The sequence below is a fragment of the Bufo bufo genome, chromosome 3 (genome assembly GCF_905171765.1).
Source record: "Bufo bufo chromosome 3, aBufBuf1.1, whole genome shotgun sequence".
Lineage (NCBI taxonomy): Eukaryota > Metazoa > Chordata > Amphibia > Anura > Bufonidae > Bufo > Bufo bufo.
Genome location: NC_053391.1, coordinates 258,130,075 through 258,274,253, shown reverse-complemented (window position 1 = coordinate 258,274,253; position 144,179 = coordinate 258,130,075). Strand labels below are relative to the sequence as shown.

Genomic DNA, 144,179 nt, shown 5'->3' with positions numbered 1-144,179 from the left:
CAGTCATCTCATCCCACAAAAAATGAGACCCTACCTAAGATAATCGCCCAAAAACTGAAAAAACTATGGCTCTCAGACTATGGAGACACTAAAACATGATTTTTTTTTTGTTTCAAAAATGAAATAATTGTGTAAAACTTACATAAAGAAAAAAATTGTATACATATTAGGTATCGCCGCGTCCGTGACAACCTGCTCTATAAAATTACCACATGATCTAACCTGTCAGATGAATGTTGTAAATAACAAAAAAAATGGTGCCAAAAAAGCTATTTCTTGTTATCTTGCCTCACAAAAAGTGTAATATAGAGCAACTAAATATCATATGTACCCTAAACTAGTACCAATAAAACTGCCACCCTATCCCATAGTTTCTAAAATGGGGTCACTTTTTTGGAGTTTCTACTCTAGGGGTGCATCAGGGGGGCTTCAAATGGGACATGGTGTCAAAAAAAAACAGTCCAGCAAAATCTGCCTTCCAAAAACCGTATGGCATTCCTTTCTTTCTGTGCCCTGCCGTGTGCCCGTACAGCAGTTTACGACCGCATATGGGGTGTTTCTGTAAACTACAGAATCAGGGCCATAAATATTGAGTTTTGTTTGGCTGTTAACCCTTGCTTTGTAACTGGAAAAAATAATTAAAATGGAAAATCTGCCAAAAAAGTGACATTTTGAAATTGTATCTCTATTTTCCATTAAATCTTGTGCAACACCTAAAGGGTTAACAAAGTTTGTAAAATCTGTTTTGAATACCTTGAGGGGTGTAGTTTCTTAGATGGGTCGCTTTTATGGAGTTTCTACTCTAGGGATGCATCAGGGGGGCTTCAAATGGGACATGGTGTGAAAAAAAACAGTCCAGCAAAATCTGCCTTCTAAAAACCATACGGCGCACCTTTCCCTCTACGCCCTACTGTGTGCCCGTACAGTAGTTTACGGCCACATCTGGGGTGTTTCTGCAAACTACAGAATCGGGGCAATAAATATAGCATTTTGTTTGGCTGTTAACCCTTGCTTTGTTACTGGAAAAATATTGATAAAAATGGAAAATTTGCCAAAAAATCTAAATTCAGAAATTTTATCACCATTTGCCATTTACTCTTGTGGAACACCTAAAGGGTTAACAAAGTTAGTAAAATCAGTTTTGAACACCTTGAGGGGTGTAGTTTATAGAATGGGGTCATTTTTGGGTGGTTTCTATTATGTAAGCCTCGCAAAGTGACTTCAGACCTGAACTGGTCCCTAAAATTCGGGTTTCTAAACTTCTAAGCCTTGTAACATCCCCAAAAAATAAAATATCATTCCCAAAATGATCCAGACATGAAGTAGACATATGGGTAATGTAAAGTAATAACTATTTTTGGAGGTATTACTGTGTATTATAGAAGTAGAGAAATTGAAACTTGGAAATTTGCTATTTTTAAAAAATTTTGGGTAAATTTGGTATTTTTTTATAAATAAAAATGAATTTTTTTTACTTCATTTTACCAGTGTCATGAAGTACACTATGTGACGAAAAAACAATCTCAGAATAACCCGGATAAGTCAAAGCGTTTTAAAGTTATCAGCACTTAAAGTGACACTGGTCAGATTTGCAGAAGGTGAAATAGGGCTGAGTCCTTAAGGGGTTAAGCTACTATATGGCATCCAATAAAAACGGGTTAGTCACGGATCTACTTACAAGAAAAGGTACGAAGTTGCCTTTCTTCCCTTTTCCTACTTCTGTGACTTCATAAAGGAAATCGCGGACTCTAAGAATGACCCAAGTTTATTCTACGGTGACTGTAACCTTCTCCAGGACTTGCAAACACACGCATAACGCACAGAGACTGCAGGGGCCCAGTATCAGTGAAGGGAACTGATGTTCTACCTGCACCTGCTATGGTTCTTCAAAGGACTTAGCAAAACAAGAAACTTGAGGATCCAAATGGCCAATGTCCCATACATAACAAGCCACATCCACTTAAGAAATGCATCGGCTTCAGAAAGAAACCTCTACAAGAACGTAAGGAACTTTTAAGGGGATTTGGATTTTGTTTTAGATGCTTTGCCTCCACAGAACACCTTGCAAAACACTGTAAGGCTGTCATTAAATGCATAGAATGCGGTAGTGACAACCACGTACAAGCCCTTCATCTGTACCAACACAGCTCTACTCCATCCACAGCCAGCCCTCCCGGGACAAAGCATGGCGGGGAGCATACTGGACAAACAGCTGCCTCCACCCCAGGATTCTCTACATGCACTGAAGTCTGTGGGGAAAGACTTTGTGAGAAATCCTGTGCAAAGATATGCTTGGTTCGTGTATACACAAAGGGCCAGCCAGAAAGGGCCATAAGACTGTATACCATTCTTGACAATCAGAGTAACCGATCTCATGCAAGTACAAGGTTCTTTGATCTGTTAGGCATAGCAGGAGATGCTCTACATTATACCCTAGGTACTTGTGCAGACATTACAGAAGTCTTGGGAAGAAGAGCCAGTGGCCTCGTAGTTACTCCTCTCAATAGCAACTTGGAAATACCTTCTGCCTTCTTGCCTACTATCATCGAGTGTAATCAGATCCCTAAATATAGAAATGTTTCTGAGGCTCACCAGACGGTCAATATGGATAGAGGTGCTCGATCACCGGTACACCTAAAAACCGTGAAAGTAATGTGATAAAAAGAGAGAATTGTGATGGCACACTCGCACTTGGTTTAAAATAAAAGATATTTATTATTATTGGTTAAAATATTTGATTAAAATAAAAATGCTATTAATAAAATTATAAGAGGAAAATAATGGTAGGAATCTCCAAAAATTGCAAATAGTAAAGTGAGATGATAATTCGTGATGTTGCTTGGGATAAGGTCTGATTAAACTGCTTTATGTGAAAGAATGGGCAATAATAAACAAGATCAGGGTATTTATGACAGGGATAATGTTCTAATGTCCAAAAGTTTTTTTTCCTTTATATTCTAGAGTCCGTGAAAATATAGTCACATAAATATTTAGTGCTGCGTGGATTCAATTTTATAAAGTGGTAGCAGTCTTTAAAAAGTGTGAGATGTCTTCTCATATAAAATCCAATAAAGAAAAAATATATAAAAAATGTCCGTGCAAAAGAATTGTGAGAAAATGCTGCTCAATTGAGTAAAAATGTGTTGTGCACAACAAAAATATTAAATGGCAAATCAGTGCTCTTTGAAAAAATTAAAATATAAACCATAGCATATATCTCGCATAGATAGTGTTCATGTGTTAGAACACTTAGAGTTAACTGCTATTATAGCCGTATAGGTTATATAGTAGGATGCTCGTCTTTTAAAGAAGAGAGAGCGGCACTCCTGGTAATGTGCCGGTTCGCTCAAATTTGCATATAGGCTTTCCAATTGATCTGTCACAGCCACTATCTCTGGCTGTGACCTTCCGTTCTTGCTCGTTTGGCGCTCCTTGCTGAAGTTCTGTTCCTTTGTGTTATTTGTGGTTCTGTATGGGTTAACTCCCCTGTGTGCCTATTAGGAGTTAATCCTCTGTCTGCTCCATGGGTGTGGTCTCTTTGCTGCACCCATGGAACCTGTATATAAGGCTGAGGTTTCCTCAGTTCTGTGTCAGCTCTCCTGGTGTGTGTTGTCTTGTCCTGCTCCTGGTTTGTACTCTCTCTCCCATGCTGCTGACCCATGGGATCCGTGTCTGTCTGCCTGTGCTCTGTGGGTTTCCCTACTTGTTCATTAATGTCGTCTGTCTGTTATCTGTTCTGCCTGTTATGTTTTAGTTACTTTGTGTTTATTCTGATGTCTGTGTTCAGCAAGCCTTTGCAGCAGAGTGGCATGACAAGGCCATGCAGTTTACTACTGGTGGAGCAAGTCCTTCTCTGCTCATTGCCACTCCTGCTCCCTTGCGTGAACTCCTGCTTGTATTATTAGTTGCCCTGTTTTGTATTCATATGTCTGTGTTCAGCAAGCCTTTGCAGCAGAGTGGCATGACAAGGCCATGCAGTTTACTACTGGTGGAGCAAGTCCTTCTCTGCTCATTGCCACTCCTGCTCCCTTGCATGAACTCCTGCTTGTGTTATTATTTGCCCTGTTTTGTATTTGCCTGTATGTTATGTATGCCTATGTGCCGTCGGTACCTTCTGGTACCTGTTGTCCATTCGCTCCTGCTGTCACTGTCTAGTTCACGCTCCAGAGTGGACCCTGGCAACTTCCTGCGGCTAAGTCTAACCCTACCATATAGGGCTCTAGTGAAAACCAGGAGTTGCTTAGTTACGCCCCTCTGGAGTATTACTAGACAGTGGCGCAGTGGGGGTTTTCTCCCACTGTGCTGACGGTACATAGAGCTCATGTTTTATCTGTGCTGCTTTCCATGTTTCTGTTTGTGCAATGAACTCTTATGTGTCTGTACCTGATTTCCATTTATTGCTTGACGACGTGGTGGTCTCTCCTGGGACCTCCAACTCGTGACATAATCTTAGTGGATATTGCCTATATTGTTATAAAAAGTACATTCCATAAAAATGCATATGAGCAATTAAGGTTGCATATGAGCAATTAACCGTAGCGCTACGGTTTCCTGTTTCCTCCGGTGTACAGCGGGGTACCCGGTATAACGGCGCCTACAGCCCGGGGGAGCCTGCACAACCGCTACAAATTTTCAAATCTTCCCACAGTCAAAGGATTGGCCAATCAACAACCAGGATCCGTGTGACACCAAGCTGCATCATCATCACGTGCACCATCACGTGCAGCATCACATGGTAAGGCAAGCGATCACGTGGGACGCCACGCCGGTCCTTGCAGAACAGAAGACACTACAATAAACCGAAGAGGGGTAAAGTACAACGCAACCTTAATTGCTCATATGCATTTTTATGGAATGTACTTTTTATAACAATATAGGCAATATCCACTAAGATCAATTGGAAAGCCTATATGCAAATTTGAGCGAACCGGCACATTACCAGGAGTGCCGCTCTCTCTTCTTTAAAAGACGAGCATCCTACTATATAACCTATACGGCTATAATAGCGGTTAAACCTAAGTGTTCTAACACATGAACACTATCTATGCAACATATATGCTATGGTTTATATTTTAATTTTTTCAAAGAGCACTGATTTGCCATTTAATATTTTTGTTGTGCACAACACATTTTTACTCAATTGAGCAGCATTTTCTCACAATTCTTTTGCACGGACATTTTTTATATATTTTTTCTTTATTGGATTTTATATGAGAAGACATCTCACACTTTTTAAAGACTGCTACCACTTTATAAAATTGAATCCACGCAGCACTAAATATTTATGTGACTATATTTTCGCGGACTCTAGAATATAAAGGAAAAAAAACTTTTGGACATAAGAACATTATCCCTGTCATAAATACCCTGATCTTGTTTATTATTGCCCATTCTTTCACATAAAGCAGTTTAATCGTTAATTTCTAACGATAATTTGTTTTCCCTTAGTCCTAACAGCAGCACAGATGGGGGTTAACTGCCCCTGTGGACTGGTAGAACCGGTGGAATTTTAATGAGCCCAAGAACCAATAAACGATCTTCAGCTCCCTGAAAGGGAGGAGATCACCCCCCAGCCCACCGTGTTTTTAACAAGCATAATGTATTTAGGGTGGGATATTTGTGTGCTGCTGTTAGGACTAAGGGAAAACAAATTATCGTTAGAAATTAACGATTCCCTTACGTCCTCAACAGCAGCACAGATGGGGAGATAGCAAGAAGAATCCCCTAGGGAGGGTCCTCATGCCTGGCAGAACTAAGAACAGTCTGCCCAAAAGCCGAAAACTCTGCCATCCTAGCATCTATCCTATAATGGGAGATGAAGGTTGACTCAGAGCTCCAGGAGGCCGCCTTACAGATCAACTCTAAGGGGAGGAGTCTTCTCTCCGCAACCGAGGTGGAGACCGCCCTAGTAGAATGGGCTCTCACAAACTCAGGAGGATCTAAGGATTGGGAGACGAAAGCTTCCATAATGGCCTCCTTGATCCAGCGACTAATGGTGGCTTTAGACGCTTTACGGCCTTTAGACTTACCGGCAAAAAGGATAAGAAGATTCTCATCTATCCTGAACTCACTAGATCTATCCACATAGATCTGGAGGCATCTTGAAATATCCATCGGGTCTCTAGCTGGAGTATCAAAGGAGGAGGCTGTAAACAAAACTGGTAAAGATATTACCTGATTGATGTTCTGGAAAGTAGGCACCTTAGGCCTGAAGTAAGGTAAAAACTTCAGGAGTACTCTATCCTGTAGAAAAATAATGTACGGGTGAATTGCGGAGAAAGCCTGCAATTCAGAAACTCTTTTGGCTGAAGCTATAGCCAGAAGAAAGACCATCTTTAAAGTAAAAAATTTAAAATTTACCTCCTCCAAGGGCTCGAAGGGGGGAGATGCTAGCCCCCTGAGCACTACTGAAAGATCCCACTGGGGGATAGGTTTCAGTATAGTAGGCTTTAGTCTTTCAGCTCCCTTCAGGAAGCGTTTGATGAGTGGGTCCCGAGAATGTGGCCTGTTGAGACAGGCCGAGATGGCATAAACCTGTACCTTCAAGGTAGCTGGAGATAGGCCTCTATCTAATCCATCCTGAAGAAATTGAAGTATCGCAGGAAGGGGCGGATCTGCAGACGCCACCTGTCTGGAATCACACCATGCCTCGAAGATTCTCATGATCCTGGAGTAGGCCTTCTTTGTAGACTCTGCTCGGGAATGCGACAAAGTTCTCAGGACCGACTCGGAAAGCCCTTCTATGTTGGGAAGGGACTGATCAACCTCCAGGCTGTCAGGTTTAACCTGTGCAGATCTAGGCAGAGGTGAGTGTCCCACGACACCAGGGTCTGCTCCGGGCGGAGTCCCCAGTATTGTCCCCGACTCATCTGAATGAGCTGGGTAAACCAGGATCTTCTGGGCCAAAACGGTATGATGGCTATTACCGAGGCCTGATCCTGACGGATTTTCATCAATACCCTCGGTATCATGGAAGAGGGAGGGAAGATGTAAGCCAGCCTGAACTTCCACGGTATTGACAGAGCATCTATCGCCAGGGGGTTGTCTTCCCTGTAGAGGGAACAGAACCTCATCACCTTGGCGTTGAACCTGGTTGCCATGAGATCCACTTCTGGCATACCCCATCTGTGAACTAGCTGCCTGAAGATCTCCGGATGCAGAGACCACTCCATGGTCGGTAATTCTCGACTTAAGCGGTCCGCTATCATATTGAGGGAGCCTCGAATATGAAAGGCAGATAGATGGGAAAGGTTCAGCTCTGCCCACCGAAGAATTACCCCGATCTCTGACAGAAGGGGCAATGATCTTGTGCCTCCCTGTTTGTTTATATAGAGAACTGCAGTCATATTGTCTGACTGGACTTTCACTGCTTTGCCCCGGATCTGAGGCGCAAAGTGAAGGAGGGCTAGCCGGATAGCTCGCATCTCGCGAAGATTGGAGGAAAGATGCCGCTCCAGAGGAGACCAAGATCCCTGAATTGGGGATCTGTCCAGGTGAGCGCCCCAGCCTACAAGGGACGCGTCTGTAGTCAATATGACCCAAGCTGGTTGGGTCATAGACTTCCCTGCTGGTAGCTGAAACCACCATCTGAGGGAATTTCGGGTTTGACCGGACAGGGAGCACAGGGAATCTAGCCCCGCAGTGCTGCCGTTCCATAGGTGTAAGACCTCCGACTGAAGAGGACGGAGGTGCCATAGCGCCCAAGGGACCGCATCTGCAGCCGCTGACATGAGCCCCAGCATCTTCATGAGAGTCCGGATAGAGACTCGACGAGGGACATAAAGGACCTTTGCCAGGTCCTGAATCCGCGCTCTCCTTTCTGGAGTCAACCGGAGGGACATCTCCACAGAGTCGACCACGAATCCTAAGTAATGGATTGAAGTCGATGGGCTCACATTCGACTTCTGCCAGTTGATAATGCAGCCTAGGCGGAAGAGAAAAGAGATTGCGACCTGAAGATGGTGGGTAAGGATCGGAACTGAAGAGGCTATGAAAACCCAATCGTCCAGATAAGGAATAATAGTCAGTCCTTGGAGTCTCAAAGCTGCCACCACCGAAACCACCACCTTGGTGAAGATAAGGGGGGCAGAAGAGATTCCGAAGGGAAGCACGGCGAACTGAAAGTGCCTGCAAACCCCGGAAATCTGGACCGCGATCCTGAGGAGTTTCCGGGAAGCGGAATGGATCGGAATGTGAAGGTACGCATCCTTGAGGTCCAGAGTAGCCATGACGTCCCCAGGATTGAGGATATGGCTGACTGACCTTATGGTTTCCATGCGAAATCTTGTTTTCCTTATAAATCGATTGAGGAATCTCAAATCGATGATCATCCGGAGATCTCCTGTCTTCTGGGGAACCAGGAACACTGGTGAATAAATCCCTAGGCCCCTCTCCCCTGCCGGTACCTCCTCTAGGGCTCCCTTGGAAATATAGTCCTGAATGTAAGATTCTAGGACCACCTGTTTGGCAGACCCGAAGTTTCGTGTGGCGATGAATCTCTCTGGGGGGAGAGAGATAAGATCTACCCGGTACCCGGCGGAAACTATGTCCTGGACCCAGGGGTCTGCAATCAACCGGCTCCAAGAGTCTTTGAAATGGGTAAGACGGCCCCCCACGGGAATCTGGGGGAGGGGTACGGGAAAATCTAGAGGAGACACTGCAGGGGCAGCAGGGCTTATCCAAGAGCCTCGAGGAGGCCCATAGTCAGGAGGGTTTTGCCTCCCTAGTGGGTTTGCGGGGGTGTCTCGGATATTTACGAGACGGCCCCCCCCAATCTCTGCGCCTAGACTGCTGCCCAGGACGACCTCCGCCCTTCTTTTCCTGTCTGGGGCGTCCCCGAAAGGGCTGCTGGGGGAGGCTCTTCCCTTTTTTATCGGAGGGCCCCTCCATTATTTTGTCCAATTCGGACCCGAATAACCTATCAGGTTCTAAGGGGAGCCCACAAAGGTTAAACTTGGATGCGTTATCTGCGATCCACGGTTTCAGCCAGAGTGGTCTGCGGGCAGCTGAAACTAGGGCCATAGTTTTGGCGGCCAGCTTCAGCTGCATCTTGGAGGAATCAACTAAAAAGTCCATAGCCAGGTTGGCTGACTTGAAGGCTGCCAGGATGTCGTCTCTTGATACGCTCTGGTCCACATCCGTCTGGATTTGATTAAGCCTAGAGCGTAGATAGGTGGCTACCTCAGTGGCCGCAATGGAAGTAGATGCGGAGGCAGCGGTCGCCGCGTAACCCCTCCTAAGGGTGCACTCTGCCCTCCGGTCTAGAGGGTCCTGCAGGCTAGACCCATCGTCTGCAGGGACTAGAGTGCGCCGGGACAACTTGGCTATAGCCATGTCCACCTTGGGAATGGAACCCCACGATTCCACCAAGGGTTTAGCCATCGGGTACATGAGTCTGAATTTTCTGGTAAGCACTGGACCCTTCTCAGGCTTTTTCCACTCTGTGCGCATCACAGAGAGGAGGGTCTCATCCGCTCTAAAGACACGCTGTGTCCGACCGGCGGGATCGGAGGACTCCCCCATGTCAACATCCTGGTCCCCCGACCTGATGGACTTGAGTAACTTCTGCGTCTTTTCTGGAGGGAAAAAGCAAGAAGTAGATTCTTCTTCCTCAGAAGAAGAAGACCCCACTGAACAGGGGGTAGGTCTTTCGACCGGTGCGACCACCTGCATGGGAGTCTGAGAGGGACCTGGTAGCCTCTCATTAAGCAGCTGAACTACTCCCTTGATGGAATCATCCACGTATGTCTTGGTCCATTGGAACATCTCCTGCATCGTGGGTTCCGTGGATGCCGTGCGACAACTCTCACATCTGGAGTAGGGACAGCTGTCATCTAGGGGTGTGTTACATTCGTAACATGCCAAATGCTTCCTCTTGGCCCCAGCCTTCCGCTGATCCTGCTCCTTAGGGGAAGCCATAGTCTGTAATGGAAGAAACAAAACAGGTCATAACACCTACAATATCAGGAGGTGGAGAAAACCAGACCTTAAGGGGGCCCACCAGCACTAGAAGAAATAGAGCTGAAAGAAGAGGAAGTACAAAACCCAAGCAAAGCAATACTGCAGGAATATCACAAAGCACAGGAGAGCTCTGGAGCTAACTTGTGAAAGCAACGCAACCAGAGCACTGACTGATGGGCTCTGGGCGCTTAAAAGGAGGAAACCCCGCCCAATGGGCGGGTTCCTGAAACGAGATCAGCACCACTCCCTTTTTTTTTTTTTCTCTTGTAGAAAAACCAGAGCCTATACTGGCTCTACCTATACGAAAATTGTCTCCCCAGACTAATCCTAAGTCCAGGATGTCCTTCTAGGGAGCCAGTTTAAAAGAAAGGTGAGTTTTATACATCACCGCAACGCTTCGGAAAACCGGAAGTGACGTAGCGCACCTAGGGCGCGCCACTTCCGGAAAATGGCGGCGCCCATAGCGCCGCACACATGCGGTAACGGAGGGACGGAGCACCGTCTACAGATGATGAGAGAAGAGGGGAGGGGACGCCCCCCTCCCCGACGGTACCCCAGACCGAAATCGCCATGATCAGGCCTAAAATAAAGGCACTGAGATCCATAGAAAGCGAGCTAAGCTTAAGGAGGGAAAAAGAACCCCTAAGCAATCTTCAGCTCCCAGAGAGGGAGCGACACGCCAGTCCACCTGTCCAGAGGACAGAAAAAAACACGGTGGGCTGGGGGGTGATCTCCTCCCTTTCAGGGAGCTGAAGATCGTTTATTGGTTCTTGGCCTCATTAAAATTCCGCCGGTCCTACCAGTCCACAGGGGCAGTTAACCCCCATCTGTGCTGCTGTTGAGGACGTAAGGGAATCAGACCTTATCCCAAGCAACATCACAAATTATCATCTCACTTTACTATTTGCAATTTTTGGAGATTCCTACCATTATTTTCCTCTTATAATTTTATTAATAGCATTTTTATTTTAATCAAATATTTTAACCAATAATAATAAATATCTTTTATTTTAAACCAAGTGTGAGTGTGCCATCACAATTCTCTCTTTGTAATCAGATCCCAACTAACAAGGATGAGATCCCCAGTCCTGAAGCTGCCTTGCACCGTTCTCACTTGAAGGACATAGCTAACCAAATACCAGCCTTTCATGAAAATGCTGATATCCTGCTGTTACTCGGGAGAGACATTTTAAGGGTGCACAAGGTTCGCCATCAAATCAAGGGCCCACATGATGCACCTTACGCCCAGCGTCTGGATCTAGGCTGGGTCATCATAGGCAATGTCTGCCTTAGCAACGCTAGGAAACCTTTCTCAGTTTCTTCCTTTAAAACACACGTTCTGCCAAATGGACGGACTACTTGTTTTCCACGATGACAACATCACTATAGTGTGAAAGAAAGGCTGTGTGACAAAGGTACGCAAGAGTAGTGATGGACAAACATCTGCCGGGACGGTTCGCAACGCGGTCAAATGTTCGCGAAACGCAAGTTCGCGGCGGGTCCCATTCATTTTAATGGCAGGCAAACCTGAAAAACCTTCAGCTCATATTTGCAGCCAAGAAATAATTACTAGAAGTGCACAAATAGTCCCACAACATGGACAGTGACATACCAGATGTAGTATTCGAATTTGCGATCTCCATTTATTATTTTTTTCAATGCAAAATATCGGCAATATAATTTTTGCGTACGCGCATGTGCAAATGCACTATAAAGAAAGTATATTGGTATATAACACCCCGCTTCAATCTGTTTTTTTGGGGGGCGACTGGTATATCACACCAGTAGAAATTATTTGTTCCAATAACGATTGTCCCTCTATATACCTGCAGTATCGCAGCAGAACCGCACACAACTGCCGCACAATACAAATGCACTGTAATATACTTTCTAACATAGAAAGTATATTATAACATTGTACAAAGAAGGCAATCCATTAACTTAACCTTTAATAATTTTACTATGAGCGTCCATTCACACATCCGTAAGTGTTTTGCGGATCCGCAAAACACGGCACCGGCAATATGCATTCCGCAATTTGTGGACCGCACATCGCCGGCACTATAATAGAAAATGCCTAATCTTGTCTGCAATTGCGGACAAGAATAGGACATGTTCTATTTTTTTGCGGAAACGAAAGCACAGATGCGGAAGTGCGGATCCGCAAATGCGGATGCGGACAGCACATTCCGGCCCCATTGAACATGAATGGGTCTGCACCCGTTCCGCAAAATTGCGGAACGGATGCGGACCCATTTTGCGGACGTGTGAATGGAAAAGATATCCCTCAAAATGAAAATAAATTAAATTATTAAAGTTAAAGGCGTTCTGCACTTTGTTTTAACTGCTAGTTGATACTAGTTATGACGTCACTGGGCCAGCGGTAAACAGCGAGAAGGCCGCGGCGCTGCTGAAGCACCGCTGCCTTCTCAAACAGCTGATCGGCGGGGGTCCCGGGTGTCGGACCCCCGCCAATCAGATGCTGATGATCTATCCAGAGGATAGATCATCAGTTAAAACAAAGTGCAGAACCCCTTTAAGCAAAAAGCATAGATGTGGTAGGCAATAACAAGTGCTCGGCGGCACTAAATCAGGTGCTCGGCGGAACCAAATCAGAAACCATATTTCCTACCATAATCCGGGGGGTTCCAGTGCACATCCATGAATCCCGGAGGGAAAGCAAAAACCATCTATCCCTGGGCTAGATGATGATGTGGTATTGAAGGACAGGGTAGGCAAAGAACTGTCACTGATATTGCCCTACAGGGGGGTGCTATACTGGCCCTGATAGCCTAACCACAGAACACCCGCCCTGATAAGAGCGACCCCGTCCGGAACCTTACCCTATATAAAAATGGCCCTAGTAAGCCCCTAGCCCCCTGACTTCCAGGTAATGACTATATAGATCTATGTGTTTTTGACTCATTATAAAAGTATAAGTATATCGCACCCCATGACTTTTGTGGCCCTATTAGCTAGCGTTTGGTGTCCCTAACAGCCTGTCCCTGCTCCACACAGCAACCTCTCCCTATACTGGCAAAACACTTAATGTAAAATGGTGGCCAGATCAGGTTTATTTATAAGGTAGGGGGTATGTCCATGTGCTGAAATGTCTCAATTGGCTGTCCTGTACCACCTGATGGATCAGGTGTCATGGGTCAAAGTTCTTCACAATGTAAAAGAATATGGCGGGCGCAAATTTTTCCATATGTTCGCATGTTCGGCGAATCGCAAACACGCAAAGTTCGCCGTGAAACAACCGCCGGGCGAACCGCAAGGCCATCTCTATGCAAGAGCGCATCATACTAGATGATAGGAAAGCATTTATCTTCCGGGATTACAACATTGGTAACACAGGTTTGAGGTAACCGCAAAAGACAATGAGTTAGAGGCAACGATGGAAGACAAGGAATTCTTGAGAACCATGAGTAAAGAGTTCTACCAAGATGATTCTAACAGCTGGGTGGTACCGCTACCATTCCGCACTCCAAGGAAGAGAATTCCAAATAATAGACAACATGCAGATTCACGGTTCATCTCTTTAGATGAAGAAACATTTTGTTGACTTTATGCAGAAGATGTTTGAGAGAGATCATGCTGAGCCTGCACCCCCTCTTACACAAGGAGAAGAATGCTGGTACCTCCCGTGTTTTGGTGTTTACCATCCTCGCAAGCCTGACCAGATTAGGGTGGTCTTCGACTCAAACACTCATCATGAAGTCGTTTCTCTCAATGACAATTTTCTCACTGGGCATAACCTGAACAACAACCTCCTAGGAGTCTTACTACACTTTAGACAAGAGCCAATTGCCATTATGGCCGACATCCAACAAATGTTTCATTGTTTCATTGTCCGTGAAGACAACAGAAACTTCCTTCGGTTCCGATGGTATCGCAATAATGATGTCAACGACAAGGTTATAGACTATTGGATGAAAGTGAACGTTTTCGGTAATAGTCCTTCCCCCGCAGTTGCCATTTACAGACTGAGAAAAATGGCCCAAGAAGGCGAACAAGAGTTCGGGTCTGATGCACGTCAGTTTGTTGAAAAGAACTTCTACGTAGACGACGGTCTCAAGTCTCTACCTACGGAAGAAGAAGCCATCAACCTTCTCACCAGAACTCAGAACATGCTCGCTACTGCCAACCTTAGACTACACAAAATCATCTCCAACAGCAATGAGGTAATGAGAGTATTTCTTTCTGATGATCATGCTGTCAGTGCTAGGGAAACCAGTCTGTGACAAGCCCTTCACAAAACGAGGAGTACTGTCTGCCATAAACAGTATCTATGATCCCTTGGGATTTATAGCACCCTTTACTATTCAGGCCAAGATATTACTCAGACAGCTTACTTCAGAGAACACTGACTGGAATACCCCTTTACCCAAAGAGAAACAACAAAGGTGGGAATCCTGGAAGCAGTCCCTCCAGGTATTGGAACAGTTTAAGATACCAGGATCTTACACTCTTGCGTCCTTAAAGAATACCACCAGACTAGAGAACCATCTCTTCTCTGATGCATCCATGGAAGCCATAGCAGCAGTAGACTATCTCTGGGTTGTAAACCCCAACGGTGAAATAGGTGTAGGACTCAACATGCGCAAGGCCAAGATAACTCCAAAGCCCGCACATACCATCCCAAGGCTCGAATTCTGTGCAGCCACGTTAGCTGTTGAAATTGCTGAGCTTATAAAGCATGAAACAGACTTCAACATTGACTCCTTTGACTTTTACACAGACAGCAAAATCGTGCTAGAATACATACACAATCAAACAAGACAGTTCCATGTTTATGTCAGCAATCAAGTGGAACGCATTAGGAAATTCTCCATTCCCGAGCAATGGCACTATGTACCCACTGATCTTAACCCTGCCGACCTAGGCAGTCATGCAGTACCTGCTGCTGCTTTTCTGGATACAACATGGATATCTCCACCAGTACTCTTGAATGACAATTTTTCTCAAGCCCTGTAGAGTCTACATTTGAACCTTTCCATCCGGAGTCCGATAAAGAAATCAAGGCCATTGTAGTTACACTTAATTCCTCCGTGGAGGCAAAGGTGAAACTTAAATCTCACCGTTTTGAATGTTTTTCCAAGTGGTCTTCTGCTGTACGAGCGACTGCATGTCTTATTCACATTGCCCATCACTTTGCAAACAGCGGTGACACTAATCAAGAATGTCGTAAGTTGCACATCTGAAAAGGACCCCCCACAATTGCAGAGGTTGCTCAAGCAGAAAGACTCATCATCCAATGAGTCCAACATGAAGTATATTCGCAAGAGATTCACAATATGTCAAAGGGACTCAACCCCTCTGAAGACAGCCCTTCAAGTCAACTTGATTAAAGGGAGGTAAGAAGGACTGGTGCATGTTGCTGCCTTCCCCTCTGAAGATGGACTCACGGACCTATCTTCCTCCTACCGCTGTCTACACTTTAAAGAGTACATCTACAAGTACTGTAGTAATGTTTTCCTCGTTGATGCTTTTTTGTTGTTGTTCTTTTTCATTTTGCAGATGTTCCAGGAGAGAAACATCTATTATACATGGACTTGAATTAAAGTTTATTAATGTTATTAGAAATCATAGATTTCGACGGGGAGTGTCATGTTACACATGCATGGTTTGCCTTTTTATTCTGTGTGTCCCTTCAATCTGCCCCTCCTGCTGTGCTCTCTGTAAAGTCTCCTCCCCTCTCTCCCTTGCATTCTGGCTTCACTCTTCATCTCAGCTACATTTATCCTGTTAGCTGCTCACACCATGATTTTTTGACCTATCCATTTGTTCATCGGTGTACGATCTGCACAGTTTGGAATAAACTTCTTCACGATCTACAAGGTGTTGTTTGGATCGAGTCACTGTTAGCCAATTCAGCTAAGATTGATGGTTACTGCTATCTCATCACAACTGTAAGTTTCAGAGATCACACTTTCAATGCTTAGATTGGAGAGGCAGAACAGAGCCAATCAGGGCAAGCTCCCCCTGCACTTCCTTTTAAGGTCAGTTGAGCATCCTCCTTCCTCCCTCGTGCTTTTTCTGTAAAATGCAGCTGAGTGCTGTTTTACTGGATTCGTCAGAAGCAAAATTTTGTGAAGTTCACAACAAACCCGGTTCCTTTATAAACTAATTCATAGATAGATAGATAGATATACACAGTAACTGAACACATGATCACCGGTCACTAGAGTTGTTTAAGGTGTTTGGCATGCACACAAACAATAATGGATATATCGGATCCGACAATACCAGATGATGTCAGATGAATTTTGTTAAAACCCGTCAGCCATTCACTTAATTTTTTTTATCGGATTCAGCACTCTGTTTCGAATCCAGTATTTTGGCCAGAGAAAATACCGCAGCTTGCTGTGATATTTTGTCCGGTCAAATATCGGATTTATAACAGAACGAATGCAACATGATGCATCTGGATTGAATTTTAGGCCAACTGGAAATGAATTGGGCTAAAACCTGATGCATTTTATTCCAGTATTCTGAGTCTCTGCCGGATAAGTATACCGGAATTGCAAACGCTAATGTGAACCTAGCCTAACACAGTGAACCAACACCAGCAAATGGCATGGCTCCCCAAACTATGACTGTGGAAACTTCAAACTGGACCTCAAGCAACTGGCATTGTGTGCCTCTCCACTCTTCCTCCAGAGTCTGGGACCTTTATTTCCAAATGAAATGCAAAATTTACTTTCATCTGAAAACTGATTTTTGGACCACTAAGCAACAGTCCAGCCCTTTTTATCCTTAGCCCGGATAAGAAGCTTCCGAAGTTGTTTCTGGGTCATGAGTGGCTTCACACGAGGAATGCAACAGTTATGGCCCATGTCCTGGATACGTGTGTGTGGTGACTCTTGAAGCACTGAATTTAGTCGCAGTCCACTCCTTGTGAATCTCCCTCAAATTCTTGAATGGCCTTTTTTTGACAATCCTTTTAAGACTGTGGTTATTCCTGTTGCTTGTGCACCTTTTTCTACCACACTTTCTTTTCACTCAACTTTCCACTAAAGGAAATCTGTCACTAGGATAATCGCTATTGAAGTAAAGCCATAGCCTAATAATACTTAGTACCTTATTTCCAGATGTGCCTTTGTTTCAGCAATAGATGTTTTCTATCTTATAAAAATCCAGTTTATTTGGTATACAAATGAGGCAGTAAGGTGCCCAGAGGGGCGTCATTCTTGCCGGAAGGAGCACAGGCATGCCTCCTGCCACAATGTGTCCATCCATCCCTCCTACATCACATTTAAGACATAACTCTTCCCAGTGGCGTAGGGATCGCCATAGCAACCATAGCAGTGGCTATGGGGCCCTACGCCACTGGGGGCCCGTCCGGACTGCATTAATTATTATTATTATTATTTTTTTAATTAACACAGACAGGCAGCCAGGCCCCACCGCCCGCCCAGTGTAGTGGGCGGGGCTTTGGCGGTCCGTGGCTCGGGCCTGGCTGAGGGGAGTAGTCACTGTCAGGTCAGGACTGGAGCAGGCGGGGGCCCGGGGCGCACTGCCGCACAAGCAGAAGATGAGGTAGGCGGTGGAGAGGGGGCCGGAACGGGGGCGTACCTGTGGGTTGGCCACTCTGTGAGCTGGTCTGCTGTAGACTAGTGTGAAGGACCTGCGAGGATGTCACAGTCATGTGATCAATTACAAGAGGGGCGGAGTTTAGTGTGGAGGCGGAGCCCGGAGGGGATACTAAAGACTGTGAGTGGAGGACCTGTGGTGATGTCACCCGGAGGCGGAGCCAGGCACCAGCACCAGCACCACAGGGCAGGAAAGATTATTTCCTCCTACGCCTCCTCACACAGCCAGGGAAAAGAGCTCGGGAGCCCTCAGCCTTGAGTGAGACTTGCAGAAGGAGGGGCCAGGTCCCAGGAAAATAGCCCGATCATTGCCTCCTCCTTCTGCAGTCCTCCGTGCTCCTGACATGCCCCACGTTCTTCTGTGATCACCAGAGGGTGACCACTCAGTGTGTCTACCATCACTGCAGAGTTGCTTCCTGTCCTGCTTGCTGCTGGCCTGTCTTCAAACTAGTAAGGTAGTTAAGGTCCTTTTTTTTTTTTTCTCTTCTTTTGTCCAGTTGTTTCATTTTAACCCCTTGAGGCTCATCCATGTCACAGTGACTGAGCTTTTTCCATTAGCCAAATAGTGAGTCTCAGCCAGCACCACTCCCCTCCCATGATGTCCCATTTACTTATAATTAGGACACGCTGTAAGATTTAGGCCGAATACACACGGCCGTTTTTAACGGCCGTGAGCGGTCCGTGGAACCGTGTCCAGGATTCCTGCTGAGAGCAGGAGCGCACGGCATCATTGGTTGCTATGACGCCGTGCGCTCCCTGCTGCCGCCACAGTACAGTAATACACTGGTATAGATCATACCAGTGTATTACTGTACTGTGGCGACAGCAGGAAGCGCACGGCGTCATAGCAACCAATGACGCCGTGCGCTCCTGCTCTCAACAGGAATCCAGGCCGTGGTTCCACGGATCGCTCACGGCCGTGAAAAACGGCCGTGTGCATTCGGCCTTAGCATGGAGAAGTAGTACTTGTCATGCTAAATCTTTAGAGCGTGTCCTTAGTAGGTGTTGTCAGTAGTTACTGTCACTCAGCGCTGCTGTCACCACCAAGTATCGCTGATGACCCATCTTTAGTGTCCAGTCACGCGACCGTAATTCTGGGTCTGCCTCCGTGCCACAATTTTGCGTAATGTGTGCGGACCCATTCACTTCAATCGGGCTGCAAAAGATGCAGACTGCAACAGTTGTCAGTGTTCCCTGTACAGAGAGAGAAGGGGGGCGTATAGAAAGGATCAATATGAGGCTTCTTTCACATCACCGTTCAGCCATTCCGTTCTCCTGCTCAGTTTAGGAGCAGGAGAATGGAAAGGACGGATTCGGAACATAACGGAGCCTACGGACCCCATAGACTATAATAAAGTCTGTTAGGTTTCCGCTCAGAAGATGATTTTGGAGCAGAAACAAAAGTAGTGCATGCAAGACTTTTGTCTCCGCTTCAAAAATCTTCTTCTGAGCGAACACCTAACAGACCCCATTATAGTCTACGGGGTCCTTAGGATCGGTTTGGCTCGGTTATGTGCCGAATCCATCCTTTCCGTTCTCCTGGTCCTAAATGGAGCAGGAGAACGGAAAGGCTGAACGGTGATGTGAAAGAAGCCTGAGTTGTCACTGGGTTTTCACCGCTGTCTCAGGCGGCTGCCTGCATGGGCCAGTTTATGATAAGCTAGGCCTTCCAGGCGGTGTAGTGCGCCACTCACTATGCGGTGCCGAGACAATGTATGGAGCGGACTGCGGCGGTGAGCCTGCCCCATACACAGCCGGTGCTGAGACAATCTCACCATCATATAAGTGTCTGTCCATATGTATGTGTCTGTCCCTGTGCGTGTCCCTGTGTCTGTGTGTGTGTGTGTCTGTGTGTCTCCCTGTGTGTCACCATCACCATGCCCACAGTGTTCCTATGTCTTGACGCAGCTGCATCAGACGTTCTGTGCGGGGGAAGAAGAAGATGGAAGAGGAGGCAGCGCCACCAGCATGGAGTCCCATGGGAGAGGCACAGGGAGGCACATTAAGGACGTAGGTAACACTACCACACGATCTACACTAGTGTTATCTGTGGTTTTACATAGGACTGCAGGTAACACTACCACATTATCAGCTCTAGCGTTATCTGTGGTTTTTACATAGGACTGCAGGTAACACTACCACATTATCAGCTCTATTGTTATCTGTAGTTTTACATAGGACTGCAGGTAACACTACTAAATTTTCTGTACTCAGATAGCCAGTACTGTGTTATCTGTGTTGTTACATAGGGCTGCAGGTGATATCTACTACATTATCTATACTCGGAGAGTTATCACTATGTAAGGGGGCCCACTGAGACTTTATCGCCCAAGGGCCCACAAGGACGGATCCGGCATTTTTCCCCATAGGAATGTATTAGTGTCGGATCTGTCCTTCCGGCCTGCGCATGCGCAGACCGTTAAAAATGCGAAAATAAATACAAGACGGATCCGTTCTTGCAATGCATTTGTGAGACGGATCCGCATCTGGATGTCACGGCTGAGGATGGGGGAAATCCTCAGCCGTGCGGTGATGGAAGATGTCCAGTCGCTACTCGCCAGGAACACAGAATTAGGGAGCAGGTCACCTCCTGTTGCGTCCCTAACGCTGACCCTGTCTCCTACCTGCATGGGCCGACCTTGATGGTAGGAGGACCCATGCGCAGGAACCTCGGATCCCTGACTTACCCTCCGACCGGTCCCTGGGCTAAGGAGCAGGGTAAGACAACCCACTCCTCCTAGGCACGGAGGAGCAGGAGTCTCACTGGCCAAGCAGCATGAAGAAGGGGGTACATAAACAGGACTATGGATAAGACAGGTGAACCAAACAGTTCCACACAAACCTGTCTCAGCCTTGCTGACTGGAACCCGTGCTAAGGAAAGGCTGTCCACACAGACAAAGGTAAACAGCACACACATGAAGACACACAGGGACCAGGACATCCATAGCTGCACAAAAACCAAAGACACAAGACATCAACAACACATCACGGTATTAGAACTTATGACCGGAAGGGTGGCCCTTACAAGAAGATGGAAATCACAGGAGGCTGCAACAGCAAAGCATGACTGAAGCAACCTCCTGAGCCATGCCAAAGTGAGAGGCTTTATAGGCCTAAGAGGCCACACCCAACGGTCAGACACACCCAGTGACATCACACATACTGGGAAGGGAGTTAACCCTTCCAGCACCACAGGAAAGGGAAAACACCAAACTAAAGGGAAAGTGTCCAACACGACAAACACACTGTGGTTGTTGCCATGGGTGGCAACCGTGTCTTGGGAGTCAGCCCCAAGGCCGAGACACTGCCACCACATGTACACAACGACAAACGTTGCCACGGACAACCACAGTGCAGGAAAGGTGTCCGTGCACACCACACACTACACAGAGTGCACACAGACAAACGACAGTGCATACATACACGCACACAAACTCCAAAGGGACCGCACACATACCTGTTGTCCGCGGCAACCGCACTTGAGGCAAACAACATCAAGCCTCAAGCTGCGGTTGAAACAACAACCCAAACCGCGGGCAACTGTATGCGGCTCCCAAGGAGTCACGGCCAAAACCGTGGCCGTGACACTGGATCCGTCTCACCAATGCTTTCAGTCACATCAAAATCAGCGGATCCGGCAGGCAGTTCCGATGACGAAACTGCCCGCCGGATCACACTGCCGCAAGTGTGAAAGTAGCCTAGGTGGCTGTTTCTTCGCCAAAATGCCATTAACCATTACCACACCACACTATTAAATAATGCAGCTGCGCCTGCCAGGCTTCAGCAGGTATATGTGTGAATAGGGAAGATGCTGAGATCCGGCTGTACCTCACAGTGAGGTACAGCCAGATCTCAGTATCTTCCCTAATCCATATTCACACATATACCTGCTCAAGCCTGGCAGGCGCAGCTGCATTATTTAAAGGCGGGGGGCCCATAAAATTTTTTTGCTATGGGGCCCAGTCATTTCTAGCTACGCCCCTGACTCTGCCCCCCTTTTCCCTGCTCCCAGAATGAGGGCGGGCTTGGGCACTAGTAGGAGGCGTGCCTGGGCTCCTTCCTGCAAGAGTGACGACCCTCTGGGCACCTTACTGGCTCAGTTGCATACCAAATAAACTGGATTTTCAGAAGATAGAAAACATCTATTGCTAAAACAAAGGCACATCTGGAAATAAGGTACTAAGTGCTATTAGGCCATGGCTTTACTTCAATAGCGATTATCCTGGTGACAGATTCCCTTTAATATGCTTGGATACAGAACTCTGTGAACAGCCAGATTCTTTTGTGGCTTGCCGTACTTGTAGAGGGGGTCAATGGCATTAAAAGAAATAAATGCTTGAAATAGATCACTCTTTATGTAATTAATCTATATGAGTTTCCCTTTGTGAATTCAATTACTGAAATAAATAAACTTTTCGATGATATTTTAATTTATTGAGATGCACCTGTATATGCAGTATGTATGAATACAGCAGTAACTTTTTTTTATTTAGAAAAAATATTTTTACACCAAACATAGATGTAATACTTGTTTTAGCACAACAGACATAAGTTGAAACACACATTGGTGTATCGTCCAGAGTCATAGGAGGAGATTTCTCATCTCCTAATGTCAGTTTTCTGGCATTTACAAAGAAAGAAATATAACATAGGCCTGCAACTAACTGCTGTAAATTTCAGTCTAGGCACACTGAGTGCCAGACGAAGAAGCTAATTTACTGTATTTTTCGCTTCATAAGAGGAACCTGATGATAAGACGCACCTAGGATTTAGAGGAGGAAAACAAGAAGAAATATATTTTTCATCAGACCTCAGAACAGACCCCCAATTTTAATCAAACCTCAGAACAGACTCGATATCAAACCTCTCATCAGGCCCCTATGTCAGACCCTCATTAGAGATAAAAATAAATAACTTTACTTACCTCTACTGCTCCACCATCACTCACCACTCCTTGGTCTTCTCTGGGTCTGCACTGTGATCTGACAGCGTACAACGTCAGGTCATAGTGCACGCACTACTTCTTGATGCTGTATGCAGTCAGGACACTTGCAGAGCAGTGCCCAGAGGAGGACCAGGGAGCAGTGAGTACAGGCAGCACAAGCAGTGCTTCACTTACTGCGTCCCACGCCTACTGCAAACTGCAAGCCCATATGCTTGTTGCCTAGGGACTGCTTATACAAACTGCAAGGCCATATGTTAATTGCCTAGGAGTTATCGGGACCTGGGTGGGCTTTCCATATAGAATGCAGGGCCATATGCTTGCTGCTTAGGGGATTATGGGGACCTGAGTTCTCATATAGAATGCAGGGCAATATGCTCATTGCATAAGGATAATGAGGACCTGGGTGGGCTTCCCATATAGAATTCAGGTCCATATGCTTATTGCTTAGGGTTTATGTGTACCTTGGTGAGCTTCCCATATAGATTGCATGGCCATATGCTCGTTTTCTAGGTGCTATGGAAACCTCAGTGGGATTTTCATACAGAATGCATGGCCTTATTCTCATTGCCTAGAGGTTATAGAGGCTGCTTATACATACTGTAAGTTCATATGCTCTCTGCCTAGGGGTTATGGAGGACTACTTATTTAAACTGCAAGCCTATATGCTCATTGTCTAGGTGTTATGGGGACCTGGGTGGACTGCTTATACAAACAGCAATCCCAAATCCTCATTGCCTAGGGGTTATGGGGATCTTGGTGAGCTTTCCATATAGATTGCAGAGCAATATGCTGGTTTTCTAGGTGCTATGGAAACCTCAGTGGGATTCTCATACAGAATACATGGCCTTATGCTTGTTTCCTAGAGGTTATGGAGGCTGCTTATGCATACTGTAAGCTCATATGCTGTTATGGGGACCTGGGTGAGATTCCCATATAGAACGCGGGGCCATATGCTTGCTGCCTAGGGGTTAGGGGGACCTGGGTGGGCTGATTATACAAACTGCAAGCCCAAATGCTCATTGCCTAGGGGTTATGGGGAACTGGGTGGGCTTCCCATTCAGAAAGCAGGGCCATATGCTATTTGCCTAGGGATTATGGGGGCATGAGTGGGATTCCCAGTTAGAATGCAGAGCAATATGTTTGTTGCCTACAAGTTATGGGGACACAGCAGGCATCTGCTTTCAGGCTGTGCTCAAGATCGCTCGTTTTTATAGGGATTACAGGACTAACCAGGATGCTGGTGGTGGTGCTGCTCAGCAGGATGTATTCTACACTCTTTGGTCCCTCTTCTTTGATGCCTGCTACATATATACCTCTGGTCCCAATACTCTCCGATCCCAAATGTATTGGCTACATAGGCTGTTCTCACAAGACTAGGTAAATCTCGCAAAAACAGTATGTCTTCTTCCTGGCTGTGAAGAAGTCTGCGGGAATTGGACAGCACCACACCCACTGAGAAGAGTTGTGGTCTCCTCTTACCAGTATTTTTACATGCCTCCCAAGTGTCCCTCTTTTTGACCCAAGTCCCTCTGTCCCTCTTTGATCCTCAAGTTTCCCTCTTTTGGACCTGGGGAATAAATAATGTATAAATGTGCATTAATAAATTTACTAAATTGCTTCTTCCTAAAGTGTCTGTATGGTTTCTACCTGTATATTAGACCGTAACTTCATTATTTTGTGCCATTTGGATATTCTATAATCAGATGATTTATACGCTAATATTTAAATTGATTTTGAAGCGCAAGAAACAAATTGTCCCAGGGGCTCCACATGCTATAAATAAAATAAAGGAACTTACCGATCCCCAGTTGCTGCAGTTGTGAGTCAGTAATTTTGCTTTGGGCAGAGTTAGAGGCCATGATTCCCACCGAACATATTGTTCCTCTTTGCGATTTTAAAAAGTTGGGAGGTATGCCTTTACTGCACATTTAGGGTATCTTTACACTAGAGCTGGGGATCTGGCAGGCTGTTCCAGCATTCTGGCACTGCCAGAACCTTGAATGTCTCAGCATATGTGCCTAGTGCAGTCGGATCTCTGCCAGCTCCCTTTGTAAATAATTGGGCCGGACGGAAACGTTCAAACTCCTGGCAATGCCAGAATGTAGAGAGATCAGTCAGGCTGTACCCTGCGAGAACAGCCTGCCAGATCCCTGGCTCTAGTGTGAAACTAGCCTTAGATATCAGGAGCAATAAGGGCCATAGTGGGAGAACAGAAGAGCCAACTGAAAAAAACAACAACGCTGGGATCTGGCCATAAACACTAACACCTACAGGTATTAGATTTCATTTTTGCTCAGGTTCCAAGAAATCCTGCGAAGCTGGTTTGTGCTTGCTGCATATGACCAGCAGGGGGAGCCAAAACTAAACACAATCATAAACTCAACCTGTGTGACCATAACAACCGAATGTACACAAGCTGGAAGAAAGCATGGAGCATGAACCAGGTAATGCTGGATGAAGACGATTATAGCAAATATTGAAAGGTCTGAAGATAAAATACCCCCAAATAAAATATAAAACAGACATTAAGAAAATGAGAGATTCTCCTATAGGTTAGCTGAATAGTTTGGGGTATTTCAGGGAACCTGGGAGCTTTGTTCACAGAAATTTCCACTGCTTTTTTCTATGATTGATTCTGTCTTTGACACTTCAGAAGTCTTGAAGAGAGTCTGCTTTGGCAGTACACAGGAAAGAAAACACTTCCCTTATTACTGTGCCCCAGACCGCCTGGGCAATGATCTTTCCCCTATCAGTGGAGCTCCAAACCGTGGACCTGGATGTTACAAGTATGAGGAGGTGGGTAAATGTAATATTTTATTATTTTATATTTCGTGTTCACACGCAGCATAGTTCAGATTTTTTTTTTCCAGCAGCATATTAGTGTAGTGGAATAAATTCAGAATTCAGATGATATATGTGAGTAGGATTTTAAAAACACATTTACACTTTTCACTGGAAACTGCAGAAGCCTATACAGCATGCATATGGTTTGTATGGCAAATATTCACATGTAATGCAGATGAGGTGCAGTTAAAACCATATTAAAATGGCATTGGAAAAACAGCATGCATTTTTGCCCCATGTGAATATACTTCAAATACAAAGACATCCAACTAAAAAATGTATTTCACATGGTATACATTTTTTTTTATTGCATAATTGCGCCGCTGTATGGCATAGACTTGTATACATGGGGAGAGTTTTCCAGCATATATGTTGGTACATAGTTACATACAGGCATGAACATGTCTTTTATGTTGTTGCATTAGCCCTCATGCACACGACCGTTTTTCGGGTCCGCATCCGAGCCGCAGTTTTTGCAGCTCGGGTGTGGCCCCTTTCACTTCAATGGGGGCGCAAAAGATGCGGACAGCACTCCGTGTGCTGTCCGCATCCTTTGCTCCGTTCCGTGGCCCCGCAAAAAAAATATAGCTTGTCCTATTCTTGTCTGTTTTGTGGACAAGAATAGGCATTTATACAATGGGCCGCCCGTTCCGTTCCGTAAATTGCGGAAGGCACATGGGCGACTTCTGTTTTTTGCGGATCCACGGTTTGCGGACCGCAAAAAATGGAACGGTCGTGTGCATGAGGCCTTGTTACCACAGATTGTCTCTTTTTAAATTTCAGTGGAGACAACCTCAGCACTAGAAAACTAAGTAAAATTAGAAATTTAAGGTGTTATAGAATCATTTTATAGCACTGCTTTTTAAGATCTAGAGTCAGTATACAGCCATTACGCTTTATTCACATTCCTGTGTCTGTGGAAAATCCATCTGTTTCATCTGTGAAGATGTTGATCAAGAATCCGTTTTTGCTCTATGTGTCTGTTTCTTGCACTCCTTGTGTCATCCATATTCCACATACACTGCTCAGCTAAAAATTTACTTCCAGAGCATCTACTACCAGTGGTCAGTGGAAAATGGACCAAACATGGATTCCATCTGTATTGTATTAGAGATTGTTCATGGACCCATATTCTTCTGTGGGGGTGTTTAGTCCGCACCATGGACCCTCTGATCCATGGTCAGTGGAAAACTACTGATGTGTAAACAGACACATTAAAACTCAATGGTTACATGTACTGTCTGTGAAGAACACATCATCACAGGTCCATGATTCCCTGAAGTGTTAACAAGGCCTCAAAGGGTTTCTTTTGAATTTCATGTTTTTAGTTAGTTGAAGAATAGAGGACCATGTCATGTACCATCCTTATTGGCTGTTTTCTCACCATCATGTCTGAATAAGACACTGTGAGGACTATAAGGTTCTGTTCACATCATATTTGAACCTTTCTCCAAAGGTATAAGTACATAAGGAGAATTTTCCGACACATTCTTCAAAGTAGCCACCTTTTGCTTTGATTACTGCTTTGCACACTCTTGGCATTCTCTTGATGAGCTTCAAGAGGTAGTCCCCTGAAATGGTTTTCACTTCACAGGTGTGCCCTGTCAGGTTTAATAAGTGGGATTTCTTGCCTTATAAATGGGGTTGGGACCATCAGTTGCGTTGAGGAGAAGTCAGGGGGATACACAGCTGATAGTCCTACTGAATAGACTGTTAGAATTTGTATTATGGCAAGAAAAAAGCAGCTAAGTAAAGAAAAACGAGTGGTCATCATTACTTTAAGAAATGAAGGTCAGTCAGTCAGCCGAAAAATTGGGAAAACTTTGAAAGTAAGGGCTATTTGACCATGAAGTAGAGTGATGGGGTGCTGCGCCAGATGACCTGGCCTCCACAGTCACCGGACCTGAACCCAATCGAGATGGTTTGGGGTGAGCTGGACCGCAGAGTGAAGGCAAAAGGGCCAACAAGTGCTAAGCATCTCTGGGAACTCCTTCAAGACCATTTCAGGTGACTACCTCTTGAAGCTCATCAAGATAATGCCAAGAGTGTGCAAAGCAGTAATCAAAGCAAAAGGTGGCTACTTTGAAGAACCTAGAATATGACATATTTTCAGTTGTTTCACACTTGTTTGTTATGTATATAATTCCACGTGTTAATTCATAGTTTTGATGCCTTCATAGTCATGAAAATAAAGAAAACTCTTTGAATGAGAAGGTGTGTCCAAACTTTTGGTCTGTACTGTATGTGCCACAGTTTTAGATTAAAAGTATGCACTATAGTATGCACTATACTGTCAGACATGAGGCTAAAGCCTCATGCACACGGCCGTTCCGTGCATTGGGGACCGCAATTTTCGGTCCCCAATGCATGGGCAACATCCATGCGGCGGCTGGGACGGATCGAGACCCATTCAACTTGAATGGGTCCGTGACACGTCCCCACCGTAAAAAAATAGAACATGTTCTATTTTTTTGCAGTGCGGAGGCACAGATAGTAACACCACGGAAGCACTCCATAGTGCTTCCATGGGCTTCCGATGCGTGCTTCCGTTCCGCACCTTATCTCCCAGATTGTGGACCCATTCAAGTGAATGGGTCCGCATCCGTGATGCAGCGTGCACACGGCTTGTGGCCGTGTATTGCAGACCCGCTGTATGCGGGCCGCAATTATTTATTAAACAGGTGTAAATTAGAACTGGCTTAGTTGCCCACAGCAACCAACCAGATTCCCCCTTTCATTTTCCAAAGGAGCTGTCAAAAATAAGATGTGGAATTTGATTGGTTTCTATGGGCAACTAAGCCAGTTCTACTTTACACCAGTTTGATAAATGACCCCATATATCTGTCAGCTAGGTTGGTTCATGCTAGAACAACGCTCTGTGTGAACTCCTCGCTGCAGTCATGTGTGAGGAGGAATGAGGACTCCATACCCCATTATGTTGCTCAGTGGGGGTTCACCAATTAAATAGTCCTGTGGAAAGATGATAAAAGTACTTTGTGGGTAATCTCTTTTATTTCTTTTATTCATTTCAATATTTCCTTTTTGACTCAATTATAGTTATTATATGTTACCAGGTTACCAGCTTAGAATATATTCAAGAAAGAAGACCTACAAGTAAGAAAGGTTACATAATGGGAGCCAGGACAGCGCCACGCTTTCCAAAAGACAATAAGGTAGTAGTTCATTCTGAGCCTAAAAAGAGTTAAAGGGTTATCCGAGACTAAAAAATGTAGCCCATATGTCCAGGCCCCTTGCACTGAATCTACTTACCTGGCTCCCCACTCCCTGCGCCGCTGCTGGTCCCCGCACCACCGCAGCTGCTTCTCCCCTTGTGCAGATAAAAACATGCAGTGTAGGTAGGGCAGCCAATGGCAGGTGGTGTTGGGGACGAGCCTCCCTAGCGTCACCCGCAATGCTAGGAGGCTCGTCCCCATCACCGCCATTGGCGCAGGGAGTAGGAAACCAGGTAAGCAGATTCAGTGTGAGGGGCCCGGGCATATGGAGGACATTTTTTAGTCTCAGATAATCCCTTTAAGCACTACAGGGGAATATTTATGATGCTGTGTAAAAGATTGCAACCAACCACAGCACAGGGTTTATTTTTAAAAGAACAGAATACAAAATTAAACCTGCATTGTGATTGGTTGCTGTGGGCAACAAACAAAGATTTTCTTCTAGACTGTTTCATAAGGGTGTGGCCACATGGTAAAGATTTTTGATGCAGTTTTTGGAGACAAAATCAGGTGTGGATCATAACAGAAGAGAAAGTATAAAAGGGCAGTTACAACTTTTGGTTTCAAAACCTGCATCAAAAAACCTCAACGTGTGGCAGAACCTTAAATGTTCGTCACTGATAATAAGGGGTTGTCAGCCTTTTTGTTACTGATGATTTATCCTTTAGATAGGTCATCCACATCTCTTTGGCGGGTGTCTGACACCCGGGACACCCGCTGATCGGCTTTTTGGGAAGGCAGTGATGCTTATAGTAGCACTGCCGCCTTCTTGCTGCTTCCCGCAGGCCAGTGACATCACAAGTATGTCATGTGGCCAGGGCGCAGCTCAGCTCCATTGAAGCAAATGGGATGAGCCTTCTGAAACAGCATATCAGCAGGAGTCTCAGATGTCGGACCCCCACTGATCAGATGCTGATGACCTATCTAAGGCCTCTTGCACATGACCGTATGGCTTTTTCAGTATTTTGCGGTCCGTGTGCATTCCGATTTTTGCGGAACGGATAGAACAGTACTATCCTTCTCCGTTATGCGGACAATAATAGGACATGTTCTATCTTTGAACGGAACGGAAAAACGGAAATACGGAAATGGAAGGCATACGGAGTACCTTCCATTTTTTTTGCGGATACATTGAAATGAATACGGAATGCAAAAAAACGGAACGTAAACAGAAAAAAAAAACTTTAATGTGCAAGAGGCCTCAAGGATAGATCATCAATAAGAAAAAGGCGGGGAACCCCTTTAATAATTTGCGAGCAAAGATCATTATTACATGTGTTTTAACGACAACAAAAAAAAACAACTACCATCTTGCTAACCATAAGAACAGGCTACAGTCTAGCTTGAAGTAGGATTAACCCCTTCAAAGAAAAAAATGCAGACAGCACTCCGCAAATCGGGAAAAAAATGCGGATAAAATTTATATTTAGCAAAAGCACATTTTATGGACTATGGACCATGGGGCTGCCGTAAAGCAATTTTCTTAATGCTTTCTAAATGCTGTAAAGAACAGCTCAGACAAGATGGCCGTCCTTATAATCATGTTGAGGACATAGAATAAGAAAAAAATCTGTAATCAGAAAATAAAAAGAGATTAGAAAAAAGGATATGTGCTACTATCTGGTTTTAAGTGGCAGAAACAAATTTGGTGACACATTTCCTTTAAGAATGACAGTGCACAATCTGCTGCTACAGAGACAGGAGGTAGAGAGGAGAGCAAGGAGTCAATAGAGATGGCAGGAAGCGTCATTCCCTGTACTTCAAGGAGGGGGAGAGGAGCGATCATAATGGGTTCAGCGTATGAGACATGACACAACTATGAGATAAACAATAAAAGCAAGGTCATAAGACTTTGAGTAAGATTGGCTGACAGACATTTCAGTTACACACAGTTTATTAGTAAGTGACTACATATCTCCCAACCGTCGCGTACGGCGGGACAATCCCATATTTCTATAGGAAGCAGAGACAGTTGCCATAATGAATCAGAGAGCCGTCGCCAGCATCGGGTCCCTGCTTCATCATTCCTGCCGACTCTCCACACCTTTGGTCTGTGCGTGGGGCGGGGCCGGCCGGCAGTTAGCCTCGGCCCCGCCTCCTAACAGACTAGAGCAGCCAATGTCCTGCTGCTGCTAGGAACAAGGTAAGTATGTGGTGTTTATTTTTTTTACATTCTGTGAGGGGCACAATGTAGGCATATTACTGGAGGCACAATGTGGGTATATTACTTGGGGGCAATATGTAAGCATATTACCGAGGGCACAGCTGGGCCTATTACTGGGGGCATGCCGCCGCACAATGTGTCCCTCTTTATTCATTTACAAAGTTGGGAGGTATGTGACTATATTTGCACACAATTTTTAAAGACTGAAAACCCTTCAATGTCTATTTTACCTACATTTTCTATGCAATTGAATGTTTCTGTTGTACGGTATTTAAAGGGAACCTGTCACCAGTTTTATGGTGTTCTAACTAAGGGCAACATAAATAAGTGACTGATTCTCTTAGCAAAATGCTGGGTCACTTTCTTTAATTGACCCAGTCAATCTGCCAACATCTTGTATTGAAAAGCACCAGCTGATAATGATGAGTCATGAATATTTATGAGCTCCTGACTCTCCCCGCCTACCTGCTGCTGATTGACAGTTATTTTCCATATGAATCAGCAGCAGGTGGGCAGGGGATTGGCTATAGCTGTTAATTAAATATACGCTGGACTCAATGACATCACGCCGGACTCCAATCAGCTCATTAGCATGCGGCATGTGGCATCTTTGTGTGTATATTATGAGGTAACCATCTGTCACACCAGTAAGTGAATACATCTAAGGCACTTTTTAGTAGTTTATAATTGTATATAATTAGTTAGATTATAATCAAATATCCACATGACAGGTTCCCTTTAAGGGCTCATGCACACGACAGTATTTTTTCACGGTCCGCAAAACGGGGTTCCGTTGTTCCGTTATCCGTTTCCGTTTTTTTGTCCGTGTGTCTTCCTTGATTTTTGGAGGATCACCAGACATGAAAAGTGAAAAAAAATTCTAAGTCAAGTTTGCCTTGAAAATGATAGGAAAAAGACGGACACGGATCACGGACGCGGATGACAATCTTGTGTGCCTCCGTGTTTTTTCACGGACCCATTGACTTGAATGGGTCCGCGAACCGTTGTCCGTGAAAAAAATAGGACAGGTCATATTTTTTTCACGGACTGGAAACATGGATCACGGACGCGGATGACAAACGGTGCATTTCCACTGACCCATTGAAAGTCAATGGGTCCGCAGAAAAACACGGAAAACGGAACAACGGACGCGGATGCACACAACGGTTGTGTGCATGAGGCCTAAGTGTGAATTTCAGGATTATGAAAAGCTGTAGAATTCCCCAATTCAACTGCTCAAAGAAAGGCTGTAAAAGTAATGTGTCTCCAATGATGATTACCTCTTAAAACATTTACATAGACAGGTCCACTGGCACCCAAATGTCCTTTGAAGGGAGATTTCAGCATGCTTAGCCTTTTGTTCACACTGCCATTTTTTTTTCTTCCCCCATTGTAAAGAAACATATAATTTGCATGTCTATAGGACAGTATATAGCATTTGCAGTTCAGCCCACTGCTATCTTTAGCTGAACTGTATAGTTGGATTTGGATGAGCTGCTGATTGTTGTGAAGGAAGCATTGGCTCCTTGTTAAATGGAGGTGAAGCTCTGCACCTCCACAGTATGAGGACAAGCAATCACCATTGCCATTGCTCGTCCTCATACAGCTGGACAACAGATCGCTGTTTAGACACCACCATCTGAAGCCCAGAAAAGATAAGTTAGGTGCCTGCATGAACAACAGTTTCACCCGATGAATGATCTGCTGCACCTTTAGACGGGCAGACTGTCGGGAACGAGCAATCGCAAAAATGTTTGTTCCCAATGTGATTGTCTAAATCTACCTTAAAGGGGGTTGTGTCATCTCAGACAATGGGGGCATATCGCTAGGATATGCCCCAATTCTCTTATAGATGAAGGGTCCCATCTCGTGAACGGAGCCTTCAAAGTCAATGATGGTGCACCAAGCATGCACAGCCGCCCTCCTTTCATTTCTGGTAACGGAAACCATAGTGGTCCTGTAGTGGTGGCTGCACTTCTGCAGTTTCTACTGAGCCATTTAGTTAGTATCGCTGGGCTGTTGGGAGCCTGGAGTATGCATAGTAGCTCCTGCCTCATCCTCTCTAAGCAGAACTATACAAGTGTATAGCACAGCTCCTAGATATGAACAGTAGCCATGTTATGTAGAGTTAACTGTTTCATATTCATTGTACATAACAGCTGGGCAAAATACAATGACAATAACCCTAAATATTTGAGATTCAACAGTTTTCACTTCTAAATGTCATTTAAGTTCTAAGTGAAACCAATGTATTTCAAAAAGGAAAAGCTAAAATATTATCCATACAAAGGGGTTACAGGATGGTAGGAGTGCTGCTGCTCAACAGGATGTCTTCTGCACGTTGGCTCTTTGGACCCTTTTCTCTGATGCTTGCCAAGTCTTAACCTCCGATCCCAATCGCGTCAGCTCCAGAATGACTTGGTTACATAGGCTGTTCTTTTGAGATTAGCATGTTTTCTTCCCGGCTATAAAGTGGTCCGTGGCAACTGGACAGCGTCACAGCAAGGGAGAAGTCAATGCCCACTGATAAGAGTTGAGATCTTCTCTTCCCGATTCCTTTACTTCACATTTACAGTGCTGCCCATAATTATTCATACCCCTGGCAAATTTTGACTTAAAGTTACTTTTATTCAACCAGCAAGTAATTTTTTGGAGGGAAATGACATAGGTGTCGCCCAAAAGATAATAAGACGATGTACAAGAGGCATTATTGTGGGGAAAAAAAACATTTCTCAGCTTTTATTTACATTTGAACAAAAAGTGTCCACTCCAAAATTATTCATCCCCTTCACAAACTGTCACAGTCTGTGGGAAAATCAAAAGTTCTATACCATTCCAAATAGTCCAAGCTGTTCTAAAGCATCCTAATTACCCTGATTAATTGGGAACAGCATTTTTAATCAACTCAACAGGTGAAAAACAGCAGCTCTCTGCAGTTGGTTTGTGGACAGTCATGGCTAAGACAAATGAGCTCAGTGAGGACCTGCGGATGCGCATTGTGGCTGCTCACAAGTCAGGAAAGGGCTACAAGGCCATTTCTAAATGTTTTCAAATTCCAGTGGCTACAGTGCAAAGTATTATTAAAAAATACAAGATGTTCCGCACTGTGTTACACCTGTGCTGGCCAGGAGGATAGTTAGAGAGGTGAAAAAGAATCCAAGGATCACCACCAAGGCCATCCTGGTGAATCTGGGCTCTGCTGGTGGCAATGTTTCAAGGCAGACAATCCAACGGACACTGCACACTGCTGGGTTCCATGGATGCAGACCAAGGAGGACGCCACTTCTCCAAATTAGGAACACAAAAGCTCGCTTGGCCTTTGCAAAAGCTCATCTGGACAAAGAAGAAGACTTCTGGTCTTCTGTGTTATGGTCAGATGAAACAAAAATTTTATTGTTTGGTCACAATGATGTTTCCTTCATTTGGCGTAAAAAAAAGGGAAGCCTTCAACCGAAAGAACACCATCCCCACTGTCAAACATGGTGGTGGGAACCTAATGCTTTGGGGGTGTTTTTCAGCCAATGGACCAGGGAACCTAATCACAGTAAACGGCACCATGAAAAAAAAAAAAACACTCAACGACAACATCAGGCAGTCTGCAGAGAAACTTGGCCTTGGGCACCAGTGGACATTTCAGCATGACAATGACCCAAAACACACAGCAAAAGTGGTAAAGAAATGGTTAGCAGACAACAACATTAACGTTTTGGAGTGGCCCAGCCAGAGCCCAGACTTGAATCCAATTGAGAATCTGTGGAGGGAGCTCAGGGTGATGGCAAGAAGACCCTCCAACCTGAAAGATTTGGAGCTCATTGCTAAAGATGAATGGGCAAAAATACCTGTGGAGACATGCAAAAAGCTGGTCTGCAATTATAGGAAGTGTTTGATTGCTGTAATAGCCAATGAAGGCTTTTCTATTGATTATTGAGAAGGGTATGAATAATTTTGGACTGGACACTTTTTGCTCAAATGTAAATAAAAGTTGAGAAATGTTTTTTTTTCCACAATAATGCCTCTTGTAGATCGTCCTATTATCTTTTGGGAGACACCTATGTCATTTCCCGTCCACAAATTACTTGCTGGTTAAATAAAAGTAACTTTAAGTCAAAATTTGCCAGGGGTATGAATAATTATGGGCAGCACTGTACATATTGGAAGCAAAAACAGAACAGGGGCTGTGACGGGAGAACAGATGGGCCAATAAAAAAAAAAACAGGGTTGCAATCCAGGGAGTAAAATTAACAACCAGAGGTATTAGATTTCATTTTTGAAATGTAATGATGGGTCCTCTTTTAATCACTTTGCAAAGGATTCTAGTTTATATCCTCATCTCTGTTTTGGGACACATGCAGTGCATGATGCATAACTGTAGTTGTGGCCGCGGCCACGGTCATTAAGGTGACAGGAGGGGGCTAGACAGTGGCTGGGGTGTGCCTGGAGCCACGGGACGTGGGCCTGCCTAAAAGAGGGCCAACCCTAGGGAGAGTAGGAAGAAAGGGGTGGGAAAAGGGGGGGTGAAGTGCGAGTCGGCGGGCGCGGTGCGGTGAGCTGTACGAGGGGGTTTAAGAAGGGGGACCTGGCCCCTCCCACAATTACAGGCTGCATGCAGCCTTAACTATTTTTGGCCGCGGCCACGGTCAGTAAGGTGACAGGAGGGGGCTAGACAGTGGCTGGGGTGTGCCTGGAGCCACGGGACGTGGGCCTGCCTAAAAGAGGGCCAAAAAGACACCGGGTAGGAGAAGTGCTGCTGTTTAATGCATGTGGAACAGGGTTACAAAACCAAGGAACGGAATACCTGCCGGGTTTCAGTCAGCGGATCCGGGATGTACCGGGAAAAACAGGCAGATCTCCACCTACCCATGTGACGGATGACGTGCGGAGGCGTCCCGTGCTTGGAAGCTGCGAGGCTGCCCCGATGCGGAATGAATGACCTGAGATGGTTTTGGGGTCCACCCCCAACCCTGCGACCAGGGACCTGATGTGGGAGACGAACTGTGGCGTGGACAGGGGTTTCCCTTGGAATGGAAGCAAAGGGGACTCTGGATCTGGAGATGGTGTGGAAACCAGGAGACGTTGGAGTACCACTACTGGACACCAGGCGTTTTCGGACTTGAAGAAGCGGATCAGTATGGGAGGACCGGTTTGGGACGTCTTGGTGGAAGGAAGGCTTAATACCAGATGATCCTGGCTCCAGGATAGCTGCTTCTTTTTCAGGAAGATCGTCTTCAGGGAAGAAACTGAAAATTCTCCTGGACGAAGGAAGCCGTAGAAGCTTAGGTACATGGCGGCCTTGATGACCAGACTAATGGAATGGCCAAAAGGATTGCCATCTAGGGATGCAGACAGCTGCCTAAACAGCTCACCGGAGACCGGCCGACGGGACGGGTTGGAGTCTTTACTGTTTTTCTCAATGCCCCTGAGCGTGGCCTTGACGGCTTGGGACGTGAATGCCGCGCGTACTTCTGGGTTCTGAAGGGCTAAGAAATGCTGCGCCCCGGCCAGGTACAAACGGATGGTGCTGGGTGCCAGCTTGAGGTTGACATGGCAATGGGCCATGAAAGCCATGATGTACGCAATGAAGGACATATCCTGTTGGGGATGGTCCCTGGAAAACTTTTGGAAGAGGTTCCAACCTGTGCCGTAGTTGCGAGCCGTGTTGACCGAGAGGGATCGGTGCCTGAGGTCCTCGGCGGTTGCCAGCAGAGACCTCAATCCAACATCAGGTCGCTGAAACCGGGAATCCGGGCCCCAGTCCGGTCTGCTTCTGGACATACCTGAAAGAAGGTTTGAAATTGAACCTCGATAAGGCATCGGCCGCCGTGTTGCTGGCACCTGGAATATGGGAACACGAAAAATGAAAGTTATAGGTCATGGCCAGCCAGACCAGTTTGCGCAACAGGGACATGACCCTGGCCGACTTAGCTCGGCCTTTGGAGATGATGTCCACCAGGTCCTGACTGTCAGATATAAACATGACGCTGGAATTAGCCCAGAGGTGACCCCAGACGGATGCGGCCGCCACGATGGGGTAACATTCCAGGAACGGTGATGAGCTGAGGGACTGAGGGTCGGAACTGACCTGAGGAGGCCATGGGCCAGCCAGCCACCGGGACCCGAAGATGGCAGCGAAACCCCGGGATGCCGCGGCATCAGCAAACACCCTGGTAGATGACTGGGACCATGAGGGAACGAACAGGCTGACCCCGTTCCAAGATGAAAGAAAGCTGTCCCACATGCGCAAGTCTGCCATGGCAGCCCTGTCCAAGTGGACAATGCTGCTGGGTTCGGAGGCTGTGGGAAGGAGCGAGAGCAGACGGGAAATAAAGGCCCTGCCCTGGGGCATGACCCTTAAGGCAAAGTTCAGCCGACCCAGGATGGACTGTAGCTCGACCTTGGTCACCTGGGAAGAGGTGATGGCCCTGGCCACGACTTCCCGTATTTGGGACAGCTTTGCCTCTGGAAGCCTGGCTTCCATTCTGTCTGAGTCCAGGACAATACCCAGGAAGGTGATGGAAGTGACCTGCCCCGCGGTCTTCCCCTGCGAAATTGGGATGGAAAGGGCGGCAAAGATCTCCAGGAGGGAGAGCAGCCCGGATGGCCGACATAGCGGAGGTTCTATGAGGAGGAAGTCGTCCAGGTAATGGATGACCGCTGGGGCGCTGCCGTGGTGGATCAGGATCCAGTGAAGCGCCTGCGCCAATTGGTCGAATAACCACGGGCTGCTTTTGGAGCCGAAAGTCAACCTGTTGGCAAAATAGAACCTGCCCTCCCACCTAATACCATAAAAATGCCAAAGGTGAGGGGCGATGGGCAGCAGTTTGAAGGCGTCCGCTATGTCAGTTTTCGACAACCAGGCGCCTTTCCCGGCGCTAAGGATGAGGCCAATGGCTTCATCAATGGATGCGTACGTCATGGAAAACTCTTCGGAAGGAATGAGTGAATTGATGCTGGGGATGACGGAATCATGGGGGGCGGAGAGATCGTAAATCAAACGTTTTTTATTTGACTCTTTTTTGGACACTATGCCTATGGGGCTGATCCGCCAGCGAGAGAAAGGAACCTGGTAGAAGGGGCCCAGGAGGAACCCTTTCTTGACCTCTGAATTCAGGAGTTCCTGCACAGCGGCGGAATCTGACCTGGCTGACTGCAGATTGTCGCACTCCCAGTTGGAATGGGGTAGTGCCACCAACCCTGTGTCAAAGCCGGAGCAGAGGCCAGTGATCAGGAAGTCCACGAATCCCGGCACCGGGTGGTCCCGTAATAGGAGGGCCAGGAGGTCGATGTCGCAGTCGGCCAGTCATAGGCGCTTGTACGCCTTCTTGGGACATGTGGACCTAGGGTGAGCCCTGAAGCAGATGAAGCAGATGTGCAGAGCCCTGCAACCGCTGAAGAGACAGGAACCAAAGTTAAAGTTGTTGCAAACTTGGCTGTTGCCAAGGTAAACAATGGGTCTGCCCAACTTGTCAGTGGAGGAGGGACTGCGGGGGACCCCGGAGGGGCCTGGAATGGCCTTGTCTGGTTGGGCCGTGGCAGTTTGAGGACAACACTCCGTGGAGTGAAAAATCGACTGACAAGTCGAACAAGCGGGGGCCCGGAGACCGGCGAAATGCTGGCAGAACAACTCCATGTCCAGCGTAGCCCAGTTGACGGAAAACTGAAACTGGGTAAGCGCGGCGGCAGCCTTGGCTGAAAAGGAGCGGTGGTAGTCATAGAAAGCCGTGCCGCTGTACTTGTGCCCAAGACCAGTAACTTTGTGTAGATACGTGTCCAGCTCCTCCCGGCGAGCCGGAAAGGCGGAGCAGAGCACGTCTCTAAACAGGCCGAAGGCCAAAACAAACTCGGTGACAGAGAGCTTGCGGTTGAGCCGTCCATCCTTGGCCCAAAGTACCACCGAGACCTCCCCGCAGTCAAAGGTCTTGTTGTCTGCGGCATCGTGGGACGCAATCAGGATGGACGCGAGATTCACGTCCTTGCCCGCCAAGATGTCCCTCCTGATGTGGTCCGGCACCAAGTGCGCAGGAGCCACCACCGGAGCAGCCGGGGACGTACCTGGAGCCGGAAGCAGGGATAGCGGGGGATCGGTGACGGGGACCACCGCCTGGGATGACGCTGGTGTCCTGGACTCCAAGTCCACCACCCTGGTCCTGATGTCGGCAACGGACGAGATGAGCGAATCCAAGGAGGCCTGTAACAGCACCAGGGACTGCTGGATGGCAGGGGGTGGATCTTTTCTTACAGGAGGGCTGGGCTCGGTCATCAATAGCCGGTATAGCTCGGCCTTCCTGGCTGAGGCTGGGTGCCTGATACCTCTCTTGGCCAACTCCGCAATGAGCCTCGGCACAGTCCATCTTCGGAGGGCAACAGGGCCACCTTGGCTGGAGACCGAAGTACCCGGGAGGGACAAAGTGTCGTCGACATCAGAGACCTGCGACATAGCTTCAAGATAGCGGAGACCTTGCAATACCTGGAATTAGAGACAACAATATGGCAGCTGGAGAGGTCCTGGGGACGTGTACCCTGACTGCTGAGGACGAGGGCGAACATATTTGAGGACGTACCTGAGAGCGTGGAATTAACACCCTTGCCTTACCGTCTGAGGATTGACGGGAACGACCCGGCTGGCCCTGAGGACTGGAAAAGTTAGGAGCGACGTGAGAAAATTGCAGCGCAGGACCTGAAAACCAATGCTGATGCGTGCGGACACACCGCTGTGTCGGCTGCTAATGGACACAGGGAGACGTGGACGAAACATGAAACCAGGAAAAAGGGGTATCTGGGGAGCCAGGAGGAGGAGTCGAAGGACTGTGGTAAGAAGGAGGCCTGGAAGTTCCAGGACGGGCGGTGAGGAGTGACCTGAACGTTTCAGGTTGGAGACGTGAGCAAGTTGCCTGGGTGCCGCAAGATGCGTGGGAACTGGGAGACACCTGTCGCACCGACTGACTACCGTAAAGGTGGCTGCCCCTGTGCGCTAAAGAGACCAGGAATGACCCTGATGCTAAAGCGACAGCAGACGGGGGAGACACCCGAACGCATCAGGGCACCTGGCAGGGAAGAGACCTGAACGTCTCAGGCTAGATGGATAGAGGAGACACCTGAACGCTTCAGGGTGCTAGGACAGAGAAGCCACCTGAACGCCTCAGGCTAGGATGGACAGAGAAGACACCTGAACGCTTCAGGGTACCTGGACAGAGAAGACACCTGACTGACTCAGGCAGAAATGTGCAGAGAAGACACCTGAACGCTTCAGGGTACCTGGACAGAGAAGACACCTGAACGCCTCAGGCCAAGATGGACAGAGAAGACACCTGAACGCTTCAGGGTACCTGGACAGAGAAGACACCTGACTGACTCAAGCAGAAATGTGCAGAGAAGACACCTGAACGCTTCAGGGTACCTGGACAGAGAAGACACCTGAACGCCTCAGGCCAAGATGGACAGAGAAGACACCTGAACGCTTCAGGGTACCTGGACAGAGAAGGCACCTGACTGTCTTAGGCCGAGATGGATAGAGAAAACACCTGAACGCTTCAGGGTACCTGGGCAGAGAAGAACCAGAACGCCTCCGGCTTAAGAAGGACAGAGAAGACACCTGAACGTCTCAGGTTGAGTGAGAGAGAAAACATCCCTGCTTGCCTCCGGGGAGGCAACCCGGGATGTGGGTGGGAGGAACTGCGGGGAGCAGCCCAGGATTACCTACCTGAACACCCTCAAGCTTGCGAATACCCGCGAGTTGGCCGGCAGCGACCTTCTGCGGACCTAAACCTGACGTCAGAAAGTCGAGAAAAAACTCGTCGGGGACCACGAACGCTACTGGCACCTGGGAAAGGAACATGCATGTGAAAAATTGGGGAGCCACAAGGGTCGGAGCCCCCGTGGGACAGGCTTGGAGGCCGTGGGTTGGCAGGGGCGTGCGCGGGCCTGGAAGGCCACGGGTCCCACCTGAGTGGGCGTGGAGGAGTCTGTGGTCCGTGCCGACCTGGCAGGAGCGGGTGGCCTGGAGGTGGAAACCCAGGAGCCAGGAACGGCGGGCTGGATGGAGCCAGGAGAGACGTGAAGGGGGCGGACCATTAATTACCCATCAGTGCCACTTCTACGTGATGGGCAATTAATGCGTACCAGGACCACTGACCGCCCAGAAGTGTCGGATATGACCTGAAGCTGCATCTGCCAGCCCTGCTATGTTGACACCTAATGGGTGTGACCTAGCCAACCTGCACAAATGCAGGCTGGTCACCATAACATCCATGGGCTGGCAGAAGGTACGGGCGGCAGCTGACTAATGCACCCCTGGACGAACATACAGCTGTATGTATCAGACCCCCCCGAGTGTGTGTGCACCTTGGATGTGCTGGTTAGGCCTGCACTCTGGGGCACGGGAGTGTGGCAAGCAAGAACGGCCCTGACAGGAGCGTGGGAGGCGGGAGCGGCCGTGGCCGTGAGCGGGGCTCCCCCTCTGTCCACCACCCCTACGGGCAGCGTGCAGGGCTCGATGCGGCAGCCGGGAGCTGGGCCCGGTGCCGGCTGCGCATGCGCCCGACCTCTCGCGAGAGGACGGACGCGACACGACGGCGGTGGAGGGAGCTCACGGAGGCCGGAGGCGGTGAGGGGGAGCGGGCCCGCGGCCGACCTCGGTCCTGAAGTCGGACGGACCGGAGACACAGGCGGGAGGCAGGAGGCGTGCGGCGATACTTACCTGGGGAGGCGTGCTTACCGGAAGTGACGTGAGTCACAGGAAGTGCGAGTCGGCGGGCGCGGTGCGGTGAGCTGTACGAGGGGGTTTAAGAAGGGGGACCTGGCCCCTCCCACAATTACAGGCTGCATGCAGCCTTAACTATTAGTAGTAGTAGTAGCAGTGGTACAATTGTTCTATTTTTTGAAAACGTAAAAAGTAATCTACTGTATCTTTCTTATTTCTATACTGAGAATATAAGGGGAGTCATTTACAAAGGCTTTACATCAGTTTTTTTACATAAAGTCATAAAATTGCAAGAGCATTTTGTGCTGAAGTTTTGTTTCCAGTTTTAATCTTCTGAATGCCGAAGATGCAATAAGGCTAGGTCTACACGATGACATTTGTCGCGCGACAATAAGTCGCGCGACAAATAGGGCGCAACATTTGTTGCGCAACATTTTGTTGCACCAATGTCGCGCGACAATTTTTATAATGGCAGTCTATGGTGTCGCACTGCAACATGCGACATGCTGCGACTGCGACGCAACAGTCGCAGAAAAATCCATCTCGATGGATTTTCTGCGACTGTTGCGTCGCAGTCGCAGCATGTTGCATGTTGCAGTGCGACACCATAGACTGCCATTATAAAAATTGTCGCGCGACATTGGTGCAACAAAATGTCGCACGACAAATGTCGTCGTGTAGACCTAGCCTTAATTAGGAAGCAGATGCCTCTTAAATAAGGAGCATCTATGACCCTCTGTGTGCAAAATATTCACATCCATCCCAGCTGGGGGCTGGCATAGACTTCAGCTGTAATGTAAGCCAGTTTCTGGCGTAAATCATAGAAAATCTGACATGCTGCGGGCGGCTCTGCCCCCTGTAACTAAGCCCCACCCACCTTCTCACCACTTCAGAAAAGTAGCAAGAGCCACAAAAGTAACAAATTATGGCACAAATATGGCAATAAAGTGTTGATAAAACTCACTCTAAGTTTCTTCTTGCTGTCTTAGGGTGGGTTCACATGACATATCCTTTTTTTTTACAATGTAACTCTATGGTGAACTGATACCACTGTGTGGCATCATTCTGAGGCATCCATTTAACATATACTTTTTTTGTATACGTTTAAATGATGGTAAAAACGTGATGTGACCCCAGCCTTAGCAGTTCTCATGATGAAATGCCAAAATTACTTTCAGATTAAAGGGCTTCTGTCACCCCACTAAACTCTTTTTTTTTTTGTGTACTTATAATCCCTATCCTGCCATATTGCCATACATTATGTTATTAATAATTTTCGTTCAGTAGATTTAACAAAAAACTTACTTTTATGATATGCTAATTACCTTTCTACCAGCAAGTAGGGCCGGCCCTGTCAGCATTTCAAAAATTGCGCGCCTGTGTTGATTCGGCGCAGGCGCTCTGAGATAAGGAGGCTCGCCTCCTCAGCACTCCCTCAGTGCGCCTGCGCCGATGACGTCTTCTCTTTCGGTGACGTCATCGGCGCAGGCGCACTGAGGGAGTGCTGAGGAGGCGAGCCTCCTTATCTCAGAGCGCCTGCGCCAAATCAACACAGGCGCGCGATTTTTGAAATGCTGACAGGGCTGGCCGGAGGAGGAGATCGCGGCTGGCCCTGTCAATCAACAGAAGGAGGGGGCGGTTTTCTGCGGCTGCTACCAGCAAGTAGACGCCCTACTTGCTGGGAAAAAAGGTAATTAGCATATCATAAAAGTTTTTTGCTAAATCTACTGAACGAAAATTATTAATAGCATAATGTATGGCAATATGGCAGGATAGGAATTATAAGTACACAAAAAAAATAATGAGTTTAGTGGGGTGACAGAAGCCCTTTAAGAACTAAGGATATATGTAGACGGTACATATTATAGGTGGATTTTTGTGCAGATTTTCATGCCGAAACTCTGTAGCATAATACAGTACCAATAATTAGATTCAATTTTTCAAAATTTCATCTACAGTGTGGAAATTTTTTGTGCAGAAATTGAACTGTTGAAATACACAGCATGTCATTTTTTTGTGCCGATTTTCAGTGACTATTTTATCTATTTCAATGCAAAGGGTGAGATCTGGAGCAAATCCACATCACAATCTGCAAGTAACACATATTCACCTGTGAATTTGGTGCACAAAATCCACATAAACTACACTGCTGTGTGCATATACCTTAATGATGCTGTTATATGTTCCCAGATTTTATTCATGCTCTTAGTAAACCTGTTGTATTTTCTAGCTGCAAACGCCTAGTCCCGCAGAATATCAGGCATTCTGGTCCAGAGAACATGCATTCTCACCAAGCTATGCGCCTTTTAACATCAAAGCTGTACGATTTCCAGAGAAGAAGACGAATATCATTTTAAACCCTAGGTAATATCTATTTGTGACTAGAAGAAATGTGTGCCATAAATACTACAAAAAGAAAATATCCTAGGTGATACAAATTAGGTATTAATTGGCTTTTGCTGTAAACTAATAAGAATATGTTCACACATGGCAGGTACATTTGAGGACAGAAAATCCACAGTGTATTATTGTATCAATTAAGTTGATGAAATTTTAATAAAAATCCACATAGAAATTGACATGATGCAGATTTCAAGAGGCTCTGTCAGCATGATCAACCCCATTATACTAGGCATACTACAGCCCTGATCAAAAGTTTAAGACCACTTGAAAAATGACAAAAAATCATATTTTACATTGTTGGATCTTAACAAGGTTCCAAGTAGAGCTTCAACATGCAACATGCAAGAAGAAATGAGAGTGAGACAAAACATTTTTTGGGCATTCAATTAATTGAAAATAACGATTAAACTGAAACAGGCTGTTTTTCATCTGATCCAAATTTTAGGACCACATGCCTTTAAAAGGCCAAATCTGTGCAAAGATGTGGTTTCATTGTCATTTTCTGTCAGGCAGTCACACGATGTGATGGCAAAGGCAAAAAAAACTCTCCTTTGGAACGTGGTCAGGTTGTTGAACTGCATAAGCAGGGTCTCTCACAGCTTGCCATCGCTGCTGAGGTGGGACGCAGTAAGACAGTCATTTGGAATTTCTTAAATGATCCTGAGGGTTATGAAACAAAAAAGTCAAGTGGACCCGTCAAGACACTGGACGATCCTCGACTCAAATTAAGGCCCTTACTGGTGCTGACTTTCAGCCCCATAACCATCAGATGGCATCTGAGACTGAAAGGGCTTCAAAAACAAAAAACTTCTTCCAAAGACCTGGTCTCCTTGAACGCCCACAGAACTGCTCGTTTGGACTTTGCAAGAGAGCACCAAACATGGGACATTCAAAGGTGGAAGAAAGTTTTATTCCCTGATGAGAAAAAATTTAACCTTGATGGTCCTGATGGTTTCCAACGTTACTGGCATGACCAGCAGATCCCACCTGAGATGTTTTCTACGCGCCACAGTGGAGGGGGCACCATAATGGTCTGGGGTGCTTTTTCCTTCAGTGGAATAATGGAGCTTCAGGAAGTGCAGGGGCGTCAAATGGCCGCTGGCTATGTCCAGATGTTGCAGACAGCATTCCTCATGATTGAGGGCCCTCGTCTGTGTGGTAACGACTGGGTTTTTCAACAGGACAACGCTACAGTACACAATGCCCGCAGGACAAGGGACTTCTTCCAGGAGAATAAGATCACTCTTTTGGCCCATCCTGCGTGTTCCCCTGATCTAAATCCAATTGAGAACCTTTGGGGATGGATGGCAAGGGAAGTTTACAAAAATGGACAACAGTTCCAGACAGTAGATAGCCTTCGTGCGGCTGTCTTTACCACTTGGAGAAATGTTCCCACTCACCTCATGGAAACGCTTGCATCAAGCATGCCGAAACGAATTTTTGAAGTGATAAACAATAACGGCGGAGCTACTCATTACTGAGTTCATGTTTGGAAGTTGGATTTCTGTTTTGGGGGTTTAGTTTTTTTTTGGAGGTGTGGTCCTAAACTTTTGATCAGCTGAAAAACAGCCTGTTTCAGTTTATTCGTTGATTTCATTAAATTGAATGCTCAAAAAATGTTTTGTCTCACTCCCATTTCTTCTTGTTTCATGTTGAAGCTCTACTTGGAACCTTGTTAAGATCCAGCCATGCTAAATAAGATTTTTTGCCATTTTTCAAGTGGTCTTAACCGCCTCACGTCCGCCCATAGGATATAAACGTCCTATGGGTGGACGTCTATTTCTGACAGCACGTTTTAAAACGTCCTGTCAGAAATAGCAGCTGCACGCTAATCGTGCAGCTGCTGATCGGGTTGCCCGCTGTCAGTGACAGCAGGGCAACCCTAAGACAAGGCAGGGACAGTGCCCAGGTGTCCCTGCCTTCACGATCGCTGCAGACACAGCGCTCACCGAGCGCTGTGTCTGCAGAGCAGGAAGCGCTGTGCGCTTCCTGTTCCGGCCCGGCGGTCACATGACCGCCGGGACGGAGAGTGCAGGGGCTGTGTGAGGTCTCTCAGAGACCTCGATCAGCCCTGCTGTGAGGCTGTACAGCGCAGGATTGCTGCTGTACAGCCTCTCTAGGGGTGCATTTGTCCTGTAACTGGGGCTACTATCTCAGCCCCAGTTACAGGAGAAATCAACTGTGAAAAAAAAAAGAAAAAGTGAAGCAAATGTCCCCCAGAGGTCTTGTATGACCTTATGGGGACGAAAAGTGTAAAAAAAAAATAAAAAAAAATAAAGGGTTGAAAAAATAAAATAAAATAAAGTTTCACATGTAAAAAAAAAAAAAGTTCCCAAGTTAGGATAAAAAAAAAAAAATTAAAATAGAAAAAATAAAGTAAAATAGACATATTTAGTATTGCCGCGTCCGTAAAAACCAGCTCTATAAAAATATCACATGACCTAACCTCTCGGATGAAACACCGTAAAAAATAAATAAAAAAAAAACGGTGTCAAAACAAGCAATTTTTGCCACCTTTGCATCACAAAAGGTGCAACACCAAGTGATCAAAAACGCGTATGTCCCACAAAATGGTACCAATAAAACCGTCACCTCATCCCGCAAAAAATGAGCCCCTACATAAGAAAATCTCTCAAAAAATAAAAAAAACTATAGCTCTTAGAACATGAGACACTAAAACATAATTTTTTTGGTTTCAAAAATGCTATTATTGTGTTAAAGTGAAACAAATAAAAAAAAGTATACATATTAGGTATTGCCGCGTCCGTAAAAACCAGCTCTATAAAAATATCACATGACCCTAACCCCTCGGTGAACACCGTAAAAAATAAATAAAAAAAACTGTGTCAAACAAGCAATTTTTGCCACCTTGCATCACAAAAGGTGCAACACCAAGTGATCAAAAACGCGTATGTCCCACAAAATGGTACCAATAAAACCGTCACCTCATCCCGCAAAAAATGAGCCCCTACATAAGAAAATCTCTCAAAAAATAAAAAAACTATAGCTCCTCAGAACATGGACACATTAAAACATAATTTTTTGGTTTCAAAAATGCTATTATTGTGTAAAACTTTAATAAATGAGAAAAAGTATACATATTAGGTATCGCCACGTCCGTAACAATCTGCTCTAATAAAAATGTCACTTGACTGAACCCCTAAGGTGAACGCTGTAAAAATAAATAAATAAAACAGTGCTAAAACAAACCAATTTTTTGTCACCTTGCCCCATAAGTGTTATATTGAATGATAAAAAAATCATATGTACCCAAAAAATAGTACTAATAAAACTGGCACCTTATCCCCTAGTTCCAAATGGGGTCACTTCTTGGGAGTTTCTACTGTAAGGGTGCATCAGGGGGCTTCAAATGGACATGGCATCTAAAAAACCATGTGGAGTTCCTTTCCTTCTGCGCCTGCCGTGTGCCCATACAGCAGTTTACGACCACATGTGGGGTGTTTCTGTAAACCGCAGAATCTGGTAATAAATATTGAGTTTTGTTTGGCTGTTAACCATCGATGTGTAGAGAAAAAAATTGATTAAAATGGAAATCTGCCAAATAGTGAAATTTAAAAATTTGATCTCCATTTTCCTTTAATTCTTGTGGAACGCCTAAAGGGTTAACAAAGTTTGTAAAATCGGTTTTGAATACCTTGAGGGGTGTAGTTTTCTACAATGGGTCATTTATGGGGGTATCCACTATGTAGGCCCACAAAGTGACTTCAGACCTGAACTGGTCCTTATAAAGTGGGTTTTGGCAATTTTCTTAAAATTTTGAAGAATTGCTTCTAAACTTCTAAGCCTTCTAACGTCCTAAAAAAATAAAATGACATTTCCAAAATGATGCCAACATAAAGTAACATATGGGGAATGTTAAATAATAAATATTTTATGAGGTAACACTTTCTGTTTTAAAAGCAGAGAAATTGAAATTTTAGAAAATTGCGATTTTTTTAAATTTTTGGGTAAATTTGGATTTTTTCATAATAAAGGTGAAATATTTTGACTCAAATTTATGACTATCATGAAGTACAATGTGTCACGAGAAAACAATCTCTGAATGACTTGGATAAAAAAAGGCGTTCCAAAGTTATACCACATAAAGTGAGATATGTCCGTTTTGCTAAATTTGGCCTGGTCAGGAAGGGGCAAAGGGCCCAGAGGGAAGTGGTTAAACTTTGGATCAGGACTGTACCTGGTAGGGCTCATCATGTTGATTAAAACTATACTTTTCTTATATGCCTTTCTGCTAAATAGCTGCAGAGAAATATGTGTGTTATTCATATACAAATGAGCAGGTGGGTCTGAAACCTTAAAGCACTGCTTTGTAACACCCCCTGTGCTCTGCGCACTCTCTCCTACCCTTTATTGACAGTGCTAGACATGAACATGCTGGGAGCATAACTGTATCCTAAAGCTGTGTCCTAGCATGTGCAACAGAAGCCTTCCTCCAGGGCCCTCTATATCGCATCCCAGGTGGTAGTAGGAATGCTGAGTGGTGTAGTGTGGCCTAATGTCTCTTTATGTGTGTCACTGGTGCTCCTACCTGGATACTGCTGGACCCCAGGTTTTGGCTCCAAAGCAATAAATATGGGAAATAGTTGAGGGATTTTGAAGAAATAACTTGAGTCCAGACTTTGAGATGAAGTTCTACAGCAGCTTTACTTTGAATAAATGTTTCTTCCAACAGCTTACAAGATTTTTCTTGGTTCCAGTAGGCTTTAGCATTAAACTGGCAGGCAAACTCAACTCTGCTATCATCATCATCTTTCTCTCACTCTGCTGTACTGACAGCTGGCTTGGTAACTTTGATTCTTTTTATGCTGCACTTGTCTCTGTGGTCGGAGTTTAGTTTCAGCCGAGGAACTAATTTCCGGCTCCTGAGGCTTCTTATGCTTCAGCCTCCCTGGACAGCTCTGGCTGGCATGGGCACGTCCAGTAGAGATGTGCCCCTGCACACCCTTCCCCTTGCAGGGAGAAAACTAAACTCCAAATCTAACTGTCCCCACTCTTTCTTCAGGAAATAGGACTAGCCCACTTCCCTACAGAGGGGGGTTAGAATGGAAAGTTTTATTCTATCTAAGATAGCTGTGTCATGTTTGTTGCCACCTGCTGGTGAACCAGGCACTAACATGAACAGTTACATAACTTATTAAAATGCAGTGTTGAGGGACCTGGAAATAAATATATAGGTGACATACAGGTTAGACAATAAAAGATAGAAGCAAGGTGCAGAAGTGGTAACACTACTTTGGGATGGTACATACCCCCTTACTTAAAACTAAGCCACCCTTGGCTATTGCTTAGGTCTGCTCTAAGGGTACCCAAGGGGAAATTAGAGTGCTGCATGAGACTATTTTCTATTACATACATACATAACTACCACTAGGTTTCCTGCCCGAATGAGTAGGTGTCCATTCACAGTTGTCCCTCTTGGTAATAACCAGAGAACCAAAAGACGGCATAAAGCGCTCAAATACTCCCGATGTGGAAACTGAGCCCTACTACCACTGGAAACATGGGGGTGTCATGTACTGTAATCCTCCATGATAAATGAAATGCCTGCAAACAGAAGGATGGCTTCATCCTGTAATCCCTTCGCAGCACCAAGGTCTACAAAAAGCTTTTCGCACGGTCACCTTGATGACTAAACCATAGCTAAACATATTTCCTTAAGGCTACACACAAGGCCTTAGGACATCTAGGCATACATAAACACACATTTATCAGCAGCGGGGTTACCTTTGACGTTGTTAGACCTTGTGACCTACCAATTGGTCCCCCTTGTGTAGCAATACTACAGTACCATGCCTAGGCTTTTTAAGCTTACACAAGGTAACATAAGACCATTAGTATTAACTAGTGTTGAGCGCAAATATTCGAATAGCGAATATTAATCGTAAATATCGCAACTTTGCAAATATTTCGAATATAGTACTATATATTCGATATATCGAATATTCGTCATTTTTTTACATCTGAAAACATGATTCCTCCCTGCTTCTTTCTTGTGGGTCAATGAGTCATTGGCCCACAAGCAACTTAAGCAGGAAGGAATCATGTTTTCATATGGAAAAAAAATGACGACTATTCTAAAAAACAAATATATAGCAATATAGGGAATATATTCGTTATTTAGAATATTCTTTTTTTTTTTTTCCAATCTGTACAGTTGTTCGCATACTCCTCCCCGACAAGTGTCCCCGTCACCATGGGAACGCCTGTGGGTTAGAAAATACAATCGGATCTGAGTTTTCCCTGAGATCGTGAAGTGGAATAACTACACATTTAAAAAAAAAAGACGAATATTCTAAATAACGAATATATTCGCTATATTGCTATAACTTTGTTTTTTAGATTATTCGTCATATTCGTCATATTCTGAAACAAGAATATATAGCAATATAGCGAATATTCATAAAATACACATATAATATTCGTAATATTCTAAAAAACTAAGTTATAGCAATATAGCGAATATTCGTAAAATACACATATAGACTGCAATTTAGCTAATATAGTGCTATAATCTTTTTTTATAGTCTAATTTTTTTTTCTCTTCTGAACTTCAGATTTAGAAAATATGTACACTATAAAAAAATACTATAGCACTATATTAGCTAAATTGCAGTCTACATGTGTATTTTACGAATATTCGCTATATTGCTATAACTTTGTCTTTTAGAATATTTGTCATATTCTAAAACTAGAATATATAGCAATATAGTGAATATTCGTATAATACACATATTAGAAATAGCCATTGCCAACCAATAGGAAAGTTGTCATATACATTTAAAAGAAAATTGCAATACGCGAATAATTAAATCGCATATTATTCGCGATAAATAGAATAATGAGATCATATAAGTAAGGTGCTAACTGTCTGGCTAACAATATTATTGTACCAAAGTCCATTTAAAAGTGCATCATAGGTCACATTATGGTACCCAAAATAGAGTCCGGACAATGGGCTAAAGTGCTTAAACGTTGCTAAAATTTTAAAACATCAGTGCAAAAATATTATGCAAATACAGAAAGCAGATAATTTTCACATCAGAGACCGCAAAGAGCTCAGTTATAAGTTTGAGTCTATTTTTTGGATGCTGGCTTGTTAAGTGGACCAAACTGGAACAAATAGTGCAAGAGTCATTTGTAATTCAAATGAGGTATGATATCAAATAGCAGAACTCTTTAAGAAAAAGGGGGTTCCCACTTAACCTGAGAAGGGGGAAAAAGGAATTGGCGCTGTTAGATAGGCGGAGTCCTAACAAAGCATGTCCATTCAGATAAGGGCCAAACAAGGGCAACAGAACAAAAAGATGGCCAACACGTCGTCACCCTTTAGGAACAGTTCATGATGTGGCTCCGGTTAGTCCATGATGTTTATTTTTCTTTATTTTCAGAAGGGAAGCTTCTTAGAGGAGGTATCTGAAGTCCTCCTCGCTGCTAGAACTGCTAAAGCTCATCAGAGGGAGCACCTGCCTTTTGTAAGTGAGACAGGCTGCGCTGGTGGAGCTCCACTGCCCTCTAGTGGAGGCATTTGGTTTTGAGCAGCTGATCACACTGCAATGGCTGCAGCCACTTCTTTCTTTAAATAACCGGAACCTCCTGCCGAGGTAGGAAAACTAAGGATGCAGGGGCTGTGGTAGTTGGGCCTCAGCTGATGGTGACGGGAACCGGGGACCTTTTGCTGCCGCCGACACCATCTTCCAGGGCAATTGGTAGTTGACAACCGTGGGGTTGTAGGAAAAAGCGGTGGTCACTTGGTACCCCAGCTGGAAAGTAGATAGCGGTGGCAGACCCAGGATGAGTGGCTCTTGCTGTGGCTGCGGCTTCTCATAAAATCGGAGGACCCTCTACGCGGTCTCCTGGAGCTCAGCTACTGGCATAGGGACCAGGGGCTTGGACAAAAGTGTCACCCCGGTAGCAAATGTTCCCTTAAGAGAGCTCATGGGGGTGTACTCGACATAATCCCCCGCGTACAGACTATGGCGGGCCTGGGGCAGGTAGGGGCATTTTACAGACCTGCGGCCTTCGAAGAGCTCCTCGCCGTCTTCATCGTCCGTTAGGAAGCCACTGCCGCACTCGATGGAGAACCATAGGACGGTCCCCGGCGTCTCTCCAGTTGTGGATCCCCCGACCGTGCGTGGTCCAGGACTTGCACCACCCAATCCTCGACAGCCTTCTTATAATCCCACATCGTCTGGGCATGGACTGTGACCTCCAGTGGAACCATGTGGTTCAGCTGGGCAGCAGGCTGGCTCTTCCTGGGTGGCGGAGTGGAGGCTTCAGCCACCTCCGCTGTGGCACCTCACTTCTTCCAGGGCAGCTTGCACTTCGGGCTCATCGCCCCATACCATCTCTCCCCAGTTAGTGTCACCGCCAGTTCTGTGAGAAAGTCTGTTAGACGTTCTTCTCTACCTCTTGCATGAGGTTCTTTGTTTTGGTTTCACTTTGTCATCTCTTCTCCCAGCTGTCACCTATTTACACGAATTGTCTCCCTTTATATTCCCTCCCATACTGCCTCACTTTGCGGTTTATACTTCTTCCTGGATGAGTTGTTCACTGCTGGAGGCTGCTACTGCTGATTCCTCAGATAAGTCCCTTTCCTTTATTTGTGTTTCCTTGCTGGCTTGATTCTAGGTGACCCTGATTCCGTCCGTATTAAGTGCAGGGAGCCGGTGGTCATGTCCCCTCACTATTATAGGGTTTTCAGGTGTCACACAGTATAAGGTACGTGGGCATGCAATCGTCTACCATAAAGACCTTTGCATGGGCATAGCAGTCAGGGAGAGCTCTAGGGGTTTTATAGGGCTCACCCATATGCTCCTTAGTTTGTGATCAAGCCAGTCGGAAGTTTATTTATAAGTTCTAGCTTTCTGCAACACCATCCGTGACATTATAAACCGCCATAACCGTCTTAAGCATGGATCCGGTTTCAGCCTTGATTGACCGCATGCAAGGTCTTTCGCTGGAGGTAGCAGATCTCCGTAAAACTGTGTCTCAGTTTTAGGTGACCGATTCTGCTGGCGTTCATGGAGTTTGTTCCGAGCCTAAGATCTCACTTCCGGATACGTTCTCTGGGGGTAGTGAGAATTTTGTTCGCTTTAGAGAGGCTTGCAAACTCCAATTTCGCCTACTTCCCCATTCCTCTGGTGATGAGGAGCAGAGGGTGGGGATCATCATCTCGCTGCTCAGGGATAACGCTCAGTCTTGGGCCTTTTCGCTGCCGGTGGGGGCACGGCCCCTCCGATCGGTGGATGAATTTTTTGTAGCCCTTGGGCAGATATATGATGACCCGGATCGTATTGCTCTGGCTGAATCTAAACTGCCAGGGTAAACAGTCCGCAGAGATATATTGTTCAGAATTTCGGAGATGGGCAGCTGATACTGGTTGGAATGATGCTGCACTCCGAAGTCAATTTTGCCATGGTCTTTCGGAAAGATTAAAAGATGCATTTGCTTTTCATGAGAGACCAGCCTCGTTATAATCTGCCATGCCTCTAGCTGTTCGTATTGACAGGCGTCGTAGAGAGAGAGAGGAGACTACTCCTTCCTGTCATATTCAGTCCAAGGACAGTGGGGCTGTCTCATTCAGTGCGCAGGGGTCTCAGTCTCTCTTAATCCCCTCTTCTTCGTCTTTGTCATTTATTTGGCAAAAGATTCAGGGTAATCTGAAGAGGATGAGTGAGAGATATAAGCGTGTGGCGGATAAGAGACGTGTGCCTGATCCAGACCTGAATGTGGGTGATCTGGTGTGGTTGTCTACAAAGAATATCAAACTGAAGGTTCCCTCCTGGAAATTGGGTCCTAACTTTATTGGGCCTTACAAGATCTTGTCCGTCATCAATCCCGTTGCCTTCCGTCTTGATCTTCCTCAAGATCCATAATGTTTTTCACAGGTCCCTATTAAAACCTTATGTCCAACCCACTGTACCCTCCTCTTTGCCTCCTCCTCCGATTGTTGTTGATGGTAATCTTGAATTTCAGGTCTCTAGGATTGTGGATTCTCGCATTATCCGCGGTTCTCTCCAGTACCTCGTTCATTGGGAGGGTTATGGTCCTGAGGAGCAGATGTGGGTCCCAGTGGTGGACATTAAGGCTACTCGTCTCATCAGGGCTTTCCATAGGTCTCATCCTGTGAAGGTGGGCTCTGAGTGTCCGGAGTCCACCGTAGAGGGAGGGCTACTGTCACCACCAGTTCTGTGAGAAGGTCTGTTAGACGTTCTTCTCTACCTCTTGCATGAGGTTCTTTGTTTTGGTTTCACTTTGTCATCTCCTTTCCTTCTCCCAGCTGTCACCTATTTACACTAATTGTCTCCCTTTATATTCCCTCCCATACTGCCTCACTTTGCGGTTTATACTTCTTCCTGGATGAGTTGTTAACTGCTGGAGGCTGCTACTGCTGATTCCTCAGATAAGTCCTTTTCCTTTATTTGTGTTTCCTTGCTGGCTTGATTCTAGGTGACCCTGACATATTCAGTCCAAGGACAGTGGGGCTGTCTCATTCAGTGCGCAGGGGTCTCAGTCTCTCTCAATCCCCTCTGAGGAGGAGGCCATGCAGCTGGGTTTGCTTGCCTCTTATAGTAGAGGATTCAGCTCTCAGAGGAGGGTTTGTTTCTGTTGTGGGGGTATAAATCATTTGGCTAATGTTTGACAGAAAGAAAAAAACCCTCTAAAAACTTTCCATTTGCTACTATTGGCAAGGTTGATGTGGAAATTGAAGGTTTGCCGTTTACTTGTAGTTCCTGTTTTCTCCTACCTGCCAGGGTGGCGCCAGACAGCAAAAACATTGTTTGTGAGATTTTTGTAGATAGTGGAGCAGCTGTCAATCTCATTGCTAATCAATTTGCAATAACGCATGGTTTCCAGGTATGCACTTTGGAAAAGGATATACCTGTTTTTGCTATCGATTCCGCTCCACTTTCTCAAAGATCGTTAAAGGGCATAGTTCACAATATCCGTTTGACTGTGGGTGACGCTCATGTTGAGGATATGTCATGTTTCGTCTTAAGCGGATTACCTACTCCTCTAATGTTGGGACTACCCTGGCTCACTAAACATAACCCCACCATTGATTGGCAAGCAAGTTAAATAAATGGTTGGAGTGAGTTTTGCAGAGAGAATTGCCTCACGGCGTCTCTTTCAGAGGTTTCTACCAAGACTGTGCCATCTTTTCTCTCAGAATTTTCAGATGTGTTTTCCGAGAGTGGTGTCCAGGAGTTGCCCCCACACCGGGAGTACGACTGCCCTATTAATCTTAACCCAGGCGCCAAACTGCCAAAATCATGTTTATACAATCTCTCCCAACCTGAAAGAGTCGCCATGCGTACTTATATCTCTGAGAGCCTGAGAAATGGACACATCCGACCCTCAAAGTCACCTGTTGCCGCAGTTTTATTTTTTTTGTTAAGAAAAAAGATGGTTCTTTAAGACCTTGTCTGGATTTCAGGGAGCTGAACCATATCACGATTCGTGACCCATATCCGCTTCCTCTGATCCCGGACCTGTTTACCAGATTGTTGGGGCTAAGGTTTTTTCTAAGTTGGATTTAAGGGGGGCATACAACCTGGTCAGGGTCAGGGAAGGGGACGAATGGAAGACGGCCTTCAATACCCCTGAGGGTCATTTCGAGAATTTGGTTATGCCCTTTGGTTTGATGAATGCTCCGGCCGTCTTCCAACATTTTGTGAACAGCATTTTTTATCATTTAATGGGGAAATTTGTACTGGTGTATCTAGATGACATTTTGATTTTTTCTCCTGATTTCAAGACTCATCGAGACCACCTACGTCAGGTCTTGCTGACGCTGTGGGATAATAAATTGTACGCTAAACTGGAAAAATGTGTGTTTGCGTTACCGGAGATTCAATTTCTTGGTTTTCTTCTCCCCGCTTCTGGTTTTTACATGGACCCTGAGAAGGTCAGCGCTGTGCTTGATTGGGAGCTTCCTGAGAATCAGAAGGCGCTGATGCGGTTTTTGGGTTTTGCTAATTATTACAGAAAGTTAATTTTGAATTATTCCTCTGTTGTTAAGCCACTCACTGATATGACTAAAAAGGGGGTTGATTTTTCTTTGTGGTCGGTAGATGCGCTTAAAGCCTTTTCTACTATCAAAGAGAGTTTTGCTTCCGCTCCCATTTTGGTACAACCTGATGTCTCTCTACCGTTTATTGTTGAGGTGGACGCTTCTGAGGTGGGTGTGGGTGCGGTCTTTGTGAACCGAGAGCAAGGCAGGTGGTTTGACTCCGCAACCAGAAAAGAGTGCGTACGCAGAAGTCAAGATTAAGAAAATTGCATTTACTATAAATTAATAAAAGCAGGTTAACAATGCAGTTACAGCGGTAAAGACAAGCAAAATATTCAAAACAGTATAAATAATACAAGTTAAATACTGCAACAAATTTCACCTTTGCTGTATCTGTATTCGCAGTGCGGACACTAAGAAATAATAGTCCCAGAAACTATCCCTAACTGACCCTAACGTTGAAGCGGGTGCGCACCCCCCTTATCCCAGTGGTCCAAGTGGAGCGCTTACAGTTTGTGCAAGTGCACGGTGGGGCCCGATGTCGTCCTTTTCCTTTAACCAGCGCAGGATCCGCACCAAAGAAGTCCTCCTCAGCAGGCCGGAAAACCAGTTGAAAATAATCCAGGATTATTACAGTTACTGTCCGGTACCTCGACAGCACTGTGAGTCTCTACTGTTTGGGGCAATGCACTCAGCCCAATGTCGGCTCCACAGGTTAGTTGCTGCACACAGTCCTTTTTAATTTGGCTTCACTAAATGCATGGTTTCTTTGTACTCCATCCATCTCTAGACCGAAGTTCACACAGCTTGGCTGTACAGAGAAGTCCTTTAGTATCTCCACACACGTCTTACACAACACAGAACTTGTTTTCTATCTTGCCAATATGGCGGCAGCTGCAGTTCCCGTCTCTCTTCCTCCTTCTTCCTGCTCACACTGAGGCAGGCTGACATCATAAGGGGCATGTCACTTCAACACTTAGCTGCTGCCTTAAAGAACCAGTGTCACAGTAATACACTTTCTCTATGGTAAACTCCAATGCAAATTGGTCCTATGCTGCCATCTACTGACCAAACAAATACTGCAGGCATTTTACATTAAATTTTAACACAGTTTACTAGGATAATGAAACTTAGAGACATTACATGACTGTTCCTTACATCTTATCTCAGGGTCCCTCTCCTGCCAAATGGCGACCGTGTGCCTTTTTCTCAAGGAAACTCTCCTCTGCAGAGAGAAATTACGATGTGGGAATTGTTGGCCATCAAATTAGCTTTTGAGGAATGGCACCATTGGTTAGAGGGAGCCAGACTCCCTATTACCGTGTTTACAGACCATAAGAATCTGGCCTACTTGGAATCGGCCAAGCGTCTGAACCCGAGATAGGCCAGATGGTCTTTGTTCTTTTCTAGGTTTAATTTTGTTGTTACGTTCCGCCCTGGGGTTAAAAATGTGAAGACGGATGCCCTGTCACGTTGTTTTCCGGGAGGGGGGAACTTTGAAGACCCGGGTCCCATTTTGGCTGAAGGGGTGGTCGTCTCTGCTCTTTATCCTGATTTGGAGGCAGAGGTTCAGGCAGCCCAGGCAGAGGCTCCTGATCTTTCTCCCCCTGGGAGGTTGTTTGTGCCTCTCGCTTTACGACACAAGGTTTTTAAGGAGCACCACGATACTGTCCTTGCTGGGCACCCGGGGAGTAGAGCCACAGTGGATCTCATTGCTCAGAGATTCTGGTGGCCGGCTCTTCGTAAGACGGTTGAGGGTTTTGTGGCAGCCTGCGAGACCTGTGCTCATGCCAAGGTCCCTCATTCACGGCCATCGGGTTCTCTCTTCCCATTACCCATTCCTTCCCGTCCTTGGACGCATCTGTCCATGGACTTCATTACGGACCTGCCTCGTTCCTCGGGGAAGACTGTGATTCTGGTAGTAGTGGACCGCTTTAGCAAAATGGCGCATTTCATTCCCTTTCCTGGGTTACCCAATGCTAAGACGCTGGCGCAAGCGTTTGTTGATCACATTGTTAAATTGCATGGCATTCCTTCAGACATCGTTTCTGATAGGGGCACGCAATTTGTTTCCAGATTTTGGAAGGCCTTCTGTTCTCGCTTGGGGGTTCGGTTGTCGTTCTCTTCTGCTTTTCACCCACAGTCGAAAGGTCAGACCGAACGCGTCAATCAGAATCTGGAGACATATCTGTGCTGTTTTGTGGCGGAGAATCAGGAGGATTGGTGTTCTCTTTTGTCCCTTGCTGAGTTTGCTTTAAATAACCATCGCCAGGAGTTATTTAAAGCAATTTTTTGGTGCATATGGGTTTCAGTTTGGGACATTCTCTGGAGAGGGGTCTTCTGGTTTACCTGATGAGGAGAGATTTTCCTCGTCTTTGTCATTTATTTGGCAAAAGATTCAGGGTAATCTGAAGAGGATGAGCGAGAGATACAGGGAGTGCAGAATTATTAGGCAAGTTGTATTTTTGAGGATTAATTTTATTATTGAACAACAACCATGTTCTCAATGAACCCAAAAAACTCATTAATATCAAAGCTGAATATTTTTGGAAGTAGTTTTTAGTTTGTTTTTAGTTTTAGCTATTTTAGGGGGATATCTGTGTGTGCAGGTGACTGCTACTGTGCATAATTATTAGGCAACTTAACAAAAAACAAATATATACCCATTTCATTATTTATTTTTATACCAGTGAAGCCTATATAACATCTCAACATTCACAAATTATACATTTCTGACAGTCAAAAACCAATACAAAAAACAAATCAGTGACCAATATAGCCACCTTTCTTTGCAAGGACACTCAAAAGCCTGCCATCCATGATTCTGTCAGTGTTTGATTTGTTCACCATCAACATTGCGTGCAGCAGCAACCACAGCCTCCCTACACTGGTCAGTAGAGGGTACTGTTTTCCCTCCTTGTATATCTCACATTTGATGATTGGACCACAGTTCTCAATGGGTTCAGATCAGTGATCAAGGAGGCCATGTCATTAGATTTTCTTCTTTTATACCCTTTCGTGCCAGCCACGCTGTGGAGTACTTGACGCGTGTGATGGAGCATTGTCCTTGCATGAAAATCATGTTTTTCTTGAAGGATGCAGACTTCTTCCTGTACCTCTGCTTGAAGAAGGTGTCTTCCAGAAACGGCAGTAGGACTGGAGTTGAGCTTGACTCCATCCTCAACCCGAAAAGGCCCCACAAGCTCATCTTTGATGATACCAGCCCAAACCAGTACTCTACCTCCACCTTGCTGGCGTCTGAGTCGGACAGGAGCTCTCTGCCCTTTACCAATCCAGCCACGGGCCCATCCATCTGGCCCATCAAGACTCACTCTCATTTCATCAGTCCATAAAACCTTAGAAAAATCAGTCTTGAGATATTCTTGGCCCAGTCTTGACGTTTTCAGCCTTTCTTACCTTGGCCATGTCTCTGAGTATTGCACACCTTGTGCTTTTGGGCACTCCAGTGATGTTGCAGCTCTGAAATATGGCCAAACTGGTGCAAGTGGCATCTTGGCAGCTGCACGCTGACTTTTCTCAGTTCATGGCAGTTTATTTTGCGCCTTGGTTTTTCCACACGCTTCTTGCGACCCTGTTGACTATTTTGAATGAAACGCTTGATTGTTCGATGATCATGCTTCAGAAGCTTTGCAATTTTAAGAGTGCTGCATCCCTCTGCAAGATATCTCACTATTTTGACTTTTCTGAGCCTGTCAAGTCCTTCTTTTGACCCATTTTGCCAAAGGAAAAGGAAGTTGCCTAATAATTATGCACACCTAATATAGGGTGTTGATTCCATTAGACCACACCCCTTCTCATTACAGAGATGCACATCACCTAATATGCTTAATTGGTAGTAGGCTTTCGAGCCTATACACTGGAGTAAGGACAACATGCATAAAGAGGATGAATGTGGTCAAAATACTCATTTGCCTAATAATTCCTGCACGCAGTGTATAAGCGTGTGGCAGATAAGAGAAACGTGTGCCTGGTCCGGACCTGAATGTGGGTGATCTGGTGTGGTTGTCTACAAAGAATATCAAACTGAAGGTTCCCTCTTGAAGTTGGGTCCTAACTTTAGTGGGCCTTACAAGATCTTAGTCTGTCATCAATCCCGTTGCCTTCCGTCTTGATCTTCCTCAGACTTGAAGATCCATAATGTTTTCACAGTCCTATTAAAACCTTATGTCCAACCCACTGTACCCTCCTCTTTGCCTCCTCCCTCCGATTGTAGTTGATGGTAATCTTGAATTTTCAGGTCTCTAGGATTGTGGATTCTCGCATTATCCGCGGTTCTCTCCAGTACCTCGTTCATTGGGAGGGTTATCGTCCTGACGAGCGGATGTGGGTCCCAGTGGCGGACATTAAGGCCACTCGTCTCATCAGCTTTCCATAGGTCCTCCTCCTGAGAAGGTGGGCTCTTGGAGTTTCCGGAGTCCACCACGTAGAGGGAGGGGTCTCTGTCACCGCCAGTTCTGTGAGAAGGGTCTGTTAATGTTCTTCTCTACCTCTTGCATGAGGTTCTTGTTTTTGGTTTAACTTTGTCATCTCCTTTCCTTCTCCCAGCTGTCACCTATTTACACTAATTGTCTCCTTTATATTCCCTCCCATACTGCCTCACTTTGCAGTTTATACTTCTTCCTGGATGAGTTGTTCACTGCTGGAGGGCTGCTACTGCTGATTCCTCAGATAAGTTCTTTTCCTTTATTTGTGTTTCCGTGCTGGCTTGAATCTAGGGTGACCCTGACTCCGTCCGTATAAGTGCAGGGAGCCAGTGGTCGTGTCCCCTCACTATTATAGGGTTTTCAGGTGTCCACAGTATAAGGTAACGTGGGGCATGCAATCGTCTACCATAAAGACCTTTGCATGGGCATAGCAGTCAGGGAGAGCTCTAGGGGTTTTATAGGGCTCACCCATATGCTCCTTAGTTTGTGATCAAGCCAGTCGGAAGTTTATTTATAAGTTCCAGCTTTCTGCAACACCATCCGTGACAGTTAGGCCTGAGAGGACGAGCTGCTCTTGTGGTACAAAAAGAACATACTGCAAAGGGAAAAAAAAAAGGGCTAGTCAGCACATCCCAATGCACAAGTGCACGTTGCTATGGCTGAAAACATAACATAAAACATACAATGCAACAGCACTCTGCAAACCAAATAAAGTACAACAATGTAACATATTGCTAATGCTATGCTTATAAATTAGAGATGCTTGGCAAATACATTTTGTACAAAATGATCTGTGCCCGTCTGTCACACGTCAAGGCGATCTCTGTAAGATGGAAACCTAACACTAAGTTCACCTGTTATGTGCCATGGTAGCGACCATGAAGTTCAGGGGGTGTAGGTTCCGCATGCATCCTGAACCCCCATTGAATTTTATCATTTTGGTGCCAAATGGCCTCCTTTGAATCCAGGGACTACAAGTACCGAACATGCAGTGAACTTAGTGTTAGTTCCCGTCTTACAGAGATCGCTTTGACGTGTGGCAGACGGGCTCAGATAATTTTGTACAAAATGTATTTGCCAAGAATCCTCTAATTTGAAAGCATAGCATTAGCAATATGTGTCACTTTATGTGCTAATAGCTTTGAAACACTTTTACTATCCAAGCCATTATTTTCTCGTGACACTTGTACTTCATGATAGTCATGAATTTGAGTCAATATATTTCACCTTTATTTGTGAAAAAATCCCAAATTTACCAAAACTTTTAACCCCTTAAAACTCAGCCCTAGTTCACCTTAAGGACTTGGCCATTTTTTGAAAATCTGACCAGTGTCCCTTTAGTGCTGATAACTTTAAAACGCTTTGACTTACCCAGCCGTTCTGAGATAGTTTTTTCGTCACATATTGTACTTCATGACACTTGCTAAAATTGGGGTCAAAAAAGTTAATTTTTTTGCATAAAAAAATACCATATTTACCAAAAATGTGGAAAAATTAGCAAATTTCAAAGTTTCAGTTTCTCTACTTCTGTAATACATAGTAATACCCCCAAAAATTGTGATGACTTTACATTCCCCATATGTCTACTTCATGTTTGTAGCATTTTGGGAATGATATTTATTTTTTGGGGATGTTACAAGGCTTAGAAGTTTAGAAGCAAATTTTGGCAATTTTTATGAAATCTTCAAAATCCCACTTTTTATGGACCAGTTCAGGTTTGAAGTCACTTTGTGAGGCTTACATAATAGAAACTACACCCCTCAAGGTTTTCAAAACTGTTTTTACAAACTTTGTTAACCCTTTAGGTCTTCCACAAGACTTCATGGCAAATGGACATAAATTTTATGAATTTAGATTTTTTGAAAATTTTCCAATATAATACATTTTTTCCTGGAAAAAAACAAGGGTTAACATCCAAACAAAACTCAAAATGGGTTGCCCTGATTCTGTAGTTTGCAGAAACACCCCATATGTGGTCGTAAACTACTATTTGGCCAACCGGGAGGACATAGAAGGAGGGGAACACCATATGGGTTTTGCAAGGCTGATTTTGCAGGACTAGTTTTGTTTATACCATGTCCCATTTGAAGCCCCCTGTTGCACCCCTAGAATAGAAATTTAAAAAAAAAGTGACTCCATCTAAGAAAGTACAACCCCTCAAGGTGTTCAAAACTGGTTTACAAACTTTGCTAACTCTTAGGTGTTCCACAAGAGTTAATGGCAGATGGAGAAACAATTTCGAAATTTCTATTTTTTGGAAGATTATCCAATATAATCATTTTTTTCCAGGAGTAAAACAGGTTAACTGCCAAAACAAAACTCAATAGGGGTTGCCCTGATTCTGTAGTTTGCAAAAACACCCCATATGTTGGTCGTAAACTACTGTTTGGCCAAACGGAGCACATAGAAGGAGGGGAACACCATATGGTTTTTGGAAGGCAGATTTTGCAGGACTGGTTTTTGTTTATACCATGTCCCATTTGAAGCCCCCAGTTTGCACCCCTAGAATAGAAATTTCAAAAAAGTGACTCCATCTAAGAAAGTACAACCCCTCAAGGTATTCAAAACTGGTTTTACAACTTTGTTAACCCTTTAGGTGTTCCACAAGAGTTAATGGCAGATGGAGAAACAATTTAAAAATTTCAATTTTTTGGAGAACTTTCCAATATAATCAATTTTTTTCAGGAGTAAAACAAGGGTTAACTGCCAAACAAAACACAATGTGGGTTGCCCTGATTCTGTAGTTTGCAAAAACACCCCATATGTGGTCATAAACTACTGTTTGGCCAAACGGGAGCACATAGAAGGAGGGGAACACCATATGGGTTTTGGAAGGCAGATTTTGCAGGACTGGTTTATTTTATACCATGTCCCATTTGAAGCCCCCTGTTGCACCCCTAGAATAGAAATTTCAAGAAAGTGACCCCATCTAGGAGACTACGGGATAAGGTGGTTGTTGTTTTGGGACTATTTTAGGGGTAAATATGATTTTTGGTTGCTCTATATTACTCTTTTTTGAGGCAAGGTAACAAAAAATTTAAATTCAAAAATTGTTTCTACATTCGCTATTTAGTTTGTGAACACCTAAAGGTTAACATAGTTTGTAAAGTAACTTTTGATACCTTGAGGGGTTTAGTTTCTTAGATGGGGTCACTTTTTTGGAGTTCTAGTCTAGGCTACATCAGGGGGGCTTCTAATGGGACATGGTGTAAAATAAAAAACAGTCCATCAAAATCTGCCTTCCAGAAACCATAGGGAGTTCCCTTCGTTCTATGCCCTGCCGTGCGGCTATATAGCCATTTACGACCACATATGGGGTGTTTCCGCAAACTACAGATCAGGGCAATAAATATTTAGTTTTGTTTTGCTGTTAACCCTTGCTTTATTTACCGGAAAAAAGGATTCAAATGGAAATTTTGCCCAAAAATGGGTGTTTTGGACACCGTTTTTTTTATTTTATATGTTTAACACTGTTCATTCCGAGGGGTTTGATCAAAAGTTATTTTATAGCGACGACTTTTACGCACGCGACGATGCCCAATATGTATGGCTCTCAACTTTGAGACACTAAGCAGGGCATCCAAAAACTGCGCCCTCCAGATGTTGTAAACTACAATTCCCAACATGCCCTGCTGATGGCTTGTAGGTTGTCTAGGCATGCGGGAGTTATAGTTTTTACAACATCTGGAGGGCTGCAGTTTGAGATGTCTTGCACTAAAACTAATATTTTTTGGGGGGAAAAAAATTGTTTCCGTGTCTCCAAAGTCTGAGAGCCATAGTTTTTTATGTTCTCTAGTGGACTGTTGGGGATTATAAAAATTTAGTACTCCATGGAAGTGTGATACTCCCTGAGAGCAATCGATAACACAGAGGCCCGATGATCGGGGCAACGTGTCGCACTGAGTGGTGGTGTCCTTCCCTATCCCTCTCCTGCGACACACTCTGCACATTTTTGGGGTTCGTCCCTTCTTTCCATTATGGGGGCCCACACCTGGAAAGTGTTGGCCAGGGACGATCCGGGCGCCTCCAGTTCCCGAGGTACTCCGGCCTGCTCTTTCCCGGTCCGAAAAGATCAGGGCCTTGAGGACTGCCTCATAGAACTGGAGGAATGTCCCTGTGCTGCCAGCGCTTCGGATAGTACAAAAGAGTTGTACATGGCAACCTGCACCAAGTAGACCGCAACTTTTTTGTACCATGCCCGGGTTTTGCGCATGGCGTATATGGCTTGAGGACTTTATCAGAGAGATCAACTCCTCCATATACCGATTGTAGTCGACGATACAATAGGGCTTGAGGACCGTTGCCGCGGTACTTCGCACAGGGACAGGGGTGGTGCTGTTACCATGGATTGTGGACAGTACAAGGACATCCCTCTTGTCCTTATACCTGACCAGCTACAGTTTCCACTGGGTAAGGGCAACGGGTCTCACCCCTGGGGATAGGTACCTGGAGGGGGTAGGCAGGGAGGCCGCGTTGATTTTTCCGCACGGTCCCACAAGCGAACGTGGATCTGGCGGCAAGGGACCTGAACATGGGAATGCTGGTATAAAAGTTATCCACGTACAAGTGGTAACCGTTATCCAGCAGTGGGTACATAAGGTCCCACACGAGTTTCCCGCTAACACCCAGAGTGGGGGGACATTCTGGGGGTTGAATACGGGAATCTCGTCCCTCGTTCACACGAAATTTGTAAGTGTACCCTGAGGTACTCTCACAAATTTTGTATAGCTTTATGCCATACCTCGCCCGCTTTGTGGGAATATATTGGCGGAAACTGAGTCTCCCCTTGAACGCAACGAGAGACTCATCAACCGCGACCTCCCTTCCAGGTACGTAGGCCTGCTGAAATGTGGCCCCAAAGTGATCGATGACCGGCCGTATCTTATACAGCCGGTCATAGGCAGGATCACCTCGGCGGGGACATGCTGCATTATCGGAATAATGCAGACATATCCGGATGGCCTCAACCGGGGAGGTGTCAAGACCTACTGTACAGTGGGGTCTGGTATAGGACGTCCCCACTCCAGTATTGCCTGACACTGAGTTTTTGGACTAGACCCATATGCAGCACGAGGCCCCAAAATGTCCTCATCTCGGCTGCACTGACCGGCGTCCAGCCACCGAGTCTAGCCAAAAATGAGCCTGGGTTTTGAGCGACGAACTGTTGGGGCGTACAGATTCTCTGCTCCACCCATTATGTGGGGCCCCTGGCTCCGCCTGGCGGCGTCGTCCGCCGCCTTGGGTGGCTCATCGTCATCCGATGATGATGAGAGGGATGCGGATGACAAAAGGAATGTGGGGTCATCCTCATCCTCACTGGGGCTCTCGGAGTCGGAGGCAATCTGGGCGTATGCCTCCTCGGCCGAGAACATCCGGCGGGCCATGGGTGTGTGTGTGCGTGTGTATGTGCGTGTGTGGAAACCTTTATTATATGTGCGTGTGTGTGGGGGCAACGGGTGTTCACGTACTAAAAAGTCCAGGCAAAAAAAAATGGCAAGTGTTAGGAAAAAATAAATAAAAATTCAAAACTTGCTGATCAGCGGTACAACGCTGATCAGCGGTGGGGCGGGCAATGCGCTAACAGTGGACGGACGCTAAAGAGTGCCGGCCAGTCAGCGCAAGCAGAAAAAAAAAAGTTGGGGCTGGTGGTAAGGGGGCTGGTGGTGGGGCAAGTGGCAGGGGGGGGGTCTGGGGGTCTGAAAGATGGAACACAGAAAGTTTTTAGATAAAAGTTATTTTTTATTTTTTTTTCCTAAACTAACTTTCCCTTCTTTCCCTGCCTAACGGTGCCTCTCCCTCACTGACCCTAACCTACCTGGATGGCGATGGGTGCAGGAGGGTGATGGATGGCGATTAGGGGGGGCGCAGGAGCTGGTGCTGGATGGTGCTGCCGGGTGCTCGTGCTGATTCTCGCGCCTCTCTCGCCCCTGCACCAATCAGCACCCTGGACAGCGGCGTTCAGCACCAGGCTAGCACCGCCTCTCCAAATGCAAACGGACTGTGATTGATGGTGTATAATTACAACCACCGATCGCAGTCTTTTTTCCGGTTCCATCGGGTCACCGGAGACCCGAATGGACCGGAAACGCAGAAAACCGCAGGTCTGAATTGACCTGCGGTTTTCTGCGATCGCCGATACGTTGGGGGGGGGGGGTTTCCCAAATGACCCCCCACTGCGTTGTTATAGGATGCCAGCTGAATGATTTCAGCCGGCATCCCGTTCCGATTAACCCCCGTGGCGCTGGAATCCCGATTTAAAGTTAGACGGACCGGTACGCCCTGAGTCCTTAAGGACTCGGGGAAATAGGGCGTCCGGTACTCCCTGCGTCCTTAAGGGGTAAATAATTCCCAAATTTTCACATTTTTATTTCTCTACTTTTATAATAGATAGTGAATACCTCATATAATAGTTATTACTTTTACATTTCCCATATGTCTACTTCATGTTTGGATCATTTTTTAAATGACATTTTATTTTTGGGGACGTTAGAAGCGTTGAGGTTTAGAAGCAAATCTTGATATTTTTCAGAAAATTTCCAAAACACACTTTTTAACCCCTTAGAGACGCATGACGTACTGGTACGGCATTTTTCCCGAGTCCTTAAGGACCCATGACGTACCGGTACGTCATGGGTTTAAACCGTGATTGCGGCGGGGGTTAATCGGAACAGGATGCTCGCTGAAATCATTCAGTGGGCATCTTGTCACAACCGCCGGGGGGGGGGGTCATGTGATTCAGACCTGCGGTTTGCGGCTTTACTTGCGGTTTGCTGCAGAGATCGGGCGGTGCCATCGGGCCCCCATGCGGCTGTAGGGGGGATCCGATGGCAAGGAAGGCAGTGCGATGTCTAAGGAAGGCATCGCACTTGCCTTCCGGTGAAGAGCCTGTGAGATCCAGCCCCCTGGATCTCACAGGCCCCGGAAGCTGTATGAGTAATACACACAGTATTACTCATACAGCCAATGCATTCCAATACAGAAGTATTGGAATGCATTGTAAAGGAATATACCGCCCAAAGTCCAAGTCCCAAAGTGGGACAAAAAATAAAGTGAAAAAGAAAGTTGAAAAAATAAAGTTTTCCCCCCAAAAAAATATTAAAGTTTCAAGTAAAAATAAACTAAAACGTCATTTTCCCCAAATAAAGTAAAAAATGAATAGTTAAAAATAGGGGGGGAAAGAAGTATACATATTAGGTATCGACGCGTCCTTATCGACCGGTTTCTTTAAACATATCACATGACCTAACCCCTCAGATGAACACTGTAAAAAAAAAAAAACTGTGGCTAAATAAACCATTTTTTGTCACCTTACATCACAAAAAGTACAACAGCAAGCGATCAAAAAGGCGTTTACCCCACCAAAATAGTACCAATCTAACCGTCACCTCATCCCACAAAAAATGAGCCCCTACCTGAGACAATCGCCAAAAAAATAAAAAATAACTATTGCTCAGAATATGGAGACACTAAAACATGATTTTTTTTTTTGTTTCAAAATTATATTATTGTGTAAAACTTACATAAATTTAAAAAAGTATACATATTAGGTATCGCCCCGTCCGTATCGACCGGCTCTATAAAAATATCACATTACCTAACCCCTCAGATGAACACCGTAAAAAATTTAAAATAAAAACTGTGCTAAATAAACAATTTTTTGTCACCTTACATCCCAAAAAGTGTAATGAAAAAGTCACACGCACCCCAGAATAGTGCCAATAAAACCGTCATCTCATCCCGCAAAAATCATATCCTACCCAAGGTAATCGCCCAAAAACTGAAAAAATTATGGCTCTCAGACTATGGAAACACTAAACATGATTTTTTTTGCTTCAAAAATGAAATCATTTCGTAAAACTTACATAAATAAAAAAAAAGTATACATATTAGGTATCGCCGCATCCATGACAACCTGGTCTATAAAAATATCACATGATCTAACCTGTCAGATGAATGTTGTAAATAACAAAAAATAAAAACGTTATCTTGCCTCACAAAAAGTGTAATATAGAGCAACCAAAAATCAAATGTACCCTAAACTAGTACCAACAATACTGCCACCCTATCCCGTAGTTTCTAAAATGGGGCCATTTTTTTTGAGTTTCTACTCTAGGGGTGCATCAGGGGGGGGCTTCAAATGGGACATGGTGTCAAAAAAAACAGTCCAGCAAAATCTGCCTTCCAAAAACCGTATGGCATTACTTTCCTTCTGCGCCCTGCCGGTGCCCCGTTCAGTGGTTTACGACCACATATGGGGTGTTTCTGTAAACTACAGAATCAGGGCCATAAATATTGAGTTTGGTTTGGCTGTTAACCCTTGCTTTGTAACCAGAAAAAAATTATTAAAATGGAAAATCTGCCAAAAAAGTGAAATTTTTTAATTGTATCTCTATTTTCCATTAATTCTTGTGGAGCACCTAAAGGGTTAACGATGTTTGTAAAATCAGTTTTGAATACCTTGAGGGGTGTAGTTTCATAGATGGGGTCACTTTTATGGAGTTTCTACTCTATGGGTGCATCAGGGGGATTTAAATGGGACATGGTGTCAAAAAAAAACAGTCCAGCAAAACCTGCCTTCCAAAAACAGCATGGCATTCCTTTCCTTCTGCGCCCTGGCCGTGTGCCTGTACAGCGTTTACGACCACATATGGGGTGTTTCTGTAAACCACAGAATCAGGGCCATAAATATTGAGTTTGGTTTGGCTGATAACCCTTGCTTTGTTACTGGAAAAAAATTATTAAAATGGAAAATCTGCCAAAAAAAGTGAAATTTTGAAATTGTATCTCTATTTTCCATTAATTCTTGTGGAACACCTAAAGGGTTAACAAAGTTTGTAAAATCAGTTTTGAATACCTAGAGGGGTGTAGTTTCTAGAATGGGGTCATTTTGGGTGGTTCTATTATGTAAGCCTCGCAAAGTCACTTCAGACCTGAACTGGTCCCTAAAATTTGGGTTTTTGAGATTTTTGAGATTTGCTTCTAAACTTCTAAGCCTTGTAACATCCCCAAAAAATAAAATATCATTCCCAAAATGATCCAAACATGAAGTAGACATATGGGGAATGTAAAGTAATAATTATTTTTGGAGGTATTACTATGTATTATAGAAGTAGAGAAATTGAAACTTGGAAATTTGAAATTTTTTACAAATTTTGGGTAAATTTGGTTTTTTTTATAAATAAAAATGAATTTTTTTTACTTCATTTTACCAGTGTCATAGAAGTACAATATGTGACGAAAAAACTATCTCAGAATGGAATGGATAAGTCAAAACATTTTAAAGTTATCAGCACTTAAAGTGACACTGGTCAGATTTGCAAAAAATGGCCAAGTCCTTAAGGTGAAATAGGGCTGAGTCCTTAAGGACCAGTTCAGGTCTGAAGTCACTTTTTAGGGCTTACATAATAGAAACTACCCAAAAATGACCCCATTTTAGAAACTACACCCCTCAAGGTATTCAAAACTGATTTTACAAACTTTGTTAACCCTTTAGGTGTTCCACAAGAAATGGAAAGTGAAGATCAAATTTCAGAATTTCTCTTTTTTGGCAAGTTTTTAAATTTTATCCATTTTTATCCATAGCAAAGCAAGGTTAACAGCCAAACAAGACTCAATATTTATTGCCCTGATTCTGTAGTTTGCAGAAACACCCCACATGTGGTTGTAAACTGCTGTATGGCCACATGGCAGGGCGCAGAAGGAAAGGAGCGCCATATGGTTTTTGGAAGGCAGATTTTCCTGAACTGGTTTTTAGATGCCATGTCCCATTTGAAGCCCCCCGTTGCACCCTTACAGTAGAAACTCAAAAAAGTCATCACATTTTGGAAACTATGGGATAAGGTGCCAGTTTTATTGGTGCTATTTTGGGATATATATGATTTTTTATTGCTCTATATTAAGTTTTTTGTGAGGCAAGGTAACCAAAAAATGGATGTTTTGGCACCGTTTTTATTTTTTATTTTTAACAACATTCATCTGACAGGTTAGATCATGCGCTATTTTTATAGAGCAGGTTGTTACGGATGCAATAATATCAAATATGCCTATTTTCTATGTTTGTTTTACTTTTACATATCTTTTGTTTTCAAAAATACTTTATAATGTTTTTGTATCTCCATTTTCTGAACGCCCTTTTTTTATTTTTCTATCAATCGTCTCGTGCAGGGGCTCGTTTTTGCAGGAAGAGTTGAAGTTTTTATTGGTACCATTTTTTGGGTACATATGAATTTTTGATCATTCATTATTACACTTTATGGGGCAAGGTGACCAAAAAATTGGCTGTTTTGGGAGCAGTTTCTATTTATTTATTTTTACAGTGTTTACCTGTGGGATTAGGTCATGTGACTTTTTTATAGAGCAGATCGTTAATGATGTGGCAATACCTATTATGTCAACTTTTTCTTATTTATTTAAGTTTTACCTAATAATAGCATTTTTTAAGCCGAAATAATGATGTTTTAGTGTATCCATAGTCTGAGAACCCATAGCTATTTATTTTTTGACCGATTTTCTTAGGTAAGGTCTAATTTTTTTGCGGTTGAGGTGATGGTTTGATTGGTATTATTTTGGGGGGTATATGCCTTTTTGATCGCTTGTTGCAATTTATGTGATGTAAGGTGACAAAAATTGCTTTATTTTGACACAGTTTTTATTAAAAACTTAGAAAGCCAATATACATATTACTGCTTTATTCACAGGCACAATATGTGATTCTTAAGACACCAGTAATATGGGTTAGGTTTATGAGCATAGAAAAACTCATCTTTCTCTATGCTAAAGGCTAGTTCTTATTGCTAGGTTCTCAGCCTTGTGTGTAGAGATCCCAGTTTTGAATTTTGGGAGAGACTTTCAGATTTTTTTTTCGCCTTCATTTAATCCCTAATAAAAGTCTATATCCTTACCATATTGAGAATAATAATAATTTTTTTTATATTTTTTTAGAAATCTAATACATATTGCTGGTTTCTTTATAATTTATATATTGTGTCTTTTCTGTGACTTGAACTTAAGATCTCAACATACAAAGCTGACCACCTATTACTAAGCTATAGGACTTCCAATGTATTTTTTTCTATGCTCAGAAAGTTAACACGTATTACTGGTGTACAGAACTGGAATGGGTGCAGAGATGGGCTACAAAAATGGTGGAGGGTCTTAAAGGGTTTTCTGGTCACCCTGCAAAACTCTTTTTTTTTTTTTTTGGATAGTTAGATTGCTCATAGTGCGATATAGCAGAATATAATGCTCTTACTTACTTTCATGCGGCCGATTCTTTATAAAACGAACTTTATAATATGTAAATGAGGGCTCTACCAGCAAGTAGGGCGTCTACTTGCTGGTAGCTGCTGCAGAAATCCGCCCCCTCGCCGTGTTGATTGACAGGGCCAGCCGTGATCTCCTCCTCCGGCCGGCCCTGTCAGTAATTCAAAAATCGCGCTGCCTCGCGTCATTCGGCGCAGGCGCTCTGAGATGAGGAGGCTCGTATCCTCGCACTCCCTCAGTGCGCCTGCGCCGATGACATCACCGAAAGAGAAGGACGTCATCGGCGCAGGTGCACCTGAGGGAGTGCTGAGGAGACGAGCCTCCTCATCTCCTCAATAACTTCACATGCTACCGTGCATTTCCAAGTCTAATTCTGTCCGTAAAAGGATACCTGTCATCCAGCGCCTAAATACTAGGCCTACAATTTATATTCAGCTAAATCTGTTGTTACTTGCTGTGCCTGTATTAGTGTATACGGTACCTAAATAGATAGCCAGATAGTGTTAGGTGCCTGTAAAAAAAGACCTGAATTTGAATTCAATACATTGGGCCAAATAATTTTTTTCTTATTGTGGTGAACGGTAACAAAGGGAAAACATCTAGTAAGGGACGCGGACGCGGACATGGTCGTGGTGGTGTTAGTGGACCCTCTGGTGCTGGGAGAGGACGTGGCCGTTCTGCCACAGCCACACGTCCTGGTGAACCAACTACCTCAGGGTCCCAGTAGCAGCCAGAATTTACAGCGATATTTGGGTGGGGGCCCAATGCCGTTCTAAGGATGGTAAGGCCTGAGCAGGTACAGGCATTAGTCAATTGGTGGCCGACAGTGGATCCAGCACGTTCACATTATCTCCCACTCCAGTCTTCTGCAGAAAGCGCACAGATGGCGCCTGAAAACCAAGCCCATCAGTTCTGTCACATCACCCCCATGCATATCAGGGAAACTGTCTGAGCCTCAAGTTATGCAGCAGTCTCTTATGCTGTTTGAAGACTCTGCTGGCCGGTTTCCCAAGGGCATCCACCTAGCCCTTCCCCAGGGTGGAAGAGATAGAATGCACTAACGCACAACCACTTATGTTTCCTGATGAGGACATGGGATACCACCTCAGCACGTCTTTGATGATGACGAAACAACCTGTGTTTCGTCATCCCTACTGCCAACTGCTGCTTCTTTCTGCAGTGTGCAGACTGAACAGGAGGTCAGGGGAGACTGGGTGGAAGACGATGCAGGGGACGATGAGGTCCTAGACCCCACATGGCATGAAGGTCGTGCCACTGACTTTCAGAATTCGGAGAAGAGGCAGTGGTGAGACCGAGCCAACAGCGTAGCAAAAGAGGGAGCAGTGGGCAGAAAGCAGAACACTCACCGCCAAGAGAGTCCGTCTGCTACTGGCCACCGCCATCTGGACCGAGCACCACAAAGGCAGCTTCAAGGAGTTCCCTGGCGTGGCAGTTCTTCAAACAATGTGCTGATGACAAGACCCGAGTGGTTTGGCACGCTGTGCCATCAGAGCCTGAAGCGAGGCATTAACGTTCTGAACCTTAGCACAACCTGCATGCAAAGCATGAACTGCAGTGGAGTAAACACCTTAAAAACAAGGAACCTCAATCAGGCTCCCCCTGCTACCTCTTCTGCTGCTGCCGCCGCCTCGGCCTCTTCCTCCGCCTCTGGAGGAACGTTGGCACCTGCCGCCCAGCAAACAGAGGATGTACCACCAACACCACCACCTCCGTCACGAAGCATCTCAACCATGTCACACGGCAGCGTTCAGCTCTCCATCTCACAAACATTTGAGAGAAAGCGTAAATTCCCACCTAGCCACCCTCGATCCCTGGCCCTGAATGCTAGCATTTCTAAACTACTGGCCTATGAAATGCTGTCATTCAGGCTGGTGGACACAGACAGCTTCAAACAGCTCATGTCGCTTGCTGTCACACAGTATGTTGTTCCCAGCCGCCACTACTTCTCCAAGAGAGCCGTGCCTTCCCTGCACAACCAAGTATCCTATAAAATCAAGGTCCACCTAACCACAGATACATGGACCAGTAAGCACGGCCAGGGACGCTATATCTCCCTAACTGCACACTGGGTAAATGTAGTGGCGGCTGGGCCCCAGGCGAAGAGCTGTTTGGCGCACGTCCTTCCGCCGCCAAGGATCGCAGGGCAACATTCTTTGCCTCCTGTTGCCTCCTCCTCCTACTCGGCTTCCTCCTCCTCTTCTTCCTCCTGCTCATCCAGTCAGCCACACACCTTCACCACCAACTTCAGCACAGCCCGGGGTAAACGTCAGCAGGCCATTCTGAAACTCATATGTTTGGGGGACAGGCCCCACACCGCACAGGAGTTGTGGCGGGGTATAGAACAACAGACCGATGAGTGGTTGCTGCCGGTGAGCCTCAAGCCCGGCCTGGTGGTGTGCGATAATGGGCGAAATCTCGTTGCATCTCTCGGACTAGCTGGTTTGACGCACATCCCTTGCCTGCGCATGTGCTGAATTTGGTGGTGCAGAAGTTCATTCACAACTACCCCCGACATGTCAGAGCTGCTGCATAAAGTGCGGGCCGTCTGTGCGTGCTTCCGCGTTCACATCCTGCCACTGCTCGCCTGTCTGCGCTACAGCGTAACTTCGGCCTTCTCGCTCACCGCCTCATATGCGACATTCCCACCAGGTGGAACTCCACCTTTCACATGCTGGACAGACTGTGCGAGCAGCAGCAGGCCATAGTGGAGTTTCAGCTGCAGCACGCACGGGTCAGTCGCACTGCGGAACAGCACCACTTCACCACCAATGACTGGGCCTCCATGCGAGACCTGTGTGCCCTGTTGCGCTGTTTCGAGTACTCCACCAACATGGCCAGTGGCAATGACGCCGTTATCAGCGTTACAATACCACTTCTATGTTTTCTTGAGAAAACACTTAGGGCGATGATGGAAGAGGAGGTGGCCCAGGAGAGGAGGAGGAGGAAGAGGGGTAATTTTTAGCACTTTCAGGCCATTCTCTTCGAAGTGACTCAGAGGGAGGTTTTTGCAACAGCAGAGGCCAGGTACAAAAGTGGCCAGCCAGGGCCCACTACTGGAGGACGAGGAGGATGAGGAGGAGGTGGAGGAGGATGAGGATGAAGCATGTTCACAGCGGGGTGGCACCCAACGCAGCTCGGGCCCATCACTGGTGCGTGGCTGGGGGGAAACGCAGGACGATGACGATACGCCTCCCACAGAGGACAGCTTGTCCTTACCTCTGGGCAGCCTGGCTACATGAGCGACTACATGCTGCAGTGCCTGCGCAAACGACAGCAGAGTTGCCCACATTTTAACGTGTGCGGACTACTGGGTTGCCACCCTGCTGGATTCCCATTACAAAGACAATGTGCCCACCTTACTTCCTGCACTGGAGCGTGATAGGAAGATGCGCGAGTACAAGCGCACGTTGGTAGACGCGCTACTGAGAGCATTCCCAAATGTCACAGGGGAACAAGTGGAAGGCCCAAGGCGAAGGCAGAGGAGGAGCAAGAGGTTGCCAACGCAGCTGTAGGAAATTGTAGAATCCGCACACCTTGGTATGGTGGTGGGTGCTCGCAGAGGACTTCAGTCGCAGAATATATAGAGATAATCCACGGCACACCAATATCTTTTTACTTTGCAAATTTATTGTAGGTACATATTGGTATTTCACAAGATTTTGTCAATATATGACTAGTCGCGCCATAACTGTGATATAAGCAAAAATCACATATATATATATTTTTGTAGGCCTTGCTATGTCCCAACGTTTAGGCGCCTACACCATGCAGTTCTACCAACCGGCCATGATCCCTTGAGAAAGGTCTTTGACAGGACCGAAACGTTGGGACATAGCAAGGCCTACAAAAATATATATATATATGTGATTTTTGCTTATATCACAGTTATGGCGCGACTAGTCATATATTGACAAAATCTTGTGAAATGCCAACGCAGCTGTGTCACGGCCAGCTCATCTGAGGGGAGGGTTAGCATGGCAGAGATGTGGAAAAGTTTTGTCACCACGCCACAGCTAACTGCACCACCACCTGATACGGAACGTGTTAGCAGGAGGCAACATTTCACTAACATGGTGGAACAGTACGTGTGCACACCCCTCCACGTACTGACTGATGGTTCGGCCCCATTCAACTTCTGGGTCTCCAAATTGTCCACGTGGCCAGAGCTAGCCTTTTATGCCTTGGAGGTGCTGGCCTGCCCGGTGGCCAGCGTTTTGTCTGAACGTGTATTCAGCACGGCAGGGGGCGTCATTACAGACAAACGCAGCCGCCTGTCTACAGCCAATGTGGACAAGCTGACGTTCATAAAAATGAACCAAGCATGAATCCCACAGGACCTGTCCATCCCTTGTGCAGATTAGACATTTATAACTACCTCCCCTTATATTATTGTACTCCAGGGCACTTCCTCATTCAATCCTTTTTTTATTTTCATTTTACCATTATATTGCGGGGCAACCCAAAGTTGAATGAACCTCTCCTCTGTCTGGGTGCCGGGGCCTAAAAATATCTGACAATGGCCTGTTCCAGTGTTGGGTGACATGAAGCCTGATTCTCTGCTATGACATGAAGCCTGATTCTCTGCTATGGGACCTCTCTCCTCTGTCTGGGTGCCGGGGCCTAAAATATCTGACAGTGGCCTGTTCCAGTGGTGGGTGACGTGAAGCCTGATTCTGTAATGACCGGCGTCATGCACAGGGAGGGAAAAGGGAAAGCCCTGCCCAAGGAGAGGGAGAGGTGATGACCCCTGACTCACCTTGCGGCTGGCACCTGACTGCCCTGACGTCCCTAGACGGGTTCCTCACCCGTGCAGCGATCACGTGCCTAAACCCTGGCTTTCCCTAGAATGAGCCCTAGATAGTGAACGGGCCGGTGGGATCGCTAGTCCGCACCACTGACACTAAGAGGGAAACACCTGGGAGAGGACAGACAATACAGACAAACACATACACCCAGGTGGGCGGCCACAATAGACCACAAAGGTCCAACAGGGATCCAGAGGGTAGCGTTCTGGACCAACAACCAGAGAACGCAGCAACACAGCTCCAGAGGGTCAGAATAGATGTCCAGGCAGGAAGCTCTATATCTGGCAACCAGAGAAGTGTGAGATGGGAATATAAGGAGGTTGGGAGTGCTGGACAAGGAACAGCTTAGGAGAAAGAGCTACGGATCCCTGAGTGAGCCAAAAAGGGTTGCAAAGCAAACCCAGAAAGCTACCATAAGGAAACAGCCCTATCTTACATAGAGCGCGCAGCCAACCGCTGTGACTTCCTGACCCCGGGTATAACAGAGTCAAACGTAGGTCTTGACACCCTCGTGACAGATTCTCTGCTATGCCATGAAGCCTGATTCTCTGCTATGGGACCTCTCTCCTCTGTCTGGGTGCCGGGGCATAAATATCTGACAATGGCCTGTTCCAGTGGTGGGTGACGTGAAGCCTGATTCTCTGCTATGACATGAAGCCTGATTCTCTGCTATGGGACCTCTCTCCTCTGTCTGGGTGCTGGGGCCTAAAATATCTGACAATGGCCTGTTCCAGTTGTGGGTGACATGAAGCCTGATTCTATGCTATGGGACCTCTCTCCTCTGTCTGGTTGCCAGGGCCTAAATATCTGACAATGGCCTGTTCCAGTGGTGGGTGACGTGAAGCCTGATTTTCTGCTATGACATGAAGCCTGATTCTCTGCTATGACATGAAGCCTGATTCTCTGCTATGACATGAAGCCTGATTCTCTGCTATGACTTGAAGCCTGATTCTCTGCTATGACATGAAGCCTGATTCTCTGCTATGGGACCTCTCTCCTCTGCCTGGGTGCTGGGGCCTAAAAATATCTGACAATGGCCTGTTCCAGTGGTGGGTGACATGAAGCCTGATTCTATGCTATGGGACCTCTCTCCTCTGTCTGGGTGCCACGGCATAAATATCTGACAATGGCCTGTTCCAGTGGTGGGTGACGTGAAGCCTGATTCTCTGCTATGACATGAAGCCTGATTCTCTGCTATGACATGAAGCCTGATTCTCTGCTATGACTTGAAGCCTGATTCTCTGCTATGACATGAAGCCTGATTCTCTGCTATGGGACCTCTCTCCTCTGTCTGGGTGCTGGGGCCTAAAAATATCTGACAATGGCCTGTTCCAGTGGTGGGTGACATGAAGCCTGATTCTCTGCTATGGGACCTCTCTCCTCTGTCTGGGTGTCGGGGGCCTAAAAATATCTGACAGTGGCCTGTTCCAGTGGTGGGTGACGTGAAGCCTGATTCTCTGCTATGCCATGAAGCCTGACTCTCTGCTATGGGACCTCTCTCCTCTGTCTGGGTGCCGGGGCCTAAATATCTGACAATGGCCTGTTCCAGTGGTGGGTGACGTGAAGCCTGATTCTCTGCTATGACATGAAGCCTGATTCTCTGCTATGACTTGAAGCCTGATTCTCTGCTATGACTTGAAGCCTGATTCTCTGCTATGACATGAAGCCTGATTCTCTGCTATGGAACCTCTCTCCTTTGTCTGGGTGCCGGCGCCTAAATATCTGACAATGGCCTGTTCCAGTGGTGGGTGACGTGAAGCCTGATTCTCTGCTATGACATGAAGCCTGATTCTCTGCTATGACTTGAAGCCTGATTCTCTGCTATGACATGAAGCCTGATTCTCTGCTATGGGAACTCTTTTTTATTACAAAAATACAAAACCTTGCAGACAGAACATCAAACAGAACATCTTCTCAGCTGACCCAGCCTCACTCACACTCACACCCACACCCACACTCTATAAAAACTATATACAAATTATATACAAACGCTAAAAAGAAATGAAACTTACTTAGCCGGTTCAGCTGTAAAACCCAAACCAAAGAAAAACTTGACTACTCGTCAATAAAACGAAAACGCAAAAAATACTATTCTTGCCTATAAAACAATAATAATAATAAAAATAAAACAAACAAACACAAAAATATTTTTTTTTTTTTTATTATTATTTTTTTTCCATCACCCAATCTTTTTTTTTTTTTCCTTCTTCTTTCCACACAAAACAAGACAACCTTTTAACTTCCCTAATCTAGCCCTAACCCCCACTACCTACTCCATCACCCCTCACCCATCACCCAAGGCTGACCTCCACCTCACGTCTCTTTCGTGTCCGCATAGTCCGAGGCCAGCCCTACCTCCACCACCCACATCTAGCCCCTCGCCCCATGTCCTCTCATGTCCGCATTGTCCAGGGCTAGATGCAGGCCTCCCCACTTCAAAACACACATAAAACACATAAAGGCACAAATAAAATACCCCTTCCCTCACCCACCCAACCTACCTAGCTCCAACTCATCCTATCTTAATAAACAACATAACTACTTAACACACACTGCAAAATATACAAGACTACCCGAAGGCCCAAGTTCGGTCTCTGTAAGCCTTTCTTCAAGGCTCAACATCCCACAAAACAAAAATCTATGGTGAAAGCATCAGCCCACCACCAGGAAACGTATGACTAGGCTAGGGTACGCTAAAAGCAAAGCCTCTCCAGAGGAGAGAGGCCCTACTGGTACCCAGTCTCTCATACTCCAAAGAACGCACCTTCACCAGGTCACCCAGAATGTTCCTACATACCACATCCACTGGGAGGACTTTCTGCTGCGTTGAAACTAAGCACCGTGCATTCCACATGTAGAACCTAACCACTATACTAACTAAAAAACATGTGCACAGGTCCCTTCTACCAATGTCTCTGAGCACTCCATAGGCCCACTCCGCGTAGGAGAGGCTGGCTAGCCTAGGCCAGCCAATGGAAGCTCCCACCCGGTGGTATACCTCTGTATTAAAGGGACACTGAAGCAGGAAGTGGTCCATACTTTCCAGTATGGACCCACACTCCTCCCGGGGGACAACCCCTTTCATCAGAGTTCCTGTACTTCAAGTTGTCCCTCACATACAGCCTCCCGTGAAAGCAGCGCCAAGCCAAGTCCCAAAACTTCAAGGGGATCCTTGCAGAATTTAGCAACTGTAACCCCTTGTCTAGATCCCGGCTTGGGCAATCCCTGATGGCCAGGGGCTTCTGGAAGTGGGACAACAAGACCCTCTCGTCAAGGGACCTCCTTGACAGAGTCCTGATCTCCCTCACCTCCAAACCCCACCGGCGGATCACCTTCAGAATCGGGGTGACGTAAGTCGGAAGTTATCCGTGAGGCGTACGTAAGTCCTTCACTTGCCCTCCTGTCTCCTGAGGGCTTGGGCCTTGGGCCCTGGGAGAGTGTCCGGGAGATCAAAAACTGGATCACCCCCTCCCAGCCAGAGACTCTCACACTTATCCCGATTGATCATGGACCCGGATGCCTCCGAGTAGCGATCCACTTCAGACATCACGTACTCCGCCTCCCCTCTTGAGGATACGAAAATGGTGACATCGTCAGCGTACGCCACTACCATCAGAGTGGCTTCCGGCGCCGCCCGATCCATCCCGACTCCCGCCAACGGTCCACGATCGATCCGCTTAAGAAAGGGATCAATCGCGAACACGTATAAAAGCGGGCTCAAAGGACAACCCTGGCGGACGCCAGACCCAACCTCAAAAGAGCAGCCAGACCAACCGTTCACAAGCGGGAAACTCTCTGCCCCTGCATACAAGATCTTTAACCAATCGACAAACCCCCCCGGCAGGCCATACTTCAGAAGGACCGACCAGAGGTACTCATGGTTCACCCGATCAAACGCCTTTGTTTGATCTAAGGACAGCATGTACCCCCTCCAGTAGCCTGCTCTACTCTGCTCCACTGCCTCTCGGACACCGAGTACAGCACTCAAAGTGCTGCGGCCTGGAACCGAGCAATGCTGAGCCACCGAAAGGAGTTGGGGTGCAAATTTCACCAGCCTATTAAAAAGTATCTTGGCCAGAATCTTTCTGTCCGTATTAAGAAGTGCTATGGGACGCCAGTTCTCCATACGGCTCGGATCCTTACCCTTTGAAAGAAGGATCAGAGCTGACCTCCTCATTGACCGAGGCAGAGTGCCCGAGAATAAACACTCATTGAATAACTCAGTCAAGAGGGGACATAAAGAGTCCATAAAGGTCTTATAAAACTCGGATGTTAAGCCATCCGGGCCTGGCGACTTCTTCAGAGCTAACCCTTCCACCGCCAGGATAACTTCCTCCTTCCTGATCTCTTCTACCAAACCGTCAAAAGAGAGGTGAGCTCCTGACTCAGGGGTGACTCCAGCCAGGAAAGCCGACATCATGTCCCGATCCAGATCCCTCCTCCCCAAGAGGCATGAGTAAAAGGATCTGACGACTTCCAGGATCCCTGATCTGGACCTGTTCAGAGACCCCGTACTATCGATCAGTCCCGTCACTAACTTACTCTTCACTGACATCTTACAATTTCTGTAGGGGTCGGGCGAGCGGTACCTCCCGAAGTCCCTCTCAAAAACTAAAGATGTGTGCCTATCATACTGGCACCTCTTGAGCAAAGATTTCACCCTGGAGATATCCTCGCGGCTACCACCAGTCGAGACCAGATGCTCGAGTTTCCTCCTCAGACCCTGATACAGGCGGTACCTGTCCAGGGACCTGAGGCTCGAGAGCCGGCGGAAGAACTTTGCAGCCCGATCTTTGAATATCTCCCACCACTCTGACTTAGTATCACAGAGATCCAGTAAAGGTACCTGACTCTGAAGGAAGTCCTCAAAGGATTGTCTCACCTCTGCTTCCTCCAAGACACCCGAATTCAGCCTCCAATAACCTCTTCCCATTTGGGGGGGATTCTGAAATATTCAGAGAAAACATAATCAAACAGTGATCGGAAAATTCCACCTCCACAACCCTTAAGGGCGAAAAGGTAGCCTCCTCCGTCAAATAAAACCTATCTATTCTAGACCTGATCTGACTACCTCTATAGAAAGTGAAACCCCCATGGCCTGGGGTATGCTTAATATGGACATCCTCCAGACGAGCCTCACTAGCTACTCTATTCAGAAAAATGCTATCATAAGTCAGCCGGTTTCTGGTGCCTCCCCTGTCTTGGGGTCTTGTGACAGTATTAAAGTCCCCACCAAAAACCACCTGCCGGCTTGTAAAAAGGAAAGGCTTAATCCTCATAACGAGACATTTCCTGTCCCACCTGGACTGGGGCCCGTAGATATTAATCAGATGCAGTTCCTGTCCCTTCATGAGGACGTCCAAGATCAAACACCTCCCCATTTCTAATTCAATTACTCGTCTGCATTCTACCGGTGCGGGAAAAAGGACCACCACTCCGCTATATGGCTCAGCCGCAAGAGACCAGTAGGAGGGCCCTGGTCTCCACTCCCTCTTGGCTTTATAAGTCGCTACCAAATCTGGCAGCCTGGTCTCTTGCAAAAACAAAATGTCAGCTTCAACACGGCTGGGTACCGCCAAAAAGAGCAATTAAATTAGATGGCCTTCTTCCCATCCTTCTCCCCCCTCCCGGGGCTGCCTTCTAGAGCAGCACGACCTCTCTTGAGGGAGATAGTGGTATCCATCTCTGCCACCACCACCTCCCTCTGCGCACCACTCCTGGCTTTCTCGGTCTCAGGGCCCGGTTTTGCCACCCCTCCTGAGGACCTTGCATCCCCACCAGAGGGGGGCGCGGGGCCCCCTGAAGGCTCTCCCTCCTTCGCCCCTGGCCCCTCACCTTCAACCCCATCCTCAGCAGAGGAGGCAGAGGTCTCATCCAAGATGAGGTACCAGTTGGAGAGCTCCAGAGGGGAGCCGGTTACACCTTCCTTGGCGACTTTAGTCGGGCTAGATCTTTTTTTAGTACGCCGTTGCCGTTTACTTTGGGACTCTGCCCCTCTACCCTCTGCAGCACATTCGTAGTGCGAGGACAGAGTCTCTTCGGCCCGGTCCAGTCTCTCAATCTCTTCCTCCAGCTCGCTGCCCCCTAGGGTCTCGGATTCAGGAGGGGCAGTCGCTTGGGAAGGAGCGGGCATCCCTCCTTCCTCCCCCTCCCTCTCCGCCTGACGCCTCTCTCTCCGCCTCTGCCGGGACGGGTTGTTCCGGTTCCTCACTGACCCCTTAACTCCACTGCCTTTGCCAGTACCCCGCCTCAGTCGAAGGGACCTCCCGGCCCGCTCCTGCATGAGCTCGGGCCGCATTGGCCTCAGAGAGAGGACAGCGACTGAAGGGGTGCCCGAGCTCCCCACACAGGTTGCATCTAATCTCCTCACAAGATGCAGCAAGATGACCTGTCCCCCCCACACAACGCGCACTTATGCACTTGGCAGCTGGCGCTGAAGTGTGTGGGGCTGCCGCACTTGTGACAGAGCTTAGGCTGCCCCCTGGAGAAAACCAAGATCCTATCTCGGCCGATAAAGGCAGATGATGAAATGTGGGAAACTGTACTGCCCAGACGTCTAAGCTTGATATTAAACGTCCAGGCACCCGACCAAATGCCAAACTCGTCCAGGTTTTTAGCTGGTATTCCCTGGACCTCTCCGTACCTTCCCAGCCAGGTCATGATGTCAATACAAGAGAGCGACTCGTTACGGGTCAGAACGGTCACTCTCTTGACCTCACTCTGGCGGGTTATCGCTTTTGCAACGAAACCACGCCAGTCCGGCATGTTCTTCACCAGCTCATATCCGGACCAGAAGAGCTCAAGCCCCTCCGGCCGGACAAAGCTGATGTCAAACTCCTTGGAGCCAAAAGGATGGATCAAGGCAAAGATGTCAGTAGCCTTGAAACCCATCCCAAGCAGGAGCTCCACTACCCTCTTTCTAGTAGGGCAAGCTTCATCGCTACTCCACTTGAGACAGACCACATTCCGCCTGGCTCCAGGGCCGGTTGTGGGTGAAGACCCGGTGGTCTCGCCCCCGTTTTGTTCTCGGAAGGTCCGAACGCCATGTCTGTTGAACCAGAATGAACATTCCACCTTCTCTCCCTCTACAGAAAAGGAGCTCTCCCCCTTTTTGAGGGCCTCCAACAGTCGCCGCTGCAAGTCACCATTACCAGGCCCTGAGAGTGAGGAAGCCAAAGAGGCCAGCCCCTCCCCCCCTATGGCCGCAGCCACACTGGCATAACTTCTGCCAGGCGCCACAGACGCAGGAGGGGCAGCAGAACCGCCTCCCCCCCCCTCTACCTGCCTCAACTGTCGCACCGGATCCCTCTGAGGGGGCCACACGGGGGACCACGCCACTTTTCCAGCAGCAGGGCAACCCCCCGCATTCACCCCCCCATCGGGACACGGAGCGACCCCTAAACTAACACCCCCTCCACAACCCTTTTGGGTGACCACTTTTTCAGTAGTCACCTTTACAGGGACTATCTCAATCACATCGGACCCATACACACTGCTGGGCCAGCTGACACTTTATTTACATCATTTACATTGTTTTTATTTATATTGCTTTTATTTATATCATCACTTTTATCCTTTTTACCCTTCTTATCCTTCCCTCTGCTACCACCTCTGCTACCACCTGCCCCACACAGAACCTGGGCACTGGTGGTCACTACCCCCACCTCCCCCACGCTTGATTCAGCGCTGGGGGCAGAGGCAGAAAGCGGAGGGAATGACACCGGTGGCCACATAGGCGGCCATGGAGGAGGGGGAGACACATCCCCTCCTCCTAACAGTTATTCTTCTTGAGAAGCGCCGTGCCGTGGCACCACTGCGCTCAGCAAGCCGATGCTTTTTACTCCCAAATTGTCCTTTAGGAGCGCTCTCAATCTCATCCAGGCACACACCGACAGACACGCCCCCCGGCCCGCCCACCACCCCCGCAGCGCCGCTCTCCACCACCAACACTGTGGCGCAGGAGGGCGGAGCAACGGGCACTACCGGAGCAGCGGGACCGGAGGAGAAAACAGGGAAACCTGGAGCCTTTTTTATGGGAGAGAGCGGAGGAGCGCCGGCCACGGCAGCCGCCCCCATCACGTCACTCCGCCGCAGGTCCACCACACACCCATTCAGCGTGTTTAAGACCGCGGCGGGGACGGGCGGGGTTAGCCGCGTCACCGGAAAGCCCCCTCCGAACTCGCCGCCCTCAATGCCTGCGTGTTGGACTTTTCAGTCCCTCCTTCTCTCGGGCCGCCCCCACTACTGCAAGTGAGGACGGCGTCCTCCGTCATCTTGGACACCTCGTGTTTTTTCTCCCCACTCCCATCGCCCGGTCCCACAGCAGAGACCGGGGCTGGGAGGATGGTGGGGGTTGCAATTCAAGCAGCCTTTTCAGCCTGCCCGGATTGCTGGGGGTGAGAAACATACACATATCTCACCTCCACTCTGCTTTTTTTCTTTCTTCTTTTTTCCCTTCTTTTTTTTATTTTCAATATCTTCATCCTCATCTGGAAGTTCTTCTCCAAACAAAAAACTGCCTTCATGGAACCGGGGTTACTCCAGGCGTTTAATCTCAGCCATGAGCCCTCCCCGACTCCACTACTTCCACTTTCAAATTCATCTTCTGAGCTTGTGAGAGGCAGGCACACCTGTTCAGCTGTAATCCCAGTGTCCATGGCCTGCTCCTCTTTCTCTGTCTTTCTCTCTGCCTTTTTCTCTGCCTCTGGGTCTTCCTCATCGTCTGGGGGGTCAGCCATTTGCAGACTTCCCTGGGCCATGACGAAAAATCTTTCCTCGTTTTCAAGTTTTTCTTGGAAGGGACCACTACTTTCCAGTATAATTGCCCTCCTTGCTTCCATTTCTTTTATCTTTTCTTTTAGGACCTTTATCTTCTCTGATATCTCAGGACTTTTATTTTTTGAAGCCTTGTCCGCTTCTGAGCTTTTTTAAGGCTTTGCCAGCGTCTTCATATTCCCTGAGGTAGGCCGCAATACGGGAGCTGTACATGGAGACCGATTCCTGGGGCCTTTTGATGCCCCAGTCAGTCTCCGTCCTCCCTGGCCCACCCCAAAGAACACTCCGCTCACCTGCAGGGTTACCATCCACCCTCCCGGACTTGCTGGTGGTCTTCACAGCCCCGCTCCCAGGGGCTGCAGGGGACACCACAGCATGACCCCTGCTTGATCTTCTGACCGCTGAGACGGATGATGGTGAAGAGGCCGGTAACTCGCCTCCCCTACCTCCCGCCGGCCTACCCCGGGAAGCAGGATCCTGGGTCCCAACTGGAGACATAGCTCCAGGCACCAACTCCCTAAGGAGAGGCAGGGCCTGGGCTGGGGAGAGGTGTTGAAAACTCCCCGCAAGCCTGGACCTCCTCCTGGGGAGCAGATGTTAGAAAACTCCCCAGAGAGGCCCGCATTGGAAGTTCCAGGAGCTTAGTGGAAACACCTCCTCACTCTGTGGCTGCAGGAACCAGACACGCCCCAGTCTGATTCTCTGCTATGGGACCTCTCTCCTCTGTCTGGGTGCCGGGGCCTAAAAATATCTGACAATGGCCTGTTCCAGTGTTGGGTGACATGAAGCCTGATTCTCTGCTATGGGACCTCTCTCCTCTGTCTGATTGCCGGGGCTTAAAAATATCTGAGAGTGGCCTGTTCCAGTGTTGGGTGACATGAAGCCTGATTCTCTGCTATGACATGAAGCCTGATTCTCTGCTATGGGACCTCTCTCCTCTGTCTGGGTGACGGGGCCTAAATATCTGACAATGGCCTGTTCCAGTGGTGGGTGACATGAAGCCTGATTCTCTGCTATGACATGAAGCCTGATTCTCTGCTATGACTTGAAGCCTGATTCTCTGCTATGACATGAAGCCTGATTCTCTGCTATGGGAACTCTCTCCTCTGTCTGGGTTCCGGGGCCTAAAAATATCTGACAATGGCCTGTTCCAGTGTTGGGTGACATGAAGCCTGATTCTCTGCTATGACATGAAGCCTGATTCTCTGCTATGGGACCTCTCTCCTCTGTCTGGGTGCCGGGGCCTAAAAGTATCTGACAATGGCCTGTTCCAGTGGTGGGTGACATGAAGCCTGATTCTCTGCTATGACATGAAGCCTGATTCTCTGCTATGGGACCTCTCTCCTCTGTCTGGGTGCCAGGGCCTAAAAATATCTGACAGTGGCCTGTTCCAGTGGTGGGTGACGTGAAGCCTGATTCTCTGCTATGCCATGAAGCCTGATTCTCTGCTATGGGACCTCTCTCCTCTGTCTGGGTGCCGGGGCCTAAATATCTGACAATGGCCTGTTCCAGTGGTGGGTGACATGAAGCCTGATTCTCTGCTATGACATGAAGCCTGATTCTCTGCTATGACTTGAAGCCTGATTCTCTGCTGTGACATGAAGCCTGATTCTCTGCTATGGGAACTCTGTCCTCTGTCTGGGTGCCGGGGCCTAAAAATATCTGACAATGGCCTGTTCCAGTGTTGGGTGACATGAAGCCTGATTCTCTGCTATGGGACCTCTCTCCTCTGTCTGGGTGACGGGGCCTAAATATCTGACAATGGCCTGTTCCAGTGGTGGGTGACATGAAGCCTGATTCTCTGCTATGACATGAAGCCTGATTCTCTGCTATGACTTGAAGCCTGATTCTCTGCTATGACATGAAGCCTGATTCTCTGCTATGGGAACTCTCTCCTTTGTCTGGGTTCCGGGGCCTAAAAATATCTGACAATGGCCTGTTCCAGTGTTGGGTGACATGAAGCCTGATTCTCTGCTATGACATGAAGCCTGATTCTCTGCTATGGGACCTCTCTCCTTTGTCTGGGTGCCGGGGCCTAAAAGTATCTGACAATGGCCTGTTCCAGTGGTGGGTGACATGAAGCCTGATTCTCTGCTATGACATGAAGCCTGATTCTCTGCTATGGGACCTCTCTCCTCTGTCTGGGTGCCGGGGCCTAAAAATATCTGACAATGGCCTGTTCCAGTGGTGGGTGACGTGAAGCCTGATTCTCTGCTATGCCATGAAGCCTGATTCTCTGCTATGGGACCTCTCTCCTCTGTCTGGGTGCCGGGGCCTAAATATCTGACAATGGCCTGTTCCAGTGGTGGGTGACATGAAGCCTGATTCTCTGCTATGACATGAAGCCTGATTCTCTGCTATGACTTGAAGCCTGATTCTCTGCTATGACATGAAGCCTGATTCTCTGCTATGGGAACTCTCTCCTCTGTCTGGGTGCCGGGGCCTAAAAATATCTGACAATGGCCTGTTCCAGTGTTGGGTGACATGAAGCCTGATTCTCTGCTATGACATGAAGCCTGATTCTCTGCTATGGGACCTCTCTCCTCTGTCTGGGTGCCGGGGCCTAAAAATATCTGACAGTGGCCTGTTCCAGTGGTGGGTGACGTGAAGCCTGATTCTCTGCTATGCTATGAAGCCTGATTCTCTGCTATGGGACCTCTCTCCTCTGCCTGGGTGCCGGAGCCTAAATATCTGACAATGGCCTGTTCCAGTGGTGGGTGACGTGAAGCCTGATTCTCTGCTATGACATGAAGCCTGATTCTCTGCTATGACTTGAAGCCTGATTCTCTGCTACGACATGAAGCCTGATTCTCTGCTATGGGACCTCTCTCCTCTGTCTGGGTGCTGGGGCCTAAAAATATCTGACAATGGCCTGTTCCAGTGGTGGGTGACATGAAGCCTGATTCTATGCTATGGGACCTCTCTCCTCTGTCTGGGTGCCAGGGCCTAAATATCTGACAATGGCCTGTTCCAGTGGTGGGTGACGTGAAGCCTGATTCTCTGCTATGACATGAAGCCTGATTCTCTGCTATAACTTGAAGCCTGATTCTCTGCTATGACATGAAGCCTGATTCTCTGCTATGGGACCTCTCTCCTCTGTCTGGGTGCTGGGGCATAAAAATATCTGGCAATGGCCTGTTCCAGTGGTGGGTGACATGAAGCCTGATTCTCTGCTATGGGACCTCTCTCCTCTGTCTGGGTGCCGGGGCCTAAATATCTGACAATGGCCTGTTCCAGTGGTGGGTGACGTGAAGCCTTATTCTCTGCTATGACATGAAGCCTGATTCTCTGCTATGACTTGAAGCCTGATTCTCTGCTATGACATGAAGCCTGATTCTCTGCTTCGGGACCTCTCTCCTCTGTCTGGGTGCCGGGGCCTAAAAATATCTGACAATGGCCTGTTCCAGTGGTGGGTGACATGAAGCCTGATTCTCTGCTATGGGACCTCTCTCCTCTGTCTGGGTGCCAGGGCCTAAATATCTGACAATGGCCTGTTCCAGTGGTGGGTGACGTGAAGCCTGATTCTCTGCTATGACATGAAGCCTGATTCTCTGCTATGACTTGAAGCCTGATTCTCTGCTATGACTTGAAGCCTGATTCTCTGCTATGACATGAAGCCTGATTCTCTGCTATGGGACCTCTCTCCTCTGTCTGGGTGTCGGGGCCTAAAAATATCTGACAGTGGCCTGTTCCAGTGGAGGGTGACGTGAAGCCTGATTCTCTGCTATGCCATGAAGCCTAATTCTCTGCTATGGGACCTCTCTCCTCTGTCTGGGTGCCGGGGCCTAAATATCTGACAATGGCCTGTTCCGGTGGTGGGTGACGTGAAGCCTGATTCTCTGCTATGACATGAAGCCTGATTCTCTGCTATGACTTGAAGCCTGATTCTCTGCTATGACATGAAGCCTGATTCTCTGCTATGGGACCTCTCTCCTCTGTCTGGGTGCCGGGGCCTAAAAATATCTGACAGTGGTCTGTTCCAGTGGTGGGTGACGTGAAGCCTGATTCTCTGCTATGCCATGAAGCCTGATTCTCTGCTATGGGACCTCTCTCCTTTGTCTGGGTGCCGGGGCCTAAATATCTGACAATGGCCTGTTCCAGTGGTCGGTGACATGAAGCCTGATTCTCTGCTATGACATGAAGCCTGATTCTCTGCTATGACTTGAAGCCTGATTCTCTGCTATGACATGAAGCCTGATTCTCTGCTATGGGAACTCTCTCCTCTGTCCGGGTTCCGGGGCCTAAAAATATCTGACAATGGCCTGTTCCAGTGTTGGGTGACATGAAGCCTGATTCTCTGCTATGGGACCTCTCTCCTCTGTCTGGGTGCCGGGGCCTAAAAGTATCTGACAATGGCCTGTTCCAGTGGTGGGTGACATGAAGCCTGATTCTCTGCTATGACATGAAGCCTGATTCTCTGCTATGGGACCTCTCTCCTCTGTCTGGGTGCCGGGGCCTAAAAATATCTGACAGTGGCCTGTTCCAGTGGTGGGTGACGTGAAGCCTGATTCTCTGCTATGCTATGAAGCCTGATTCTCTGCTATGGGACCTCTCTCCTCTGTCTGGGTGCCGGGGCCTAAATATCTGACAATGGCCTGTTCCAGTGGTGGGTGACGTGAAGCCTGATTCTCTGCTATGACATGAAGCCTGATTCTCTGCTATGACTTGAAGCCTGATTCTCTGCTATGACATGAAGCCTGATTCTCTGCTATGGGACCTCTCTCCTCTGTCTGGGTGCTGGGGCCTAAAAATATCTGACAATGGCCTGTTCCAGTGGTGGGTGACATGAAGCCTGATTCTATGCTATGAAACCTCTCTCCTCTGTCTGGGTGCCAGGGCCTAAATATCTGACAATGGCCTGTTCCAGTGGTGGGTGACGTGAAGCCTGATTCTCTGCTATGACATGAAGCCTGATTCTCTGCTATAACTTGAAGCCTGATTCTCTGCTATGACATGAAGCCTGATTCTCTGCTATGGGACCTCTCTCCTCTGTCTGGTGCCGGGGCATAAAAAATATCTGGCAATGGCCTGTTCCAGTGGTGGGTGACATGAAGCCTGATTCTCTGCTATGGGACCTCTCTCCTCTGTCTGGGTGCCGGGGCCTAAATATCTGACAATGGCCTGTTCCAGTGGTGGGTGACGTGAAGCCTTATTCTCTGCTATGACATGAAGCCTGATTCTCTGCTATGACTTGAAGCCTGATTCTCTGCTATGACATGAAGCCTGATTCTCTGCTATGGGACCTCTCTCCTCTGTCTGGGTGCCGGGGCCTAAAAATATCTGACAATGGCCTGTTCCAGTGGTGGGGGACATGAAGCCTGATTCTCTGCTATGGGACCTCTCTCCTCTGTCTGGGTGCCAGGGCCTAAATATCTGACAATGGCCTGTTCCAGTGGTGGGTGACGTGAAGCCTGATTCTCTGCTATGACATGAAGCCTGATTCTCTGCTATGACTTGAAGCCTGATTCTCTGCTATGACTTGAAGCCTGATTCTCTGCTATGACATGAAGCCTGATTCTCTGCTATGGGACCTCTCTCCTCTGTCTGGGTGTCGGGGCCTAAAAATATCTGACAGTGGCCTGTTCCAGTGGAGGGTGACGTGAAACCTGATTCTCTGCTATGCCATGAAGCCTGATTCTCTGCTATGGGACCTCTCTCCTCTGTCTGGGTCCCGGGGCCTAAATATCTGACAATGGCCTGTTCCAGTGGTGGGTGACGTGAAGCCTGATTCTCTGCTATGACATGAAGCCTGATTCTCTGCTATGACTTGAAGCCTGATTCTCTGCTATGGGACCTCTCTCCTCTGTCTGGGTGCCGGGGCCTAAATATCTGACAATGGCCTGTTCCAGTGGTGGGTGACGTGAAGCCTGATTCTCTGCTATGACATGAAGCCTGATTCTCTGCTATGCCTAGAAGCCTGATTCTCTGCTATGACATGAAGCCTGATTCTCTGCTATGGGACCTCTCTCCTCTGTCTGGGTGCCGGGGCCTAAATATCTGACAATGGCCTTTTCCAGTGGTGGGTGATGTGAAGCCTCATTCTCTGCTATGCCATGAAGCCTGATTCTCTGCTATGACTTGAAGCCTGATTCTCTGCTATGACATGAAGCCTGATTCTCTGCTATGGGACCTCTCTCCTCTGTCTGGGTGACGGGGCCTAAATATCTGACAATGGCCTGTTCCAGTGGTGGGTGACGTGAAGCCTGATTCTCTGCTATGACATGAAGCCTGATTCTCTGCTATGACTTGAAGCCTGATTCTCTGCTATAGGACCTCTCTCCTCTGTCTGGGTGCCGGGGCCTAAATATCTGACAATGGCCTGTTCCAGTGGTGGGTGACGTGAAGCCTGCTTCTCTGCTATGCCATGAAGCCTGATTCTCTGCTATGACTTGAAGCCTGATTCTCTGCTATGACATGAAGCCTGATTCTCTGCTATGGGACCTCTCTCCTCTGTCTGGGTGCCGGGGCCTAAATATCTGACAATGGCCTGTTCCAGTGGTGGGTGACGTGAAGCCTGATTCTCTGCTATGCCATGAAGCTGTAATGACCGGCGTCACGCACAGGGAGGAAAAAGGGAAAGCCCTGCCCAAGGGAGAGGGAAAGGTGGTGACCCCTAACTCACCTTGCGGCTGGCACCTGACTGCCCTGACATCCCTAGACGGGTTCCTCACCCGTGCGGCGATCACGTGCCTGAACCCTGGCTTTCCCTAAAATGAGCCCTAGATAGTGAATGGGCCGATGGGATCGCTAGTCCGCATCACTGTCACTAAGAGGGAAACACCAGGGAGAGGACAGACAAAACAGACAAACACATTCACCCAGGTGGGCGACCACAAAGGTCCAACAGGGATCCGGAGGGTAGCGTTCTGGACCAACTACCAGAGAACGCAGCAACACAGCTCCAGAAGGTCAGAATAGATGTCCAGGCAGGAAGCTCTATATCTGGCAACCAGAGAAGTGTGAGAGGGGAATATAAGGAGGTTGGGAGTGCTGGACAAGGAACAGCTGAGGAGAAGGAGCTACGGATCCCTGAGTGAGCCAAAAGGGTTTGCAAAGCAAACCCAGAAAGCTACCATAAGGAAACAGTCCTATCTACATAGAGTGTGAAGCCAACCGCTGCAATCTTCCTGACCCCGGGTATAACGGAGTCAGGCGTGGTTCTTGACACCCTCGTGACAGAAGCCTGATTCTCTGCTATGACTTGAAGCCTGATTCTCTGCTATGACATGAAGCCTAATTCTCTGCTATGACATGAAGCCTGATTCTCTGCTATGGGACCTCTCTCCTCTGTCTGGGTGCCGGGGCCTAAATATCTGACAATGGCCTTTTCCAGTGGTGGGTGACGTGAAGCCTGATTCTCTGCAATGCCATGAAGCCTTATTCTCTGCTATGACTTGAAGCCTGATTCTCTGCTATGACATGAAGCCTGATTCTCTGCTATGGGACCTCTCTCCTCTGTCTGGGTGCCGGGGCCTAAATATCTGACAATGGCCTGTTCCAGTGGTGGGTGACGTGAAGCCTGATTCTCTGCTATGAGATGAAGCCTGATTCTCTGCTATGACATGAAGCCTGATTCTCTGATATGGGACCTCTCTCCTCTGTCTGGGTGCCAGGGCCTAAATATCTGACAATGGCCTGTTCCAGTGGTGGGTGACGTGAAGCCTGATTCTCTGCTATGACATGAAGCCTGATTCTCTGCTATGACTTAAATCCTGATTCTCTGCTATGACATGAAGCCTGATTCTCTGCTATGGGACCTCTCTCCTCTGTCTGGGTGCCAGGGCCTAAATATCTGACAATGGCCTGTTCCAGTGGTGGGTGACGTGAAGCCTGATTCTCTGCTATGACATGAAGCCTGATTCTCTGCTATGACTTAAAGCCTGATTCTCTGCTATGACATGAAGCCTGATTCTCTGCTATGGGACCTCTCTCCTCTGTCTGGGTGCCGGGGCCTAAATATCTGACAATGGCCTGTTCCAGTGGTGGGTGACCTGAAGCCTGATTCTCTGCTATGCCATGAAGCCTGATTCTCTGCTATGACATGAAGCCTGATTCTCTGCTATGGGACCTCTCTCCTCTGTCTGGGTGCCGGGGCCTAAATATCTGACAATGGCCTGTTCCAGTGGTGGGTGATGTGAAGCCTGATTCTCTGCTATGACATGAAGCCTGATTCTCTGCTATGACTTGAAGCCTGATTCTCTGCTATGACATGAAGCCTGATTCTCTGCTATGGGACCTCTCTCCTCTGTCTGGGTGCCAGGGCCTAAATATCTGACAATGGCCTGTTCCAGTGGTGGGTGACGTGAAGCCTGATTCTCTGCTATGCCATGAAGCCTGATTCTCTGCTATGACTTGAAGCCTGATTCTCTGCTATGACATGAAGCCTGATTCTCTGCTATGGGACCTCTCTCCTCTGTCTGGGTGCCGGGGCCTAAATATCTGACAATGGCCTGTTCCAGTGGTGGGTGACGTGAAGCCTGATTCTCTGCTATGCCATGAAGCTGTAATGACCGGCGTCACGCACAGGGAGGAAAAAGGGAAAGCCCTGCCCAAGGGAGAGGGAAAGGTGGTGACCCCTAACTCACATTGCGGCTGGCACCTGACTGCCCTGACATCCCTAGACGGGTTCCTCACCCGTGCGGCGATCACGTGCCTGAACCCTGGCTTTCCCTAAAATGAGCCCTAGATAGTGAACGGGCCGATGGGATCGCTAGTCCGCACCACTGTCACTAAGAGGGAAACACCAGGGAGAGGACAGACAAAACAGACAAACACATTCACCCAGGTGGGCGACCACAAAGGTCCAACAGGGATCCGGAGGGTAGCGTTCTGGACCAACTACCAGAGAACGCAGCAACACAGCTCCAGAAGGTCAGAACAGATGTCCAGGCAGGAAGCTCTATATCTGGCAACCAGAGAAGTGTGAGAGGGGAATATAAGGAGGTTGGGAGTGCTGGACAAGGAACAGCTGAGGAGAAGGAGCTACGGATCCCTGAGTGAGCCAAAAGGAAAGCTACCATAAGGAAACAGTCATATCTACATAGAGTGTGAAGCCAACCGCTGCGACTTCCTGACCCCGGGTATAACGGAGTCAGGCGTGGTTTTTGACACCCTCGTGACAGAAGCCTGATTCTCTGCTATGACTTGAAGCCTGATTCTCTGCTATGACATGAAGCCTAATTCTCTGCTATGGGACCTCTCTCCTCTGTCTGGGTGCCGGGGCCTAAATATCTGACAATGGCCTGTTCCAGTGGTGGGTTACGTGAAGCCTGATTCTCTGCTATGCCATGAAGCCTGATTCTCTGCTATGACATGAAGCCTGATTCTCTGCTATGGGACCTCTCTCCTCTGTCTGGGTGCCGGGGCCTAAATATCTGACAATGGCCTGTTCCAGTGGTGGGTGACGTGAAGCCTTATTCTCTGCTATGACATGAAGCCTGATTCTCTGCCATGAGACCTCTCTCCAATTGATATTGGTTAATTTTAATTTATTTTATTTTTATTTTTATTCATTTCCCTATCCACATTTGTTTGCAGGGGATTTACCTAAATTTTTCTGCCTTTTGCAGCCCTCTAGCCCTTTCCTGGGCTATTTTATAGCCTTTTTAGTGCCGAAAAGTTCGGGTCCCCATTGACTTCAATGGGGTTCGGGGCGAAGTTCGGGTCGAGTTCGGATCCCGAACCCGAAAATTTCCGGGAAGTTCAGCCGAACTTCTCGAACCCGAACATCCAGGTGTTCGCTCAACTCTTGACACAGCCTTATTTGACCATAAGGCCATTTTTTGCAAATCTGACCAGTGTCACTTTAAGTGGTGATAACTTTAAAACGCTTTGACTTATCCAGGCCATTCTGAGACAGTTTTTTTTGTCACATATTGTACTTCATGACACTGGTAAAATGGAGTCAAAAAAATTTATTTTGATTTATAAAAAAATACCAAATTTGCCAAAAAATTTGAAAAATTTGCAAATGTCCAAGTTTCAATTTCTCTACTTCTATAATACATATTAATACCTACAAAAATAGTTATTACTTTACATTTCCCACATGTCTACTTCATGTTAGGATCATTTTGGAAATGAAATTTTATTTTTGGGGGACATTACAAGGCTTAGAATTTTAGAAGTAAATCTTGAAATTACTCAGAAATTTTCAAAAACCAACTTTTTAAGGACCAGTTCAGGTCTGAAGTCAGTTTGTGAGGCTTACATAATAAAAACCACCCAAAAATTACCCCATTCTAGAAACTACACCCCTCAAGGTATTCAAAACTGATTTTACAAATGTCGTTAACCCTTTAGGTGTTCCACAAGAATTAATCGAAAATAGAGATACAATTTCAAAACTTCACTTTTTTGTCAGATTTTCCATTTTAATATTTTTTTTCCAGTTACAAAGCAAGGGTTAACAGCCAATCAAAACTCAATATTTATGGCCCTGATTCTGTAGTTTACAGAAACACCCCAGATGTGGTCGTAAACTGCTGTACGGGCACACGGCAGGGCGCAGAAGGAAAGGAATGCCATACGGTTTTTGGAAGGCAGATTTTGCTGGACTGGTTTTTTGACACCATGTCCCATTTGAAGCCCCCCTGATGCACCCCTAGAGTAGAAACTCCCAAAAAAAGTTACCCCATTTTAGAAACTACGGGATAGGGTGGCAGTTTTGTTGGTACTAGTTTAGGGTACATATGATTTTTGATTGCTCAAGAAATGGCTGTTTTGGCACAGTTTTTATTTTTTGTTATTTACAAAATTCATCTGACAGGTTAGATCATGTGGTATTTTTATAGACCAGGTTGTCACGGACGCGGCGATACCTAATATGTATACTATTTTTTTTTTATTTATGTAAGTTTTACACAATGATTTCCTTTTTTAAACAAAGAAAATCATGTTTTAGTGTCTCGATAGTCTGAGAGCCATAGTTTTTTAAGTTTTTGGGCGATTATCTTAAGTAGGGTTTTATTTTTTGCGGGATGAGATGACGGTGTTATTGGCGCTATTTTAGGGTGCATATGACTTTTTGATCGCTTGCTATTACACTTTTTGTGATGTAAGGTGACAAAAAATTGCTTTTTTTACACCGTTTTTATTTTTATTTTTTTACGATGTTCACCTGAGGGGTTAGGTCATGTGATATTTTTATAGAGCCGGTCGATATGGACGCGGCGATACCTAGAATGTATACTTTTTTTAATTTACTTAAGTTTTACACAATAACAGCTTTTAATGGGGAATATACTTTTACATTCTGCATTTCATCTGACAGTTTATCTTCTGCACTGAATACAGTGGTGAAAAATTATTTAATAGATTTGCTTTGTCCTGATCGTTTTCTACAACTTCTCCCTCGTCACTCTGTAAAGGGCCAACACTTTCAGGTTAATTTTCTTTACCATTTATATAATTGAAGAACATTTTAGGGTTAGTTTTACTGTCTCTGGCAATGAATATCTCCAGCTCTAGCTTGGCTGCTTTTATTCTTTTTTTTCCTTATATTTTTTCAATACTTCCTTGGTACCTTCCTGTTTTAGTGATTTAACAGCTTTTTTTTACATTTCTATTTATCCACATAGTCTTTTTGTCTGGTTCCTTATTCTTTTATTTCTATAAGGTATTTACCTCTCACAATTAGACTTTAAGATGCTTCTAAAAATATCCAATTTTGTGGCTGTATTTTTATTTTTGAGGACGTTGTCCCAGGTAGTGAGTCTAATGTCCTCTCTTAGCTGGTCAAATTTAGCTTTTTTGAAGTTTGGTATTTTGTGCCTCCCAGAAGAAACACTCTTTTGAAATACAGTTGGAAGGTTATTATTTTATGATCACTATTTCCTAGGTGTCACCCAACCTGCACGTCTGTTGTTCTGTCAGGTCTATTGGTTAATACTAAGTCCAGTATGGCGGTCCCTCTACTCAGATCCTAAACCAGTTGGGCAAGGTAATTGTCTTTGTTTATTGCAAAGAGCCTGCTTCCTTTACCAGATCTACAGCTTTCAGTTTCCCAGTCCATTTCCGGGAAGTTGAAGTGCCCCATAATAATTACCTCATTATGATGTGCCTATGATCTATTTCCTGTAGTAGATTTTCTGTGTTATATTAGGTGGCTTATAACAAACTCCTATCAGTATTTTATTATAGTTTTTGCCTCCATGTATGTCTACCAACACTGACCCCCCCTCCCCCCCTCCCTGTTCATTTTCCTTGCTTATATCTTCCCAGAGTGTGTGCTTCAAACAGAACTTTACATAAAGGCAAACCTCTCCCCCTCTCCAGTTTTTACAATCTTTTCTAAACAGATATAACCCTGTACGTTAACTGCCCAGTCATCCAGCCATATATATCAGTTATTCCCACTATGACTATATCATCCTCCTCAGTCATTATTAATTCCAGTTCACCAGTTTTATTAGTCAGGCGTCTGGCATTAGTATACATACAATTAAGAGATTTTTCATATTTTTTACCCTACACCTTTCCACTCCTACCCCAGTCTCATTACCTCACCCCAGGTCTCTATCTGCACTATCTTCCCCACCTATAATATAATTACTCTCCCTCCCAGTCCCTAGTTTAAACACTTCTCCAACCTTCTAGCCATCTTCTCCCCCAAAACAGCTTCATCTTATCCATTGAGGTGTAGACTATCCCTACGATAGAGCCTGCAGCTGACAGAGAAGTCAGTCCAGTTCTCCAGGAACCCAGACCCCTCTTTCCTACACCAGTTCTTGAGCCACCTGTTAATCTCCCTAATCTCCCGCTGCCTTTCTGGTGTGGCTCATGGTGCAGGTAATATTTCAGAAAATACTACCTTTGAGGTCCTTGCCCAGAGCTTGCGATCTAAATCCCTAAAATCATTTATGTACCCTCCACCTACCTCTAAGTTTTTCATTTGTTCCAATGTGGACCATGACCACAGGGTCTTTGCCAGTGCCTCCCAGTAATCTATCAACCCGATCTGCGATATGTCAAACTCAAGCGCCAGGAAAATAACACACTGTTTGACGATCCCATTCTTTGTGACAGATCGCCCGATCTGTAGCCCTAATAATTATTGAGTCTCTCACTACCAGCACCTGTCTGGCCTGCCCTGCTGGAGCTGGCATTCCCCTGACTGGAAGAGGAAGTGTCTGGCTGCAGCAGTGCCATCCCTGAACTGACATCCCCCTTATCTGTCAACCTTGGAAACTTGTTGGAATGTGTCAGATCAGGGCTAGCCTCTTCCCTCTACCCCGCTTTCTAAATGTTATCCAGCTACCTACCTCACTTTCCTCCACACTACTACCATCCTCTGAATCTACCCTATAGGGTGTCTGCTGAGTGAGCAGCAAACTCTTCCAAATTGTCAGTGTATCTTATAGTTGAAATTTGCATGTTTAGATACAGTATGTGCAAATTTGCTCACATTTTGAACAAAGATATGCACCCCTCAAATGGACTGAAGACTGCATTGCATTGGTGAGCTCAGAAAAGGTCACAGCACTAATGCAAGCACCGGTGCCTTCTCAAACAGCTGATTGGCAAGGGGGCCGGATGTCAGACCTATCCAGAAAATAGTCAAAAAGATATGTAGGAGCACCAGCCACACCACAACCATAGATCCTTAGCAGTCAGCAGATCAAAAACCAATAGACAGAAATAATTTACTGAGGTATGATAGTAATCACCCTCGAGGTATGTTGGACTCGCTTCCATGGAGCCAATTATTAAGAGTAACTGGCAGAATCAACAAATACAGAATAAACCGAGGAGAAGGAAAGGAAAGAGATTTGAACAGGGGCACTTTGGATTCACCACCTGTGACTTTGAATCCACAGACGAATCAGGGAAGTCCACTTTTTTAGGACCATCAAAATACACAAGAGAAGGAAATGCCGACGGGGCGGGAGGAAGCACCATAGGTCCCAGAAAGAACCTGCCTCCACCTATTTACCCAGGTCACAACAAGGAAACTCAGGGGAGATTAACGAGGTGAAATCAGAAGAAATAAATCAATTGGTGGTGAACATTTCCTCCATGGAACTGAGCCCTGATCAATTTAGTGCAATAGGCCATGGATTGACCTTTTGCCCTTCAACAGAGAGGGATTGCTTTGATTTAGAACTTGATCTGCAACATTAAGAATAAAAGTTTTTTTTTCCACAGAGGGTGATAAAAGTGCTGTGTTTAATAAAAATAAAAATACAGTTGAATTAGCACTGAAGGAACTGGATTTAAAAAGAAAAAGCAATTTTTTACTGCCTCAAAATAACCATCTGATTGAGTCATACATTGAAATTGTCACTAAACAGATAAAAAATTTGAGAGAGCAACATGATGTGACCCGTAGATATAATATGTATGTAAACAGATAAAAAATTTGAGAGAGCAACATGATGTGACCCGTAGATATAATATGTATGTAAAGAGAGAAGCAGTGAGGATATTAGAATGGAATAGAGACATGAAGTACATACTTGGAGGGGATCCCAAATTGGATATAATGAAAGAATTAAATTCAATCATCTATGATGCTCTGGGTAAGAGACTCATCAATGATTTAAGTGAATACCTTAGGGTTTCCACATCCCATTACTCCATTATTATATGTACTCCCAAAGATACACAAGAGTTTGGAGGATCCGCCTGGCATACCCATTGTGTCTGGCAGGGGATCTATATTCAATACTATTGCTGTATTTTTGGATAAGCTGCTTCATGTCCATGCGATCGATGCTCCCTCCTATATCAGCGATACCGGGCATTTTTTGGTGAAGTTACGGGAGATCAATTCACCTGCTCAGTTTCTTTTGGTTTTGATGTTGTATCGTTATATACATCTATTGAACACGAGTATGGTCTAGGTGTCGTTGATGTGGAGCTCGCCGGTATGGGACTCTCCCCCAATGCCTGCCGGTTTGTTCTCCAGCTACTGGTGGTGATCCTGAAGAGGAATTATTTCCTCTTTGGGGACACTTTCTATCAGCAGAAGCGGGGTGTGGTGATGGGGTAGAATGTTGCCCCAACTTATGCCAACATCTTCATGGCTGATGTGGAGGACAGACTGGTTTACCATTCAGCATTTACGGGGGGAGTCCTGTGCTGGTGGCGCTATATCGATGACATTTTTATGATTTGGGGTGGAACGATGGAAGAACTAGAAAAGTTCCATCAACATTTGAATATGCAGGTTCCAGGTTTGCAGTTTACTGTTACAGCCTCTGAAAGTGAATTACAATTTTTAGACGTGAGGGTATATGTTGAAGATGGGACCATAAAGACAGATCTGTATCAAAAACCGACAGACAGAAATGATTTACTGAGATATGATAGTAATCACTCTTGGTGTATGTTGGACTTGCTTCCATGGAGCCAATTATTAAGAGTGAGGAGAATATTTTCAGATGATGAGAGCCTCTATGACCGGGTGGAGGAGATGTGTAATAAATTCTCTGAGAGGGGATACCAACTGAACTTATTACAAAAGACGAGTAACAGGATCTTGGTGGTTGATAGGGAAACCACACTGCGTAATTCTCCAATTAGTAGGGGGATTCAGAGAATTCCTTTTGTGTCCACATTTGGCAGTCACAGTGGTGACATTGCCAACATTCTTAGAAAAGAATGGCACATTTTAAATAGGGGTCTTCCCAATATAAGTGAGTTCAATAATACTCCATTAATGGCATTTAAGAAAAACACTAACCTATGTGATTGGTCAAAACGGACATAGGGAGCAAACGGGGTGACAGGCAGACGCTTTTGGCACCGAGAAAGAGGGGCAACTTTCCCTGTCTAGGATGCTGTAATTGTGGTAACTTAATAAAAGGGGACACCTTTGTTCACCCATATAGTGGGAAAACATATAATATCAGGGGTCATTTCACTTGTAGATCTAGAGATGTGATCTACATGATACAATGCCCCTGTAGTTTGATCTATATCGGCGAAACCACTATGGAAATCAGGGAAAGAATAAATAAACATAAAAGTACGAGTAGGAAAAAAATGTTGGAGAAACCGGTTGCCAAACATTTTGTGGAGTGTGGCCATTCTGTCAACCAGTTGAGATTCAGAGTGATAGATTCGGTGGGTATATTGAGAAGAGGTGGTAATAAAGAACAAATCCTTAGGAAGAAGGAACTTAAATGGATCTTCACCTTGAAATCACTGCAACCACATGGACTCAATATTGAGTTAAGTCGCATAAATTAATTTAGGTTAGCTGGTGGTTATAAAGCGTAAATGAATATGATCTGACTCAGTTATACAGCATCTATGTTTTTAGCCTTGTTTTAACTAGTTACTTTTTTCTCACCTCCTTTTTATAGATTCTGGGTATAATGCGATGGTGTGGACTGAGATACCTGGACTCCATTGCTGACTGACCATTGGGTAGGATTTTGTGGCCAATTAGCCATGGGGGTAGATATGCCATCTATAGATAACAACATTGGGTCCCGTGATCGGGGATTAATTTACTCCAGCTATTATATACTTTTTGATGCAATGTCCATATATGTTATGCCCGCATTGAATATATGGTATGATATGGCGGGGTGCTGCGGGATATCTCTATTTTTATTAATTATTCCTTGCATGCTATATATGATTTGGGAAAATGCATAGGTAATGTGCGACATGGAGATTATTCTCCTGTGACAGCATTGGTATCTATGACAACAGGATGCTTTCCTGTTGTACACGTCAGCTTGACTAGGCAGAGTTAAACAATCATGTGATTACCATGTGATCGTGGCTGATGACGCGATGTTTCACTTCATCCGCATTTTGGCCAATTACTTACAATATGGACATGCGCAGTGAACATCGGGAGACGTGATCATGGAGTCCAGGTGATCGATGTGTTCACCATCGCAAGTTTCACACTTCCTTTGCATGACAACACATGATATATAATGCTATGTAAATGAGGACTTGAATATACCTGGTTGTTTATTGGCTAGCTTAAATTAATTTGGTGTTGTGTTGTATAATAGATTTGGCTACCTTACAAGTGAGGGAGGTTCTTTTTTTGCACTATATTAGATTGGGCATTTATATGTGTTATTATGCTTAACAAAGGCTACGATGTAGCTGAAACTTTGCATTTGTCACTGTGTGTGCACATTCACTGAAGTACTATCAATAAAGAAGAGACCGGAGATGCTGCCGTCGCCTTTTACTTATTTATCTATCCAGAAGATAGGTCATCAGTATAAAAGTATCAGAAAACCCCTTTAATTCCCTTTTTTACTATGTATATTGTATATATATAGACATTTTTCCATAAGTAAAAAAGCTTTTATAAAAATGTTTACATGATCATGTGAGCAATATTAGGACTGTCATTGCAATTTTAACTATTTACATCCAGAGATAACTATTATCCAGTATTGATTTTGGATTCAAATTTATGTTAGGGCTATTGGCTAGATTTATTGAAACTGGTGCAAAGCAAAACTGGCTTAGGCTACTTTCACACTAGCGTTCGGGGCTCCGCTTGTGAGCTCCGTTTGAAGGGGCTCACAAGCGGCCCCGAACGCATCCGTACTGCCCTAATGCATTCTGAGTGGACGCGGATCCGCTCAGAATGCATCAGTCTGGCAGCGTTCAGCCTCCGCTCCGCTCAGCAGGCGGACACCTGAACACTGCTTGCAGCGTTCGGGTGTCCGCCTGGCCGTGCGGAGGCAAGCGGATCCGTCCAGACTTACAATGTAAGTCAATGGGGACGGATCCGTTTGAAGATGACACCATATTGCTCAATCTTCAAACGGATCCGTCCCCCATTGACTTTCAATGTAAAGTCTGGACGGATCCGTCTGAACTACTTTCACACTTAGAATTTTTTCTAAGCTATAATGCAGACGGATCCGTTCTGAACGGATCCAAACGTCTGCATTATAGGAGCGGATCCGTCTGTGCAGACAACAGACGGATCCGCTCTGAACGCTAGTGTGAAGGTAGCCTTAGCTGCCTCTAGCAACCAATCAGATTGATCCTTCCATTTTCCAAATGAACTCTGAAATGTGAAAGGTGGAATCTGATGCTATGGGCAACTGTCAATTTTCCTTGATAAACCTCGTATGTGTTTAGTTTAAAAACATCCTCAGCCTTATTACAAAATGACAAACCTCAATCTATATCTTTGTAGTCCTGGGACATACAAACATGATACAAAGCAAGGCAGGAAGGTGTCTTGGCCAGGAAGATTTGGATCACCTGAGTGGACAGGAGTGCCATCTCTGGAAAAGAGAACCCTGAGGTCAGAGGTAAGAGTCACAGAGTACTATAAGCAGGGAAATTGAGCATATTGTAGGGGCATGTAAAAGTTTTTTGAGTGGGCCCCCTTTAAATTATCCATTATATAAACAATTCTTTCTATTTAACCACTTAAGGACCACAGGTTTATACCCCCCTAAAGACCAGGCCCTTTTTTACAAATCGGCACTCCACAACTTTAGCGGTTTATTGCTCGGTCATGCAACTTACCACCCAAATGAATTTTACCTCCTTTTCTTCTCACTAATAGAGCTTTCATTTGGTGGTATTTCATTGCTGCTGACATTTTTACTTTTTTTGTTATTAATCGAAATTTAACGATTTTTTTGCAAAAAAATGACATTTTTCACTTTCAGTTGTAAAATTTTGCAAAAAAAACGACATATATAAATTTTGCTCTAAATTTATTGTTCTACATGTCTTTGATAAAAAAAAAATGTTTGGGTAAAAAAAAAAAATGGTTTGGGTAAAAGTTATAGCGTTTACAAACTATGGTACAAAAATGTGAATTTCCGCTTTTTGAAGCAGCTCTGACTTTCTGAGCACCTGCCATGTTTCCTGAGGTTCTACAATGGCCAGACAGTACAAACACCACACAAATGACCCCATTTCGGAAAGTACACACCCTAAGGTATTCGCTGATGGGCATAGTGAGTTCATAGAACTTTTTATTTTTTGTCACAAGTTAGCGGAAAATGATGATTTTTTTTTTCTTACAAAGTCTCATATTCCACTAACTTGTGACAAAAAATAAAAGCTTCCATGAACTCACTATGCCCATCAGCGAATACCTTGGGATGTCTTCTTTCCAAAATGGGGTCACTTGTGGGGTAGTTATACTGCCCTGGCATTCTAGGGGCCCAAATGTGTGGTAAGGAGTTTGAAATCAAATTCTGTAAAAAATGGCTGGTGAAATCCGAAAGGTGCTCTTTGGAATGTGGGCCCCTTTGCCCACCTAGGCTGCAAAAAAGTGTCACACATGTGGTATCTCCGTATTCAGGAGAAGTTGGGGAATGTGTTTTGGGGTGTCATTTTACATATACCCATGCTGGGTGAGAGAAATATCTTGGCAAAAGACAACTTTGTATAAAAAAATGGTAAAAGTTGTCTTTTGCCAAGATATTTCTCTCACCCAGCATGGGTATATGTAAAATGACACCCCAAAACACATTCCCCAACTTCTCCTGAATACGGAGATACCACATGTGTGACACTTTTTTGCAGCCTAGGTGGGCAAAGGGGCCCATATTCCAAAGAGCACCTTTCGGATTTCACCAGCCATTTTTCACAGAATTTGATTTCAAACTCCTTACCACACATTTGGGCCCCTAGAATGCCAGGGCAGTATAACTACCCCACAAGTGACCCCATTTTGGAAAAAAGACACCCCAAGGTATTCGCTGATGGGCATAGTGAGTTCATGGAAGTTTTTATTTTTTGTCACAAGTTAGTGGAATATGAGACTTTGTATGAAAAAAAAAAAAAAAAAAAAAATCATCATTTTCCACTAACTTGTAACAAAAAATAAAAACTTCCATGAACTCACTATGCCCATCAGCGAATACCTTGGGGTCTCTTCTTTCCAAAATGGGGTCACTTGTGGGGTAGTTATACTGCCCTGGCATTCTAGGGGCCCAAATGTGTGGTAAGGAGTTTGAAATCAAATTCTGTAAAAAATGGCCAGTGAAATCCGAAAGGTGCTCTTTGGAATATGGGCCCCTTTGCCCACCTAGGCTGCAAAAAAGTGTCACACATGTGGTATCTCCGTATTCAGGAGAAGTTGGGGAATGTGTTTTGGGGTGTCATTTTACATATACCCATGCTGGGTGAGAGAAATATCTTGGCAAAAGACAACTTTGTATAAAAAAATGGTAAAAGTTGTCTTTTGCCAAGATATTTCTCTCACCCAGCATGGGTATATGTAAAATGACACCCCAAAACACATTCCCCAACTTCTCCTGAATACGGAGATACCACATGTGTGACACTTTTTTGCAGCCTAGGTGGGCAAAGGGGCCCATATTCCAAAGAGCACCTTTCGGATTTCACCAGCCATTTTTTACAGAATTTGATTTCAAACTCCTTACCACACATTTGGGCCCCTAGAATGCCAGGGCAGTATAACTACCCCACAAGTGACCCCATTTTGGAAAGAAGACACCCCAAGGTATTCGCTGATGGGCATAGTGAGTTCATGGAAGTTTTTATTTTTTGTCACAAGTTAGTGGAATATGAGACTTTGTAAGAAAAAATTTTTTTTTTAAAAAAATCATCATTTTCCACTAACTTGTGACAAAAAATAAAAAATTCTAGGAACTCGCCATGCCCCTCACGGAATACCTTGGGGTGTCTTCTTTCCAAAATGGGGTCACTTGTGGGGTAGTTATACTGCCCTGGCATTTTCCAGGGGCCCTAATTTGTGGTAAGTAGGTAAATGACCTGTGAAATCCTAAAGGTGCTCTTTGGAATATGAGCCCCTTTGCCCACCTAGGCTGCAAAAAAGTGTCACACATGTGGTATCGCCGTATTCAGGAGAAGTTGGGGAATGTGTTTTGGGGTGTCATTTTACATATACCCATGCTGGGTGAGAGAAATATCTTGGCAAAAGACAACTTTTCCCATTTTTTTATACAAAGTTGGCATTTGACCAAGATATTTCTCTCACCCAGCATGGGTATATGTAAAATGACACCCCAAAACACATTCTCCAACTTCTCCTGAGTACGGCGATACCAGATGTGTGACACTTTTTTTGCAGCCTAGATGCGCAAAGGTGCCCAAATTCCTTTTAGGAGGGCATTTTTAGACATTTGGATACCAGACTTCTTCTCACGCTTTGGGGCCTCTAGAATGCCAGGGCAGTATAAATACCCCACATGTGACCCCATTTTGGAAAGAAGACACCCCAAGGTATTCAATGAGGGGCATGGCGATTTCATAGCCATTTTTTTTTTTGGCACAAGTTAGCGGAAATTGATATTTTTTATTTTTTTCTCACAAAGTCTCCCTTTCCGCTAACTTGGGACAAAAATTTCAATCTTTCATGGACTCAATATGCCCCTCACGGAATACCTGGGGGTGTCTTCTTTCCGAAATGGGGTCACATGTGGGGTATTTATACTGCCCTGGCATTCTAGGGGCCCTAAAGCATGAGAAGAAGTCTGGAATATAAATGTCTAAAAAATTTTACGCATTTGGATTCCGTGAGGGGTATGGTGAGTTCATGTGAGATTTTATTTTTTTGACACAAGTTAGTGGAATATGAGACTTTGTAAGAAAAAAATAATAATTTCCGCTAACTTGGGCCAAAAAAATGTCTGAATGGAGCCTTACAGAGGGGTGATCAATGACAGGGGGGTGATCAATAACAGGGGGGTGATCAATGACAGGGGGGTGATCAATGACAGGGGGGTGATCAGGGAGTCTATATGGGGTGATCACCACAGTCATTGATCACGCCCCTGTAAGGCTCCATTCAGACGTCCATATGCGTTTTGCGGATCCGATCCATCTATCAGTGGATCCGTAAAAATCATGCGGACGTCTGAATGGAGCTTTACAGGGGTGTGATCAATGACAGGGGGGTAATCAATGACAGGGGGGTGATCAATGACAGGGGGGGTGATCAATGACAGGGGGGTGATCAGGGAGTCTATATGGGGTGATCACCCCCCTGACATTGATCACCCCCCTATAAGGCTCCATTCAGATGTCCGTATGTGTTTTGCGGATCCGATCCATCTATCAGTGGATCCGTAAAAATCATGCGGACGTCTGAATGGAGCTTTACAGGGGTGTGATCAATGACAGGGGGGTAATCAATGACAGGGGGGTGATGAGGGAGTCTATATGGGGTGATCACCACAGTCATTGATCATGCCCCTGTAAGGCTCCATTCAGACGTCCGTATGCGTTTTGCGGATCCGATCCATCTATCAGTGGATCCGTAAAAATCATGCGGACGTCTGAATGGAGCTTTACAGGGGTGTGATCAATGACAGGGGGGTAATCAATGACAGGGGGGTGATCAGGGAGTCTATATGGGGTGATCACCACAGTCATTGATCACGCCCCTGTAAGGCTCCATTCAGACGTCCGTGTGCATTTTGCGGATCCGATCCATCTATCAGTGGATCCGTAAAAATCATGCGGACGTCTGAATGGAGCTTTACAGGGGTGTGATCAATGACAGGGGGGTGATGAGGGAGTCTATATGGGGTGATCACCACAGTCATTGATCACGCCCCTGTAAGGATCCATTCAGACGTTCGTATGCGTTTTGCGGATCCGAGCCATCTATCAGTGGATCCGTAAAAATCATGCGGACGTCTGAATGGAGCTTTACAGGGGTGTGATCAATGACAGGGGGGTAATCAATGACAGGGGGGTGATCAGGGAGTCTATATGGGGTGATCACCACAGTCATTGATCACGCCCCTGTAAGGCTCCATTCAGACGTCCGTGTGCGTTTTGCGGATCCGATCCATCTATCAGTGGATCCGTAAAAATCATGCGGACGTCTGAATGGAGCTTTACAGGGGTGTGATCAATGACAGGGGGGTAATCAATGACAGGGGGGTGATCAGGGAGTCTATATGGGGTGATCACCACAGTCATTGATCACGCCCCTGTAAGGCTCCATTCAGACGTCCGTGTGCGTTTTGCGGATCCGATCCATCTATCAGTGGATCCGTAACAATCATGCGGACGTCTGAATGGAGCTTTACAGGGGTGTGATCATTGACAGGGGGGTAATCAATGACAGGGGGGTGATCAGGGAGTCTATATGGGGTGATCAGGGGCTAATAAGGGGTTAATAAGTGACGGGGGGGGTGTAGTGTAGTGGTGCTTGGTGCTACTTTACTGAGCTACCTATGTCCTCTGGTGGTCGATCCAAACAAAGGGGACCACCAGAGGACCAGGTAGCAGGTATATTAGACGCTGTTATCAAAACAGCGTCTAATATACCTGTTAGGGGTTAAAAAAATCACATCTCCAGCCTGCCAGCGAACGATCGCCGCTGGCAGGCTGGAGATCAACTCTCTTACCTTCCGTTCCTGTGAGCGCGCGCGCCTGTGTGCGCGCGTTCACAGGAAATCTCGGCTCACGCGAGATGACGCCAATTGGCGTTAGCGTAGCCTGGGGGAGCCGCCGCAATGACGCCTTTCGGCGTTACAGTTGCGGGAAGTGGTTAAGGATGATATTTTAGGCTCTAATCTGCACATTTTGACTGATACGTAAGGCCTTTTCTGTTTGGAGTCATTCACTTTCCCTTTTCTTCTCTACCCGGCCTATACCCACCATGACTCATCTCTGTAGAGTTTTCTGCCCAGACATCAATAGTTCCTTGCTTTTCCAGCAACGTCCCCACTCTCTATGCAAACTCCCCATTCTTCAGGCACCTTCAATATAATGTATGTTGATGCCTCTATACTGTACCTGCTGTGTTGCAATATGCCCTCAAAGTATGCACTTCAAAAATAAATAATAGCACCATACAGATAGTGACCACAAAAATAATAGTGTCAGGTAATATCCCAAAATAAAAATGACAAACAGATTCCGCAGACAGTAATAGTGTCCCAGATTGTGCTCCAGACTGGTAATAGAGCCTAAATGATGCCCTCCTTTGTATATCAAATGCTAAATATGGTTGTCCATTAATGGCTAAGATAGGAATAACCAGAAGTATGCTAATGATAAATCTGGCCCATAGTGCCAATTCACATCAATAGATTGTCTGTGTAATACAGGAGAGGATAGGTCCTCCAGAGCAAGAGATGATCTTTGTATCCAATCTCCACTCTGATGAGGATCCTACATGGAAGACCCTGTCTAATAACTCAGAATTCCTTGATATGGTGCATGAAAATCGGTTTTATGAACAGGAGAATCCCTTTAGGTGTATGGCCGGCCTAAGGTGTACTTCTTATCACAGACTTGCTGCCATGCAACTTCCATGCCAAGAATGAGTGAAAGTCACATAACAAAAAGTCCAGGCGCATAGGTCTGTTGATGGCAAACCCAGAGCAAGCACAAGAAATATATTACTGCTGGAGTGGAGCTGCTATACTCCATCAAATGACTATGCTATAGGTGAAAAATCATCATGTTTTATTTTGCCACTATCTGCTTTCCAAGTAGTAAGAGTAATATTTATTCAATACTTTACAATGGTTTTATAATTTATTAGTGACTTTGTCTCACATTGTTTCCTTTACTTCCATTACAGCTTCTAACGGACAAAGAATTTCGTAAGACTAGAAATCGTGTGGCATATCTGAGTCTGTATTACAATTAAATGGATCTGAACTAAAGTCACAGTCTTGTTTCATGATTATTAAATGTTGATACAACAGCTCAACATTACACAGAATTTCCAAAGAACTCTTTATTTCTATTTCAATTTAATTACACTTTGTTAGATTCAATAAAGCTGATAAATTAGCATTTACATTCATGGCTGTGTATATGTGCATAAAATACAATTGAAATTCTCATCAGTGGCACACAATATCCCGTCATTCTTTTTTACAGCTTTCTGTTAACATGCCATTTGGGGTACATTTACACAACCGTATGTATTTTGCGGTCTGCAAAATGTGGAACCTCAAAATACAGATACTATCCGTGTGACGCCTGCATTCCAAAGTCTTCGGTATGTTCTTAACCAAAAAAATAGAACATGTCCTATTCTTGGCCGCAAATGTAAACCATGGATCCCCAAAAAATATTGTGCCTGTATTTTGCAGATCCATGTTTTGAGGACAGTAAAATACATATGGTTATATGCAGAGGTGCACAAAGCCTGTCTGCTGCCTGAGGCAAAAATTGAAATGGTGTTCTTCCCCCCAATCCCTTCTTTCCCACCCGATCCTTCCATGGGGCCACTTCTTATTCTAACTCCTCTCCTTAGCCCTACTGTTAAAGACATTTATGGACATTACATACAGAGCAACAAAACATACAAGTGAGTACAGCACTACATACCTCTTACATCCAGTGATGTCTCCTCTGATGTAGACATTCTCTTTCTTCTTCTCTATTCGGACCAGGAAGCCATGATTATTTATCTCAGCCGCATCTCGTCTCTGCAGAGTTTTTCACACAGACATCTTAGATTCTTCACTTTTCTATCATTCTCCTAACCTAGTCCCCTAACAATATTATCCTGCTGCTACTCTCAATACTGTACCAGCTGTGCTACCAAATGCCCCTTAATATTACACTTCAGAAATAACAGTGCTCGCTAACAGCATATAGTAGTATACGGCAGTATATAACAGCATATAGTAGTATACGGGAGTAAATAACAGCGTATAGTAGTATACGGGAGTATATAACAGCGTATAGTAGTATACGGCAGTATATAACAGCGTATAGTAGGATACGGCAGTATATAACAGCGTATAGTAGTATACAGCAGTATATAACAGCATAAAGCAGTATACATGAGTATGTAACAGCGTATAGTATTATACATATACTACATTAAGGATCTCGCTGGCCGGACCACAGAAGACCCATGAGTAATCATCGGTCTCTGTGACTCCACATCTTGTCGGGGGGGCGCCACGTAGCTGTGACAAGACATGGAGACATAGATACCGATGATTACTCGTGGGTCTTCTGTGGTCCGTCCAGTGAGATCCTTAATGTAGTGCGGAGCTATGAGCTAGTACATTTATTTTGTTCCAGTTGTAAATTTTTGTACTATTTCTATGGAAGATAAGGAACGTGCCGGCCAGTGTGGGCAGGAACATGCACCCTGTACATAATTGAGCAAGCGGCCATCTTTGATGTGGTTCCCATACTTTTGACATACATTCTCGTGTCTCGCAAGAGCACGAACAGCGGCGCATGCGCAAGCCGCTTTTCCGGACTCCATGCAGGTTCCATTATGCCATCATGAATGAACGTTACGACTCCACATGTTTTTAAGGTTTTAATCAAGTTGTAATTGACACTTATTGAGCACTTTTTATATTTTTATTGATAATCATGTATTCCTATCAACACTACTACTGTATTTTATATGATATGCACTTTATATGAGATGTGATCACGATTGATGAATTACGATAGCACCATGATCAGACAGATGAATTATGTTTTTAAAGTCATATTTGAGATTTATTTAGCACCTAAATCAATTAATTATGGATTTGATTATGTAAATTGCACTATTTATGTATAACACTGTGCACATGTTTTTCAGCTGGACAAAGGCTCCATATATAGAGCTGAAACATTGCTGCTAGATGGGTTAATAAACCATCCACTTTTTCATCACAACTTTTGGAGTGCTGCCGTCTTTCTTCAATATATGTATTTGGGACCTTGGTCGCAGGCCCCTGAAAGGATTTGCACCCGTTTCTAATGTGTGCTGCTTTTTTTCTTTTCTATATATACTGTATAGAGACGATTACTCTTACCGGTAATTGGATTTTCCAATAGCCTCCACAACGGCACTCCAGGAGGGTGTCCCCGCCTCCCCAGGACAGGAAACAACGTAGAAGCTCAGATTTAAAAGGCCCCCTCCCCTTACCTGCTTCAGTTAATGATACAGGACTCGGTTAGTTAGTTCAAGAACTGTATTGATATAATGATAACATAACACTCCCACAATTATTACACAACTTGGGTAGGGAATCCAGTGCCGTTGTGGAGGCTATTGGAAAATCCAATTACCGTTAAGAGTAATCGTCTCTTTTCCCCGGCGCCTCCACAACGGCACTCCAGGAGGATTAATAGAGAAACAAACTCTAGGGTGGGACTACTGCAGATAAGACTTTTCTGCCATACAATAAATCATCATTTTGGAGTACATCTAATTTATAATGTTTAAAGAAAGTATTTGGATTCTTCCACGTAGCTGCTCTGCATATTTGCTCTACTGAGGCAGAGGCATTTTCTGCCCATGAAGCCGACATGGCTCTGGTAGAGTGCGCTTTGATCCCTTTAGGGGGGGTCAAGCTGCTCTGCAGGTAGCAGAACTCAATGGTGTTTCGGATCCATCTGGATATGGTACTCTTGCTTGCCGCTGATCCCTTATGCTGGCCCTGATACCGAAGGAGGAGATGGTCCGATTTTCTGAATACTCCTGAGACTTCCAGTTAAGTTATCAGACATCTTCTGACATCCAGATTATGGTATTTTCTCTCTAAGTCAGAGGCTGGATTTTCACAAAAGGATGGAAGCGACACCTCCTGTTGGCAATGGAATTTTGAGGCCACCTTGGGTAGAAACATCGGGGTGTGTCTAAGGATAATACGGTCTGTGAACCTGACACACACGCTGGCAGGCAGGCAACTGCAATTTGATTACACAGGAAAAAAAAAAAAAGACTGATGTTCTAGCCCTAAAAAGGGCTTTTTGGGGTGCTGTCCTTACAGCAGAGATCAGATGAGTCTTTCAGGACTGTAGTGGACACTGAATACACTTGCCTAGCTATCGATTTCCCTATTAAATCAGCAGCAGCAGCACTGTTCCTCCTCTCACTAAGAATGCAGCTTCCGAATGAATCTAAAATGGATGCTGTCCAGGAGGTGGGAGGGTCTGCTGCTGATTGGCTGGAATGTGTCTGCTGACTGTGAGGTACAGGGTCAAAGTTTACTCAATAATGATGTATAGGGGCGGACCGAACATCGCATATGTTCGCCCGCCGCGGCGAACGCAAACAAGCTATGTTCGCTGGAACTATTTGCCGGCGAACTATTCGGGACATCTCTATTCATAAGCTGTAAGCCATAATCATCCAAATTATAACAAATAAAGTTGGAACCAAGGTTATGGGCGAGCACACTGCACTTGGACCACAATATTCAATAAAATGTATGAATAAAATGTAATTAAATCACAATCAAGATAAACACGTATATAATATAAATTAAAATCCACAATATGTATAGAATGTAAGAAGGAGCGTATATTATGAAAAACGCATATACACAAAAAAGCCGCATGGAAATCCTTCCTATGAAATGAATCCAGTGATCCACGATTTGGTGCTAATCAAGGATATAAAAGGCGGAGGCAAACAGGTAATGTGGTACCACTGATGAAGGGAAGACGAGTTCCCGAAACATGTCTGGGCTGGATCGCATACCTGTAAAAGAAGCACCTCCGCACCTTTATGCATGGCCATGCTGAAATATTCGGATGATCAGAACTTAGATTTAATAACTAGGAAAGATTACTGCCTTCCATTGTGCCGGACGCAAATCACGCTCCAAGTCCCGCGAGAATTCGGGTAAGCGAGCTGCAGGCCCGCGCTGCTCGTCCATCTCCCAACATTTTGCAAAGACGCATATACAAGACACAAACCAACCAAAGGTAAGAAGACCCAATCTGTGGGATTTTTATGCTATTGGCGTGCGATCAGAACCAGGGTATAATTCACCCTATTTTGCACAAGACTATGGGAAATGAGATTGCTGTGTGAGACATTATATACAACAGGAGTGTAACCTGGTTCACACACATTGCCCACATTGGAATCCAGCTACCATATAGCACTTGAATTCTGCGCAGGAGTCCGGAGTTTTACTATTAACTTTCGTGTATGTTCATCTGCATACTTTATATTCGAGTCCAGCAGCTGCAGAGCATTGCACTACGGTGCAGCTATACATCTATACATTCCAGCGTTTTTGTGAATATAAGGGACTATTTTCACCTATGAACTTAATTCGTGTGAACTTTGGCTTTAAGTATTGTATTTGATTTTATTCAGATTTTATTGTGGATTCTATTTTATATTATACACGTGTTTATCTTGATTGTGATTTAATTAAATTTTTATCATACATTTATTGAATATTGTGGTCCAAGTGCAGTGTGCTCGCCCATAACCTTGGTTCCAACTTTATTTGTTATAATTTGGATGATTATGGCTTACAGCTTATGAATAGAGATGTCCCGAATAGTTCACCGGCAAATAGTTCCCGGCAAACATAGCTTGTTCGCGTTCGCCGCGGCGGGCGAACATATGCGATGTTCGGTCCGCCCCTATACATCATTATTGAGTAAACTTTGACCCTGTACCTCACAGTCAGCAGACACATTCCAGCCAATCAGCAGCAGACCCTCCCTCCCAGACCCTCCCACCTCCTGGACAGCATCCATTTTAGATTCATTCGGAAGCTGCATTCTTAGTGAGAGGAGGGACAGTGTAGCTGCTGCTGATTTAATAGGGAAATCGATAGCTAGGCCAGTGTATTCAGTGTCCACTGCAGTCCTGAAGGACTCATCTGATCTCTGCTGTAAGGACAGCACACCAAAAAGCCCTTTTTAGGGCTAGAACATCAGTCTGCTTATTTATTTATTTTCCTGTGTAATCAAATTGCAGTTGCCTGCCTGCCATCGTGTGTATCAGGCTCACAGCCCTGCAAGTGCATAGTGTCACCAGCGCAACTCATATCTGGTGTCACATTCGATTCCATTTTAAGAATAAAAAACAATTTTGGCTGAATAAATAGCAGTCAGTTACACACGTGTTTGTGTGTTTAAGGCCCAGTGTAGTGCATAGTGTCACTTCAGCGCCATTCATATCTGGTGTCACATTTGATTCTATTTAAAGAAAAACAACAATTTTGGCTGAATAAATAGCAGTCAGTTACACACGTGTTTGTGTGTTTAAGGCCCAGTGCAGTGCATAGTGTCACTTCAGCGCCATTCATATCTGGTGTCACATTCGATTCCATTTAAATAAAAAAAACTATTTTGGCTGAATAAATAGCAGTCAGTTACACACACGTGTTTGTGTGTTTAAGGCCCAGTGCAGTGCATAGTGTCACTTCAGCGCCATTCATATCTGGTGTCACATTCGATTCCATTTAAATAAAAAAAACTATTTTGACTGAATAAATAGCAGTCAGTTACACACGTGTTTGTGTGTTTAAGGCCCAGTGCAGTGCATAGTGTCACTTCAGTGCCATTCATATCTGTTGTCACATTCGATTCCATTTAAAGAAAAACAACAATTTTGGCTGAATAAATAGCAGTCAGTTACACACGTGTTTGTGTGTTTAAGGCCCAGTGCAGTGCATAGTGTCACTTCAGCGCAACTCATATCTTGTGTCACAGTAGCTTGCACGCATAGTATAACTAATCTAAAAAAAATGACAGGCAGAGGCAGGCCACCCCGCAGGGGCCGTCGTGGTCGTGGTGCTGTGATTCCCTTTGGCCCTAGACTAATGCCCAGTGTTCAGAGGCCACGTACCCTGAACTCGAAAAGTTCTGAGGACATAGTTGACTGGCTAACACAGGACACCTAATCTTCAACAGCTTCCGCTCGGAACCTTGACGCACCATCCTCCTCCAGCTCAGCTTTAAGCACCTCTCAAGTTACCACTCGCCCGCCTGCCGCCACCACCAACACTAGCACCACAGCCGCTTCACTTGATCTGTCAGAGGAGTTATTTACACATCAGTTGGAAGAAATGAGTGATGCGCAACCATTATTGCCAGAGGATGTAGATAATAGGGATATGTCTCAGTGAGGCAGCATTACACACATGGACGTACGGTGTGATGATGATGATGTTGTACCCGCTGCTGCTTCCTTTGCTGAGTTGTCAGATACAAGTGAAGCGGTTGATGATGACGATGTGTCCGTGGATGTCACGTGGGTGCCCGCTCGAAGAGAAGAAGAACAGGGGGAAAGTTCTGATGGGGAGACAGAGAGGAGGAGGAGACGAGTTGGAAGCAGGGGGAGGTCATCGCAAGGAGCTAGTGGCACAGTCAGACAGCATGCATCAGCACCCGGGGTCAGCCAGACAGCACGCCAATCAACGCATGCTTTTGCCACCACCAGAATGGCGTCATTGCAGAGCTCAGCAGTGTGGCATTTTTTTTGTGTGTCTGCCTCTGACAACAGCGATGCCATTTGCAACCTGTGCCAAAAGAAACGGAGTCGTGGGAAGTTCCACACCCACCTAGGTACAACTGCTTTGTGAAGGCACATGATCGCACATCACAAACGCCTATGGGATCAACACATGAGTACAAGCAGCACACAAACTCAAAGCCGCCATCCTCCTCCTGGTCCAGCATCTTCAGCCACGTCAACCACTGCTGTCCTCCTTGCCCCCTCTCAACCATCCGCCACTCCATATCTCACCTTGAGCAGTTCTTGCTCATCTGCCCACAGTCAGGTGTCTGTCAAGGACATGTTTGAGCGTAAGAAGCCAATGTCACAAAGTCACCCCCTTGCCCGGCGTCTGACAGCTGGTTTGTCTGAACTCTTAGCCCGCCAGCTTTTACCATACAAGCTGGTGGAGTCTGAGGCGTTCCAAAAATTTGTAGCTATTGGGACACCGCAGTGGAAGGTACCCGGCCGAGATTTCTTTGCACAAAAGGCAATCCCCAACCTGTACTTGATTGTGCAAAAGGAAGTAATGGCATGTCTGGCACACAGTGTTGGGGCAAGGGTCCATCTGACCACTGATACTTGGTCTGCAAAGCACGGTCAGGTATATCACCTACACTGCGCATTGTGTAAACCTGCTGACGGCTGCCAAGCATGGAATGCGTGGCTCTGCAGAGGAGTTGGTGACACCGCCACGACTTGCAGGCAGGCCTGCTGCCACCTCCTCTACTCCTCCTACTCCATCTTCTACCATAACCTCCTCGGCTGAGTCCTCTTCTGCTGCTGCGTCTTGCTCCACATCAACGGCACCCCCCCAGCTCCCCAGGGGCTATTCCACATCCCGGATACGGCAGTGTCACGCCGTCTTGGGGTTGACTTGCCTAAAAACAGAGAGTCACACCAGACCAGCACTCCTGTCCGCCCTGAACGCACAGGTGGATCAGTGGCTGACTCCGTATAACTGGAGATCGGCAAAGTGGTGTGTGACAACGGAAGCAATTTGTTGGCGGCATTGAATTTGCGCAAGTTGACACATGTGCCGTGCATGGCACATGTGTGTAATCTGATCGTACAACGCTTTGTGCATAAGTACCCAGGCTTACAGGACGTCCTTAAGCAGGCCAGGAAGGTGTGTGGCCATTTCAGGCGTTCCTACACGTTCATGGTGCACTTTTCAGATATCCAGCGGCGAAACAACATGCCAGTGAGGCGCTTGATTTGCGACAGCCCGACACGTTGGAATTCAACACTCCTAATGTTCGACCGCCTGCTCCAACAAGAAAAAGCTGTCAATGATGACGGCTTTTTTGTATGACCGGGGTGCTAGGACAGCCTCTGCGGAGCTGGGAATTTTTTTGCCACGTTACTGGACGCTCATGCGCAATGCCTGTAGGCTCATGCGTCCTTTTGAGGAGGTGACAAACCTAGTCCAGTCGCACCGAAGGCACCATCAGTGATATCATACCATTTGTTTTCTTCCTGGAGCGTGCCCTGCGAAGAGTGCTGGATCAGGCCGTAGATGAGCGTGAAGAGGAAGAGTTGTGGTCACCATCACCACCAGAAACAGCCTTATCAGCATCGCTTGCTGGACCTGCGGCAACGCTGGAAGAGGATTGTGAGGAAGAGGAGTCAGAGGAGGAATGTGGCTTTGAGGAGGAGGAGGAAGACCAACCACAACAGGCATCCCAGGGTGCTTGTTGTCACCTATCTGGTACCCGTGGTGTTGTACGTGGCTGAAGGGAAGAACATACATTCAGTGAGATCACTAAGGACGAGGAACGGGACATGAGTAGCTCAGGCATCCAACCTTGTGCAAATAGGGTCTTTCATGCTGTCGTGCCTGTTGAGGGACCCTCGTATAAAAAGGCTGAAGGAGAACGACCTGTACTGGGTGTCCACGCTACTAGACCCCCGGTATAAGCAGAAAGTGCCTGAAATGTTACTGAATTACCGCAAGTCGGAAAAGATGCAGCAGTTCCAAAATAAATTAAAAAGTATGCTTTACACAACGTATAAGGGTGATGTCACAGCACAACCGGAATCTAACAGGGGAAGAGGTGAAAGTAATCCTCCTCCTCCCACGACCACGCCGGCAAGGACAGGACGCTTTACAGACGTGTTGTTGATGGAGGACATGCAGAGCTTTTTAAGTCCTATGCATCGCCACAGCCCTTCGGGGTCCACCCTCAGAGAACGACTCGACCGACAGGTAGCAGACTACCTTGCCTTAACTGCGGATATCGACACTCTGAGGAGCTATGAACCCCTTGACTACTAGGTGTGCAGGCTTGACCTGTGGCCTGATCTATCCCAATTTGCGATGGAACTTCTGGCCTGCCCTGCTTCAAGTGTCCTGTCAAAAAGGACCTTCAGTGCAGCAGGAGGTATTGTCACTGAGAAGAGAAGTCGCCTAGGTCAAAAAAGTCTAGATTACCTCACCTTTATTAAGATGAATGAGGGATGGATCCCGAAGGGACTGACAGTGGGTGATACATTCGACTAAAAAAGGCCTGATGAGATGAGCTGCCTTGGGCTAAAAATGGTCCACACGCTGCTGTATTTTATCTCTGAATGCCGGATCACTTGCGTGACTTATCCGCCACCAACTAGGGTTCAAGCCGCAATGTTTAAGGGAACTTTCTGCCTGGGAAACAAACATAAATTTTTCATCAAAAATACCAAATTTTTCAGGCATGTGTACATGCCTAATTTTTCTGGCCTCTGATGCTGGAATGTGGCTTCAAAAACCAAACAAAAAAATAGGCACATACATGTGCCAATATCCCTTTGTGATCGTTACCTTGTAGTGGTGAAGGGGCTTGCGTATCACAATGAAGCGACCACCTCTATGAGTGTGTTGGCAATGGCAATGTTGGCACACCCCAGATGATAAGGTCGTTGCTTCATTGTGAACAGACCAAAAGTGATCGGCTGGATAATTTTGCATCATCTAAGGTGATCATTAAGCCTACTAGGCCAACAATGGGCCCACACTGCAGAATCATTGTTTTCTGGGTCACTTAACTGTCACTGAACTACCTCAGCACGACCATAGGCTTTGAAAAAACCCCCATCGCCTGCAATCTCCCAAACGTGCGCACGAGCACAGTCATCACTACACCAAGATTGACGCATAGAGGTATAAAATTTATGTCATGAGTGTGTCAACTATTGACAACTCTTTGCGGTTGTCTAAAATCTATTCCATACACGTCCCCTGATAGGGGACGTAACAGGGATTAAACTGATAAGAATAGAACAACATAACACACCACAACTATCAGGCGGCACATTAGATTGCACGTGCAGTGCCCCAAATTTGAAGTAGGAGGACCGACCAATCATCTTTTTCCATCTCCCCGTTCCTAAAATCGATGCCATATACACGTCCCCTGATAGGGGACGTAACAGGGATTAAACTGATAAGAATGGAAAAACATAACACACCACAACTATCTGGCGGCACATTAGATTGCAACGCGCAGTGCCCCAAATTTGAAGTAGGAGGACCGACCAAGCATCTTTTTCCATCTCCCCGTTCCTAAAATCGATGCCTATACACGTCCCCTGATAGGGGACGTAACAGGGGATTAAACTGATAAGAATAGAACAACATAACACACCACAACTATCTGGCGTCATATTAGATTGCACGCGCAGTGCCCCAAATTTGAAGTAGGAGGACCGACCAAGCATCTTTTTCCATCTCCCCGTTCCTAAAATCGATGCCATATATACATCCCCTGATAGGGGACGTAACAGGGATTAAACTGATAAGAATAGAACAACATAACACACCACAACTATCTGGCGGCACATTAGATTGCACGCGCAGTTCCCCAAATTTGAAGTAGGAGGACCGACCAAGCATCTTTTTCCATCTTCCCATTCCTAAAATCGATGCCATATACACGTCCCCTGTTAGGGGACGTAACAGGGATTAAACTGATAAGAATGGAACAACATAACACACCACAACTATCTGGCGGCATATTAGATTGCACGCGCAGTGCCCCAAATTTGAAGTAGGAGGACCGACCAGGCATCTTTTTCCATCTCCCCGTTCCTAAAATCGATGCCATATACACGTCCCCTGATAGGGGACGTAACAGGGATTAAACTGATAAGAATAGAACAACATAACACACCACAACTATCTGGCGGCACATTAGATTGCACGCGCAGTGCCCCAAATTTGAAGTAGGAGGACCGACCAAGCATCTTTTTCCATCTCCCCGTTCCTAAAATCGATGCCATATACACGTCCCCTGATAGGGGACGTAACAGGGATTAAACTGATAAGAATAGAACAACATAACACACCACAACTATCTGGCGGCACATTAGATTGCACGCAGCAGTGCCCAAAATTTGAAGTAGGAGGACCGACCAAGCATCTTTTTCCATCTCCCCGTTCCTAAAATCGATGCCATATACACGTCCCCTGATAGGGGACGTAACAGGGATTAAACTGTAGGAATAGTACTACTTAACAAACCTTATAATAACGCAGAGAGGCAACGCAGAGAGAGGAGTCTGAAGAAGAGGAGTCAGAGGAGGAAGGTGGCTTGAGGAGTTGGAAGACCAACCACCACAGGCGTTCCAGGGGGCTTGTTGTCACCTTTCGGGGACCCTTGGTGTTTGTACTGGGCTGGGTGGGAGGAAGAGACCTTCAATGACATCAGTGAGGACAAGGAACGGGACATGGCAAGCTTGGTATCCAACCTTGTGCAAATGGGGAGGTCGGTTGTGCAAATGGACTGTTTACGGTTGTTTGCGGTGCGTAAACAGGGAGTTTGGTCTGTCACTGTGAAGCGGGCGTAACCCTTCCATTACCTAATCGATACAACATCATTCCTGATGTTTTAAGCACGTTATTCCAAACAATTTAGGATGTATAGGTGATTTATGCCCTTTATGATTAAAACCCGACTCTGCGTCAACTACGTAATTTTCCATGGGAGTTTTTGCCATGGATCCCCCTCCGGCATGCCACAGATCCAGGTGTTAGTCCCCTTGAAACAACTTTTCATCACTATTGTGGCCAGAAAGAGTCCCTGTGGGTTTTAAAATTCGCCTGCCCATTAAAGTCAATGGTGGATTCGCTACCGTTCGCGAACATTCGCGTTCGCCGTTCGCAAACGGAAAATTTTATGTTCGTGACATTTCTACTTACGAAACCCCAAAGTCACAATTTTGAGGTACCTGTGCTCAGGGAGTATGGATAAATTAGCTTACTAGAGTGTGACACTTTGAGCCTAGAATATTGAACCTTTTCATAAAATTCTAATTTTAAGATGCATTAATGCAATTCCTTTTAATTTGCATTACTGAAATAAATGGACTTTTGCACGATATTCTAAGTTTCACCTGTACTTATTTACTTAGAGAATATTGGATGTAGGGCCACTGTGTTATACACACTTAGCAGTTCTCTCCCGTTTTTCTGCTGGTGCTTATGAGGTTCAGTACTGTGATACCTCATTTACTATACTTACCCATCAATCCTGGTTAAAGAGGTTGTCCAAGTTATATTAATGATGACCTATCCTCAGGATAGGTCATCAATATCAGATCGGCTGGGGTCCGACACCCGACACCCCGGCCAAGCTGTTTGAAGAGAAGGCGCACGCCGTGCCAGCGCTGCCTCCCCTTCACTGTTTACCTTCTCGTCGTTGCATCTGCAGCGGTGAGCAGGTGTAATTACACCCAAGCCGTCCCATTCATTTCAATGGTATGGATCACTTCTATACACTTGTATACAAAGGTGCACAATCACAGATATCGCCCGACTCGGGTTTAGCTTAGGCGCTTTTTCTGAAGAACCCGGGTCGGGCGATACTTGTGATTGTGCACCTTTGTGATTTTATACATACGTTTTAATCAAGTTTCTGCTTGTGAGTATAATAAAATATTTTTAATGTACGGAGGAAGTCAGTGCTTCACTATGGTTGCGATTCCTTGATTACCTACAGGAAGGTTGGGTAGAGGAGAGATACCTACATACCTGTGGAGCTTGATGGTCCGTTTCCATGCCAGATATTTGCTCTGTACCGAAAAAAGAGGAGGCTCAGAGGAGTGAGCAGCAGCGCGGTCTTCTTATACAACGGTATACTGTGCATATGTTTATCTCACCCTCAGGCACCGTGCGCATCCATCCACAGCTGGAGGAGGAGTGGTGACACACCCCTCCTAACTCCATTGGACGCTTCACTGTGGGGCGGGGAGGGCTATTGGCTCTTAAGGAGCACACTGTGGCAGCCGCGCTATGGCCGTCCTACTACCGAGGGTTACTGTGTTGCTGCACGCACGACATCAGTGGCGTGCAGCTACCAATGTTTTTGTTTGTTTAAACTGTCTTAATCTTATGCCACAACTCCTGATGAATAGTGATGGACGAACATCTGCCGGGACGGTTCGCGAACTCGATCAAATGTTTGCGAACCGCAAGTTCGCGGCGGGTGCCATTCATTTTAATGGCAGGTGAACCTGAAAAACCTTCAGCTCATATTTGCAGCCAAGAAATAATTACTAGAAGTGCACAAATAGTCCCACAACATGGACAGTGACATACCAGATGTATTATTCGAATTTGCGATCTCCATTTATTATTTTTTTCAATGCTAAATATCGGCAATATAATTTTTAGCGTACGCGTATGCGCAAATGCACTATACAGTACCCAAATGCACTATAAAGAAAGTATATTGGTATATAACACCCCACTTCAATAATTTTTTTGGGGGGGCGACTGGTATATCACACTAGTAGAAATTATTTGTTCCAATAACGCTTGTCCCTCTATATACAGTACAGACAAAAGTTTTGGACACACCTTCTCATTCAAAGAGTTTTCTTTATTTTCATGACTATGAAAATTGTAGATTCACACTGAAGGCATCAAAAACTATGAATTAACACATGTGGAATTATATACATAACAAACAAGTGTGAAAACAACTGAAAATATGTCATATTCTAGGTTCTTCAAAGTAGCCACCTTTTGCTTTGATTACTGCTTTGCACACTCTTGGCAGTCTCTTGATGAGCTTCAAGAGGTAGTCCCCTGAAATGGTTTTCACTTCACAGGTGTGCCCTGTCAGGTTTAATAAGTGGGATTTCTTGCCTTATAAATGGGGTTGGGACCATCAGTTGCGTTGAGGAGAAGTCAGGTGGATACACAGCTGATAGTCCTACGTAATAGACTGTTAGAATTTGTATAATGGCAAGAAAAAAGTAGCTAAGTAAAGAAAAATAGTGGCCATCATTACTTTAAGAAAAATAAGGTTCAGTCAGTCAGCCGAAAAATTGGGAAAACTTTGAAAAGTAAGGGCTATTTGACCATGAAGGAGAGTGATGGGGTGCTGCGCCAGATGACCTGGCCTCCACAGTCACCGGACCTGAAACCCAATCGAGATGGTTTGGGGTGAGCTGGACCGCAGAGTGAAGGCAAAAGGGCCAACAAGTGCTAAGCATCTCTGGAATTCCTTCAAGACTGTTGGAAGGGGACTACCTCTTGAAGCTCATCAAGAGAATGCCAAGAGTGTGCAAAGCAGTAATCAAAGCAAAAGGTGGCTACTTTGAAGAACCTAGAATATGACATATTTTCAGTTGTTCACACTTGTTTTGTTATGTATATAATTCCACATGTGTTAATTCATAGTTTTGATGCCTTCATAGTCATGAAAATAAAGAAAACTCTTTGAATGAGGTTGTGTCCAAACTTTTGGTCTGTACTGTACCTGCAGTATCGCAGCAGAACCGCACACAACTGCCACACAATACAAATGTATTAGAAAGTATATTAGAAGATTGTACAAGGAAGGCAATCCATTAGAATATACATAAAGATAAAACGTAACCTTTAATAATTTTACGATGAGGGTCATTCACACGTCCATAAGTGGTTTGCGGATCCGCAAAACACGGACATCGGAATGTGCATTCCCGCAATTTGTGGACCGCACATCGCCGCCACTATAATAGAAAATGCAATAATCTTATCTGCAATTGCGGAACAAGAATAGGACATGTTCTATTTTTTTGTGGAAACGGAAGCAAGAGATGCGGAAGTGCGGATACCGCAAATGCCAATGACAGCACATTCCGTCACCATTGCCTATGAATGGGGTACATTTTTCGGACGTGTGAATGGAAAAGATATCCCACAAAATGAAAATAAATTAAATATTAAAGTTAAAGGGGTTCTGCAACTTTGTGTAACTGATGATCTATTCTCTGGATAGATCATCAGCATCTGATCGGCGGGGGTCCGACACCCAGGACCCCCGCCAATCAGCTGTTTGAGAAGGCAGCGGCGCTCCAGCAGCGGTGCGGCCTTCTCAATGTTTACCGCTGGCCCAGTGACGTCACGACTAGTATCAACTAGCATGGGCGGGGCTAAGCTCCATTCAAGTGAACAGAGCTTAGCCCCGCCCACGCTAGTTGATACTAGTCGTGACGTCTACTGGGCCAGCGGTAAACAGCGAGAAGGCCGCGGCTCTGCTGGAGCGCCGCTGCCTTCTCAAACAGCTGATCGGCGGGGCTCCGGATGTCGGACCCCCGCCGATCAATGCTGATGATCTATCCAGAGGATAGATCATCAGTTAAAACAAAGTGCAGAACCCCTTTAAGCAAAAAGCATAGATGTGGTAGGCAATAACAAGTGCTCGGGCGGCACTAAATCAGGTGCTCGGCGGCACCAAATCAGAAACCAAATGTCCTAACACATCCGGGGGAGTTTCCAGTGCACATCCGTGAATCCCGGAGGGAAAGCAAAAACCATCTATCCCTGGGCTAGTGATGATGTGGTATTGAAGGACAGGGTGGGTCAAAGAACTGTCCCTGATATTGCCCTAACAGGGGGGTGCTATTCTGGCCCTGATAGCCTAACCACAGGACCACCCGCCCTGATAAGAGGCAATCCCGTCCGGAACTTACCCTATATAAAAATGGCGCCTAGTAAGCCCCTAGCCCCTAGGCCCCTGACTTCCAGGTAATCACTATATAGATCTATGTGTTTTTGACTCATTATAAAAGTATAAGTATATTGCACCCCTCTGTGTATCACACATATAGATGGCACACCTATACTAGTCCTTAAAATGACTTTTTTGGCCCTGTTACCTAGCGTTTGGTGTCCCTAACAGCCTGTCCCTGCTCCACACAGCAACCTCTCCCGACGCTGGCAAAACACTGAATGTAAAATGGTGGCCAGATCAGGTTTATTTATAAGGTAGGGGGTATGTCCATGTGCTGAAATGTCTCAATTGGCTGTCTTGTACCACCTGATGGATGTGTCATGGGTCAAAGTTCTTCATAATGTAAAAGAATATGGCGGGTGCAAATTTCTCCATATGTTCGCATGTTCAGCGAATCTTGAACACGCAAAGTTCACCGCGAAACGACCGCCGGGCGAACCGCAATGCCATCTCTACTGATGAATAGCTGGTTGTATCCAGCATAGTAACTCGTCGAGGAAGACACAGGTTCGGCAAGCTAGTCATATATGTAGCCAAGTTTAGTGAAGGATATTTAGGAGGGACTATACATAAGGCACTATCATGTTTAGCTTATCTGTGTGATATTGACCCAGCCTAATATAGGAGCAGCTCAATGGACCATTAGTGCCAGATATCAGTGTGCCAGATACTTAGGGCAACACTGTTTCTGGTTGCTTTGTTAATGATCTAAGTGAGCATTTGGTCAATTCAGAGTGCTACACGCTACATGAATGTGCCAGAATATTCCCACCCTCACAATAGTGAACCACACATACTGCCATTATCAACCCACACCTAATAAGAAGAAGGTTTGCTTAGGGTTGGAGCCTGAAGTGTGATTCATTGTGTTTTATTATTGGAGGCAGATGGCCACATATTTAGATTTTCAATTGAATATAAATTAGTTTTGATTGTTATTATTATAGTTTGAGCTCTATCGTACACACAGTGAACAGTTTCGTAGCCTGTAGATGCAAACCGTTCATATTCTTTCAGTTAATTGCTTTTATCAGGAAAAGCCTAGATAGTGAGGCAGGGAAAGCATAGAGAATGAGGGACTGATCATGTGTTTCATAGAGTTGTGTGTTTCATACAGCTGCTGGCAAATTCTGTATTAAAATATTCAGCAAAAAACAAATTTTTGTAAAAACCTGAAGCTTCATAACAGTTAAAAGGCTTATTGCCAGCACCTCCAGTATCAACAGCATGCATTCTGCTGCAAACGATGATTAAAAACTGTTTCTTACATTTATCTAGCATTTGGGCATTTTTAGCGCATTTCTGTAATGTATTGAATTACTTCAAGATACAATGCAGTTTCAGCAAACACATTTTACTGCAATAACTGCATTAGTGTAACAGACAGTGAGAGTAGACCCACTGGGCCAACTAACCAGGTTTGGCACTTTGCCCCACCTATCCCACAGGCAACCTTGATTAGGTGGTACATTATAGCTGTGCATGCTTCTCCTCTCATTGGTTGCTTGGTGCACACAGATGTAACGAGGAGCAGCAAGTTATATGCGCAGGGTTGGCTCTCTTGAATGTAGATGCCCAATGACATAGATAGGTTTAGTGTAGGATCTGCCTGATTGAGACCACCTTGGTGCTGGTAGGCGGGCACAGATGTGTCTTGATCAAAATATATTGGCTGAGAGTCTCAGATTTTATCATATCAGAGTAAGTCCATATAAAGGCCATAAATAGTCCATATATAATGTGGACTCCTTCTCTCAGTCACAGAAGGATGATGTCGAGGTCACTTCTGAGTCTGACACTACACCTTGGAGCCAAGAGTCAAAGCATTCCTCCTGTTCCTTCTGCTTGTGTCCCAAGAAAAAGCTTTTAATTGTATCATCTCTGTCTTCAATGCCCCTCCTAGTGAGGCGCCTTATTTTTTTTACTAAGAAGAGGAAACAAAACCCCATGCACTATGGAATATACTCAAAGAGTCTCCCTGTTGATGACTTGTGTGAGAACAGTGATCATTTGGATTGCCAAGAGGAGGTTGTTTAGGGGGGAGGTGGGGGACCCCATTCATAGCGGTGTTTGTGGTAGTAGTAGCCACAGTGGTGGTGGTGGTAGGGGCAGTGGTAGCCATGGCGGCAGTGGCACTTGAGGCAAATACAGAAAAGGGAATCGTAGGGGGGCAAAGAGCCCGCCATGACATATAGTCTGATAAAAGTTCCGGGAGGGTGAGGACTATGATGATGATTGTGTGTTGGAAAAGATCTTTGATGCTAAGGAGGGGGAGATGACATTAGAGGATGTCCACTTACTCCTTAATGAACATCCTTGCCTCCCCAACAGAACGGTACTTCACTCCTCCTTCCTCCTGTCATATATGTAAAGTAAAGCATTGCCATGCTGTGTTAGCGCTAATGAGCCTGGGCGAGAGTAGCAACACAGCCAATCAGCCAACACAGCCAAGTGCAGCAAACATCCCGCTGGCCAACTCCACCTAGGCAAGGTGGTCAGCAGGGGAAGATTAGCCATAGACCCTACAGGGAAATTTCCCGGTGAGTCTCTGCTGTTGACTGGGTACATAATGAGCTCTCAACAGTAATTAACGCTGTGAGAATCAGGTACTCGGAGTCGTACCCAGCCAGCAACCATACATGTCCTCCTGAATTCAGCTGCTGTGCCTGCACCTCACCTCCTAAGCCCCCTGCTCCATAGACAACTGGAGGAGGAGGACAGAAGATGCTAGCTATTGGGGCAGTATATTGTGCTACACTGTGGTATTTCATTCTGCTGGGATGGTATTTTGCACTATGGTATTGTTGACCTCGCCTACTTGTGTTGGCCCGTCTACTGTCAATTTCGACTTGCCTACAAAAGGGCCACTTTTAGTTTATTTTTTCCAGGGCCACTTTAAGTTCCCAGTCCGCTCCTGGTGGTCAGTGACAATAGCAGTAACATTGTGGTTACGCTGCATTTGAGGGAAATAACACATGCTCCCTGCATGGCGCAAGTGATTAAAGGGTAACTGTCATGTTTTCATCAAAAAATAAATTTTAGCATATGTTACTGCTGCAGCAGCATTATGCATAAAGCAATCTTTAGTTTCTTCACATACCACTGTTTTCCTTGAGGTTTTCTTTTAGTTACGGCTGTTTAAACATTTACGATATGAGGACCTTCTCAAGATGGCTCCTCTGCCGGTTATCTGAGGCCAAAACTGCTTTCCCTCACTTCCCATACACACTTGCTGTAGCCAGAAGCTCCCTGCCAGCCAATCAAATTGGATTACTGAGAGACACGCCCCCTCACTCTGAAGCCTAATGCAGGCAGCAGTGTGAAGGACCACCCCTCTGTCTTCCGGTCTTCTTAGCCAGAGACAGACAAGCCAAAGCAACTGTCTTTTAAGGGAGCAGTGGAAAGGGACAGAGGACATTAATGAAAGCTGTTATTATAAGGTAATTACAGATCGTTTGACAACCATTGTCAGACTAACTCATGTATACATGCCTAGTTTTAATAGGTACCCTTTAATGGTGTAACGCTTTTTGAAAAAGTATGGTTATAGAAGATGTTGGCCATGTCCAGGAGACTGTCCTCGCATTTCAGCCATTCTTATGTGGCTAAAACTAGGGGCTGGCTGGCAAATTTTAGCTTGGGGGGCAAGCACACAGCACTGGCCCATGTGTAGCAGCCAATCTTAACCTGTTTAACTCTGTCTACCATATAAAGGCGGTATAGGTAAATGAGCTTTAACTCATTAAAAGGCGGCAACTGGTTGTGTTTTTATGCTCATGCAATATTTACCAACTCCTGAGCTGAAGAGACTCCATAGACTCTAATGGGGTCTGATCAAGAAGCTGCTTATTTACCGGACAAAAAAGTCTTGCGTGCAGGTCTTTTCTGTCCAGTCTTTTTGACAGAATCTGTGAGAGTGGCCCGAACTCAGATGTGAATCAATGGTATTAGATTGAAGTATAGCATCAGCTGCATGTTTAACACACAAATACAGAGTAAGAACCAAGATCACTATGTATATACAGCACCAGACCAAGCCTATAATTCAAACACCGCCCCAGAACCAAGCCTATAAGTCAAACACAGGACCAGAACCAAGTTCACTGCATGAATACACCAGAACCAAACCAATAAGTCAAAAACAGCACCAGAACCAAGTTCTCTGCATGAATACAACACCAGAACCAAACCAATAAGTCAAATACTGCACCAGAACCAAGTTCACTACATATATACAGCACAGAACCAAAACCATAAATCAAATACAGTACCAAAACCAAGTTCACTACATAAATACAGCACCAGAACCATGTACAGTACATTTATACATCGCCAGATTTTTAAAGTTCAGTACAGATACCATTTGAGTAGTCAGGTCAACCCTGTGTGAAAGTACAGCTCTCAGTATGGCCTTCACAGCAGTAAAGGAATGCTGGGAGTTGTTTCACAAAACAGCATGCTACCACCCATCATCAGCTGTAGATCATCCAGGTGACTACAGCACTCATCATACACAGTCAGTGGCAGAATAATAAGTTCCATTTAGTGACTTACAGTTGACGTCTCCTCCTGAGGTTTTTCCCCATTTGGTTCAGACCACCATGATGACATGATTTTGCCAAGAAGATGTCTTCAGCTTCTCTCTTTACCGACACATTGGTACCCTGCATATTAACACAAACTCCTCTTATTGCCACATACTCTGCACCCTCTGTATATAGTACCACATGCTCTTTGCCCTCTGTATATAGTGCTATATGCTCTGTGCCTTCTGTATATAGTGCCACATACTCTGCACCTTCTGTCTATAGTGCCACATGCTCCTTGCCCTCTGTATATAGTGCCACATGCTCTTTGCCCTATGTATATAGTGACATATGCTCTGTGTGCCTTCTGTATATAGTGCCACATGCTCTTTTCCCTATGTATATAGTGACATATGCTCTGTGCCTTCTGTATATAGGGCCACATGCTCTGTGCCCTCTGTATATAATGCCACATGCTCTGTACCCTCTGTATATAATGCCACATGCTCTTTGCTCTCTGTATATAGTGCCACATGCTCTGTGCCCTCTGTATATTGTATAGTGCCACATGCTCTGTGCCCTCTGTATATTGTATAGTGCCACATACTCTGTGCCCTCTGTATACTGTATAGTGCCATATGCTCGGTGCACTCTGTATGTAGTGTCATATGTTCTGTGCCCTCTGTTTATAGTGCTACACACAGTGCCCCTAATGCTAGTGCCACATGCTCTGTGCCCTATGTATATAGTGACATATGCTCTGTGTGCCTTCTGTATATAGTGCCACATGCTCTTTTCCCTATGTATATAGTGACATATGCTCTGTGCCTTCTGTATATAGGGCCACATGCTCTGTGCCCTCTGTATATAATGCCACATGCTCTGTACCCTCTGTATATAATGCCACATGCTCTTTGCTCTCTGTATATAGTGCCACATGCTCTGTGCCCTCTGTATAGTGCCACATGCTCTGTGCCCTCTGTATATTGTATAGTGCCACATGCTCTGTGCCCTCTGTATACTGTATAGTGCCATATGCTCTGTGCACTCTGTATGTAGTGTCATATGTTCTGTGCCCTCTGTTTATAGTGCTACACACAGTGCCCCTAATGCTAGTGCCACAAGCTCTGTGCCCTATGTATACTGTATAGTGCCATATGCTCACTGCACTCTGTATATAGTGTCATATAGTCTGTGCCCTTTGTTTATAGTGCCACACACAGTGCCACTAATGCTAGTGCCACATGCTCTGTGCCCTCTGTATATAGTGCCATATGCTCAGTGCCCTCTATATAGTGCCACAAGCTCTGTGCCCTCTGTGTATGGTGCCATACTCTCTGTGTCCTCTGTATATAGTGCCCCATGTTCTGTGCCCCCTGTATATAGTGCCACATGCTTGGTGCCCCTTATAAATTGTGCCTCTTATATGTGTCCCCTTTATGTATAGTGCCTCTTATGTGTGCTCCCTTTATGTATAGTCAGGGGCGGATTAAGTGCATGATAGGCCCGGGGCTGTCTACCAAACTTGCCCCCTTCCCCCTCCTCCTCCATTTTAGTTTTTTTTTTTTTTTTTATGAAGAGGCTGCGGTGCTTCATGGGCGCCACAGTCTCTTCTTAGGCCATATGACATCTTCAGACTAAAAAAAAATACCCCAAATTGGGTCCTAAACTGAAAAATTTGGTCACCAAATTTAAAATACATATAATTGTAATAAAAAAGACATGGAGGAGAATACAGCACCACATACCTCTTACATCCAGTGACATCTCCTGTCATGTAGACCTTCTCTTTCCTCTTCTCCTCCATTTGACCCAGACCACCATGGCAAATTCTTTCAGCCACATCTCGTCTCTACAGTTTGTAACACAGACACATTCGATTTCTCAATTTTTCCATCAACCTCCTAATCCTGGTGTCCCCACAGCGTCATCCTGCCATCCCCAATACTCTGCCCGTTGTGCTTCCCAATGCCCCAGGAACTATACTGCTGAAAAAATAGTGACCCTAATAGACATAATTGGGGTAATTTATCAAACTGGTGTAAAGTAGAACTGGATTTCCAAATGAGCTGTCAAATATGAAAGGTGGAATCTGATTGGCTGCTATGGGCAGCTAAGCCAGTTCTACTTTACACCAGTTTGATAAATTACCCCAAATGTTCCTAGAGTGTCCACAGCAGCTATAATGTCCCCTAGAGTGCCCCCAGTAATAATAACACCCTCTATTGTGCTCCAGGCAATAATCCCTGTATAGTGTCCCCAGAAATAATAGAATTGCCCCTACAGTGCCTCCCCAATAGCAACACCCCCATATAGTAATTTCCACCACACTGCCCCCACATAGTAATCCCCCATAGTAATTTGCCCCCACACAGTAATTTCCCCCAAACTGCCTCCATATAGTAGTTTGCACCCCACACAGTAATTTGCTCTACACTGCCCCCACATAGTAACCACATAGTAATTTCCACCACACTTCGCCCACATAGTAATTTCCACCACACTGCCCCCACATAGTAATTTGCCCACACTGCCCCCACACAATAGTTTTCCCCATATAGTAATTTTCCCCCACATAGCAATTTCCCCACACTGTCCCCACATAGAAATTACCCCACACTGTCCCCACATGGCAATTTCCCCCACACTGCCCCCACATAGTAATTTTCCCCCACACTGCCCCATATAGTAATTTGTCCCCACACTGCCCCCACATAGTAATTTGCCCCCACACTGCCCCATATAGTAATTTTTCCCCACACTGCCCCCACATAGTAATTTGCCCCCACACTGCCCCATATAGTAATTTGCCCCCACACTGCCCCATATAGTAATTTGTCCCCACACTGCCCCCACATAGTAATTTGCCCCCACACTGCCCCATATAGTAATTTGTCCCCACATAGCAATTTCCCCACACACAATAGTTTCCCCCACACTGCCCCCATATAGAAATTTGCCCCCACACCGCCCCCACATAGCGAATTTGCCGCCACACCTGCCCTCACATAGCAATTTGCCCCACACCGCCCTCACATAGCAATTTGCCCCCACACCACACCGCCCCCACATAGCAATTTGCCCCCACACAGCCCCCACAAAGCAATTTGACCCCACACTGCCCCCACATAGCAATTTGCCCCCACACAGCAATTTTGCCCCCACATAGCAATTTGCCCCCACATAAGCAATTTACCCCACACATTCCCCACATAGCAATTTTGCCCCCACACAGCCCCCCACAATAGCAATTTGCCCCCACACTGCCCTCACATAGCAATTTGCCCCCACACTGCCCTCACATAGCAATTTTCCCCCACACAGCCCCCACATAGCAATTTGCACCCACACTGCCCCCACATAGCAATTTTGCCCCCACATAGCAATTTGCCCCCACACTGCCCTCACATAGCAATTTGCCCCCACACTGCCCTCACATAGCAATTTGCCCCCACATAGCAATTTGCACCCACACTGCCCCCACATAGCAATTTGCCCCCACATAGCAATTTGCCCCCACATAGCAATTTGCCCCCACACAGCCCCCACATAGCAATTTTCCCCCACACAGCCCCCACATAGCAATTTGCCCCACACTGCCCCCACATAGCAATTTGCCCCCACACTGCCCCCACATAGCAATTTGCCCCACACTGCCCTCACATAGCAATTTGCCCCCACACTGCCCTCACATAGCAATTTGCCCCCACACTGCCCTCACATAGCAATTTGCCCCCACACAGCCCTCACATAGCAATTTGCCCCCACACTGCCCCCACATAGCAATTTGCCCCCACACTGCCCTCACATAGCAGTTTGCCCCCACACTGCCCTCACATAGCAATTTGCCCCCACACAGCCCCCACATAGCAATTTGCCCCCACACTGCCCCCACATAGCAATTTGCCCCCACATAGCAATTTGCCCCCACACAGCCCCCACATAGCAATTTGCCCCCACACAGCCCCCACATAGCAATTTGCCCCCACACTGCCCTCACATAGCAATTTGCCCCCACACCGCCCCCACATAGCAATTTGCCCCCACATAGCAATTTGCCCCCACACTGCCCCACATAGCAATTTGCCCCCACACAGCAATTTGCCCCCACATAGCAATTTGCCCCCACATAGCAATTTGCCCCCACACAGCCCCCACATAGCAATTTGCCCCCACACTGCCCTCACATAGCAATTTGCCCCCACACTGCCCTCACATAGCAATTTGCCCCCACACAGCCCCCACATAGCAATTTGCACCCACACTGCCCCCACATAGCAATTTGCCCCCACACTGCCCTCACATTGCAATTTGCCCCCACACTGCCCCCACATAGTAATTAGCCCCCACATAGTATTCCCTCCCATAATAATTTGGCCCCACACTGCCCCCACATAGTAATTAGCCCCCACATAGTATTCCCTCCCATAATAATTTGGCCCCACACTGCCCCCACATAGTAATTAGCCCCCACATAGTATTCCCTCCCATAATAATTTGGCCCCATACAGCCCCCACATTCCCCCCCCAATGTACTCTATTTAACTTCCCTAATATGTCCTCCTGTGTGCCCCCCCCCCCACCCCAAAGTAGGCACATGAAATAAAAAAAAATAAAAAAAATGAACAAAAAAATGAAAAGATAAATACTCACCTACTGTATGTCCAGGGCCAGGCCGCTTCTCGCAGTCAGGCGCGTCACAGTGCTGCGTCCCGGCACAGGCGCAGCATGACGTCATCATGCACGCCTGCGCCGGAATTTCTCTATTGCATAGGCCTCAGGCCTTCAAGGCTGAAGCCTATGGCGGTGATCGCGAACCGGACAGGGAGCTATGCGCTCCCGTGCCCCGCAGCAGTATGTGGCGTTCGGGTCAGCGTTAGGCCCCCCAGCGGTGCTGGGCCGGGGCTGCCGACCCGAACGTCCCTATTGTAATCCGCCACACTGTGTATAGTGCCTCTTATATGTGTCCCCTTTATGTATAGTGCCTCTTATATGTGTACCCTTTATGTATAGTGTCTCTTCAATGTGCCCCCTTTATGTATAGTGCCTGTTCGATGTGCCCCCTTTATGTATAGTGCCTCTTAGATGTGCCCGCTTTATGTTTAGTGCCTCTTAGATGTGCCCGCTTTATGTTATAGTCGCCTCTTCGATGTGCCACCTTCATGTATAGTGCCTCTTATATGTGCCCCCCTTTATGTATAGTGCCTCTTCTATGTACCCCCCTGGATACAGCATACACACACTGTATTATAATACTGTGGCAGAAGCTAGAATGTAGTGGGCAGACAGAAGGTATGACGTCACTGGTTTCATGTTGCTGAAGGTCAAATGACAAGAGGTATAATAGATGCAGTGGGTATATATAGTATATACAGCAGTGCACTAATATGTGTGTACTAGGTAAAAATTACACTTGTATTTCAAATATCAGTACACTTCTCTATAACATATATCTGTACACACTAACTTCTATTATACCCTAGTATAGTATATACAGCAGTGTACTGATATGTGAGGTATCAGGTATAATAGAAGCAGTGTGTACAGATATATGTATATACAGCAGTGTACTGATATCTGTACACACTGCATGCATTATACCTCGTACCTCAGATATCAGTACACTGCTGTATATATCATATCTGAACACACTGCATCTATTAAACCTCACACCTCACATAACATACAAATAACACTGCTGTATATACTATATATCTGTATACACTGCATCTATTATACCTCATACCTCACATATCCATACACCGTCTGACACAAATCAGCAAACTGAGACATAACACCTGAACAACCGGTTCAGTCCTACCTGAACTGTGACCTTTCTCTGGAGAATTTTATGTTGCCTAACCGCATGGACTTCTGGGCAGTCAGATTGGAAGTTTGCTGTCTCTGTAGTGTCTTGTCCAGCACTAGTGTTTTCTTATTGAGGATTTTCAGTACATGTGCCACATGCCAATAATACCCCCTACAAAACATAGGCCATTTGCTTTCCACACCAAACTGTACTGCTGCTAGCTCCCAAATAAAATGGAGAATTTTTCCAGCTTGTGTATGACAAGCCCCTTTTACTTCTGACACACTAACTCTTGTGTGTGCAGGGCAAGCAACAGCCCCTGTTAGTCATAATTTTTGGACGCTTGTTCCAACAAATCAATGTTTTTTTTCTGATAACACTATCTGTTTAAAGACCTGCCACCAATAAGGGAACAATTTTTGTAACATTTTTTTAATTAGCATAGACGGTGTCAATAAAAACAACAGATTGTCCTGCAAAAAAGAGCCCTCACAAAGCTCCGTAGAAATGATTATAAAAAAAGTTATAAGGGTCACAATATGGTGATGAAAAGAAAAAAAAATGTTAAAAAAAAAATCAGTTTTAAAACACAAGAAAAACTATATAAAGCTATGTTTACATCTGCGTTCTGAGGCTCCATTCTGTGCCTCCGTCATAGAGTTCATAAAAATAATGGAAAGAAAAGTCCTACATGCAGGACTTTTTTCTCTGCTAGAAAACATTCTCCCCGAAAAAAAAAAACTTAAAGGATCCCATAATAGTCAATGGGATCTGTTAGGCTCTGTAGGCTCTATAAAGGAGCCGAAGAACAGAAATAAATAGTGCTGATGTGTAAGCGCCCTAAATGTAGCATTGTTGTAATTTTACTGACCCACAGAATGATGTAAACAGGTAGTGATGAGCGGCAGGGGCAATATTCGAATTCGTGATATTTCGCAAATATTTGGCGAATATTAGTCAAAATTTGAGAATTTGAGAATTTGCCATTATTTTCTTGATTGCGCAAATCGGCAATGTAATATGCGCGTTTTGCGCGCGCAATACAGGCTTGGGTCACCTTTGCTACATTTTTTAAAGCTGCTAGAAGTTTCCTGAGACTGGAGAAAATGGTTGCACGGGCAGAAAATTACAATAGCTTTATATGCAGATAGAGTGGTCCAATATATTCGCGATTGCGCAAATCAGCAATTAATGATGCGCATATTTTGGCGCAATACTTGCAACTTCACATTTTAGCAGGTCTGACTAACATATTACTGATTGTGCACTAAGTATTGTTGTGAACTTGTGACATCACAGCACTATGTCTGTGCATATATGTATGGACAAGTTATCACACTACCTAACACCGTGCACTGGAACTATCAGCTACACTATATCATGATCTAACCTACACTAACTATCTCCCACTAACTATCTGTATTATATATATATAATATATCTATATATATATATATGAGCTAACTAACTATCTAATGCAGGGCTGGCCAACCTGTGGCTCTCCAAGCTGTTGTAAAACTACACACTGCACTATTCCCTGCTGCAGGCTGATAGCTGTAGGCAGACTGGGCATGCTGGAGTTGTAGTTTTGCAACAGCTAGAGAGCTGCAGGTTGGCCAGCCCTGATCTAATGTAATGACACAGCAAAGCACAGAGCACAGCAATGACACTGCTGTCTCTCTCAGAACTGCAAAAACTGCAGAAATGGCTGCTGGGAGGTTCTTATATAGTAAGGGGTAGGCAACTTCCTATTGGTTGCTAGGGATTTTGCTAAGCTCAGACAAAGACAATGCAGCCTTCTCATTGGCCCACAAGCAAGAAGCAGGGAGGGATCATGGGTTCAGATGAAAAAAATCTAGAATATTCGAATTACAGAATTACACTCCCCTAAAGAATTATTAGGAACACCATACTAATACGGTGTTGGACCCCCTTTTGCCTTCAGAACTGCCTAATTCTACGTGGCATTGATTCAACAAGGTGCTGATAGCATTCTTTAGAAATGTTGGCCCATATTGATAGGATAGCATCTTGCAGTTGATGGAGATTTGAGGGATGCACATCCAGGGCACGAAGCTCCCGTTCCACCACATCCCAAAGATGCTCTATTGGGTTGAGATCTGGTGACTGTGGGGGCCATTTTAGTACAGTGAACTCATTGTCATGTTCAAGAAACCAATTTGAAATGATTCGAGCTTTGTGACATGGTGCATTATCCTGCTGGATGTATCCATCAGAGGATGGATACATGTTCTCATTCTGTTTACGCCAAATTCGGACTCTACCATTTGAATGTCTCAACAGAAATCGAGACTCATCAGACCAGGGCAACATATTTCCAGTCTTCAGCAGTCCAATTTTGGTGAGCTCGTGCAAATTGTAGCCTCTTTTTCCTATTTGTAGTGGAGATGAGTGGTACCCGGTGGGGTCTTCTGCTGTTGTAGCCCATCTGCCTCAAGGTTGTGCGTGTTGTGGCTTCACAAATGCTGCATACCTCGGTTGTAACGAGTGGTTATTTCAGGTCAACGTTGCTCTTCTATCAGCTTGAATCAGTCGGCCGATTCTCCTCTGACCTCTAGCATCCACAAGGCATTTTCGCCCACAGGACTGCCGCATACTGGATGTTTTTCCCTTTTCACACCATTCTTTGTAAACCCTAGAAATGGTTGTGCGTGAAAATCCCAGTAACTGAGCAGATTGTGAAATACTCAGACTGGCCTGTCTGGCACCAACAACCATGCCACTCTCAAAATTGCTTAAATCACCTTTCTTTCCCATTCTGACGTTCAGTTTGGAGTTCAGGAGATTGTCTTGACCAGGACCACACCCCTAAATGCATTGAAAGAAACTGCCATGTGATTGGTGACTAGATAATTGCATTAATGAGAAATAGAACAGGTGTTCCTAATAATTCTTTAGGTGAGTGTATATCACTATATTCTAAATATTTGCGAATTCTCGAAGTGGCGATATTCACGATTAAAATTCGGGATTTGAATATTCGTGCCCAACACTAGTAACAGGTCAGTTTTACTGCATAGGGAACACAGTAAAAAACAAAATCCATAAAACTTTGTCGGAATTGCGCGTTTTTCTTCCAGCTTCCCACTTCATCCAAATGCAACATATCAGACTCTCACCTACACTGGAATCCTTCAAACGAAACCTGAAAACCCACCTCTTCAGACAAGCCTACAACCAGTGACCCTGCTGCCTCTATACCGCCATGACCAACTTAACTCGCACCTACTGTGTCCTTCTGATGCATGGAATAGCCTTCCTGCAGAAGTGGTAGCTGCAAATACAGTGAAGGGGTTTAAGCGTGCATGGGATAGGCATATGGCTATCCTTCTTATAAGATAGGGCCAGGGGCTATCCATAGTATTCAGATATATTGGGCAGACTAGATGGGCCAAATGGTTCTTATCTGCCGACACATTCTATGTTTCTATGTTTCTATGTTTCTCCCATACCATGTAGATTGTAAGCCCTCACGGGCAGGGCCCTCTCTCCTTTTGTACCAGTTTGTAACTTGTCTTGTTTATGATTAGTGCAATTGTCTGTATTATGTATGTGCACGCTTATCACATGTACAGCGCTATGAATGAATGGCGCTTTAATAATAAATAATAATAATAATAAAAATAATAATAAAATGCAATATTATATGATGCCATTAGAAGTAACAACTTCTCCTGCAAAAAAAATACGCTCTCCTTACAGCTATGTAACAGAAAATTAGAATAGTTATGGCTCTGGGAATGCACTCTTTACTATTGCTGTTATTGCATTAAAGAGCTTATAGCGCTTCTGTCAGCAGAAACATGGTCATTAACCTGGCTGACAATATCAATGTGCTAATGTCAGCTGAAAATACCTATCTTAGTCTCACTACGTGCTGCCGTTATTGAGAAAAAATACATTTTATTATATGCAAATGAGCCTCTAGGAGCGGGGGGGGGACTCTGTTCTCCCACCTCTGGCCACCCCTTGCTAGATTCAGGCTGGTGAATGCATTACATACATCCAACACTAGAGGTCTCTGTAACACCATTTATATAGGTCAGCCACAGGAAGTTAGTGGGAGATAAGACTGAGGAGTTAGAAGCAGAGGAGACAGACTTGTCTCTGTTCTCCTGGGCCCAGCCCAGGGGACCATACTACTGCAACCTTTGTAGTCCAAAATTAGGACTTATTGATCCTTTACAGTATTACCCCTTCGAGGGACCCTTCCATGATTAAGATAATTATTGCTGTATCTTGTGCAACCTTTTCAAAGAATGGAGCAGAGAGTTTGCCTGCCATGAGGGAGAGCGCCCTTGGGTTGCTGATTTACTGAATCACATAATATTGCTGAATCGCAGAATAGAACTTACAGAGGATCCAAACTATTATTGAAAGGCTGAGTAACCAGAGCAAGATCAGGAACCAAGTTCAAGTAAGATCATCACTCCTATACCGTTCAGCTGGTACCTACATAGAAACATAGAATGTGTCGGCAGATAAGAACCATTTGGCCCATCTAGTCTGCCCAATATACTAAATATTATGGATAGCCCCTGGCCCTATCTTATATGAAGGATGGCCTTATGCCTATCCCATGCATGCTTAAACTCCTCCACTGTATTTGCAGCTACCACTTCTGCAGGAAGGCTATTCCATGCATCCACTACTCTCTCAGTAAAGTAATACTTCCTGATATTACTTTTAAACCTTTGCCCCTCTAATTTAAAACTATGTCCTCTTGTAGCAGTTTTTCTTCTTTTACAATATTCTCTCCTCTTTTACCTTGTTGATTCATATACCACCTCACTGAGCCTGTTATTGGGATTTGCAGCTTTACCATCTGTACTTATGACAAAGTGTTGCTATTGGATGATACTTATTGCAAGACTACAATTTACAAGTAAAGTTCCTGTTTGGTTCAACTACTGCCTCTCTCATCATTCTACTCTATCTCCTAATTGCTCCTTATGGTGCTGGCGTCACAAACAACACAGGGGCCCCAGCCACCAAAGCACCCTAAGCATACCCACTACCATCAAGGGCACCTCGACTTCCATCTGGCTGGTGTTACCTGCAACAGAGAGTGCCCCGAAGGATTCAGTGCTGTTTTCCCCTCCACTGCACACCGGCCCAGGGAGCTAACGGCAAAAAGTGAGCTAATGTCAGCCAGGTTAATGCCCATGTTTCTGCTGACAGAAGCCCTTTAAAAGGTAGTGGGAGGGTGGGAGAGAAAGAGCAAAGATTTGAAAGAAAAATAAAAAACAGAAAAAATCCGAGTTCTAGGAGACCTCAGAGTGTCATATACAAATTTCCAGGGTAATTAGAGCACTTTTTATTTGTGTAGAACTGATTTGCCTACTAATTGTTATTAAAAATTGCCAAATCGGACACAGAAGAAATTTCAAGTCGTTTGCCCATCTCTACTACCAATCTATTACTGCAGATAACAGTGCAGAATTGTGATGACAATTTCCTTTTAAGCCTGGCTTTCTTACCTGACAATAGTACATGTGTGTAAAGCAGTTGGTTACATTTTTGGGGGTTAAGTTCAAGATCAGATAGTAACAAGACAGCAAGTGCATACATTGAGGACAAAGATTGTGTTTAGTGTATCTGGGGACATTCTGGACAATTTGACAGTGGCATTCAGTAGGGCATCTATCTAATCAGAATGCATGATAAATGTGTGTGTGCACTGGACGTGTATTATGGTATTTTTGTTGTTATTTTCTTTATTATAGGATTTTTTATCTTTAAAAGCAGGAAAAGCATTCACTTTTAATTTTTAAAACTTGACACTTACATTTCACACTATTTGTGTCATTTAGGTAACAAACAAAATTCTCTGGACTTCTTTGTCATAATAGTTTATCAAAGGAGAGTTTATGCTGCTTCAAAATGCGGGGAGGCTAGGGATGGTCCTTTGAATCCAGGCCACAATTTCAGGGTGGCAGCTACTAGCTGAGCTACTAGCTGAGATGCAACATGGAGGTTGTGTGTGGAAGGAGGAGGAACAGGTCAGGAACTGGACACAGGAGATTGTAAAAAAAAAAGTTGTAAAAAGTTGTAAAAATATATATATTTTTCCGTTCTTATCACCAAGCGTGCTTTGAAATCCATTTCCATTTGGCACACACTATAATTTTCCTTCTACACAGGTTACTTATATGCTATATATAGCTATATACTTGACTAAACCAATTAAAAAGGACTGTCCTTAAGATGGCTTAAAATAAAAATAATAATGTCAGTGCTGTGTCTGTTCTCCTGATGCTGTTTGTTTGCAGGATAACAGGACGTGACCACTGCAGTCAATAACCATCCCCAATGATATACCACTGACGACAGTGATTAGCTGTAGCAGTCATGTGCTTTATTCCAGCATGTCACTGTGTGTAACGGATCTCTGGCACCCTGACTGGGTACCTCCTAGTGCTTAATGAGGACTCCAAGCACTCCATTTGACACCGTAACCACCACCCGACCCCACAAACCGCTGCAGCTTGGTTGGGGTCTTGCCGTTCCTCCACCCACGCTGGATCCAAGACGGGCATTCAGCTTCAAGTGGGTGAATCTCTCTTCCTTCAGAGACCGATGAAGGAACAAGGAACAGCTCTTACAAGAGCTAGAGATTATAGCCAGGGGAGTATACAGCGTATAGCAATTCCCACACACATGAGATGAGGCTCTATGTTGAAGGAAAAACAGGAACTCACTTTATTGAAGATCAACTCAGTATATATACAGTTCAAGAAGTCTAACAACATAAATCAATCAACCATGAACAACATGCAAACAGACATCTTCCCCACCTCCATAATGAATGAATAGGGAGAGAGGAGACACATGTGATGGGATTATCTCCTGAGTGTATCATAGGGTGATCTACTCATCTAGGAGTCGGCTGCTCCTAGAGTCAGCTATCTTAATCCCATCACTAACACAATCAGTGGAGTCTCAGTTCAGAGTTAACCCTTTTTGTGTTGCTGAATTCACACCCTGCACCTTTAATGGGCAATTAGGAAATATGTGGCATATAAATTCCACACATAATCAGGGTTCATAGTTCCTTGTAACCACAAAAGGTCCTGAGGGGTCTCCATAGTTCTGGATCCATAGTCCGTAGGAAGGAGGCTGGCCCTCAGGCTTCTCCAGCAGCCCCAGTGTTCAGTCCGTCACACTGTGCACATCACCGACACTGTGATATGCAAATATATGGAACATAACTTCTGCAGCCAATTAGAGGTCCATGAGAACGTTCATGCACACCCATGGACTTTTTAACACCAGGTTCTGCCCCAGATGTTCATTCGCTGAGGAAACACCCTTGTGCCTCTTCTGGCAGTTTCCATTTGCATAGGCCCTGTTGGACGCCTTGGAAAATAAACTCATAGGGGTCAATTATGATGTGCCATCACACAGGATTTTTGGCGTAAAAAAAGTTGCAAGACAAAGTTGCAAGACCCTATTTTGCAACTTTTTAAACTGCTGTGTGACAATATTTTGATCCAGAGCATTTTTGCACCATGGTTGCTCACTTGGGAGTAGTGAGGGAGTGGTGGTGGTGGTGGTGGGTGCCGGGTGACAGGCCAGGACATTGGGCACAACACATTATTTTATCTTATACACCTAGTAACAGGCATAAAAGCAGAGTGAAAATTACTCTAGTCAGGGGGTTTGACTCATAGGGGGTTGACTGTACGGGTAACACAGGGGCTCTCCAAATGTGATGTAGCACCCGAAAACCATTCCCGCAAAATCCGTGCTCCAAGCCAAATAGGGCTGCCTCCCCTCTGTGCCCTACAGCAGCTTATGTCCACATTTATGCACTTTCTTACCGAGTAGAACCTGCCTATCGAATCATATAGTGTGGTGTGAGTCTCAGATGGCACCAGCTGTGCACAACATATTGGGCACTGATATGTGGAAAACTTTGTTTTCACTTAACAAGGTCCGCTGCTCATTACCTTCAGCAAAATACATGTGGAACTAAAATTTTCACTCCGCCTCATAATATCTTGATGGGCGGAATTTCCAAAATGGAATTCCCATTTATTAGTTCAAATCAGAGTTTATACAGTTGTCAGCACAAGATGCATAAATTATCACACTGAGCCTCAAATGGTGCGTTTTAAAAAAAAAAACACTGGCATACACTGGGTACAACATATTGGGCCCTAAAATGGCATATTTGTGTAAAAATAGCATTTTTCACTTTGCACCATCTGCTGTGAGTAATTTTAGCAAAACACCTGTTGGGTCAAAATGCTCACTACAACCTTTGGTAAATACTGTGAGATTGTGGTTCTTAGGGGTTTCTTTTTTTTATTTCACATCAGAGCCTCTGCAGCCAGTGCTGTATAAATCACCAAACTAGGCCTCAAATGCATATGATGCACTTTCTCTTCTGAACCTTGCAGTGTGCCCAGACAGCAGTTTACTAAGGCTACTTTCACACTAGCGTTCAGAACGGATCCGTCTGCAATTACAACTTAGAAAAATTTCTAAGTGTGAAAGTAACCTGAACGGATCCGTCCAGACT

General features: G+C 45.7%; 1 protein-coding gene and 1 long non-coding RNA gene across 2 annotated transcripts; both read left to right on the top strand.

Annotated features, from left to right (window-relative positions):
• The first annotated feature begins 15,683 nt into the window (after window positions 1–15,683).
• LOC120993358 lies at window positions 15,684–16,720 on the top strand. The gene is made up of 3 exons (XR_005777227.1): window positions 15,684–15,823; window positions 15,886–15,962; window positions 16,451–16,720. It is a non-coding gene; the product is annotated as an uncharacterized LOC120993358 (long non-coding RNA).
• Window positions 16,721–24,871: 8,151 nt separating this feature from the next.
• On the top strand, window positions 24,872–109,819 carry PIFO (primary cilia formation). The gene is made up of 6 exons (XM_040421881.1): window positions 24,872–24,945; window positions 25,155–25,297; window positions 28,420–28,518; window positions 43,669–43,802; window positions 103,317–103,434; window positions 109,677–109,819. Exons 1-6 carry the CDS (start codon window positions 24,930–24,932, stop codon window positions 109,743–109,745), a joined length of 579 nt encoding a protein of 192 aa, XP_040277815.1. The 5' UTR covers window positions 24,872–24,929; the 3' UTR covers window positions 109,746–109,819.
• The last annotated feature ends 34,360 nt before the right edge of the window (window positions 109,820–144,179 follow it).

Coding starts and splice junctions, on each gene's coding strand:
- PIFO (XM_040421881.1), top strand. Junction 28,519..43,668: donor GCTTTCCAAAAGACAATAAG/GTAGTAGTTCAT, acceptor TGTATTTTCTAG/CTGCAAACGCCTAGTCCCGC. Junction 103,435..109,676: donor AGAGAACCCTGAGGTCAGAG/GTAAGAGTCACA, acceptor CTTCCATTACAG/CTTCTAACGGACAAAGAATT.